The 128,514-nt window shown below is 45.6% G+C and overlaps 11 protein-coding genes across 15 annotated transcripts; 8 read left to right on the forward strand and 3 right to left on the reverse strand.

Annotated features, from left to right (window-relative positions):
- Nucleotides 1-9,557: 9,557 nt before the first annotated feature.
- On the reverse strand, nucleotides 9,558-13,816 carry LOC114592550 (E3 SUMO-protein ligase ZBED1-like). Its single transcript, XM_028720773.2, has 2 exons — nucleotides 13,631-13,816; nucleotides 9,558-11,717 (listed from the first exon to the last, which is right to left on the reverse strand). Exon 2 carries the CDS (start codon nucleotides 11,699-11,701, stop codon nucleotides 9,749-9,751), a length of 1,953 nt encoding a protein of 650 aa, XP_028576606.2. The 5' UTR covers nucleotides 11,702-11,717; nucleotides 13,631-13,816; the 3' UTR covers nucleotides 9,558-9,748.
- Nucleotides 13,817-17,002: 3,186 nt separating this feature from the next.
- Nucleotides 17,003-26,194, forward strand: LOC114592603 (uncharacterized). 3 transcript variants are annotated; one of them, XM_077923310.1, is made up of 3 exons: nucleotides 17,015-17,125; nucleotides 17,597-17,637; nucleotides 18,890-26,194. In XM_077923310.1, exon 3 carries the CDS (start codon nucleotides 18,997-18,999, stop codon nucleotides 20,500-20,502), a length of 1,506 nt encoding a protein of 501 aa, XP_077779436.1. In that variant the 5' UTR covers nucleotides 17,015-17,125; nucleotides 17,597-17,637; nucleotides 18,890-18,996; the 3' UTR covers nucleotides 20,503-26,194. The 3 variants fall into 3 exon arrangements, with proteins under 3 accessions (XP_028576730.2, XP_077779436.1, XP_028576732.2); XM_028720897.2 differs by lacking the exon at nucleotides 17,597-17,637 and having other exon boundaries at nucleotides 17,003-17,125; XM_028720899.2 differs by lacking the exons at nucleotides 17,015-17,125; nucleotides 17,597-17,637 and adding an exon at nucleotides 17,643-17,775.
- A 1,634-nt stretch (nucleotides 26,195-27,828) lies between these two features.
- LOC114592591 (zinc finger protein 213-like) lies at nucleotides 27,829-37,562 on the forward strand. The gene is made up of 6 exons (XM_028720866.2): nucleotides 27,829-27,940; nucleotides 28,835-29,414; nucleotides 30,811-30,937; nucleotides 31,361-31,452; nucleotides 31,661-31,787; nucleotides 33,591-37,562. Exons 2-6 carry the CDS (start codon nucleotides 29,043-29,045, stop codon nucleotides 34,316-34,318), a joined length of 1,446 nt encoding a protein of 481 aa, XP_028576699.2. The 5' UTR covers nucleotides 27,829-27,940; nucleotides 28,835-29,042; the 3' UTR covers nucleotides 34,319-37,562.
- Nucleotides 37,563-37,715: 153 nt separating this feature from the next.
- LOC114591200 (uncharacterized) lies at nucleotides 37,716-61,932 on the reverse strand. The gene is made up of 7 exons (XM_077923443.1): nucleotides 60,702-61,932; nucleotides 57,000-57,177; nucleotides 56,744-56,870; nucleotides 55,496-55,579; nucleotides 53,437-54,909; nucleotides 46,094-46,100; nucleotides 37,716-39,563 (listed from the first exon to the last, which is right to left on the reverse strand). Exons 2-7 carry the CDS (start codon nucleotides 57,072-57,074, stop codon nucleotides 38,000-38,002), a joined length of 3,330 nt encoding a protein of 1,109 aa, XP_077779569.1. The 5' UTR covers nucleotides 57,075-57,177; nucleotides 60,702-61,932; the 3' UTR covers nucleotides 37,716-37,999.
- A 2,604-nt stretch (nucleotides 61,933-64,536) lies between these two features.
- On the reverse strand, nucleotides 64,537-72,353 carry LOC114592605 (uncharacterized). 3 transcript variants are annotated; one of them, XM_077923326.1, is made up of 5 exons: nucleotides 72,281-72,353; nucleotides 68,791-68,967; nucleotides 68,535-68,661; nucleotides 66,924-67,004; nucleotides 64,537-66,114 (listed from the first exon to the last, which is right to left on the reverse strand). In XM_077923326.1, exons 2-5 carry the CDS (start codon nucleotides 68,863-68,865, stop codon nucleotides 64,994-64,996), a joined length of 1,404 nt encoding a protein of 467 aa, XP_077779452.1. In that variant the 5' UTR covers nucleotides 68,866-68,967; nucleotides 72,281-72,353; the 3' UTR covers nucleotides 64,537-64,993. The 3 variants fall into 3 exon arrangements, with proteins under 3 accessions (XP_077779452.1, XP_077779451.1, XP_077779453.1); XM_077923325.1 differs by having other exon boundaries at nucleotides 66,924-67,007; XM_077923327.1 differs by lacking the exon at nucleotides 66,924-67,004.
- A 6,122-nt stretch (nucleotides 72,354-78,475) lies between these two features.
- On the forward strand, nucleotides 78,476-80,802 carry LOC144326836 (vomeronasal type-2 receptor 26-like). The gene is made up of 3 exons (XM_077923686.1): nucleotides 78,476-78,622; nucleotides 79,258-80,127; nucleotides 80,725-80,802. Exons 1-3 carry the CDS (start codon nucleotides 78,476-78,478, stop codon nucleotides 80,800-80,802), a joined length of 1,095 nt encoding a protein of 364 aa, XP_077779812.1.
- A 6,687-nt stretch (nucleotides 80,803-87,489) lies between these two features.
- Nucleotides 87,490-88,452, forward strand: LOC144326837 (vomeronasal type-2 receptor 26-like). Its single transcript, XM_077923687.1, has one exon. The coding sequence runs from the start codon at nucleotides 87,490-87,492 to the stop codon at nucleotides 88,450-88,452; it is 963 nt and encodes a 320-aa protein (XP_077779813.1).
- A 6,670-nt stretch (nucleotides 88,453-95,122) lies between these two features.
- Nucleotides 95,123-97,879, forward strand: LOC144326838 (vomeronasal type-2 receptor 26-like). The gene is made up of 3 exons (XM_077923688.1): nucleotides 95,123-95,269; nucleotides 95,991-96,779; nucleotides 97,844-97,879. Exons 1-3 carry the CDS (start codon nucleotides 95,123-95,125, stop codon nucleotides 97,877-97,879), a joined length of 972 nt encoding a protein of 323 aa, XP_077779814.1.
- Nucleotides 97,880-101,370: 3,491 nt separating this feature from the next.
- LOC144326839 (vomeronasal type-2 receptor 26-like) lies at nucleotides 101,371-104,321 on the forward strand. The gene is made up of 2 exons (XM_077923689.1): nucleotides 101,371-101,497; nucleotides 103,314-104,321. Exons 1-2 carry the CDS (start codon nucleotides 101,371-101,373, stop codon nucleotides 104,210-104,212), a joined length of 1,026 nt encoding a protein of 341 aa, XP_077779815.1. The 3' UTR covers nucleotides 104,213-104,321.
- A 9,740-nt stretch (nucleotides 104,322-114,061) lies between these two features.
- On the forward strand, nucleotides 114,062-121,588 carry LOC144326840 (vomeronasal type-2 receptor 26-like). Its single transcript, XM_077923690.1, has 4 exons — nucleotides 114,062-114,088; nucleotides 117,857-118,645; nucleotides 120,266-120,373; nucleotides 121,412-121,588. The coding sequence occupies exons 1-4, from the start codon at nucleotides 114,062-114,064 to the stop codon at nucleotides 121,586-121,588; spliced, it is 1,101 nt and encodes a 366-aa protein (XP_077779816.1).
- A 933-nt stretch (nucleotides 121,589-122,521) lies between these two features.
- LOC114591198 (vomeronasal type-2 receptor 26-like) lies at nucleotides 122,522-127,481 on the forward strand. The gene is made up of 3 exons (XM_077923691.1): nucleotides 122,522-122,578; nucleotides 122,774-122,862; nucleotides 126,536-127,481. Exons 1-3 carry the CDS (start codon nucleotides 122,522-122,524, stop codon nucleotides 127,479-127,481), a joined length of 1,092 nt encoding a protein of 363 aa, XP_077779817.1.
- Nucleotides 127,482-128,514: the final 1,033 nt, after the last annotated feature.

Raw genomic sequence — 128,514 nt, forward strand, 5'->3', positions numbered from 1 at the left:
GTGGTTGGCTGTGGTGGTCTTTGTTTTCATGGGTGAGTGGGGTGGGTGGGTGTTTTGGATCAGGTTAGCCATATTGATTTGTATGCTGTTGGTGGGTTTTTGTCATTGTCTTGTTGGGCTGTGTGTGTGATAAAGGGGAGCTATACCAGGGTGATGGCGTCTTCTTCTATTTGTCCCTGTGTCAGTTTCAGTTTATTGGTTAATTTTTCTAGTAGGGCTGTTTCCCATACTATTTGGTACCATTGGTCCATGCTTACTCCTGACAGGTCTCTCCAGTGTCTGGTTATGATGTTTCTGGCTGCTGAAAGTAGGTGGGTTATGAGTTCTTTATGGTGTAAGTGGTCATTATTGTCTTGGAGTTTTTTGGATCCTGTTTGTAGTGTGATGAGAGGGCAGTGATGTCTTATTCTATTTTGCTAATTTTTGAGGAGGTTTGTTTTTTAAGGAATGCTTTCTCTTTTATGCAAGCTCCTCTGGTGACTGCTTTAATTGCATCCCATAAGAGGTGGGTTGTTATAGTGTCTTCATCATTTTCCTTGAAGTAAAAACTAGTTTTTGTGAGACTCTCTCTAATTTGTTTCTTTGTAGTTAGGATGGGACTGAAGGACCATGATGGGGTGGTTTGTGTTCCTTCTCCTATTTTAACAGTGACTTCTACTGGGGTGTGATCTGTGATTTTAATGTTACCTATGTTTGTTGATTCCATTGAGGGGATCAGACCCTGTGTGAGCAGAATGCTGTCCAGACTAGACACTGTACCATGGCGTCCGGATTGGAATGCATGGCTGGTGTCTCCCGGGTTTTGCTCACCCCAAATGTCATAGAGACCCCATTTGTAAAACATTTTTAGTAATTTGTAAGAGTCCCTAGTTGTTGGGGGTTTCCTTCAGAAGAAGGTTGCCCATGGGGTTATAAGGTGAATGTTTTTCAGGGATATGCCTTTCATATTTAGGTTGAGGTCACCTCCTAGGATTGCTTCCCCAGAGAAGGAGAGGAACTTGTTTAGTGTCTTCTGGAAGAATCCTAGTTGTTTTGAGTTTGGGGCATATATGGAGCCGATTGTCAGTTTAATTTTGCCATCTAGTGTCCCTTTAGCGAAAATGAATCTGCCTCTTTTCTCCTTTAGGACTGTTGTGGCGTTGAAGTTCAGGTCTCTACTATTATAGCTACTCTGCAGGCCTTCCCTGAGTCAGGTGCAACCCGTTGTTGACTGAAGCGAGGGTTCTTCAGGAGTTTGCTCCTTTGGGGTGGGTTGTGTATTTCTTGTAGGAAGGTGATGTGTGGTTTCATGGTTTTTATGTATGAGGTGATGCATTTTCTTTAGATGGGGTTTCCCAACCCCCTCACATTTAATGTAATTGCTTTTATGTTAGCCATCTTGCTTATCTATTATGTGGGGCGATTCCCTGCCAACCCGTCCGGGTTGTCCTGTGTCTCTCACTTTATGTTGTTTAACGAACCAATGGGGTTGCGCTGACCTAGAGTGTGGTGGGTGGGGGACTAGTGGGATTAGAGTTAGATTTGGGTTAAAGAGTAGGGGGTAGGTTGTAGAGAATTTCCTATATGTAGTCATATAGGTGTTTGGGGTATTTTGGGCCATCTGGCATTTAGCCAGTTGGTCCTAGGTCTCAGCTGGTGTGGAAGGCCATGTTCAGGGACAGGCCGTCCCCCTGTCATTTGCGATAGGGGGTGATCAGCGAGACGGTGTGAAGCGTCTTTGTGACACCAATGTCGGGTATAGGATTCATAAGCAATGTTGCCAATGTTATTAGCAACATTGTTGGTATGTTGGGGTGGGGATGTGGGTGTTGGTACGCTCTGGCACCACCATTGTGCTGGTTGGGTATCAGATTTTAGCCTGTTTGTGGGTTGTGTTGTTTAAGGTTGGAGGAGTTGTTTTTCCTTAGTATGGGGTAGGGGGATGCTGAAGGTGTAGGTTATGGGTTGTTGGGTGATGGGGAATGTGGTTTGAGGTCATCTGGACTGGTGTTGGGGTGGGGATTTCTGTGGAGGTGGGGGGCTGGGGGGATGTTGATGGTGTTAACTATGGTCGGGAGGAGAGGAGAAAGGAGGGGGGAGAATCACCAGTCCTTCAGTTTGTGTTTTTCCCCGGTTGCTTCATTCAGCTGGGGTTGTTGTAGGGTTGTCCATCTGTGATGAGTTGGTTTGGTTAATCTTGGTCTGGTTTCTTGTGTCCTATGATTCTGTGTGTGGTGTTTGACTGTATTGGTTTGCATTGTCATTCCGCTTCTGTTGTTTCTTTTTCTTCTTTACTGTTGTCCAATTGTTTGCTGTTGTTTCGTCATGGTTGTGGCTGTCACTTGGTGGGTTTGTCGGCTGCCATTCCGGTGGAAGGTTGAGTTGCAGTAGTTGCAGGGCTTCAGGTATGTTGGTGGCTGTTTGCTGTGTGGGGTGGGTTTCATTGAGAGTGGAGCTCTTACAATACATCAACAAACTCATACAGGGGAGAAACCATTTAGATGTAAGGATTGTGGGAGGTGCTTCAGTGAGAATGGATCTCCTAGAAGACATCAGCAAACTCACAGAGAAGCAACAATTTGTATGGAAGGGTAAACACCTACAGGGTCTCACAGGGAAGAAACCATTGAGATGTATGGAGTGTGCCATGTTTTCCCCCACAGAGTTCACTTTGTCTCTCATATCAACAAACTCATATACGGAACAATCAATTGTAAATGCATGGGATGTATTTGATGTTCTGGTGTTTGTATTGAACATTGTACATATATGTATTAAAGCAATGAAGGTAATGTCTCATAATAGTAAGCATAATGATAGATACAATGTGCTCCTTGTGAGTAATGTCCATTAAACTTTAATTAGTTTAATGTTAAGTAAACGTCCAGTGCGCTTCCAACGCCATAAATCTTATCTCAGCAGAGAATTTCGTGCAGCGGTCGAAGGAGGCTTCATTGTTCCTCTTGTGCCCCCTCTGACCGTTGGCTGTCAGAATCTGTCTCAGACTTTATATCTGGATGCGCCCCTAGGGATAAAGACCTCCGTTTAGATACCTCCCTTGGGCTTGGTGTTGCAGGCGATCTGCTTCGCTTTTGCTGTCTGCTAGGCCTACTGACTGGCGATGTTGGAACACTCCTAGATTCTGGCTTTTCTACCTTAGGAGAAGAACCTTGTGCTTGGTCAGAATCTGCATCTGAACCATGTGCACCATCCCCTTCTGGCTCACTACCCTCTGGACTTTCATCCTCAGCATAAATGCCTAAATCATCTCTCAAAATGTCAGGGTTAGCATGTAAGTGAGTCCATCCGGATTGCTCACAAAATTCAACGCTCCTACTGATGACCACTCTTGTAGTATCCCCATTTGGGTTCACAAACCTCCAGGATTTGGCGTGTGGTTCGTACCCACAAAAGATGAGTTTCCTAGCCCTTGGACTTCCCTTTTTCCTTAACGCTTTTGGGACAAGTACATAGGCTTGAGATCCAAACACCCGAAAGTAATTAACTTTGGGCTTCTTCCCGTATAAAGCAAAATATGGCGTAGTATCAATTACTGAATTATATACTCGGTTCAAAATATGAGTAGCCGTCTGCCAGGCTTCCGCCCAGTAACTTTGAGGGAGTTTAGAATCAAACAACATAGAGTTTGCCAACTCTTGCAGAACCCTGTTTTTACGTTCGGCCACGCCTCCTTCTTGGGGGGGAATAAGGTGTAGACAGACGATGCTTAATTCCCTTTTTCTTAAAGAAATTCTGCAACACTGACCCGGTAAATTCTGACCCTCTGTCTGTCTGAAAAGCAAGTACTCTAGTACCGAATTCAAGTTCTACTGCATGAACCCAATTTTTAACTGTTTCTGCAGTATCTGCTTTTGTTTTGAGAGGAAAAAACCATGTGACTTTTGTTTTGTCATCCGAGAGACACAGTGCATACCTCGAACCTCCCATGCTAGCAACAGGCATTGGGCCACATAGGTCCATATGCACAAGTTGGAATACTTTGTCAGATTTCCTATCTGAACTGGGATAGCTGCATCTATGAACCTTCGCCCTTTTGCATGCAGTACAATCCAAATACTTAGTACATTTGTTCATTTTGCACCCTTCTGATAATTCAGGTTGCCTTTTAACATACTGAAAATTAATATGTCCCAAACGGCGGTGCCATAAATGAACACAAGAATTATGGGTAGGCGAGTTCACACAACCAGCATGAACCTGTTCAACTTCGTCTGGACTTGTCTCAAAATAATATAACCCATTTCTGCATTCCACCTGCAAAAGAGATACGTTATTCTTTGAAATAGTGCAAACCCCATTTTCAAACACAGTTTTAAACCCATCTCTATCAAGTTCTGACACAGACAAAATACACCCCTTCATTCCCTTTAGCACATAGGCATCAATTTCTGTATGCAAACAATTCAAGAACACTTTGCCTACGGTCTCTAAGGAACGTTTAGTTGAATCTGCCATTGTCACAACTTTAGGGGTTTGCAAATGCCTGCAATTCTGTAAACGGACACTAGATGGCGGCACCAGGTGGTGAGATGCACCACTGTCGATCAACCAGTGTAGATTGCTGCCTTGACCACGCCCTTGCATCAACGCCATTGCTGAAGCCATGTGCTGTGTGCTGTGGGAGTAGCCACGACCTCCTCCTCTTCTTCGACGTCCCCTGGAACTCCTTGTCTGGTAACTAGGGGTAACGGCCTTGGTGCTGTCTTGACCAGGTTCACGTGTGCAGTTCCTGATTAAATGGGAAGAGGAACCACAGCGAAAACAGTGTCTAGCTGCAAAAGCATTTACTGTGTTCTCAAACTCAGCATCCCCACTCTTAGGCACAGCACAAATCCCCCTTGAAGACAAACCTCTTTCTCTTTGCCTTTTATCCTGTTCATCTGCAAGCCGAGAAGAAATGTATTCAAGGGTTAATTCAGCTGAAGGCATAGCTTCCAAAGTTAAAGCTAGAGTCTCATAGCTTTTATCAAGAGAAGACAACAATATGTATGACTGCTGCTCCATAGAGAAAGGAATGCCCAGCTGTCTTAGTTGATTAAAGGCAGACACCATTTTGGCAATATGTTCTTTCACACACGCTCCCGGTTGGAGACGTAAATCAAACAAACATCTTGTAGCATGGATCTTGGCCCCCGCAGTGTTTCTGGAATTTAGCCGCTGCAGAACCGTCCAGACCTCATGCGTGTTCTTTAACTCAGAAACATAAGGCATTTGCTCTGGTCCCACTGCCAAAACTAATAAACCTTGGGCTTTCCTGTCGCGTTTCTGTGAAGCTGCTGCTGTTGCTTTGTCTTCTGCAGACGCGTCTGCAGCTGCCTGTAAAGGCGGTGCTTCAGTACAACTCCACAACTCTTTTGCTTGCAACCAAACCCTTACTCTAGCCTTCCAATCTAGCCAATTTTCCCCATTGAGTCGCGTAAACGGGACAGCAAAATTTTCCTGGGATTCTGCAATCCTCCCTGGGGCTTAGGAACGATACTCACACACCTGTAGACCGTCTCCCAGCTGCTGAGGTGGCTCCTTGAGGAATAAGACGTCTTCCAGCGAGTACAAACTGCGCAGTGCCTGTTTAAAACTTTTTCTAGGCACGTTGCAGGACTCAAGCTGCTTTGAAGGCTTTCGTTGTCGGCAACCGCTTCTGTCTTCGCTCCAGTCCTTTCATAAATCACTCTGAACTGCACTCCTTATCTCCTTCTTGACGTACAAACAACCATAACCTGTCCATTAAACTTTAATTAGTTTAATGTTAAGTAAACATCCAGTGCGCTTCCAACGCCATAAATCTTATCTCAGCAGAGAATTTCGTGCAGCGGTCGAAGGAGGCAGGAGAGGCAGTACCTTTCAATGAAGAATCCTGGAGCAAGCACTTTGGAACTCAGGAAAAAACTTTATTTACAAAAGAAAAACCCTGGCGATAAAGCACACATGCTTTTATCTGCGAGTCAGGTCAAAGAGGGAGAAGGAGACACACTGGTGAACTGACTCTTTATACAAACAAACTCACATTCCTGGATGCTTAATGACTTCCAGCTGCTCAGTGATTAGAGCGACTTGTTACCTCTTAACCCTTTAGTACCAACAAGTAAACATGGGCTGAGAGTCTGTTGATATTTGGTCTTTGGCAGAGAGAGTTGAGAATGGAGAGTTATGAAAAGTAGAACGCAACAGTGGTGTTTAGGAAGCAGGATTGGCTCTGGAATCCTAGAACTGTAGAGTTGAAAGGGACTTCGGTCTTCTAGTGCAACTCCCTCTTATAAGAACAGCAGCATAAAGCCCATTTTTATACTTGCAACAAAGGAACAATGAAAATGCAGAAAGACTGAAACACATAATCCTATGTGCACAAAGTAATCCTTAAACTATCCTACGTTGTTTATGTTTTATAAATTCATTGTTTTACCTTACCTTCTCATTCATGGCTACATTAACTGCAAAGAGGATAAAATCCCTGGCGGCAACCAGAATAAAAGAGGTTCTATGGGGAACAACCAATATGGGGAGGGAAGGTGGCACAGGGAAATGTGGGCATTGCTAGTGGTTTCAGGAGAGTCATTTCCCTGCGGAGAGAGGAATCTCTGTGCCCCCGTAATTGGCCCATCTTTCAGAAATCTGTAGAAAGAGCAGGCAGTATAGGAGGCTGAAAGCAGAGCTCACCTGGAGCTGCTCCTCCCTCTGCCGGCATTGAGCATTTGCCCATGAAGCAGCCACAGCAAATGCTGCAAGCTGCCCAGAGTTGGACTTCACCCCCAAAGGCCCCCTCCTCCATCGCCTCCCGAGACAGACTGATGCCAACAGGGTCTCTCTGCCTGACGAGGATTTCACCTGGGACCTCCTGCATGCAAAGCATTGAATTTGAGACCTTAAAATAAATAAATCATTTTTTCAAATAATAGCTTTGTCCACTGCCATAATATTACAGAATGATCACTCCAATCCTCAGTCCCATGGAGCGAAGACTCTTTCTGCTTTCCCCTCCCCCCATCCTTCCCTCCCCCCCTCCCTTCTCGTGGTCAATTGCGTAACTTTACACCCCCTCTTTATCATTGCACCCAGAGCCAACCCATTTCCCACCCCCCTTTTGGCTCCCTGGTGTGGGGAGGAGACCACTGTGAATTATTAATATCTGCAGCAGAAGTTCTCTCTCTGACCAATAAATTTCCAGCCCCACAACTAGGTTTTAAAACTTTGTTTGCTCGGAATGGGTTCAAACATGGGTTCAAAGCAAAAAAAGACATTGCCTCAGTTATACACGTCCCAGAGAGGCTGGGGTAACTCAGCCTGATGCTCAGCATATAAATATTAAATAATAATAAAAATTGTTGTTGATAATGATGTTATTTTATAAATGTCCCAGTACAGTGGTACCTCGGGTTAAGAACTTTATCCGTTCTGGTGGTCCGTTCTTAACCTGAAACAGTTCTTAACCTGAGGTACCACTTTAGCTAATGGGGCCTCCTGCTGCCGCCACACAGCTGGAGCACGATTTCTGTTCTCATCCTGAAGCAAAGTTCTTAACCCGAGGTACTATTTCTGGCTTAGCGGAGTCTGTAACCTGAAGCATATGTAACCTGAAGCGTCTGTAACCCGAGGTACCACTGTATAAGGAATCTTCTGCCCAACACAAATGTCAAGCGTGTCATTCTCTACCTGCTTAGTTATCCCAGTCTAGAAGATATCTTTGCCCCAAACCAGCTTTTCCAGCTAAAAATTAAACAACCACCTCTAACCCACCCCGACCCCACCCAATCGTCTCTTTCTGGCTTGCTTGCATCTTGGGCAACACCCGGGGAGATCTGAGCCTGTTTGCAAAGCAACTTCAGGCTCTGAATGGGGTGGGCTGCTTCATTGACATAAAAAGGTAAAGGTAAAGGGACCCCTGACCATTCGGTCCAGTCGTGGCCGACTCTGAAGAAGAAGAAGAAGAGTTTGGATTTGATATCCCGCCTTTCACTCCCCTTCAGGAGTCTCAAAGCGGCTAGCATTCTCCTTTTCCCTTCCTCCCCCACAACAAACACTCTGTGAGGTGAGTGGGGCTGAGAGACTTCAGAGAAGTGTGACTGGCCCAAGGTCACCCAGCAGCTGCATGTGGAGGAGCGGAGACACGAACCCAGTTCCCCAGATTATGAGACTACTGCTCTTAACCACTACACCACACTGGCTCTCTCTGGGGTTGCAGCGCTCATTTCGCTTTACTGGCTGAGGAAGCCGGCGTACAGCTTCCGGGTCATGTGGCTGGCATGATTAAGCCGCTTCTGGCGAACCAGAGCAACGCACAGAAACGCTGTTTACCTTCCCGCCGGAGTGGTACCTATTTATCTACTTGCACTTTGACGTGCTTTTGAACTGCTAGGTTGGCAGGAGCAGGGACCAAGCAACGGGAGCTCACCCCGTTGTGGGGATTCGAACCGTTCACCTTCTGATCGGCCAGTCCTAGGCTCTGTGGTTTAACCCACAGCGCCACCCGTGTCCCATTGACATACGTACACATTAGCTCTATCCACCACCACCCCTCTGCAAGGGGGAAAAATGCAAGCCTTCATCAGGAGTCGCTCATCTATGTAACCTAGAATAAGTTTTAACAACCCTGCAATGGTAGTGTTGTGCAATGCGGAGGGATGAGGAAGCTGCTCAGGTGAGACAGGTGAGCTCAGCTCCTCAGCAGCCCCTCTGCCTGAGTGATAATTCCTGGCATCCTGATACCTGAGTGCCAGACGGGTAGCCATTCCAGAAATAACAAACCCAGATGAAGACAAAAGGGTGGGATTAACTTGGCTGGGAAACAGGGAAATGTAAATATCTCTTTTGTTATTCTTCTGGGCCGGCAGGCAGAGGCGGGGTGCAATGCTGCCCCTCCCCCCCCACCACTGAAAAAAGCGACTTGGCCACGTTTTGCTGCCTAGTTGGGCCCGCGCTGCCTTCCCGGTGCCCCCCCTCCCGCCGTTCAAAAGCAAGCAGGCCGCGGCTGCAGCCTTGCTGGAGCCCTGCTGCCCGCCTGGGTAGGAAGGGGCACCGGGCAGGCGGCGGTGGGGAGCGATGCCCTCCCCCCGCCGCCACCCAAATGCAAGCAGCCTGCGGCTGCGGCCCAGCTAGGGCCCACACCACTGCTGGCCATCACAAAAGGCTGGTAGGCCGACCTAGCGGCCTACTCAGGGGCCGTGCTGCCCACTCGGGCTGGCAGCGCCCTGGGCAAGCAGCTGCCGGTGGAGGAGCCAGCTCCCCCCCACACTGCAAGAAAAAAGCCAATTCAACATCACACTTTAAGATATTCAAATATAATTAACTATTGAGTCTTAATTGAATGTGTGTATATCCCACCAGTTATCTGATTGTTAGTTAATTTTCTTTTCTAAACTAGGCCAAAATAGAAAGAAGGGAAGGGATAAATTTTAACAGAATAAAAGTTTGTTAAACAATATTTTTATTGCCAAAAATGTGCATTTTTTTAAATAAACCAGGCCAAACCAGAAAGAATGATTAAAATTTTACAGAAACAAATATTAATCTATCTATCTATCTATCTATCTATCTATCTATCTATCTATCTATCTATCATCTATCTATCTATCTAGGAAAATTTTCGTTTCTTTTACAAACCAGGCCAAACTACAAAGAATGGATAACATTTCACAGAACAAAAATATATATTAAACAATATATATATATATTTGCAAGGAAAATGTGCATTTCTTTTATAAACCAGGCCAAATGAGAAAGGATGGATAAAATTTCACAGAACAAAAAAAAAATATTACATGAAATCTATGTTTTTTGCAAGGAAAATTTGCATTTCAGCATTCTCTGGCAATAGAGATGACCTTTGTCTTTGAAAAACATTGCCAGCCGTGCTGAACACGCTTTCCGATGGCACACTCGTCCCTGGGATAGCCAAAAACTTCTTTGCCAGCACCTTCAACATTGGGAAGGAAGCCTCATGTGCCTTCCACCACGTCAGAGGGCATCCATCAATGTCCACTCTTGGCATGGCTATATACTCCTTTAGCTCTTTTTCTGCTTTCGACTCACCATCTGCCACTGCCAGGTCCTCCTCTTCTTCCTCCAAGTCAAAAATTTTCGCCAGCCCCTTTTTCTTTTTGGGTGGAGCAGGGCAAGTATTTGGCTCCATAGAAGCAGAATGCAGACTCCCGTGCAAGTCTGTCATCTTCTTGATGGCCTCCTGCCTGACGGCCTCTGGCGCCTCTAAGAAACGCAGGCGAAACCTCGGGTCGCACAACGAGGCCAGGCCTAAAGTGGTTGCCGTGGGAGCGCTATCGTACTTTTCTGACAGTGCGCCTAAAATTGCACGTTTAATGTCCTTCAGCAGCACACTGTCTCCCTCATCAGCCTGGAGGCTTTTCTTAATTTGCCTATAAAGAGGCAGAACGGTTGACGCTGTGACATAATTGCTTCCACTTAGAGTCGTGGTGATATCCTCCAGCAGAGTAGTTGCACGGACAAAGTCCTGCACAGCTGAGACGTCGCCCCCTTCCAACATCAAAAGTCCTTTAGATGGATGCTCCGTGAGTACCTTGCAGAGTGGAACTTGGTTTTCGAGAAACCTTTGGCACAGCTGAAGCGTACTCCACCATCTTGTGGGGCAAGCGCTTGGCAAACTGACTTGGTCCATCTGAAGTAGCTCTTGAGCTCTGGTGAGGTCCCTCCTCATCTTCCAGCTGCAGCAAATGCTATTTTGCAGACCCTTCAGTTTCCCAATTGCCCTTTTCAACGGTGTCAGGCTTAAAGCTCGGTTAACCCCAATATTTATATTCTGGGCAAAGCAGGAAATGTGCTCGAAACCAAGCTGCCTGACCGCTTTCAGAATATTTGAGCCGTTGTCCGTTGTGCTGCAAAATATCTTCTTCACATCGATGTCCCACTCCGAGAAGGTGTCTGTGAGCATTTCACAAAGGTGATCTGCGGTGTGGTCCTCCAAAAAATGCTTACAGGCCAAGCAAGCACTTGTCAACTTCCACTCGTCGGAAATGAAATGTACCGTCACGGCCACAAAGGGAGTGCCTGCCACTGACGTCCAGCTGTCCGTAGTGATGGCCACTTCACTCTCACTTTGCCGCTGTATTTCTCTCTCCATTTTCTCCACCGTGTCACTGTACAGTTTTGGAACTCCCGTGGTTGTGAAGTATTTCCTACTAGGCAACCGATACCTCAGGTTTAGAGTGTTCACCATCTGGATAAATTTTGGGTGCTCTACAGTGTTGTAAGGCTGCATACACGTAGCCAGAAACTGCGCGATTGCCTGAGTGCAAGTCCTTGAGGTCTTAGAAGGGAGCAGCTGGGAATCCAATGCTGTTTTCTGCTGTCCTCTAGAACTTTCCCTAGCAGTTCTTGCCGGCTCAGCAGCCCTAGCTGTTGACGGCGTTACAGCTGGAGAATCGTCCGAATTAGCAGCACTACGTGAAGAAACGGAAATGCCTCTTGATGAGGAAGGTACTGCCACGGGTGTGGACAACTCCCTGAATTTCAGAGGGTCGTGAAACTTGAGGTGGCTGCTTAGATTGGAGGTGTTTCCGCCTTTTGCTGATACCGAATGCAAACATATTTTGCAAATGGCGCCATTGTCAGTCAAAACACGGCCGCTCTCATCAGCAGGCAATCCAAAATGCACCCAGACAGCGCTCTTGGTTTTTTGTTTTTCTACCAAATGGTGGTATTTGGGAACATCTACAGCACGGTGATGACGAGGCATACTGAAGACAAATAATCTGGGGAAACATTGAACAACAATAAAACTCTTAATTTTGATGTATTTAATTGTATGGAAATTTACTCAATGATAGCATAACAACAACAACAACAACAACAACAACAACAACAACAATCATTTTATTATTTATACCCTGCCCTTCTGGCTGGGTTTGCCCAGCCACTTTGGGCTGCTTCCAGCACATATAAAACATAATAAAATATAAAACATCAAAAGCTTCCATAAACAGGGCTGCCTACAGATGTCTTCTAAAAGTTATGTAGTTCTTTATTTTCTTGACATCTGATGGGAGGGTGTTCCACAGGGCGGGCGCCACTACCGAGAAGGTCCTCTGCCTGGTTCCCTGCAACTTCGCTTCTCGCAGTGAGGGAACCAGCAGAAGACCCTCGGAGGTGGACCTCAGTGTCTGGGCTGAATGGTGGGGGTGGAGACACTCCTTCAGGTATACTGGACTGAGGCCATTTAGGGCTTTAAAGGTTAGCACCAACACTTGTGAATGTGCTCAGAAGCATACTGGGAGCCAGTGAAGATCCTTTAGGACCGGTGCTGTATGGTCTCGGGGGCCACTCCCAGTTACCAGTCCAGCTGCCACATTCTGGATTAATTGTAGATTCTGAATCACCTTCAAAGGTAGCCCCACATAGAGTACACTGCAGTAGTCCAAGCAGGAGATAACCAGGGCATGCACCACTCTGGCAAGACAGTCTAAGGCAGGTAGGATCTCAGCCTGTGCACCAGATGGAGCGGCTAGACAGCTGCCCTGGACACAGAATGGACCTGCACCTCCATGGACTGCTGTGAGCCCAAAATGACTCCCAGGCTGCACACTTGGTCCTTCAGTGGCACAGATACCCCAGTCAGGACCAGGGAGTCCCCCCATACCTGCCCACCCCCCGTTTCCCCAAAACAATACTTCTGTCTTGTCAGGATTCAACCTCAATCTGTTAGCTACCATGCGTCCTCCAACCGCCTCTAGACACTCACGCAGGACCTTCACCGCCTTCACTGGTTCCGATTTAAAAGAGAGGTAGAGCATGCTTCAACTATACCATTACAGATTTCAGAGCAATAGATCAATGTTAATATATTAATTTGTTATTAATATTATATTAATTTCTTTACAACAAATGTAAAAGGTTAAAAGTAAAGGACCCCTGGACGGTCAAGTCCAGTCAAAGGCGACTATGGGTTTGTGGTGCTCATCTCGCTTTTCAGGCTGAGGAAGCAGGCATTTTTCCGCAGACAGCTTTCTGTTGTCATGTGGCCAGCAGGACTAAACCGCTTCTGGCGCAACAGGACACCATGACGGAAGCCAGAGCGCAAGGAAACACCGTTTACCTTCCCGCAGCCGCGGTACCTATTTATCTGCTCGCACTTGCGTGCTTTCGAACTGCTAGGTTGGCAGGAACCAATGCATGAGAAATCAAAATGGTTGTGGGGAGAACTGAGAAGAGTTCTAGGGCAGGGAGCGGCACTGGAGGAGAAAATGGGCAGCATAATGAGAGGGAGGGGAGAGACACAGATGGGGGGAGGGAAGAGCAGTGTCTCAAACGCAGAGCGGAGTCTCTCTCTCCTTTTAACTATGAAAAACATTCTAGCAGCAGTGACGGTGAGCGCCCACAGTGAACGCAGCACAGCGAAGGGGCTGGATTTGTCGGCTTAGTTAATAAAACCGGTGAGGCAGAGGGCTGCTTCCTTCGCAGAAGCAAAACCCGGGGAGGGGAGAGAGAGAGAGAGAGAGAGAGAGAGAGAGAGAGAGAGAGATACAGGGGGACAAACACACAGAGAGACGGGGCAGAGGAAGAGGTTAAAACGGGGGCTTTGTTTGTTCATGGTTTTAGGGGAGAAATGGGTTCCGGAAGCCACGACTCCTAAGGAGCCAGCCCTGACCAGCCTTCTTAAGCAACCTACCAGATTTGCTGCAGAGAGATTCCGATTTTTTCTTTTGCCAGCTTCTCTCTCTCTCTCTAAAGCTGTAGCAGCTGCTGGGGGCGAGGCAGCCTGGAGGCGGAGGAAACGCTGCGCTTGGTTGCTCCATCCTTTCAGCCGCTGCTTCGGATTCGCAGGGAGGAGCCTAGGCGGAGTTTGCGAGGGCTGCCCAGCAGGAAGCATGCAGCTTTTCCAATACCGGGCTTGATGCACGATAATTTGCCATGTCTTTATATAGAGAGAGATAGATATATAAGGTTATCACGATTTTTTTCTAAATATCGGTTTTAAACAATGTGTTGATATGTATTGCACAGGCCTAAACCCGACACACACAAAACCACCTCTGTCGTCGCCGTGCCCCTCCGCCCACCGCCCAAGCCTCCTGTATCACCTGGCAGCCTGGGTGGATTTCCTGGGTTGACGACTGATGCAACGTCCTTTCCCCCAGGGAAGCTTTTAATATTTAATGCTGTGTTGTTTTTAACATTCGATAGGAAGCCGCCCAGAGTGGCTGGGGAAACTCAGCCAGATGGGCAGGGTGTAAATAAATTATTATTATTATTATTATTATTATTATTATTTTTTTTTTTCTTTTTTCTCCAGAGTCTTATCAGCTGGTGCAAAGCAGTGTATTCCACGTATTGGGAGGTTGTGTAAACCGCTCAGGGGGCCTGTGAAGGAAAAAAGTCAGGACCCACCAGTGGGGGCACAGCGTCTCCTTCCTCCTCCTTTCCCAGCCCTGAAATGCCAGGGGTTTGAGACCAAGGTGGGGGGCTGTGGGCTTTGTGTAGGTGCCATCACTGCAGGGAGCGGGGGAGAGGTAAAGTCTGGCTGACAATGGTTTCGTGGACATCCATTGTGCTCCCTCTGTGTGTGGAGGGGATACAAGGAGGTTCCCTCAGACCACGGTTCAACCTTGAGGTTATCCAGTGCCTTTTCTTCTTGGGGGGGGGGACATACCCCTAAACATTTTGTGAATCTAAGTTTGGCCTCATTGAGGGGCAGTATTTCAATATGAGTAGGAAAATTAGGTAAAGGTAAATGGACCCCTGACCATTAGGTCCAGTCCTGACCGACTCTGGGGTTGCGGTGCTCATCTCGCTTTATTGGCCAAGGGAGCCAGCGTACAGCTTCCGAGTCATGTGGCCAGCATGACTAAGCCACTTGTGGCGAACCAGAGCAGTGCACGGAAACGCTGTTTACCTTCCCGCCAGAGCGGTACCTATTTATCTACTTGCACTTTGACGTGCTTTTGAACTGCTAGGTTGGCAGGAGCAGGGACCGAGCAACGGGAGCTCACCCCGTCGTGGGGATTCGAACCACTGACCTTCTAATCAGCAAGTCCTAGGCTCTGTGGTTTAACCCACAGCACTACCCACTTCCCCATGTAGGAAAATTAGAATACCCCTAAACATATTTTTTTTAGAAAAAAAGCACTGAGGTTATCTATATCCTCTGCTCTTTTAAAATGTGGGGTTTATTTTGATTATGGATTTTGTGGTTTCATATTTTGATTTGTATCTATAAACCACCCTGAGACCTGCAGGTACAGGGCGGTATATAAATTCAGTTATTGTTGTCATTATCATTAATAATAATAATAATAATAATAATAATAATAATAATAATAAAGAGATCCAGGAAAAGCTAAATGATTGCTTTGCACTGCAGGAAATAGGCCAGAGCCCAATGCATGAGCTAAGCTTTGCAGGGGGAAAGTAATAAACTACTTGGGCAAAGGAATTGAGGAGATTATCATCAAATTTGCAGAGGACACCAAACTAGGAGGGGTAGCTGAAGCCGCAGAAGACACAATTGGGATTCATGATGACCTTAACAGACTGGAGAACTGGACCACAACTAAACAATGTGAATTTCAACAGCGGCAAATCCTATATAAGATTTGGGGAGGGGACGAGGACGAGACCTGCCTTCCCTGTAGTACCATGTGAAAAGGATTTAGGCAAAGGAGTTGATTGTTAAAGCTAGGTAACTTCCCTGAGCTGTCAAGTCGAAAGGATACATTTATGCATAATATTTGTAACATTTAACAACTTTAAATATGTGCCCCCACCCCCGTAATTTCCGTAACAGGCGTCTTAGTGAAGGAGTTTGTAAATAAATGCAAGAGGAAGTTTTTCTCTTTGTAAACTGACTTTTGGTGAGAAATAAATTTCTGCAGTCCCCCCCCCCCCAAAATGGGAGAGGTAGCTACCCTTCCCCTGTCCCAATAGCCCTTACTGTCAGAACGTCCTTCCTGAGGTTTAGCGACATGATGCCCCTCAGGGGTGCCAACTTGAATAAAATATTGGGGTGGTGGGCAAGTAAGCCCCGCCCTGCACAATTGATCAGATGCCGCGGTGCCCGAACACCATTTGAATGACAATGTCTATCAACTTTATAGGGGCGGACACCCTAACATATTTTATTGGGGGGGTGAAGACCCCCTAGGCCCCTAGAAGTTGGCTCTTAGGACGTCCACCTGCGAGTTCCTGTTCCCCACACCCCCTCCCAGCGGCGTAGCGTGGGTTATCAGCACCCGGGGCAAGGCAAGTAATTTGCGCCCCCTAACCCGGGGCAAGGCAAGTAATTTGCGCCCCCTAACCCGGGGCAAGGCAAGTACAGTAATTTACTCTCCCAAGCAGCAGCAGCGAGGCTTCTCTTTCCCCCGCGCTCTCCTGGAGCTGCCTCTTTTCTTTCCTTTTTCCCCTTTCTCCAAGGCTTTTCGCTTTCTCTCCTTAACTGATTCCTCCTCCACACCGCGGCGTTTCCTGGCTGCTCCCCCCCTCCCCCCTCTCTCCTCCTCGCTCTGCTTGCCTTTCCCTGCCCTGCCTGAGGGCGCCCTGAGGAGACTCCGCTCTCCTTTTTGACCAGGCGAGGTGGAAAAAAGGGGGGAAAGTCTCTTCCCGCCCCCTCGCCAGACTCCCTGCTCGGCTCGGCTCACTACCCAGGCGGCCAGTGGAGAGAGTCTTGAGCCGCTTAATTCCCAGCAAGGAATTAGCAGGCTCGCTCCACCTCCTCCTCCTCCCGACTTTGCTGCTGCTGCTGCTGCGCGGCTTTTTTCCTCTACCGACGGCACGCTGTGCCTTGGAGAGGTTCCCGCTTCCTCGAGGGGGGCCGGCCAAACGCGCCCCCCAAAATGTTGCGCCCGGTGCGGCCGGCACCCCTGGCACCCCCCACGCTACGCCACTGCCCCCTCCCACGGCAGGGATCCCTCCTGGCTCTACGCGTGTGGCGAAGTGCGCCCGTGTTGCAGCTGGCCGGTCCCTTTTGGCTGAAGAAACTAAGAGAAGGAGTCCACGAAGGGGTTAAAGGAAGCGAGAGAGGACTGGATGCCTTGAAAGGCCTGGAAAGGGACACTCCCTTTGTCCGTCCCCGTCCCCCATCTGCCCTCCCTTCTCCGCTCGTCTAGGGTTGTCCCTCCAGATGGAGAGGTTGGTGCGCTCGGGAGAAATGCGGCACGGAGAGCGAGGGGTGAGCTGTGCCAAGGGGGGCTCTGGGCGCAGGAGAGACTCTGGGGAGGGGGTCTCCTTCAAGTTATCTGAGAGAGGGATCCTTGAACAGTGGGGTCCACTTCGCCCACCCCTCCCTCCCTTCCTGGAAGCCGAATCTCCTCCCCCTCTTTAAGCCCCAGACAAGCCAAGTCAGGCCATTGGTCAACCTGGAAATAGGGGAAAAAGGCAGGGATTTTCCTGTTGCAAAGGTAGGAAGGAATGAAAAATCCTCCTCCAAAGCGGCTCTTTGTTTCTGGAACTCCTTTCACAAAATAGCCAAAACCCTTTCCCATCTCCCATGTTTTCAGTTTTCAGAGTTATTTCCCGTGCATGGTCAATTGATGGCGATGATTCCATACACTATTCCAAAAATATGGATGGAGGTGCTATGTAAATGTTTCAGCATTTATAGATAATATACATATTGAAAGCATTTCATTATTTTTTGTAGGGAGCATTGCATGCTGAGATACAATCCATCAGCATCAAAAGGTAATAGAAGCCTGCACCTTCCCAGTCTGGGTTGCTTCAAGGTCAAAGGACTTATTATCTCAAGGTCAAAGGAGTCATTAGGCTCTCCACAGAGACATGTGCATATTCAGGCCAAGGATTGCCAGTATTATAGGCAAGGTGTGTGAACTTGCCAAATTTATAAATGCTGAGTGTGAGAGAAAGTGAGTGGGTGGGATTATAGTATATACTATAAGGTAAAGGGACCCCTGACCATTAGGTCCAGTCGTGGCCGACTCACTCCGTCGCAGGGATTCGAACCTCCGACCTTCTGATCGGCAAGTCCTAGGCTCTGTGGTTTAACCTACAGCGCCACCCGTATCCCTTTCCCAAGGTACCACTGCAGTTTATGAGGGTCCTGACTTTCTTTCTTCACAGTCCCCTGTGCTGTTTACACAGCCTCCCCAAACCTGCAACTCCCTACTTTGCACCAGATAATATACTCTGGGGAAAGGGATACTGCATCAGCCTTGGGAGCCCGGCACGACTTCCCGCCGGGCTCCCAAGGCTTGCGGACAGCAGCCTGCAGCCCGAAACCCAGGGAGGGAGCGCAGTGGAGCACGCCCCGGGCTTCAGGCAGCTCTCCACAAGCCTTGGGAGCCCAGCACGACTTCAAGCCGGGCTCCCTAGGCTTGCGGATAGCAGCCTGCATCCCAAAGCCTGGGGCACTCTGAGCAGCGCGCCCCAGGCTTTGGGCAGATATCCGCAAGCCTGGGGAGACCGTCGGGAGGGGAAATAACCTGGGGGGGAATTTTTCCCCCCTTTATTCCGGGAAATTTTTCCCCCTTTATTCCGAGTCATGTGGCCAGCATGACTAAGCAGGGATTCGAACCACCGACCTTCTAGTCAGCAAGTCCTAGGCTCTGTGGTTTAACCCATAGCACCACCTGCGTCCCTCTGGGTTGATGGTACTTTGAGTCTAACCACATCAGGAGGGCCAGAGGTGCCCCACCTTATCATAGAAGTTTTCTTTTGGTGCTCAGTGTTAATGGGAAGTTCAAGGTGGAAGTGGATACTAAGGGTCCTTGAGACAATTTCCCAGAGCGTATTATGGATATTTATTTAAAAAGACAATCCAACAGTGTAACTGTATTCTAAGATCATGTGGCTTTACTGATAATGATTGAGGATCAGGAAAGTTTGAAGAGATTTTACCATTATTTCATTTCATTTCCTAAGAAATCAGACCGATGTGTGTTATATTCCTTTATTCTCTTTCTTGAAACCCTAACAGGAATTTTGTTACACTTCCACCACCTCTGAAGCAAGGGGAAAAGACAGAATTCTGTGAGCACACTTAGTTCATATCCCTGAACTCACACAGAAGCGAAACCACGAGGGATGGAGTGCGGAAAGAGTTTCACTGATTGTGGAACACTCAGAAAACACCAGAAAACTAATACAGGAGGAAAACAGTTTGAATGTATGGTGTGTGAAAAAAACTTCACTCGGAATGAAAGCCTTGTCACACATCAACGAACTTACACAGGAGAGAAACCATTTCAATGTGTGGAGTGTGGAAAGCGCTTCAGTCGGAGTGGAAGCCTTAATTTACATCAATGGACTCACACAGGTGAGAAACCATATGAATGTATGCAGTGTGGAAAGAGTTTCAGTCGCAGTGAAGGCATTAATTTACATCAACAAACTCACACAGGTGAGAAAACTTTTAAATGTATGGAGTGTGGAAAGAGCTTCAGTAGGCATGGAAATCTTAATATACACCAGCAAACTCACACAGGGAAGAAACCCTTTAAATGCATGGAATGTGGAAAGAGTTTCCATCACAGGGGAAACCTTAATACACACCAAAAAACTCACACAGGGGGAAAACCCTTTAAATGTATGGAGTGTGGAAAGAGATTTAGTCACAGTGGAAATCTTAATACACATCAACGAACTCACACAGGGGAGAAACCATATAAATGTATAGAGTGTGGAAAGTTATTCAGTGAGAGTGGAAGACTTCATATACATCTACGAACTCACAGAGGGGAGAAACCATATACATGTATGGCATGTGGAATGAGCTTCAGTCGAAGAGAAAACCTTAATTTACATCAACGAACTCACACAAGGGAGAGACCATATAAATGTATGGAGTGTGGAAAGAGCTTCAGTCAGATTGGAAACCTTAATAAGCATCAACAAATTCACACCGGAGAGAGACCATTTAAATGTATGGAATGTGGGAAGAGCTTCACTGTAAGGGAAAACCTTAGAAAACATGAGCAAACTCACAAAGAAGAGAGACCATTTAAATGTATGGAGTGTGGAAAGAGCTTCAGTCTGAGCAGAATGCTAGTAATTCATAAACAAACTCACACAGAGGAGAAACCTTTTAAATGTGTGGAGTGTGGAAAGAGCTACAGTCAGGGTGGAAGCCTTAAGAAACATCAACAAACTCACACAGGGAATAAACCTTTTAAATGTTTGGAGTGTGGAAAGAACTTCAGTCAGAGTTCACACCTTACTTTGCATCGTCGGACTCACACGGGTGAGAAACCATATAAATGTATGGAGTGTGGAAAGAGCTTCAGTCAGAGTGGAAACTTTAATAAACATCTGCCAACCCATACTGGGGAGAAACCATTTAAATGTATGGACTGTGGAAAGCGCTTTTGTCGGAATGAAAGCCTTACTTTACATCTACGAACCCACTCGGGTGAGAAACCATATAATTGTATGCAGTGCGGAAAGAGCTTCAGTCAGAGCGGAAACCTTAATAAACATCTACAAACCCATACTGGGGAGAAACCATTTAAATGTATGGAGTGTGGAAAGAGCTTCATTAAGAGTAGAAGCCTTAAAAACCATCAACAAACCCACAGTGGAGAAACTGTTTAAACTGAAGGAGTGTGGAAAGTGCTTCAGCTCTAATGGAGCACTTACAATCAGTGGAAAAACCATGTATGGAGTGCATAAATTGTTTCTCTCAGAGTTCACTCCTTCAGATCAGCAAATTCATATGGGGGCAATCAGTTGCAGATGCTTCGGGCGTGTATGATGTTCTGGTTTTTGTAAAGTTGTATAGACATGTTTTTAAGGAGTGAACTCGCAGTAATAAGTATAATTTAAGATTCATGTACTGTTAGATAGGGAGGGGGAGAGCGAATCTGTAATGCTGGTGGTCGGGGTCAGCCGAATTTTGATCTAGAGAGCTAGAAATGTCAGATCACTTCCTGTTGAGATTCAGACTTTCGGCACATAGTCCATCCTTGAAGGCTATTTGATTTAATGGGCTTCCGAGGGGATTTTCCAGTTGATATGACTGGTGCTACCATCAAGTCAGTTTACAAGTCAGTTTTTATTTACAAACTCTTTTGCCGAAACATCTAGATCCTTTTCACGTGTACTACAGGTAATCAAGTGTCCCGCAACTTAAATTTGTGCAGCTGGTTATTCCTTCCTTGGTGTTGAACCTGATGTTTGTCCCTCCTGATAAACCTTTAGTTAATTTTGGCCCAGTTCTCCGTTAAGTTATTCTCTGTTATTGTCATCTTGAATCCCAATTCTCTCTTCTCCAGCAATAGCTAACGTTTCCAGTTTGGCATAATCTGTTTATAAGCTTTATATAATTCTTCAGAGACGCCCCCTGCAAAGCTTAGTTCGTGCATTGGGATCTTCCCTACAGGCGCAAAAAATCATTTAGCTTCTCCTAAATCTCTTTACAAGTAACTTCAAGTGTGTTTTTTATAAAATGTTTTCGTTAAAAGATTTTCTTGGGGATCAACAAAACATGCGGGGCTCTCCTTTTTCCAAGTCAGAGTGAGGCAAAAGAGAGGAGTGAAGTGAGAGGGTAGGAAGGGGGGGGGGAGAGAGACAGTAATTTTTCATTATTTTGCATAGTATTGTTACCGGAAAATCCGAGGGCTCCCTTGGACGAAATCAAGACACCAACCAGGGCAAATCAGAGCTTCAACTTTAGCCAATTCTAATCTTAGCCTCATCATTTGTAATTCAGTACAGTGGTACCTCAGGTTAAGAACTTAATTCGTTCTGGAGGTCCGTTCTTAACCTGAAACTGTTCTTAACCTGAAGCACCACTTTAGTTAATGGGGCCTCCTGCTGCTGCCGCAGCACTATTTCTGTTCTCATTCTGAAGCAAAGTTCTTAACCCGAGGTACTATTTCTGGGTTAGCGGAGTCTGTAACCTGAAGCATATGTAACCCGAGGTACCACTGTATTAGATACAGCAGCTGGGTCATCCCAATTCTCTTTTGCTTGGTGCTTGCTAGCCATTTTCTGACAGAATTTTTTTCTTTTTTTAATAAAATTGTTGGAGGGGGATTTCCAGCCGGTGGCAGAGGACAGAGTGACTCCAGGAGACATAGGTGTAAAAACCCAAACTAAAACGAAGACTTTATTACTAAGCAAATAAACACAAACTCTGGTGGATGTTATTCCTGCAGGCAGGCAACAAAACTCAGCTTTTTTCCTTTATAGCAACGGTCACCTGCAGCCAATTAATCCCAGAAACTTCTTAAAGGTATACACACATGTTTCTGTGCCGAATGTCCTCTAACACCCCCTCTCATTCAAACAGAAACAATAATATTTTAAACAGAACAGAACATATTTACATATCACACACAGCAACTCCCAACTTTGCTACCAGTCGTGCATGTTTTTCAAATTTCTAAACCGAGATAATTTTTTACTGGACCCAAATCTCTTACTTTAAATTCCTTTCTTAGTTGTTCTGCAAATTTTTCCACTTGCTTGTCACTTTTTGTAGAGTAAAGCAAATCATCAACGTAACACAAACACAATTCTTGTTTATCACCCTTTCCTTTAGTGTACAAGCAGTTATCAGCTAAGCTTCTTTTAAAGCCAAGATTTTTTAAAGCATTATCAAGACACTCGTTCCAATTTCTAGCTGACTGTTTGAGCCCATAAATTGCTTTGTTCAGCCTATATACAGAATTCTGTTCTCCTGCCTCAAAACCTGGCGCTTGATTCATAAAAATTTCTTCTTGCAGATTTGCGTTAAGATAAGCTGTTTCAATATCAAAATGGTTTACCTTAAACCCACGTTGTGCTGCAAGAGCTAGCAATAAACGTACACTTTCACTCCTTGCAGTAGGAGAAAAGGTTTCATCAAAGCTTTCACCTTTTCTTTGAGTAAAGCCTCGTGCTACCAGTCTGGCTTTGTACTTAACATCACCATCTGCCAAGTGTTTTATTTTATACACCCATCTACAGCCCACTGCCTTTTTTCCTTCAGGCAATGGCTCAATGGTAAAGACATTGTGTTCTGCTAAAGATTTCATTTCTGCTTTCATTGCATTTTTCCACCTTACTATTTCCTGGTGTGGTAACTTTAAAACTTCCTCATAATCACGAGGTTCCTTTTTCACATCACCAGTTTTAACTTCTTGTATAGTAAACCTTTCTGGAGGTACCCCCTTATTGCTTCTTTGTGACCTTCTAACTTGAACACTCTCCCCCTCTGAACTATCTTCCCCTTCTGATTTATCCTGCTCAGGAGAAATTGGTTCAGCTTTAGGAGATTGTGTACTGGGATCCTCATCCCCTGAATCCTCATCACTGTCACTTTCAGAACTTTCTTTAATTTGTGGCTTTTCTTCCTCAGATTTCACAAATTTATCTGTATCATCAGAATATAACACAACTTCTGAATTTCCATGTAAACGAACCCAACCATCTTGCTCACAAAACTCTGCATGTCTTGATATTACAACTCTGCCACGCCCTAGTGCAAAACGATACCCCTTTGACCAAGTTTGATAGCCAACAAACCTAAGTTTCTTTGCCTTGGGCTCTCCTTTCCTTCTTTGTCCTTTTGGGATGTGAACCCAAGCCCAGCAACCAAAAGTTTTAACATGGTCCAAAAAGGGTTTTTTTCCATAAAGCAAAAAAATGAGGGGTGTTGTTTATGGTAGAATGAAACAATCTGTTCTGTATGTAGTTAGCACACAGAATTCCTTCCCCCCAATACTTTCTGGATAGGCCAGAATCACATAGCATTGAATCTAGCATTGTTTGTAAAGATCTTATCTTGCGTTCTGCAACTGAATTTTCTTCAGGCGAAAAAGGACACGATTTACGGTGACTAATACCACGTTTTTTCAACCAAACTTGGAGGGCTTCAGACATGAACTCGCCTCCACGGTCACTTTGCAACTGGGTAACTTTGTAAGGAAACTGCCTTTCTATATAGTTGATCCAATTCTTAATCAGTTGACCAGTTTCACTTTTGTGTTTTAACAAATATACCCAAGTATACCGGCTATAATCATCCACAAGAACCAAAAAAAACTTTGCTCCTCCTTCAGACTCTGCAAATGGCCCACAAAGGTCTGAATGTACTAAAGCAAATGGCCTCTTGCTAATTCTAGTACTTTCAGGATAAGACCCTCGCTTACTTTTAGACTCCTTGCAGGTATTGCAGTCTAGAAAAACTGAACATTTTTTCATTTTAATTCCCTTGCTTAATTCTGGCATTTTTGCAATACTGCGGAAATTGGCATGTCCCAAACGACGATGCCACAGATGCTGGCACTCATCATGCAAGGCTCTATTACAGGCTTTAACACATGCCCCAGACTCACTTACTAGCTGGTCTTTCAAAACAAACAAACCATTTTGTAGCGACGCTGTAACCACTTTTCCAGCTTTCTCTATTCTACAGCCTGAACCAGAAAAGGTTACTTTAAATCCCTGCTTAACAAGACTTGTAACAGAAAGCAAATTATTTTCTAAACTTGGTACACATAAAACATTGGTAAACTTGGTACTTAAACAGTTGATATTCACACTACCCTTTCCAGCTGACTCATGCACTGTTCCATCAGCTAGTACTACATTTACAGATTTACAAGGCTGCTTTTCTACAAGGGTTTGTGCAGACTTAACAAAAATGTTTGTCGCTGCTGAGTCTAAAATCCAGTCTTGTCCAACGTCGTGACTGGTGCCTCGAACTGCTGCAGAAACATACTGGACTCGACTCTTCCTGTCTCCTCGCTTCCCAGCAAACGCAGGCCGCCCTTGTCTTGTATTTTCTCCCACAGACACAGTGCACTGTCGTACTAAATGCTTGGTTGACCCACAACGATAGCATCTTCTAACTGTGAACGCTGCTTCCTCTCTGTGGTCTACAACCTCTTTAGGTTGCCGCTCCTCATCAGTTGCATATCTTTTACTGGACTGCCTCCCATTTCTGGAGTTACGGTGAGGGGTTGTGGCCTTCCTCTCATGGCGTCTTTCCTCCTCATCAAGCAAACGGCCAGTTAAGAAATGCATTGTTAATTGGCTTTCTGGGATTGGTTCCAGAGTCATCACTAAATTGTCCCATGACTCAGGAAGTGAAGACAGCACAATATAAACCTTTCTCTGTTCAGAAAAATGTTCCCCAAGTTCATTTAACTGTGAAAATAAATCACGCATTCTTTGAAGATGTGTTGAAACACATTCACCCTCACTTAGTCTGGCTCGGTACAGGGCTCTCATTAGAGTAATTTTGCTGCCAGCAGTGTCTCTAATATGTATCGCTCTCAGTGCTTGCCAAATCTCACTTGCTGTTTCAAGGTCTCGCACATGAGATAACTGAGACTTCTCTAAACTCAAAATTAAATTGGCATAGGCTTTGTCCTCCAGCCTTTGGTCTGCTTCATCTACTTCTTCATCCTCCTCTTTTACAGGAGGGTCAACAATAACAGTCCAACATTGTTCTTTCTTTAAAAACGCCTGCATCTGTAAACTCCATGACATATAATTGGACTCTCCCAGTTTCTCTACTGGAAAATAGGAAGCTCCCCCTTGAGCTCCAGCTCCAAGTCCAGCCATGGCGCCACCCAGCTTTCAGCTTTCCACTCAGTTCTTACTCACACGTGGCTTGAAGAAATGTTCGGCTCCTGGTCCCAAACAGACACTCCCTGCCGATGCCTTCACACAGCCAGCTGCTTGAGAAACGCTGAGTTGCTTCCAGTCTCTGGGTTCTTTTCACGCTCTGTCTCTGCCCACTCAGGACTGGGAACTGGGCCCATAACCTGTTGGAGGGGGATTTCCAGCCGGTGGCAGAGGACAGAGTGACTCCAGGAGACATAGGTGTAAAAACCCAAACTAAAATGAAGACTTTATTACTAAGCAAATAAACACAAACTCTGGTGGATGTTATTCCTGCAGGCAGGCAACAAAACTCAGCTTTTTTCCTTTATAGCAACGGTCACCTGCAGCCAATTAGTCCCAGAAACTTCTTAAAGGTATACACACATGTTTCTGTGCCGAATGTCCTCTAACAAAAATATCCTCAATACTTTGTCAAACTAGATGTTCTGTATCTCTGGGTACATTTCTGTGTGGGTTTTAACTTCGTATCATGGCGCTTCCACCAATTAATATGTGATGGCGCTTCAACCCTTTCTCCTCTTTCACTCACAGAACAACAGTCCCACAAATTCCCACAAACTGCCCCAGATTATGTTGTGGGGGACTTGTGTGAGGGAAGACTTAGTAATTTGGAGTCTCAGGCAGGATTTGATCAAATAAACAATAAATATTTTATTTAACAGAGGTAGTTTATGAGGGTCCTGACTTTCTTTCTTCACAGTCCCCTGTGCGGTTTACACAACCTCCCCAAACCTGCAACACCCCACTTTGCACCAGATGATAGACTCTGGGGAAAGGGACATTGCATCAGCCATCGGAAATGAGACACCAAATTCAACCACATTGCAAGGAGAAAATCCACTCGGGCTGCCAAGTAATACAGGAGTCTTGGGGGGATGGGGACGGGGGACACTCTTGGTGGTTGTTGTGTGTGTCCCGTTGCACATTTAAATATTATTTCTCCCTCCTCAAGAAAATGAATCCTGACTACGGTAGTTTGTGAAGGCTGCTGGGAATTGTAGCTCTGTGGTGGGTAAACTACAGTTCTCAATATTCTTTTGTAATTAACGAAAATCTGCCCTTATTCCCTTATGGGGGACACAAGAGCCCTTATAGAGTCCTTTGCAGGTTCTCCATCGGTCGGAGAAAATAACAGAGGCCAACCAGAGAATATTGAGAAGCAAAGCAGCTCGTAAGCCTGGTCTTTATTGAACTGTTGCAACAGGGTGTCCCCTTCACACGCAGGAGAAGGAGGAGGACCCAGAACCAAGGTGTGCCTGCTCTTATATAGACATTTTAAATTGCCAGCCCTGGAGTCCCAGACACATCATACCTACATCACAGAAGGGGTGTAGCTCAAGACACCCCCCCAGATACATCATACCTACATCACAGAAAGGGCGGTCTACAACAGAAATCTGAGTGCATTCTTTACCTCCTGTCTGACAGGTTATATGTTAATGCTTACTTGATTGGATACCCTGGGGAGCCTGGCCAGTCTTCTGTAATGATGAATACTTAGTTCCTGAGCCTATTCATACACAGACATACCCTTAAGACAGGATTTGTGAAGGAAAAGACAATGAGGAGGCTTTTCCATTTTCCTTTGCAGAAAATTCATTTGGACAGTTTGGGAGTCAAAATGGTTTCAGGGCTGTTTTCCTGCGCTCCGCTTCAGACATGTGGTTTATATATTTATGTACGTGTTTGCTTGGTATATATATATTCATAAGTGTACCAAGCATTTTTTATTTCACTTTGAAGGAAAGAATGTGTTTTAAAGGACTTGGGATCAGTGCGTTTTGCTAGACGACCAACCCTGCGGAATTACTATGCAGAATTGTGGATATGGGATAGCCCAACCCCCCTATAAAGCAAATGTTATTTACTCAGCGAATGCCCCTTGCCCACAGGGGCAGATGGTCTTTGCTTTACTACCTTTCAGACTCTCCCAAGAGACGTGTCTTGGCCAGGGGAACCGCTCGCCACTTGAAAAGCCTCTGCTGAGCCCGCTGCTGCAGTTCCTATCCTGACCGCAGCCCCCCCGCCCCCGCTTTTGCATGCAGGGTACATACATCCGCGTACATGAAAGGAAGAGCAGCGCAGGCTTTGCATTTTATTTCCTTTTCTAGGCGGACAGAGGCGCTGCCGCAGACTAGCCTTGCAAACGAAGAGAGAAGCTTTCTGCAAACCTCGCGGGGGTGGGACGACTTTACATCCCTCCCCCTCCCTCCCCCCGCGTGCAGTTGCCTTAAGGGTTAAAGCCAGAGAGTGCAAGCTGCTAGAGAGAAAGAGAGAGAGAAGGGGATGCTGCATACTGACACCCCCCCACTCCGCCCAACCTCTTCCCTTGGGAAAGGGGGCGTGGCTTAGGCGGAACAGCTGGCGCGCCCCCTCTGCCATCGCGCGCCGCCCTTGCCCTGCAAGGAGTCGGGTGAGTGCAAAGCGCCCTGGGGTGCAGCAAGCTCCGGGGTGTGTGTGTGTTTGTGTGTGTGTGCAATTCAATGCAATACCCGTGGAATTGAGGGTGGGGTTGGAGAGAGAGCAGGCAGGGAAGCTGCGAGTCAGGTGGGGGGGGGGTGTTGCAGCTGATTCATAGAATCGTTGCATAGAAGAGACTGGGGTTTCTCCCTAAAGGTGCTCTCTCTCTCTCTCTCTCTCTCTCTCTCTCACACACACACACACACACACACATTCACTCACACACGTGTGTCTGCATGCACACACAGATCACGTGAAGAGCCCTGTAGTTTCATTAGGCCAACGGCCCATCTAGTCCAGCATCCAGTGTTAGAATCATAGAATCGTAGAGTTGGAAAAGGGACCCTGAGAGTCATCTAAGAGTCATCTAGTCCAACCCTCCTCTGCAAGGCAGGAATCTCAGCACTATGTCCTTACCGTGGCCCAGCCTGCAAAGAAGAATTGGAGCCCAAGAGCATCTCTCCCCTCAAGTGGCTTCCATAATAATTTAATAATAGTAATGATTGTATCATTTGACCTGTATTTTAAATTGGTTCCCCCCCCCTCCCCCGCCATTATGTTTTTATTGTAATTTTACTGGTGTTAGCCGCCCTGAGCCCTTTCAAGATTGGAGAGTGAGAGGAAAAGGAATCTCACAGTGGGCTTTTTTTTTGTGGGGGAGGGTGGAACAGACATGACTTTTCTGGTCAGGGGGCAGAAGGAGCTTGGGCTGATCCCTAGCTAGAGATCCTCCATCCCCTTGTCTTGGTCCAGATTTGGGTCTCTGCCTCCTAGGAGAAGGAAGTCCCTACTTCTCCGCTTCCCCCTGGTGTCCTGTTCCCTAATTCTCATCTGCTTTTTCTTGCAGACCCCGGCGTTTACCCAGTTTCCTCCTCTGCTTCTTTCAATGCATCTTCCAGTTTTGGGGAGACATATGCTAATTGCCCAGAGGGGGGACATTTGCAAGACCCTAATCTCCTCCTCACCCTGCCCCAAAGTCACACGCTCCTACCCTCCAGAAAGAAGGCGGTGGTGGAGGTTCTGTGTTGGAGGCCGAGCTGTTGTGGAGCTCAAGGATGGAGGAACAAGACTCATCTGTGACTGAGGAGGGAGAAGGTCCCCACATCATCCAGATTGGGAGCAGTGGGGCCATCTGGGGGGACTTGCCGCAGAAGTGCTTCAGGGAGTTGTGCTACCAGGAAGCTGAGGGTCCGAGAGAGATCTGTGGCCAGCTCCGCTCACTGTGCTATCAGTGGCTGAAGCCGGAAAGGAACACAAAAACTCAGATAATGGACCTTGTGGTCCTGGAGCAGTTCCTGGCTGTCCTCCCCCCGGAGATGGAGAGCTGGGTCAGGGAGTGCGGAGCGGAGACCAGTTCCCAGGCGGTGGCCCTGGCAGAAGGTTTCATCCTGAGCCAGGCAGAGGACAGAAAGCAGGAAGACATGCAGGTGAGGCTTGTGGCTGGAAGGGGAAATGATATATAATGAATTGAAAAGGATGTTCAAAATAACTTTTCTTTAAAAAACAAGAAGTTTTTATTTTGATAATTATAGGTACAGAACTACCTAAATTGTACAGAAATTTATTTATGCATGCAACTACAGCAGCAAGAATGTTACTTGCCCCAAAATGGAAAGAAGCAGAAGTCGCAGTAAAGGAAGAATGGATACAGAAATTTATGGGAATAACAGAAATGGCTAAACTTTGCCGGAAGAATAAGAAAGCAAGATGACAAACTTTTTAATGGTTTATTATTTACAGATAAAAACATTATTGTAAACAGATAAAAACTTTAGCAGGATAATTGCAATAACCTGCAGTTATTTAAGGGTATATGTTTACAGTAGATAATTAAATTTTCATATACAGTGGTACCTCGGGTTACATACGCTTCAGGTTACAGACTCCGCTAACCCAGAAATAGTACCTCGGGTTAAGAACTTTGCTTCAGTATGAGAACAGAAATCATGCTTCGGTGGTGTGGCGGCAGCGGGAGGCCCCATTAGCTAAAGTGGTGCTTCAGGTTAAGAACAGTCTCAGGTTAAGAACGGACCTCTGGAATGAATTAAGTACTTAACCCGAGGTACCACTGTAATAATAATAAATATGAATTGCAATTGATAATCAAGAACAAGTCTTTTCTTCTCACCCTGCCTGATTGTCATACTTAACTGTCTTCATATTTGAAAGACAGCGTGTCATTCCTTTTAATAATAATAAAATCCTCAGTGGCGCCGCAAGAAATCTGCTAGCACATTTGCAAAGCTAAGCAGGGTCCGGCATGGTTTCAAATTGGATGGGGAACCATTTGTTGAGATTCCTGCACTGCAGGGGAGACTACATGGCCCTCGAGGTCCCTTCCAACGCCACCATTCTGTGAGTACTGGCTGCCCATCTACTACCAAGGCAGGTTCAAGTTCCTGTGTTAATTTACAAAGCCCAAACTTAGGTCCGAGGGAACCTCAGAGATCGCCTTCTGAACCCTTATATCTCAGCTGCATCGCTGACATCATCTGCAGCAGCATTGCTGGTCGTCCCTCCAGTTGGCGAGGCTCATTTGAAAACAACAAAAACACGAGCCTTTAGTGTCGCCGGATGAGTGCCTGTGGAACTCTCTGCCACTCGAGATTCAGCAGGCTGCTTCCCACTTCAACTCTTAAAACGTTTGTCTGGAAATCCTCTATTCCGCCAGGCCTAGGAAGGCAAGCTAAGAATACGGACTTCTATGCTAGTTAGCTGATTTCAGCATTTTTGTTACGGTTTGATGTGCAATTCTTGTAACCCGCTCTGATCAACAGTGGCAACGGATGAATATTTTTCACAATTTTTCATTGCCCTTTTCAGCTGCAGGGCTTGCTAGCCAAAGGGGCCACAGATTTCCCAGGGGCCAAGGAACATCCGCCAGAGGCTGCGCAGAGGCTGCTCTTCAAGTGGATCAAGCAGGAGGGGGACGGAGGGCCCCCCTCCCTGGGTAAGAACCCCCATGGAGGACCCCCCCCCCTCGGTTGTTCCTGACTCGCATGAACTGGTACGAATGCTCCCCTTGATTTTCGTAGGAGTGAGGCGGTTCTGTTGAACGTTCAAAGCTGCCTCCTACCGAGTTCTCCCTGGTCAGAACTGTCTACTCTGACTGGCAGCATCTCTTGGTGCTTTTAGGGAACTTTGCCACAGCCCCCGGGATCAGACCTTGGGCCTCCCACATGCAAACAGATGCTCTCCCACTGAGCCTTCCCAAATAGAAAAAAACGGAAGCTGTCTTATCCCGACTTGGTCCATCTAGTTCAATAGTGTCTGCACGGTCTGGCAGCCTCTCTCCCAGGTTTCAGGCAGGGTCGCTTGCTGTGAGAACAGGACGCCATCCTTAGGCTCTAACGTTGTAACGTCTTCCTCGTAGAAAGCGCAACCGTTCTCAGAGATGGGGAGACGGCGCTGGGGGTTCCTCCTCTTTGCAGCCGTCTGGAAGTGGCTCCTGTGTTACCAGGACAGGTAGGTATGGGGCGGGATTTGGGGGGGAAGGGGGCGAGGACACCCTCTCACCCTAGTCTCCTCACACCCCTCTGGGCCTGGAGGAAATAGCATTGTCTTTCTTTGAAAGCACAGATCCTGCAGGAGAAAATTCAGCTGGCCTCCACCTTTGCTATCTGTTTGTAGGCATTATCTTCTGAATTTCTTTCTTTCTCTCTTTTTAAATAAGGGTCCGGCACCCTTTGAGAAGATGTCTGTTCATTTCATGGAGGAGAAGAGGACTCTTCCAGAACCAGGCCAGGCGTCTCTGCACAGGGGATCTGCGGAGGAGAACACTGGGGATCTGGTCTTTCTGGGTGAGGCTCCTTCTTTGCCTTGTTCACTGATCCAGTTCATTCACTGACCAACTTTCAAGCCCCCATTTATGTTCCGATATATTTGCTGTTCGTAGATGTCGCTAGCGGGGCGGGAATTACTTCTGCAGAAGCCGCGTTGATTCATCAGCAAGACTGGTCCTTCTGCAAGCACAATATAACACTATTTGCCCCAGATCCTCAAAATCTCACTCCGGCTCCAGCATTTTGTGAGATGTGCCCTGCTGTTTTCTGTCTTAGGAATGGACTTTGGACTTAGGAATTGAGGAAAAATAATTTCTATCAGGCACATTGAAGGACAAGTCTTGCAGATGAATCAGCATGGCTTCTGCAAAAGGAAGCCCTGCTTCAATAATGTCTTCGGCTTCTATGAATGACAAATGCATAGGAACATAAGAAGAGACCTGAAATCGGATCAGGCCAGTGGCCCATGTAGTCCAACATCGTGTTCTCACAGTGACCAACCAGGTGGCTCTGGGAAACCCTCAAACAGGATTTCAGGTTGGGAGTGTCTCCCTGCCCTTCCATGGATATGATCCTGGGACCTCCTACATGCTGAGCGGGTGCCTTGATCACTGAGCTATGAGCCTGGAAAAGAGGAGACCATAGCATAATAGAATTGTAGAGTTGGAGGTGGCCGCAAGGGTCATCTAGTCCAACCCCCTGCAAGGCAGGACTCTTTCACCCAGTGTGGGACTCGAACATGTGAGCCTGAGATTGAGGGGTTTCGTGCTCTACCAGTTGAGCTATCTGTATGATTCAGTATGTATGATTTGAATCTGTATGATTCAAGTATACTCAAGGCCTGTCACATGGAAGATGGAGAAAGCTTGATTTCTCCTGCTTCAGAGGGTAGGATTCAAGCTTCAAGTAACAACAAAGGAGATTCCAACTAAACATCAGGGATAACTTTCTGAAAGTAAGAGCTTATCAACACTGGAGAGGACCTCCTCAGGGGGTAGTGGACTCTCCTTCCTTGGAGGTTTTTAAGCAGAGGTTGGACGGCCATCTGTCATGGATGCCTTAGCTGATATTTCTGTATAGCAGGGGGCTAGACTAGATGACCCGTGGGGTCCCTTCCAAGTCGTCGTCTTCTTCTTCTTCTTCTTCTTCTTCTTCTTCTTCTTCTTCTTCTTCTTTCAATTTATACGCCGCCCTATACTCAGAGGTCTCAGGGTGGTTCACAAACAAGACCACAACATATAAAAATAAACAAAAAACAATAACCCAATAACCCGCCCTGCCCCCAAGCCACATTCTAAAAGGGGGTTGGATGTGAAACAGATCAACCAAAGGCCTGGTTAAAAAGGAACGTGTGCCTAAAGGTGTGTAATGTAGGCGCCAGGTGAACTTCCCTGAGGAGAGCATTCCACAGACAGGGAGCCACTGCAGAGAAGGCCCCGTTTTCATGTTGCGACCCTCCAGACCTCTTGAGGAGGAGGCACACGAAGAAGGGCCTCAGAAGATGATCTCAGGGTCCGGGGACGTTCATATGGGAAGAGGCGGTCCTTGAGGTACTGCGATCCTGAGCCGTTTTAAGGATTTATAGGTCAAAACCAGCACTTTGAATTGGGCCAGGAAACTAACCAGTAGGCAGTACATTCAGACCAGGGTCGGTGTAATATGCTCAAACCGTCTTGCTCATAGAGCTCCACAATTCTATGACCTTCTCCCTTTATTTGGAAGGGTTTGCCTCCCCATTAAATATTTTCTGCTCTGTTGATCTAAACAGTGTTGAGCACCAGCTCTCTTCCCTGATTGAATTTCTGGTTTTGGTTCCCTCAGGTAACGGGCAAGAGGGTCACCAAGAGGGCGAAGGGCAAAGAAGGGCAGCTGAGGAGACGCAGAAGTGGGAGACCAAAGCCTTTGTGTTCGAAGGGGGCGAGGCGGATGAGATTCCGATCGTGGAGGAACGTCCTGCAGCGAAGCGCCGGTACGTCCACGGCAGAGAGAAGCCCGTGAAATGCTCCGAGTGCGGGAAGAGCTTCAACCACCAGGTCCACCTCCTCAAACACCAGAGGACCCACATGGTGGAGGAAACCTACCGGTGTGCCGAGTGCGGGAAGCAGTTCAGCCACAGCTCCTACCTCAGCTCCCACCAGAAGATCCACACGGGGGAGAAACCCTACAAGTGCCTGCAGTGTGGGAAGACCTTCAGCCACGGCAGGAGCCTCAACTCACATCAGATAATCCACACGGGCCAGAAGCCCTACAAGTGCTCGGTGTGCTCCAAGAGCTTCAGCCACAGCAGGAGCCTCAAGGTGCACCTGAGGATCCACACTGGGGAAAAGCCCTTCGGCTGCTCCGAGTGCGGGAGGAGCTTCAGCCAGTGCTCCAACCTTATCAAACATCAGAGAATCCACACGGGAGAGAAGCCGTACAAGTGCTCCCAGTGCGGGGTGTGCTTCAATCAGAGCATCCAGCTGAAGAGGCACCAGATCGTCCACACGGGTCAGGATCCCGTCTATCAGAGCATCCAGCTTAAACGGCACCAGATCATCAACACGGGGTAGGATCCTGCGAGTCCTGAGCCCAACCCCTTGCTTCATTTAAGGAGAAAAGCACATGGCTCCCTATAATTGATGTCGTTGAACCTGCCAGAGAACTACAGATGAACTAATTAAATAAACAGAAGTTTAGATTTGGAAGGGACCCCAGAAATCATAATAAAAATAAAAATAAAAATAAATGTTATTTATACCCCGCCCTCCCCAGCCAGAGCTGGGCTCATTGAGGCTAACACCAATAAAATCACAGTAAAAACATAATTGGGGAAGGAAAGGGGGAAAAACCAATTTAAAATACAGGTTAAAATGCAATTTAAAATGCAGCCTCATTTTAAAAGTAGCTGATAGATCAAGACCATAAGGGGAGGGAAACATAAGGGTCAAACTGAGTCCAAACCAAAGGCCAGGCGGAACTGTCTTACAGGCCCTGCGGAAAGATTTCAAGTCTCGCAGGGCCCTAGTCTCTTGTGACAGAGCGTTCCACCACGTCGGGGCCAGTACTGAAAAGGCCCTGGCCCTAGTTGAGACCAATCTAACCACCTTGCGACCTGGGACCTCCAAAATGTTGTCATTTGTGGACCTTAAGGTCCTCCGCGGGGCATACCAGGAGAGGCGGTCCCGTCCAACCCCTTGCTAAGGAATTTGCTACAGATGGTCACCAAGCCATTGTCCAAGAGAGGAGAGTCCACCACCTTCCGAGGAGGCCCGTTCCAGTGTCCAAACAGCTTCTTTGACCAACCCTAGACAACACTTCTTAGAAACTGCAGCTGTTCCCACATTAACTAAATTGCTGAATTAAAGGAATAAATACCAGAGTTTCCATAAAAGGACCTACTGCTGCGGTGATGCTCAGAACGTGTGCGTCCCATGGTGGAGCTGAGCGTGGGCAACAAATTTCTATCGGAGCTGGCATCTTGGATTTAATAAAAGAACCATAGAATCATAAAGCTGGAAGGGACACCCAGGGCCATCTAGTCCACCCCCTGCAATGCAGGAATTTCGAGTAAAGAACCTGTGACAGGTGGGCCTTCCAACCTATGTTCAGAAACCTCCAGCGAAGGAGAGTCCGCCACCTCCATAATAATAATAATAATAATAATAACAGGTCGCCCATAATGAATAGACTTCCAGTGAGTTCGAATCCTGCTACACCTAGGAGAGGTGTCGATGCCTGGTGAAGGTGGGTTTTGCAGGACAGCGGGGGTCCATATTAGGACGCGATACTATATACAGTGCCTGGCTTGAAAGTCTGTATCGAGCATTTCTTTTTAGCTAAAACAAAAAAACAAAATGGCACCTCTGCGTTGTCAGTTTTGTGCAATAATGCTGAATTAAACCATGTGATACCGTCTGCTTCTGCAGCCAAATCTTTCTCAAAAATCGCTCCTCATCCCATCTTGGGCCTCTGACTGCATGCAGACACAGGAAGCGGAAGTGGGCTGAGTGATTCATCTAGTATGGTCTGCACTGGCTGGGGAGGCTTCGAGGTACAGTGGGAGAGGGGATGGGCCAATTAATGACTGCATCTAATTAATGATGCAGACGGTTGCAGGGGTAGGGGGCTGAATTATTAATTCTTTTCCAATTCATTTATCGTCAGGCATTCCAAAGCGACTCACAATGCAACAAATTTTGCCTGGGAGAGTTGCATGTGTAAAACCCATTGAAATATTTGCAAATGTAAAAGATAAAGAAGAGTTTGGATTTGATATCCCGCTTTATCACTACCCAAAGGAGTCTCAAAGGAGCTAACATTCTCCTTGCCTTCCTCCCCCACAACAAACACTCTGTGAGGTGAGTGGGGCTGAGAGACTTCAGAGCAGTGTGACTAGCCCAAGGTCACCCAGCAGCTGCATGTGGAGGAGCAGAGATGCGAACCCGGTTCCCCGGATTACGAGTCTACCGCTCTTAACCACTACACCCCACTGACCCCTGGACAGTTAAGTCCATACAAAGGCGACTATGGGGTTGCTTTCAGGCTGAGGGAGTCGGCGTTTGTCCACAGACAGCTGTCCGGGTCATGTGGCAGAAGCCAGAGCACACGGAAACGGCGTGTACCTTCTCGCCACAGCAGTACCTGTTTATCTACTTGCACTGGTGTGCTTTCGAACTGCTAGGTTGGCAGGAGCTGGGCCTTTGGGGGTGAAGTACAACTGTGGGCAGCTTGCAGCACCTGCTGTCGCTTCATCATGTCATGGGCAAATGCTCAATGCCAGCAGAGGGAGGAGCAGCTCCATATAAACTCTGCTTTCGGCCTCCTGTACTGCCAGCTCTTTCTACAGATTTCTGAAAGATGGGCCAATTACGTGGGCACAGAGATCCCTCTCTCCACAGGGAGATGACTCTCCTGAAACCACTGGCAATACCCACATTCCCCTGTGCCACCTTCCCTCCCCATGTTGGTTGTTCCCCTCAGCACCTCCATTATTCCAGTTGCCACCAGGGATTTGATCAACTTTGCTGTTAATGTAGCCTGAATGAGACGGTAAAACAATGAATTTATAACAGGGAGATGGACTAGATGACCCTTGGAGTCCCTTTCAACTCCACATTTCTAGGATTCCAGAGCCAATCCTGCTTCCTAAACACCACTGTTGTGCTCCATGCAACGCCGCAACGGCACTTTTCACCCTGGCGTTGTGGGGCCGGCCCTCACTTAAATAGAGCGCGACCACCTCATAGTATACCAGTTACACAAATTTCTACAAATTACCCCAGATTATCTAGTGGGGGACTTGTGTGAGGGAAAACTTAATGATTTGGAGTCTCAGTTAGCATTTGCTCAAACAAACAACAAAGGAAGTTTATGACACAAAGTGGGTAAAACAGGCTACTTCAGGTTATGATGTTATTTCAGGTAACCGTTCACCTAATAATATTTATACTAAATCTAACTGATGTTATGGACAGCTTCTTATAAACTTCAGTTGCTTATGTTCGGTTACTTCACTTCAGGTAGATGTCACAGGTTTTTAGACTGAATGGTAAATGCTCAGCTTATTTCCAGTTATTTCACTTCAGTTCTTTCTCAGTTGTTGCACAGCTGTTGCCGCTTAGTACTTTGGTTCTTTTCTTTTTTTTAAGCACAACTATCCAGCTTTATTGAATTAAAATACAAATATATATATGTACATACATACATAGAAGTAAGAAAAAGGGTGAGGGCGAACAAAGGAAAAGAAAAGAAAAAAAAGTTTTCATTGTTATACAACCAGATATTAAATTTTGAATAAAAAGACTTCCAATTCTTCTCATTGTATTAATGTTGTTATTTACACTTTAACGCACCATCGTCTATTATCTTGATTTGTCTTCATACACTACAGTAGGTAAACATTTACGCATTGCACAAGAATCAATTTAGTTCTGCTAGATTTTTATTTGAACTATAAGTTTTTATATAATGTTTGAATATACTCCATTCTTTATATACTTTCTGATTTGAAAGCCCTCTTACTCTCCCCGTCATCTTAGCCAACTGGAGGTATTCTATCATAAGCGCCTGCCATTCTGTTTTAGTGGGTGCTGTTTCATTTTTTCAATTCCTTGCCACTAATATTCTGGCTGCCATTGTTCCATACATGAACAGTGGCACATTCCATAAAACTAAATTGGTTCCCCCTCTGACAGTGTATAGGTGTTAATTGAGAACTGTTATAATTGAAACATTTTCCACACTTCTTTCATTTAAGCAATCACTTCTCTGTGAGATTTTTGATGTCTTGTAAGTTTTCCACCTTCACTGAAGCTCTTCCCACACTCCATACATTTATATGGTTTCTCCCCTGTGTGAGTTCGTTGATGTCTAGTAAGGCTTGCACTCTGACTGAAGCTCTTTCCACACTCCAAACATCTAAATGGTTTCTCCCCTGTGTGAGTTCGTTTATGTATTGTAAGTTTTCTACCTTCACTGAAACCCTTCCCACAATCCTTACATTTAAAGGGTTTCTCCCCTGTATGAGTTCGTTGATGTAGAGTAAGGTCTGAACACTGTCTGAAGCACTTTCCACAAAACATACACTTATATGGTTTCTCACCTGTGTGAGTTCTTTGATGTCTAGTAAGTGTTCCATTGTGACTGAAACTCTGTCCACACTCTATACATTTAAAGGGTTTCTCCCCTGTGTGACCTCGTAGATGTATGGTCAGTTTTGAAGCTTCACTGAAGCTCTTTCCACACTCCAGACATTTAAATGGTTTCTCTCCTGTGTGAGTTCGTTGATGTCTTCTAAGAGCTCCACTCTCAATGAAACCTTTCCCACAAATACATTTAAATGGTTTCTCCCCTGTGTGACTTTGTTGGTGTAGAGTGAGTTTCCCACTACAAATGAAGCTCTTTCCACACTCCAAACATTTATATGGTTTCTCCCCTGTGTGAGTTCGTTGATGTATTGTAAGTTTTCTACCTTCACTGAAACCCTTCCCACAATCCTTACAATTAAATGGTTTCTCCCCAGTGTGACTTTGATGGTGCACAATGAGTTGCCAACTACGCATGAAGCTCTTTCCACACTCCAAACATTTGTATGGTTTCTCCCCTGTGTGAGTTCTTCGATGTATAGTAAGGTATGAACACTGCCTGAAACACTTCCCACACTCCAAACATTTAAATGGTTTCTCCCCTGTGTGAGTTCGTTGATGTAAGGTAAGACTTCCATTTTCACTGAAGCTCTTTCCACACTCCATACATTTATATGGTTTCTCCCCTGTGTGAGTTCTCTGATGTATAGTAAGGTGCGAACAAAGTCTGAAGCTCTTTCCACACCCCATACATCTGTATGGTTTCTCCCCAGTGTGAATTCGTTGATGTACAGTAAGATTTCCCCTATCCCTGAACTTCTTTCCACAATCCATACATCTAAATGGTTTCTCCCCTGTGTGAATTCGTTGATGCTTTGTAAGAGTTCCATTTTCACTGAAGCTCCTTCCGCACTCCATGCATTTAAACGGTTTCTCCCCTGTGTGAATTCGTTGATGTTTCGTTAGAGCTCCACTCTCAATGAAACCCTTCCCACATTCCATACATTTAAATGGTTTTTCCCCTGTGTGAATTCGTTGATGTTTTTTTAGAGCTCCACTCTCAATGAAACCTTTCCCACACTCCAAACATTTAAATGGTTTCTCACCCGTGTGAGTTCGTTGATGTACAGTAAGACTTCCATTTTCTCTAAAGCTTCTTCCGCACTCTATACATTTATATGGTTTCCCCCCTGTGTGAATACATTGATGTATAGTAAGGTGTGAACACTGACTGAAGCTCTTCCCACAATCCATACATCCAAATGGTTTCTCCCCGGTGTTAATTTGTTGATGTCTAGTAAGGCTTGCACTCTGATTGAAGCTCTTTCCGCACTCCATGCATCTAGAGGATTTCTCCCCTATGTTAGTTTGTAGATGTGTGCTAACGTGTTCACTCACACTGAAGTACTTTACAGTATTCTGATTGCCTTCTCCATCACCTGGTTTAAAGTGGGGGATAAGAAAATATTGTTAGGTATTCAAGGAAGAGAATTTAAAAGAGAAAGGAAAGGTCTGAAAATAGCCTCAATAACCCTTAGTATCCAGTTCTACCTTCAACTCCCATGTAACACTGAGCACCAAGAGAACCTTCTGTGCTGAGGCGAGGCATCTATGGCCATCCAGACGTGGTTGGACTCTAAGTACCATCAACCCAAGCAAAGATGGCCAATGACCAGGGATGATGGGAGTTGTAGTGCAGCAACTTCTGGAGGGACACACTTTCCCCATCTTCCCCTTCCTGTGAAAATGCTACTCCTCTGTATTTAACTTTCTCCTTCCTCCCTTGATGTATAATAATAATAATAATAATAAAATAAAATAATAATAATAATAATTAAACCCCACCCATCTGGCTGGGTTTCACCAGCCACTCTGGGTGGCATCCAACCAAATAAAAAACTTCCCTAAAGAGGGCTGCCTTCAGATGACTTCTAAAAGTCAGATAGTTGTTTATTTCCTTGACATCTGATGGGAGGGTGTTCAACCGGGTGGGCGCCACTACTGAGAAGGCCCTCTGCCTGGTTCCCTGTAACCTCACATTTCGCAGTGAGGGAGCACTCGCAGGCACAAACTCAGGAAGAAGAAGAGTTTGGATTTGATATCCCGCTTTATCACTACCCGAAGGAGTCTCAAAGCAGCTAACATTCTCCTTTCCCTTCCTCCTCCACAACAAACACTCTGTGAGGTGAGTGGGGCTGAGAGACTTCAGAGAAGTGTGACTAGCCCAAGGTCACCCAGCAGCTGCATGTGGAGGAGCGGAGACGCGAACCCAGTTTACCAGATTACGAGTCTACCGCTCTTAACCACTACACCACACTGGACGAAAGGGGAAAACAAGCTAAAAGGAAAGTACGTTTGCAAACCCTCACTGTAATTAAATCCTGCCCGGAAACCTATGTCCCCACTGTGGAAGGATGTGTGGATCCAGAATTGGACTCCACAGTCACTTATGGACACACCGTTAAGACAGTGTTGATGGGAGACAATCTTAGTCAGCTATGAGGGGTCGCCAATTTGAAGACATGGCATGAATAAATGGCTCAAACAGGAGATTCACACCTTCAACGTCTAGGAATAAAAGAGGAATAAAAATCTGCCCTTACCCAGAGAGGCCACCATCTCATAATTCTCCTCCATGACTTCCTTGTGCAGAGCTCTTTGGCCTGGATCCAGCAGAGCCCACTCCTCCTCCGTGAAAAACACAGCCACCTCCTCAAAGGTCAAGAGGGCCTGGAAGAAGAAGAGGAAGAAAACAGAGCTTCTTTTTGATCACCATCATCCCTACTCAACACAGAGGGAGGCTGGGTGGTTCCATCTGTGCCTCTTCCCTCCTCCCTGCTCCCGTTGCTCTTCCCCTACCTGAGGAAGCTGCCTGGCTCCTCTTTTCACTCCATCTTTAAGAAGAGGCCGTTCAGAGGGGGTCTCGAAGGCCATTGCGTTGCCAGTGTAAAGGACGGAGGAGGAGGAGGCGTAAACTGGGCCACTTCTGGGACTCTCTCAGCTGTTGCCACGATGCACTTCAATGCAAGGAGCAGCTCTTTTAGGAGAACAATGAAGAACTAATTGAATTTATATACTGCCCTATACCCGAAGGTCTCAGGGTGGTTCACAGAAAGATGGATTTAATTAGGGCGGGATACATTTAGATAGCATACCTGTTACAAATTACAAATATTAATACTCATAAACTAATACTCACAAATTCTAATTACAAAGGCAGGGAACTGGAAGGATGTAATCCTTTCTACAGGAACTTTATAATACTATAAGCTGCCTCAGTCTTTAGGGGACATTCAGCTTTGGTTTGGAAAGTTCTAGGATTAAATCCAAAACTCTTAATGAAGCGTTGCAAAAAGCATTATGGTCAATAGACCTAACTTTTCCTTTCCTCCAAACAGCCATCCAGGAAACCAGTTTCTGACCCTTTGATACATTTAGAATGAAGAAAATAAGGGAAACTCTTAAATTATGGGCAGAATTTGCAGTCAGAAGAAAACCAACATCTGGGGGGCACCAGTGTGCAGAAGCGGAGCAGATGGAAATATTTAGAGCACTCTATACGCTAACATGGTTTAGGGGACAGAGATATGAAGTTCAGTGGCTTATGGCCCCCTAGTCCTTCCTCTTAGGAACCTGTGTGTCTGTGTGTGTGTCCCCTTTTATCTTCCCTACACCGTGAGGAAGGACAGGAGGAGAAATAATCAGGGGGTCCAAACTGGGCACAGGGCATCCCTCCTGAGCAGGGGGATGGGAGACTGAGTCTCCCTGGTGTAAGCCCAGCACCCGAACTGCAGGGTGGGGAACCTCAGACCCAAGGGCTAAATTGGCCCTTAAGTCACCTCTGTCTCTGTCTCTGTCCCTCAGGAATTTCTCCAGCGCCACACCCTCTTTCCAACGCTTCCCAGTTGCCTCTTGAGGGGCTTTTGTTTGGCTGGAAAATATCCCTGGAAGGCAGGCAGCTCCTGGACAAAGCTCAGAGTCACCTTCATAGCCCCACCAACTCTGTCCTCTGCCCTGCCTATCAAAGTGGCCCCTGGAAGGCTGCTCAGGAGCGAATATGGCCCTCAGACTGGATAATGGTCTCCACCCCTGTTCCAAACACGGAACAGGCTGTCATCCTGGCCCACCTTGCAGGGTTCTTGTGTGAGCACTGCCCAGGTGGTGGGCTTTAGAAGACCTACAGTATTATAAGACCCCCCTGGCAGCCTGGATGGGGACGAGGCCAGGCAGGAGTGAGGCTGGCAGCACCGGCAGAGAAAGTCCCTCAGCACCTCTGCGCTGGGCCAATCCTGCAAGGCAGGCCAGATCTCCCACCCCTGGGAGCTTTGATTCTCCTTCCCGACAAAGTCCCAAGAGGATGTCTGGAGAAGCCTCTTTTTGGAAAGAAAGAGCATCAAAAACTCATTCCCCCTCCTCTTTCCCCCACGTCCAGCTGGGGAGGGGGCATTTCTTTAATTCCTCCAATCCTTGCCTTGAAGATTTTTAAAGGGCTCCTAAGGCCTTGATTAGATTTAAATCCTGTGATCCATGGCCCATTTCAGGAAGCTGCAGAGGCCGGTTTCCCTTCACACTGTCCATCTCTCGCCCCCCATTCAAAATCTCCCCCAATCCAGAGGTGACTCTGTTCTCCAGCTGCTTCCACTTCCTCTCCCCTGCTTGCCCTCCCGATCTCCGCCCCACTGAGGCAGGGGCTTCAGCAGCAGATTTCGGAGGGGGGAGCAGATCAGGGTCCTGGAGGAGCTCAGCCCCCCCTGCCGCCCAGAGCGGCTCCCTGACGCAGGAGGCAGAGCCAGGGGGGAGCGATGGGGGGGGGGCAGGAGTGGGGCAGCAGTGAAAAGGGTGATGAAGGGTGTTAAGCAGAGAGGAGCATCACTAGGCGGAATGGGTCTGCCCCCCCCCTTTGAACGAAGGACTGACTTCTGAGTCAACATGCACAGGGTGGGGCTGCAAATCCCTTTGTTGCACTGGGGGGGGGGACCCTTTTGTGGTTCGTCTCAAGTGCCTTCGCCCCTCTCCTCCCCCCCCCCCCACCATGGGAGCCTGGCTTGATCTCTGCGCTTCAGAGAAGAGCTTGCAATGCAAACCCTGTTGGGGGAGGGGGACCCCACTTTGCCACAGGATGGCCTGCATCCAGCCCCCCCCCCCCCATTCCCAAAGCGAAAGAGCGGAGCCCCTCCCTGCTTTCTTTGCGCACCCCCCCCCCCCAATCCTCCCGCCTCCTTTCCCAGCTGCCCTGTTTGTAGATTCAGGGAGAGGGAAAGCAAATCCTTCTCCCACCCACCCCTCCCCAAATAACCCCCCAATATGCGGCACCTCTTTCTCCTCTTCTCCAAGTCCGCTTCTCTTCCCGGAATGAGGATGGAGACCCCTCCCCTCAAAATAGCCTCTCCCCCTCCAAAAAAATTTCCTGCCTCTCTAGGAAGCGGAGCTCATTGACCCAGAGGGAGGGGGAGGAGCAGGAGATCCGCCTCCCCCTCCCCCTCCCTGCAAACAGAAATTCCCTTCCCTGCTGGCAAGCTCTATATCAGGGGCAGGAAAACTTTTTCAGCAGGGGGCCAGTCCACTGTCCCTCAGACCTTGTGGGGCACCGGACTATTTTTTTTTTGGGGGGGGGGGGAATGAACGAATTCCTATGCCCCACAAATAACCCAGAGATGCATTTTAAATAAGACCACACATTCTACTCATGTAAAAACACGCTGATTCCCGGACCATCCATGGACCGGATTTAGAAGGCGATTGGGCCGAATCCGGCCCCTGGGCCTTAGTTTGCCTACCCATGCTCTATATTCCCATTCATTTAGGGAGAAATTCATGGATTCCCGGCAGCGAACAGGACCCTTGACCGCAGGACCAAAGCCAAACCCCCAAAGATGGGCAAGATGGGGCATTTCTCTCCAGGGAGGGTCACCCCCTAGCTGCCTGGGATATTGCTCATGGTCATTCAGTGAAAGCCCTAACACCAGGAATGCCTTTAGAGGGGTGGTTGCTGTGGTATGCGGAAGGACCAGAGGAGAGCCAACTTTGATGCTGGAGAACACAACAAAGGCAGAACAAAACAAAATGCACATCTCAATAACAGTGGTACCTCGGGTTACATACGCTTCAGGTTACAGATTCCACTAACCCAGAAATAGTACCTTGGGTTAAGAACTTTGCTTCAGGATGAGAACAGAAATTGCGCGGCGGCGGCAGCAGGAGGCCCCATTAGCTAAAGTGGTACCTCAGTTTAAGAACAGTTTCAGGTTAAGAACAGACCTCTAGAACGAATTAAGTTCTTAACCCGAGGTACCACTGTATTATGGGACCTTCCTGCCAAATGCAAAGCATAGACCCTCACTGAGAGAACATTTCTCCTGTTAACGGAGGAATCCGAGGGCTCCCTTGGACAAAAAACAAAAACCCCAACCAGGACCATTTGGAGCAAAACAGCAGCCTGTAGGCTTGGCCTTTATTGGAAACTGTCGCGACAGGACTCCCACCCACAACAAGATGAAGCAAGATGGCAGTCCAGAAGAAAAGAAGACCCCAACTTTTATTAGTTACTAATTCCCCAAACTACACCCCTAAAACTACATCACAACTACATCATTGATACACCACAAAAAGGAGGGGTTGAGGGAGGAGTTGTGGTGGTAACCTGAGTGTCCTGTCACCTGGCTGGTTCCCCCTTTCGCCCTCCCCATGAGTACTTTCCAGGTGACAAAGGGGAGTTTGCAGTTTCCTGCCCCCGGAAGGAAGAGCTGATCATTGTCCTTTGTTCCAGTCCGTGCTGAATCCACTCCTATATGCAAGTTCTTTGTGACCTTGATGGTCTTCTGTCTAGGACCATCAGGGTTGGCATAGCAACTGGGCAGGGCTCCTGTGTACATGCTGGTATGCTCAAGGGATTATGGCTGCCCTGTATCAAACCTTCCCCTTTTTGTAGTCCTTCCTTCCTGGAGTAAAATAAAAGTGGAACGGTGCAGATCCGATTTATGGTTGGTTTTCTATTAATTTATAACAAGTGTAGCGTATGTAGTGTGTGAGTGTATGTGTGTGTGTGTTGAGTTTGTACAAACTGAATGATGGTTGTGGGGTTTCCTGCAACACTCCCAAAGTTCCAGAATACCATAAGTAGTTTAGTAAAAGAATGCAAGATGTACTACTACTAGCAACAGACCCAAGGCATCTCCACACCCCTCTTAACTGGTTTGGGACACTTCTCTTTTTCTAGTGTCGCCGGAAAACACCCCCCCCTTGTCAGTAACACGTACTGCACAAGCATCGCATTCACACATACACGTATCTCCCCTTCCTGACCCTGGAGATGTCCCTTTAGAGGGCCATCTCCTAAAAGCCTTCCGTAAATAAGGAAGCGCTGCATTGACTGCTCTCTGCTCTAGCGCTCCGCGCCGCCCTATCCTTATTGAGAGTAGACCGGACGACCAAACTCTAGGTCAAACGGCAGCCGCCTCAACCAATCAGCATTGTCGAACAGTGCCCCTTTTGGCGGCCACGCTGGTACTGCAGGCTGCGAGCATCGGCTCCCTCACCTTTTGACAGTTCTCAATTCATTGTTTCCGAGTTCAATTGACCGTGACTGATCTAATCAAAATGTTGCAAGTTGCTTCCGAAAAGGGAAAGTACTTTGAACTTCAGTGACTGTATTCTTTACAAATTCACCAAAAATCAGCCGTACCATGGATTTTCACCGGACCACTTTTATTACACTGCATATTACAAGGACTATCAAAGGGGGGTGGACTGGCATTGATCGGCCATAATCCTCGAACCGCGCAGTCACGTACTCAGCGACCCTTCTCCGGATGGCAGGGCAACCTTTTTTTTGTTTTTTTTAATCTTTTTATTAAGTTTCCTTTGTCATTACACCAACAAAAAATTTTACAGAAAAGAATAAAAGAAAATACACAGAATACAATACATAAAACAAAACATAAAAAATAGCGAAAGCAAAAAAACACAAATAAAAACAAAAAAGAACAAACACCCGAAATTTTACCTACTACACTTAACAAACCACCTCTACTTCCTTCCGTATTGATTTCGGGTTTTGTTTTTATGCATTATAGTTTACTGCTGGTGTTGGTTTTTAGTTTGCACATCGGAAGTTTTATAATAAACCTGCTATAGTTGGTAAGTTTCTATGATTGCCTTCCATATAAACTGAAAATTTAGTCCATTCCTCTTTTAACTTTGCTTTTTTTTTATTTCTAATTCTTTGTGTCATCTTTGCCAATTCCATGAAGCCATATAGTTTTGATTGCCAATCCTTTACTGTTGGTAAATTTGTGCCTTTCCAATTTTGAGCGATTAACATTCTGGCCGCTGCTGTTGAATATTGAAATAAGGTTCTATCTTTGTCCCGTATTTCTTTTCCCCCCATCCCCAACAAGAATGCCTCGGGTTTTTTCAAAAATGTGTATCCTAGTATTTTTTTTAATTCATCATATATTTGGTTCCAGAACTTTTTTACTTCCTCACATGTCCACCACATGTGTATAAAATTGCCTTCTTTTATTTTACATCTCCAACATTTCTTATTACCCGTCTTGTACATCCTGTTTAATTTTTCCGGTGTTAAATACCATCTGTATACCATTTTCTCTAGGTTCTCTCTAATTGCAGCGCTTGCCGTAAATTTTATTCCCTCATTCCAAAGTTTAAACCATTTTTCATATTCAATATTGTGCCCCAAGTCTATCGCCCATTTAACCATGACTTCTTTAATTTCTTCATCCTTTGTGTCCCATTCTAATAAAATGTTATACATTTTGGATATTAATTTGGATTTACTTTCAATTATTTCGATTTGAAATTTGGATTTTTTTTCATTCATTCCTAATTTTTTATCTTCCGTCCATAATGCATTGATCTGATGATACTGTAGCCAGTCCTTCAACTTCTCCTTCAACTCCTCATAAGGTCTTAATTTCCAGTTATCCTGAGATCTTATTAGTAAGTCTTCATATGTCAGTTTTTGTTCTTCCAAATTTATCTTCTTGATTGATAAAATATCTGTAGGGGATAGCCACCAAGGTGTTTTCCACTCTAACAATTTTTTGTTTTTTCCCCAGACTTCATAAAGGGAGCCTCTGATGATGTGGCTCGCAAATCCTTTATGTACCTTCCCTTTATTTAGCCAAAGGTAGGCATGCCAGCCGTACCTATTGTCTACTCCTTCTAGGTCCAGTAGGTCAGTATTCTCCAAAGTTATCCAATCTTTAACCCAACATAAGCAGGTTGCTTCATAATAAAGTCTTAAGTTGGGAACAGCAAGTCCTCCTCTCTCCTTTCTATCTGTGAGCAGTTTGAATCTGATCCTAGGCCTTCTCCCTGGTGGAAGCCCAGCACCCAAACTGCAGGGTGGGGAACCTCAGACCCAGGGGCTGAATTGGCCCTCAAATCCTTTCTGTCTCTCTCTCTGGCCCTCAGGAATTTCCCCAGCACCACACCCTCTTTCCAGCGCTTCCCAGTTGCCTCTTGAGGGGTTTTTGTTTGGCTGGAAAAAATCCCTGGAAGGCAGGCAGCTCCTGGACAAAGCTCAGAGTCAGCCCCATAGCCCCACCAACTCCGTCCTCTGCCCTGCCTATCAAAGGAAAGCGGACCCTGGAAGGCTGCTCTGGAGCGAATATGGCCCTCAGGCTGGATAATGGTCTCCACCCCTGTTCCAAACACAAAACAGGCTGACATCCTGGCCCACCTTGCAGAGTTCTTGTGTGAGCATTGCCCAGGTGGTGGGCTTTAGATCACCTACAGTATTATAAGACCCTCCTGGCAGCCTGGATGGGGACAAGGCCAGGCAGGAGTGAGGCTGCCAGAACCGGCAGAGAAAGTTCCTCAGCACCTCTGCGCTGGGCCAATCCTGCAAGGCAGGCCAGGTCTCCCACCCCTGGGAGCTTTGATTCTCCTTCCCGACAAAGTCCCAAGAGGATGTCTGGAGAAGCCTCTTTTTGGAAAGAAACAGCATCAAAAACTCATCCCCCCCCCAAGTCCAGCTGGGGAGGGGGCGTTTCTTTAATTCCTCCAATCCTTGCCTTGAAGCTTTTTAAAGGGCTCCTAAGGCCTTGATTATGGGACGCGGGTGGTGCTGTGGGTAAAACCTCAGCGCCTAGGACTTGCCGATCGCATGGTCGGCGGTTCGAATCCCCACGGCAGGGTGCGCTCCTGTCGTTCGGTCCCAGCGCCTGCCAACCTAGCAGTTCAAAAGCACCCTCGGGTGCAAGTAGATAAATAGGGACCGCTTACCGGTGGGAAGGTAAAGAGCGTTTCCGTGTGCTGCGCTGGCTCGCCAGATGCAGCTTCTCACGCTCGCCATGTGACCCGGAAGTGTCTCCGGACAGCGCTGGCCCCCGGCTTCTTGAGTGAGATGGGCGCACAACCCTAGAGTCTGTCAAGACTGGCCCGTACGGGCAGGGGTACCTTTACCTTTAAGGCCTTGATTAGATTTAAATCCTGTGATCCATGGCCCATTTCAGGAAGCTGCAGAGGCCGATTTCCCTTGACACTGTCCATCTCTCACGCCCCCCCATTCAAAACTCCCTCAACCCAGAGGCGACTCTGTTCTCCAGCTGCTTCCACTTCCTCTCCCCTGCTTGCCCTCCCGATCTCCGCCCCACTGAGGTAGCGGCTTCGGAGGGGGGCAGGTCAGGGTCCTGGAGGAGCTCAGCCCCCCCTCCCGCCCAGAGCGGCTCCCTGACGCAGGAGGCAGATCCTGGGGGTTGCGATGGGGGGGGGGGCAGGAGTGGGGCAGCAGTGAGAAGGGAGATGGAGGGTGTTAAACAGAGAGGAGCATCACTAGTTGGAATGGGGCTGCCCCCAACTTTGAACGGAGAAGGACTGACTGCTGAGTCAACATGCACAGGGTGGGGCTGCAAATCCCTTTGTTGCACTGGGGGGGGGGGCACCCTTTTGTGGTTCGTCTCAAGTGCCTTCGCCCCTCTCCTCCCCCCCACCATGGGAGCCTGGCTTGATCTCTGCGCTTCAGAGAAGAGCTTGCAATGCAAACCCTGTTGGGGGAGGGGGATCCCACTTTGCAACAGGACGGTCTGCATCCAGCCTCCCCCCCCCCCATTCCCAAAGCGAAAGAGCGGAGCCCCTCCCTGCTTTCTTTGCGCACCCCCCCTGAAATCCTCCCGCCTCCTTTCCCAGCTGCCCTGTTTGTAGATTCAGGGAGAGGGAAAGCAAATCCTTCTCCCACTCCCCTCCCCAAATAACCCCCCCAAATATGCGGCACCTCTTTCTCCTCTTCTCCAAGTCCGCTTCTCTTCCTGGAATGAGAATGGAGACCCCTCCCCTCAAAATAGCCTCTCCCCCTCCAAAAAAATTTCCTGCCTCTCTAGGAAGCGGAGCTCATTGGCCCAGAGGGAGGGGGAGGGGCAAGAGATTCGCCTCCCCCCCCCCCCCTGCAAACATGAATTTCCTTCCCTGCTGGCAAGCTCTATATCAGGGGTAGGAAAACTTTTTCAGCAGGGTTCTGGTCCGCTGTCCCTCAGACCTTGTGGGGTACTGGACTTTATTTTTTTGGGGGGGGGAATGAACGAATTCCTATGCCCCACAAATAACCCAGAGATGCATTTTAAATAAGACCACACATTCTACTCATGTAAAAACATGCTGATTCCCGGACCGTCCATGGGCCGGATTTAGAAGGCGATTGGGCCGAATCCGGCCCCTGGGCCTTAGTTTGCCTACCCATGCTCTATATTCCCATTTATTTAGGGAGAAATTCATGGATTCCCGGCAGCGAACAGGACCCTTGACCGCAGGACCAAAGCCAAACCCCCAAAGATGGGCAAGATGGGGCGTTTCTCTCCAGGGAGGGTCACCCCCTGGCTGCCTGGGATATTGCTCATGGTCATTCAGTGAAAGCCCTAACACCAGGAATGCCTTTTGAGGGGTGGTTGCTATGCGGGTATATAATGCTGCAGCGAGGCTCCTCACGGGGTCTCTGCCATGGGAGCATATTCACCCAGTGCTTTTCAAGCTGCACTGGCTCCCGGTGGAGTACAGGGTCAGATTTAAGGTGCTGCTTTTGACCTTTAAAGCCCTTCACAGCCTAGGACCCTCGTACCTACGGGACCGCCTCTCCTGGTATGTCCCACGGAGAGCCTCAAGGTCCATAAATAGCAACACCCTAGTGGTCCTGGGCCCTAAGGAAGTTAGATTAGCCTCAACCAGAGCCAGGGCCTTTTCAACACTGGCTCCAGCCTGGTGGAACGCTCTGCCTCATGAGACCAGGGCCCTGCAGGATCTGATTTCTTTCCACAGGGCCTGTAAGACAGAGTTGTTCCGCCTGGCCTTTGGCTTGGAGCCAATTTGATTCCCTCCCTCCCTCTCTTTCTTTTTTCTTTCCTTCTCCTCCTGCAATGAGGCTACATTTTAATATTTTAATGTTCCATTATTTTAATGTTGTATTTTATTTTTGTTTTTAAGTTGTAATCATTCATCTTGTTTTTATTATTGCTTGTAAGCCGCTCTGAGCCCGGCCTTGGCTGGGGAGGGCGGGGTATAAATAAAATATTATTATTATTATTATTATTATTATTATTATTATTATTATTATTATGGTATGCGGAAGGACCAGATGAGAGCTAACTTTGACACTTGAGAACACAACAAAGGCAGAACAAAACAAAATGCACATCTCAATTACAGTGGTACTTTGGGTTACATACGCTTCAGGTTACAGATGCTTCAGGTTACAGGCTCCGCTAACCCAGAAATAGTACCTCGGGTTAAGAACTTTGCTTCAGGATGAGAACAGAAATTGCGTGGCGGCGGCAGCAGGAGGCCCCATTAGCTAAAGTGGTACTTCAGTTTAAGAACAGTTTCAGGTTAAGAACAGACCTCTAGAACGAATTAAGTTCTTAACCCGAGGTACCACTGTATTATGGGACCTTCCTACCAAGTGCAAAGCATAGACCCTCACTGAGAGAACATTTCTCCTGTTTGATGCTGATGGATTGTATCGCAGCTTGTAACAGACTCTACCAAAAACAAGAAATAATATAGAAGCTTTCAATACAGTGATACCTCAGGTTACATATGCTTCAGGTTACAGACTCCGCTAACCCAGAAATAGTACCTCGGGTTAAGAACTTTGCTTCAGGATGAGAACAGAAATTGCGAGGTGGCGGCAGCAGGAGGCCCCATTAGCTAAGAGTTTCAGGCTAAGAACAGAGCTCTAGAATGAATTAAGTTCTTAACCCGAGGTACCACTGTGTTATGGGACTTTCCTGCCAAGTGCAAAGCATAGACCCTCACTGAGAGAACATTTCTCCTGTTAACGGAGGAATCCGAGGGCTCCCTTGGACAAAAAACAAAGACCCCAACCAGGACAATTTGAAGCAAAACGGCAGCCCGTAGGCTTGGCCTTTATTGGAAACTGCCGCGACAGGACTCCCACCCACAACAAGATGAAGCAAGATGGAAGTCCAGAAGAAAAGAAGATCCCAACTTTTATTAGTTACTAATCCCCCAAACTACACCCCTAAAACTACATCGCAACTACATCATTGATACATCACAAAAAGGAGGGGTTGAGGGAGGAGTTGTGGTGGTAACCTGAGTGTCCTGTCACCTGGCTGGTTCCCCCATGAGTACCGGTACTTTCCAGGTGACAGAGGGAAGTTTGCAGTTTCCTGCCCCCAGAGGGAAGAGCTGATCATTGTCCTTTGTTCCAGTCCGTGCTGAATCCACTCCCATATGCAAGTTCTTTGTGATCTTGATGGTCTTCTGTCTAGGACCACCAGGGTTGGCATAGCAACTGGGCAGGGCTCCTGTGTACATGCTGGTATGCTCAAGGGATTATGGCTGCTCTGTATCAAACCTTCCCCGTTTTGTAGTCCTTCCTTCATGGAGTAAAATAAAAGTGGAACGGTGCAGATCCGATGTATGGTTGATTTTCTATGAATTTATAACAGAAGTGTAGCATATTTCGTGTGTGTGTCGAGTTTGTACAAACTGAATCATTGGGGGGTGGGTTTTCCTGCAACACTCCCAAAGTTCCAGAATACCATAAGTAGTTTAGTAAAAGAATGCAAGATGTACTATTACAATACTGCTCTCCCACATGTGCAGGGCCTTATCTGACTCAGGTCTTCCTTTCTCTCCCTTAACAAGGTGGGACTTCCTGTGAGTTACACACCCCTTTGACAACCCTTTTCCTGAGGTACTCCAAGCAACAGACCCAAGGCATCTCCACACCCCTCAACTGGTTTGGGACACTTCTCTTTTTCTAGAAGAATGTCTCCCCTCCTGACTGGAATGAGACCTAAGTAGACTGTCTCTTTCCAGCTTCTACTTCTCCTGACTCAGCCTCCCAGTTAATTCCTGGCCTATTACTCTCACAGGACACCACACACTGTCCTTCACCCTAAGCTCAGAGACTTCTTTCTCTAGCTTGTGATATATTCCTCAGAGTTGATGTTTCTACCCAAAACCAACTCTTTCTCCTCTCATTCCCTATCCCCAACCTATCTCCCAACCTGAAACCTGTCTCTCCAAAACCTCTCCTTTTCAACTCCCTCTCCTGGAACCCCGGCCAATCAGAAGCAGTCATTTGTTAACCATTTGCTGGCAGGGAAAAAGAAAACACTTGGTGAGCCCACCTGCTCAGCAAAACAAACTTTCCGTCACACTCCACTTTTCACAACTCTCCATCCCCAACTCTCTCTGCCAATGACCAAATATCAACGGACTCTCAGCACATGTTCACTCACATGGAGCACTTCAGAATCACATTCTGCACATCCCTAACTGTACATTATAGCTTTCATCATACTTACTATTATGAGACATTTTATTTGCTTTAATACATGTATGTACAACTTTCCATACAAACACCAGAACATCAAATATACTCCATGCATTTACAATTCATTGTTCCCTATATGAGTTTGTCGATATGAGGTACAAAGTGAACTCTGTGGGGAAAACATGGCATACTCCATAAAACTAAATGGGTTCTCTCCCGTGACCATCAGCAGGCATTATTTAAGAACTCCATTGTAATTGAAACTTGTTTCACACGCCTTTCATTTAAGCAATTGCTTCTCTGTGAGATTTTTGATGTTTTCTAAGAGATCCACTCTGACTGAAACCCTTCCCACACTCCATACATTTATATGGTTTCTCCCCTGTGTGAGTTCGTTGATGTCTACTAAGGTGTGAACTCTGAATGAAGCTCTTTCCACACTCCATACATCTAAATGGTTTCTCCCCTGTGTGAATTCGTTGATGTACTGTAAGTTTTATACAATCACTGAAACCCTTCCCACAATCCTTACAATTAAATGGTTTCTCCCCGGTGTGACTTTGATGGTGCACATTGAGTTCCCAACTACACATGAAGCACTTTCCACACTCCATACATTTATATGGTTTCTCCCCTGTGTGAGTTCGTTGATGTCTACTAAGGTGTGAACACTGAATGAAGCTCTTTCCACACTCCATACATCTAAATGGTTTCTCCCCTGTGTGAATTCGTTGATGTCTAGCAAGAGATCCATTCTCAGTGAAGCTCATTCCGCAATCCAGACATTTAAATGGTTTTTCCCCTTTGTGAATTCCTTGATGTCTAGTAAAGTTTCCATTTGTACTGAAGCTCTTTCCGCACTCCAGACATTTAAAAGGTTTCTCCCCTTTGTGAATACGTTGGTGTACAGTAAGGTGTGGACCATGACTGAAGCTCTTCCCACAATCCATACATCTAAATGGTTTCTCCCCAGTGTGAATTCGTTGATGTAAGGTAAGGTTTCTATTTTCACTGAAGCTCTTCCCACATTCCATACATTTATATGGTTTCTCCCCTGTGTGAATACGTTGATGTATATTAAGGTATGAACACTGACTGAAGCTCTTCCCACACTCCATACATTTAAATGGTTTCTCCCCAGTGTGAATTCGTTGATGTCTAGTAAATTTTCCACCTTCACTGAAGCTCTTCCCACACTCCATACATTTATATGGTTTCTCCCCTGTGTGAGTTCGTTGATGTCTAGTAAGGCTTGCACTCTGACTGAAGCTCTTTCCACACTCCAAACATCTAAATGGTTTCTCCCCTGTGTGAGTTCGTTGATGTATTGTAAGTTTTCTACCTTCACTGAAACCCTTCCCACAATCCTTGCATCTAAATGGTTTCTCCCCAGTGTGAATTCGTTGATGTACAGTAAGTATTTCCCTATCCCTAAAGCTCTTTCCACACTCCATACATTTAAAAGGTTTCTCCCGTGTGTGAGTTCGTAGATGTACAGTAAGGTGTGAACACTGCCTGAAGCTCTTTCCACACTTTATACATTTATATGGTTTTTCCCCTGTGTGAGTCCGTTGATGAATTCTAAGGCTGCTACTATAAGCAAAACTTTTTCCACACGCCATGCATTTAAATGGTTTATCCCCTGTGTGAATTCGTTGATGTCTAGTGAAGTTTCCATTTTTACTGAAGCTCTTTCCACTCTCCATGCATTTAAAGTGTTTCTCCCCTGTGTTAGTTTGTAGATGTGTGCTAAGGTGATCACTCATGCTGAAGTACTTTACAGATGGCCCCTCAAAATTCTGATTGTCTTCTCCATCACCTGGTTTAAAGTGGGGGATAAAGAAATATTGTTGGGTATTCAAGGAAGAGAACCAGAGAACTTAACACACAGCAAGACCAATCAGCACCTTCTCTTAACTTAACACCTCCAGCATCCTTCCCTCTTCTATGTACTAAAGTTTTCGGAAAGGAAAGGAAATCTGAAAATAATTTCAAGAAGCCTTAGTATCCAGTTCTACCTTCAACTCGCATGTAACACTGAGCACCAAGAGAACCTTCTGTGCTGAGATGAGGCTCCAGATTTAGTTGGACTCTAAGTACCCTCAACGCAAGCAAAGATGGCCAATGACCAGGGATGATGGGAGTTGTAGTACAGCAACCTCTGGAGGGACACATCTTCCCCCCTCCTGTGAAAATGCTATGCCTCTGTATTCAGTTTTCTCCTTCCTCCATGATCTGTAATATCTCACTGATACATTCCAACCAACTGTACACATCGCCTAAACCTGCACCAGGATGCTGGGAAAGATGGGCCCTCATTCTGATCCAAAAGGGCTCTTTTTATATTCCTACACACTGAAAGGAGACATAGAAATGACAGTCTCACACAAATTGGAAGTATGTACCTCTCAATTGGTCCAGGACAACATCCCTGTATTTTTCTGTTCCAAGCGAGGAGGTGAGCTCAGACCTGGGTATCAGAGTCTCTGCTATGTGGAATAAGAAAATCAGAAGAGCTCTTTATGTCATATGTGACTGTAAAAACATTCAAAAATATTAATCTTGTGAACAAAGATAGCAAAGTATCTGGTGGCCCATTAAAAGTTGATAAACGACACTGACTAGCACACCTCATGCCACCATTATTACCCTGTGAGCCTCTTTGTAGTTTTTACATAGGTTTTGGGGGGAAATTCATACCACAATATCAGCTTACGAAGAGTTACCTACTGACAAAAGTACAGAGTTGCTATAAACTACAATCTTCAACATCAACTTCATTGGGCTGGTCATGTTGTTCGGATGCCTGATTATTGCCTTCAAAAGAAACCACTCTATTCCCAATTTAAGAATGGAAAGAGAAATAACAGAGGACAACAAAATAGGTTTCAAGATGCTCTCAAGGGAAATTTTTAAAAATGCAGTATAATCTCATAAAATTGGGAAACATTGGCCTGCAAGCACTCCCATTGGAGAATAAAGGTAAAGGTAAATGGACCCCTGACCATTAGGTCCAGTCGTGGCTGACTCTGGAGCTGCGGCACTCATCTCACTTTATTGGCTGAGGGAGCCGGCGTACAGCTTCCGGGTCATGTGACCAGCATGACTATAAGCCGCTTCTGGCAAACCAGAGCAGCACACGGAACGCCGTTTACCTTCCCGCCGGAGCGGTACCTATTTATCTACTTGCACTTTGACGTCCTTTCAAACTGCTAGGTTGGCAGGAGCAGGGACCGAGCAACGGGAGCTCACCCCGTTGAGGAGATTCGAACCGCCGACCATCTGATCAGCAAGTCCTAGGCTCTGTGGTTTAACCCACAGCGCCACCCGCCCTTTACCAAAGGTGTAAAGAACTTTGAAGAAACACAAACTCAGGCCAAAAGGGAGAAACAAGCTAAGAGGAAAGCATGTATGGCAAAACTTCAATGTGATTAATTCCTGACCAGAAACCTATGTCCCCACTGCGGAACGATGTGCGGATCCAGAATTGGACTCACTTATGGACACACCATTAAGATCATGTTCATGGAAGACAATCTTACTCGGCTATGAGTGGTCACCAAAGAAGAAGACATGACATGAACAAATGGCTCAAACAGGAGATTCACACCTTCAACATCTAACAGCCAGGAGGAATAAAAATCTGCCCTTACCCAGAGAGGCCACCATCTCATAATTCTCCTCCATGACTTCCTTGTGCAGAGCTCTTTGGCCAGGATCCAGCAGAGCCCACTCCTCCTCTGTGAAAAACACAGCCACCTCCTCAAAGGTCAAGAGGGCCTGGAAGAAGAAGAAAACAACAACAGAGCTTCTCTTAGATCCTCATCATCCCCACTCAACACAGAGGGAGGCTGGGTGGTCCCATCTGTGCCTCTTCCCTCCTCCCGGCTCCCGTTGCTCTTTCCCTACCTGAGGAAGCTGCCTGGCTCCTCTTTTCACTCCACCTCTGAGAAGAGGCCGTTCAGAGGGGGTCTCGGAGGCCATTGCGCTGCCAGTGGAAAGGACGGAGGAGGAGGAGGTGTAAACTGGGCCACTTCTGGGACTCTCTCAGCTGTTGCCACAATGCACTTCAATGCAGGGAGCAGCTCTTTAAGGAGAACAATGCAGAAATTATTATTATTATTATTATTATTGATTTAATCTATATACCACCCTATTCCAGGAGTTCTATGGGCAGTTCACAGAAAAGCAGGTTTTTTTAGGGAGACATTTCTAATAATGATGATAATAATATTATTATTAATTATTATTATTATTATTATTATTATTATTATTATTATTATTATTATATTTATTATTTGTACCCCGCCCATCTGGGCGGCTTCCACAGAGACCAAAAATACACTAAAATGTCACACATTAAAAACTTCCCTGAACAGGGCTGCCTTAAGATGTCTTCTGAATGTCAGGTAGTTGTTTATCGCTTTGGCATCTGATGGCAGGGCATTTCATAGGGCAGGCGCCACTACCGAGAAGGCCCTCTGCCTGGTTGCCTGTGGCTTTGCTTCTCGCAGGGAGGGAACCGCCAGAAGGCCCTTGGTGCTGGACCTCAGCGTCCGCGCAGAACGATGGGGGTGGAGACGCTCCTTCAGGTATACAGGACCGAGGCCTTTTAAGGCTTTCAAGGTCAACACCAACACTTTGAATTGTGCTTGGAAACGTACTGGGAGCCAATGTAGGTCTTTCAAGACCGGTGTTATATAGTCTCGGCGGCCGCCCCCAGTCACCAGTCTAGCTGCCGCATTCTGGATTAGTTGTAGTTTCCAGGTCACCTTCAAAGGTATCCCCATGTAGAGCGCATTGCAGTAGTACAAGCAGGAGATTACTAGAGCATGCACCACTCTGGAGAGACAGTCCGCGAGCAGGTAGGGTCTCAGCCTGCGTACCAGGTGGAGATGGTAGACAGCTGCCCTGGATACAGAATTGACCTGCACCTCCATGGACAGCTGTGAGTCCAAAATGACTCCCAGGCTGTGCTCCTGGTCCTTCAGGGGCACAGTTACCCCATTCAGGACCAGGGAGTCCTCCACACCAGCCCACCCCGTCCCCCCAAAACAGTACTTCTGTCTTGTCAGGATTCAACCTCAATCCATTAGCCGCCATCCATCCTCCAACCGCCTCCAGGCACTCACATAGGACCTTCACTGGTTCTGATTTGAAAGAGAGGTAGAGCTGGGTATCATCTGCATATTGATGGACACCCAGTCCAAACCCCTTGATGATCTCTCCCAGCAGCTTCATATAGATGTTAAAAAGCATGGGGGAGAGGACGGAACCCTGAGGCACCTCACAAGTGAGGGCCCAGGGGTCTGAACACTCATTCCCCCCCCCCACCACTTTCTGAACACGGCCCAGGAGGAAGAAGCGGAACCACTGTATGACAGTGCCCCCAGCTCCCAGCCCCTCTAGACGGTCCAGAAGGATGTTATGGTCGATTGTATCAAAGGCCGCTGAGAGATCCAGCAGAACTAGGAAACAGCTCTCACCTTTGTCCCTAGCTCGCCGGAGATCATCAACTAGCGCGACCAAGGCAGTTTCAGTCCCATGATGAGGCCTGAATCCTGATTGGAAGGGATCCAAATGGTCCGCATCCTCCAGGCATGCCTGGAGTTGTTCAGCAACCACTCGCTCAATCACCTTACCCAAGAATGGAAGATTTGAGACTGGGCGATAGTTGGCCATACTGGCTGGGTCTAAAGATGTTTTTTTTAAGAAGCGGTTTAATGATCGCCTCTTTCAGCGGATCTGGGAACTTTCCCTCACAGAGGGAAGCATTCACCACCCTGCAAAGCCCATCACCCAGCCCTTCCCGGCTTGCTTTTATTAGCCAGGATGGGCAAGGATCAAGGAGACAGGTGGTTCGTTTCACGCGTCCAAGCAGCCTGTCCACATCCTCGAGGGTAACGGATTGAAATTGATTCCATGCAACTTGACCAGACAGGGCTCTAGCACTCTCCCGCCCCAGCCCTGCTCCCACGGTGGTGTCTAGCTCCTTCCGAATATGAGTGATTTTATCTGCAAAAAAACTTTGCAAAATCGTTGCAGGAGATCTTGGGGTCTTTACAAGGCCCCGGTGGTAAAGGTGGTTCCGTTAAATTGCGGACCACCTGAGTCTCCTGCTACTATTTTCTGCAGATGTAATAGAGGCGGTGAAGAAAGTCTTCTTCGCCGTCACTATCGCCACTTGGTAGGCTCGACATTGAGCTCTAACCTGTGTCCAGTCAGATTTGGAATGAGTTTTCTGGCACTGACGCTCTAGCCGTCTCAGCGATTGTTTCATTGCCCTCAGCGCCGAAGAAAACCACAGGGCTGTCTGGGCTCCATGCAATCGGAGAGGGCGCTTCGGAGCCAGACAGTTGATAGCCGTGGTTAACTCCGCATTCCAGCGGGCCACCAGGGAATCAGCTGAAAGGCCATCACCATGGGACAAAGCATGCCCTACCACTCTCTGGAAACCATTTGGACCCATTAAGTGGCGGGGACGGACCATCCAAATTGGTCCCACCTCCCTGCAGAGGGGAAGGGTCGCAGAGAAGTCCAGTTGCACCAGGAGGTGATCTGACCATGGCACTTCTTTTGTTTCACTTTTACTTAGTGTCAGATCACCACATCACTAGAGGTGAACACCAGGTCTAAGGCATGTCCATGACTATGAGTTGGGCCAAACTTATTCAGGGACAGCCCCATGGAGGCCATGCTTTCCACGAAGTCCCGAGCGGCCCCCGGTAAGGGCATGTCGGCATGGTTGTTAAAAATCCCCTAGGACAACCAAACTACTGTAGGTGTCTCCAGGAGAACATCCGCCACGACCTGAAGCAGCTCGGACAAGGAATCCTTGGTGCAGTGGGGAGGTCGGTACACCAAAAGGAATCCTGTACTGCCTCTATTGCCCAACTTCCAGAACATGCACTCAGAGAACTGGGTCCTCCTAGTAGGACGCCTGATGCAAGCTAATGACTTCCTAAAAATCACTGCAACCCCCCCTCCCCACCCACATGACCTGGGTTGCTGTGCATAAGAGAAACCTGGTGGGCAAGCAGCGGCAAGGAGAGGCCCATCTGCTTTATCCAACCAGGTCTTTGTCACACGTGCCAGGTCAAATCCTCCATCCACAATCAAGTCGTGGATGGCAGTGCTTTTATTCATCATTGCATTACACAGCAACACCTTCAGGTCATGTGGGTTTCCCCTGTTGATTCCAGTATCCATCCGGTCAAGGCCAGACCCGGAGGCAGGGATAGTCTTCAAACAACGACTAAACCTGCCTCCTCGGTAATGACATGGTCTGGTCTTAGCGTAACTCCTCCTCCTGCCCATGATCATAGAGATTGGATGTCCCAGTGCTCCCCCCCCCCCCCGTGGAACTTGTCCCAGCCATTGTGTTGGCTGGGGCCCCACTCCCAGGCAGCCCTGATCCCACCCCTTAAAAATAAAACACAAACTATACACAACCAATAAAACAACAAAAAACAAAAACAGAACAATTATACTAAAATTAATCCACAACCAAATATCCATAACACCAACCCACCCCCAACAAAGGAAAAAAAGGGGGGGGGAATTAAAATGCCACCGACTGCTTGAGGACATTTTAAAACACAGATAGCATACCTTTTACAAATTATAAATATTGTAGCCTTATTAGACTTCACCGACTGGTGGGGTCTGCGTTGCTCCCGGGAGGGAGGAAGGAAATCAAATGACACCAAGGTTGATTCAGAGAAAGAGTTTATTCTGCTCTCCGGATAGCAGAAGGCACTTGCGTGGTCAGTCCACAGCAAGTCCAAAGAAATGAGACATTTCATGCAGTAAATATATCCTCCAGGCACCCTCCCCAGGAATCCAGCCACGTCAGCTTATACATCACAGATGTTCCTGCTCCAGTACTCTTAACCATAAAAGTGTTTTCCTCTTCCTGTACTCTTGACCATAAAAGGGTGTTCCTATTCCTGTTCCTATTCTCTTATCTCGGAGCAAGAGGTCACCAACTCCTGGCGCCATTCCCGGACTAAGTCTGTGCGTCAGAGTGTGGCAAGGATGTAAAATAAGATAGACACTGGAACAGCCAAGGCTGCCACAGACTGATAAAGGAGAGCTCTTTGAGCACTTGTTTATACAGCTGGGTTTTTGGCTGAAGAGTTAGAGCATTTTAGAAATGCTCCCTTGGAGGAGAAAAAATGGGGATTTTGGGTCAGTTTCAAACTGACTGCACATAAACCCAGTCCTTCAATATCAATACTCATAAACTCATGCTCATAAATTCTAATTACAAAGGCAGGGAACTAGGAGGATGTAATTCTTTCTACAGGAACTTTATAATAGTAAGTTGCCTCAGTCTTTAGGGGACCTTCAGCTTCGGATTGTAAAGTTCTAGGATCAAATCCTAAACTCTTAATGAAGCTTTGCAGAAAGCATTACGGTCCCAAGAGGAAATCAGGAGAAGCCTCTCTTTGGAAAGAAAAAGCATGAAAAACTGTTCTCCCTTCTCCTTTCCCCAAGTCCAGCTGGGGAGGGGGCATTTCTTTAATTCCTCCAGTCTTTGCCTTGAACATATTTAAAGGGCTTCTCAGACCTTGATCAGTTTCAAATCCTGCCAACCATGGGCCCATTTCCCTTGCCAAGCAGGAGGAAAACTGACAGGTGCTTTTTCATGCTTCAGGAAATGAAAAATGCGCCTCTTCCCTCCAGTTTTGGGGCACAAAAGCAGCACAGCAACCCCTCCCCAACTGCACCCCCCAACATGGGAAACCCAACAAGGCTCTTTCCTTTGTGCCAAAGCAACCTCAGCCTGTCAGACTAGGATTTCTGAAAGGGGAGCTGGGGGGGGGCAGTGTTCCAGGCTGAGTGTGAAGAAATACATAAAAATGCGTTAGGAGGCTGGGTCTAAGATGGGGGGGGGGCGTCACCTGGTGACTTTCATTGCATAGGTGCCAGCTCCCTGGGTCCCTGAGCACCCACCCATTTCCCCATGAAGGGGTCGGGCACCCACAAATTTCGGTGCCTGGGCGATGCTCCCTGCATGGCACCCACACCCCCGGGGACCCACGGTCGTGGGGTGAAACTGGCACAACTGGTTCCCTGTTCCAATCAGGCTGGGTGGGGGGGGGGAGCCCTTCTCTAGTTCGTCTCGGGAAGCAAAATGTCTCCCCCCCCCCCCGGGAGTCTGGTTGATCTCTCCGCTTCCAAGAGGATCCTGCAATGCAAACCTTGTTTGGGGGAGAGGACGCCCCTCCCTTCTGCAACCGATTGCACGTTGCCTCTCCTGGTTCCCAGAGGGAAAGGGGGGAGCCCTTCCTTGCTTTCATCCCCCCCCCACCTTCTTCCCTCCCCCCTGCCCTGTTTGTAGATTCATGGGGAGGAAATGCAAATTCTTCTCCCTCCCTGCACCCCAAATCACACCCCCCCCTCGAAATGTTGCACCTTTCCCCTCCTCCTTCGCAGGCCTCCTTCTCTTCCGGGGATGTGCATTGGGACCCCACCCCTCCAACATTAACTCTACTCCCCCCCCCGCCCTGCTCCGTCACTTCCTGCCTCTCTAGGAAGCGAGTTTGTTCACCCAGGGTGACCCCCCTCCCTGCAAGCAGAGACCTAGGAATGTAGTGGGAAGGGACTCCCCCCCCCCCCCCATGCTTTGGATGCAGGAGGTCCCAGGTGCAATCCTGGCAGGCAAAGAGACCCTGTTGGCATCCGTCTGTCTCGGGAGGCGATGGAGGAGGGGGCCTTTGGGGGTGAAGTCCAACTGTGGGCAGCTTGCAGCACCTGCAAATGCAAATGTCATGGGCAAATGCTCAATGCCAGCAGAGAGAGGAGCAGATCCAGATGAACTCTGCTTTCAGCCTCCTATACTGCCTGCTCTTTCTACAGATTTCTGAAACATGGGCCAGTTATGGGGGGAAGATTCCTCTCTCCACAGGGAAATGACTCTCCTGAAACCACTGGCAATGACCACATTTCCCTGCGCCACCTTCCCTCCCCATGTTGGTTGTTCCCCTCAGCACCTCCTTTATTCCAGCTGCCACCAGGGATTTTATGCACTTTGCTGTTAATGTAGCCATGAATATGAAGGGAAGGTAAAACAATGAATTTATAAAATATAAACAACGTAGGATTTATAAAATATAAACAACGTAGGATATTTTAAGGATTACTTTCCAGTCTTTTGTGTTTTCGTTGTTCCTTTATTGCAACTATAAAAATGTGATTTATGCTGCTGTTATAATAATAATAATAATAATATTAATATTTATTAAAATTATTATTATTATTATTATTATTATTATTATTTATACCCCGCCCATCTGGCTGGGTCCCCCCAGCCACTCTGGGCGGCTTCCAACAAAACACTAAAATACAATAACCTATTAAACATTAAAAGCTTCCCTAAACAGGGCTGCCTTTAGATGTCTTCTAAAAGTTTGGTAGTTATTTTTCTCTTTGACAACTGGTGGCAGGGCGTTCCACAGGGCAGGCGCCACTACCGAGAAGGCCCTCTGCCTGGTTTCCTGTAACTTGGCTTCTCGCAGCGAGGGAACCACCAGAAGGCCCTCGGCACTGGACCTCAGTGTCCTGGCAGAAACTGGGAGTTGGACTAGAAGACCTTGGACTCCCTTTCAACTCCAGAGTTCTAGGATTCCAGAGCCAACCCTGCTTCCTAAACACCATTGTTGTGCTCTACTTTCCCCAACTCTTGATTCCCAATTCTCTCTGCCAAAGACCAAATATCAGTGGATTCTCAGCCCATGTTCACACTCAATGAGTCCTCGAGAGTCACATTCTGCACATCCCTAACAGTACATTGCATCTTTCATATACAATGGTACCTGAGGTTAAGTACTTAATTCGTTCTGGAGGCCCGTTCTTAACCTGAAACTGTTCTTAACCTGAAGCGCCACTTTAGCTAATGGGGCCTCCTGCTGCCGCCATGCCACCGGAGCCCGATTTCTGTTCTCATCCTGAAGCAAAGTTCTTAACCTGAAGTACTATTTCTGGGTTAGCAGAGTCTGTAACCTGAAGCATATGTAACCAGAGGCACCACTGTATGAGACATTACCTTCATTGCCTTAATACATGTATGTACAACTTTCCATACAGACATCAGAAAATCAAAATTACTCCATGCATTTACAATTGATATTTCCTTATATGAGTTTGCTGATATGAGGGACAAAGTGAACTCTGCGGGGAAAACATGACATCCTCCATAAAACTAAATGGGTTCTCCCCCGTAACACTATGTATGTGCTTATTAAGAACTTCATTATAACTGAAATACTTTCCACACTCCATTTAAACAGTTGCTTCTCTGTGAGATCTTTGATGTCTTCTAAGAGTTCCATTTCCATTGAAGCCCTTTCCACACTCTATACATTTAAATGGTTTCTCCCCTGTATTAGTTCGTTGATGTCTTTTAAGAGCTCCATTCCGATTAAAGCACTTCCCACAATTCATACATTTAAATGGTTTTTTTCCCTTTGTGAGTTCGTTGATGTGTAGTAAGGCTTGCACTCTGACTTAAGCTCTTTCCACATACCATACATCTAAATCAGGCATGTCCAAAGTCGGATTATTCCGGCCCCTGTGGCAGTTTATTTCCTGGGGTAAAATCCTAAAAAACCCTCAAAAACCTTGGGGGGAAATCCCGCCAAAAGCTCAACAACTTCAATCCTAAAAAAACAACTTTGGTCAGCCCCCACGCATATTCACTTCTTCAAATCTGGCCCTCATTGAAAAAAGTTTGGACACCCCCGATCTAAACGGTTTCTCCCCTGTGTGAATTTGTTGATGTATGGCAAGTCTCCAATTTTTACTGAAGCTCTTCCCACTCCATACATCTAAATGGTTTTCCCTGTGTGAATTCATTGATATTAGATAAGTCTTCCATTTTTACTGAAGCTCTTTCAGCACTACATACATTTAAAGGGCTTCTCCACTGTGTGAGATCGCTGGTGTCTTCTAAGAGTTCTACTATCACTTAAACCCTTCCCACAATCCATACATTTAAATGGCTTCTCTCCTGTATGAGTTCGTTGATGTGTTGCAAGAGCTCCACTCTGACTGAAACCCTTCCCACAAATACATTTAAATGGTTTACTCCCAGTGTGACTTTGTTGGTGCACAGTGAGTCTTCCACTACAAATGAAGCTCTTTCCACACTCCAAACATTTATATGGTTTCTCCCCTGTATGAGTTCGTTGATGTAGAGTAAGACTTCCACTGGCACTGAAGCACTTTCCACAAACCGTACATTTGTATGGTTTCTCACCTGTGTGAGTTCGTTGGTGTCTAGTAAGTGTTCCATTGTGACTGAAACTCTGTCCACACTCTAAACATTTAAAGGGTTTCTCCCCTGTGTGAGTTCGTAGATGTATGGTCAGTTTTGAAGCTTCACTGAAGTTCTTTCCACACTCAATACATTTAAATGGTTTCTCCCCTGTATGAGTTCGTTGATGTGTTGCAAGAGCTCCACTATGACTGAAACCCTTCCCACACATACATTTAAATGATTTCTCCCCGGTGTGACTTTGTTGGTGTAGAGTGAGTTTGCCACTACGAATGAAGCTCTTTCCACACTCCAAACATTTATATGGTTTCTCCCCTGTGTGAGTCCGCTGATGATTTCTAAGCCCTCCACTCTCAGTGAAACTCTTTCCACAATCCATACATTTAAAGGGCTTCTCCCCTGTGTGAATTCGTTGATGTATAGTAAGTTTTCCACTCTCACTGAAGCTCTTTCCGCACTCCATACATTTAAAAGGTTTCTCCCCTGTGTGAGTTCGTAGATGTATAGTAAGGTGTGAACATTGTCTGAAGCTCTTTCCACACTCCATACATCTAAATGGTTTGTTCCCTGTGTGAATTTGTTTATGTACAGTAAGGTTTCCATTTTTACTGAAGCTCTTTCCGCACTCCATGCATTTAAAGGGTTTCTCTCCTGTGTTAGTTTGTAGATGGATGCTAAGGTGTTCACTCACACTTAAGTACTTTGCAGATGGCCCTTCAATATTCTGATTGCCTCCTCCATCACCTGGTTTAAAGTGGGAGATAAGAAAATATTGCTAAGTATTTAAGGAAGAAGATCAAACCTATCCATTCTTAAGGAAATCAGCCCTGAGTGCTCACTGGAAGGACAGATCGTGAAGCTGAGGCTCCAATACTTTGGCCACCTCATGAGAAGAGAAGACTCCCTGGAAAAGACCCTGATGTTGGGAAAGATTGATGGCACAAGGAGAAGGGGACGACAGAGGACGAGATGGTTGGACAGTGTTCTTGAAGCTACAAACATGAGTTTGACCAAACTGCGGGAGGCAGTGGAAGACAAGTATGCCTCGGACACGACTAAACAACTAAACAACAACAACAATTTAAGGAAATGAACAAGAGAACTTAACACACAGCAAGACCAACCAGCACCTTCTCTTATTTTAACACTTCCAGCATCCCTCCCTCTTCTATGTACTAAAGTTTCAGGAAAGGAAAGGAAATCTGAAAATAGCCTGAAGAACCCTTAGTATCCAGTTCTACCTTCAACTCCCATGTAGCACCGAACACCAAGAAAACCCTTCTATATACAGGTGAGGCATCTATGGCCCATTCTTCATCTCCCCCCCCCCCCCAAGTGAAAATGCTTGTGTCTGTATTGGGTTTTCTCCTTCCTCCCTGATCTGTAATATCTGGCTGATACATTCCAACCCACTGTACACATCACCTAAACCTGCACCAGGATTCTGGAAAAGATGGGCCCTTGTTCTGATCCAAAAGGGCTCTTTTTATATTCCTACACACTGAAAGGAGACATACAAAGGTACAGCCTCACAGCAAAGTGGAAGTATGTACCTCTGAATTGGTCCAGGACAACATTCCTGTATTTTTCTGTTCCAAGCGAGGAAGTGAGCTCAGACTTGAGTATCAGAGTCTCTGCTATGTGGAATAAGTAAAGCAGAATCGTTGTTTATGTCATATGTGACTGTAAAAGTATCCAAAATAACCATCTTTTGAAGCAGAGACAGTAAAGTATCTGGTGGCCCATTAAAAGCTAATAAATGACGTCGACCAAAAAACCTCTTTGTAGATTTTACAGAGGTTTTTGTGGGGAATTCATACCACAATATCAGCTTATTTAGAGTTTCCTACAGACAAAACTAGGGATGCGGGTGGCGCTGTGGGTTAAGGCCTCAGCGCCTAGGACTTGCCGATCGAAAGTTCGGCGGTTCGAATCCCCGCGGCGGGGTGCGCTCCCATCGTTCGGTCCCAGCGCCTGCCAACCTAGCAGTTCGAAAGCACCTTCAGGTGCAAGTAGATAAATAGGGACCGCTTACCAGCGGGAAGGTAAACGGCGTTCCGTGCGCTGCTCTGGTTCGTCAGATGCAGCTTGTCACCCTGGCCACGTGACCCGGAAGTGTCTGCGGACAGCGCTGGCTCCCGGCCTATAGAGTGAGATGAGCGCACAACCCTAGAGTCTGGCAAGACTGGCCCGTATGGGCAGGGGTACCTTTACCTTTTTACAGACAAAACTACAGTGCTGTCAGGATTTACTATGCTCCTCTCATACCAAGAAGCAGCAAGCTGGCAGGTTTATTACTCTTAGATTTATTGAGTATTTACACAGTAGCTTCAGTCCGAGCCCTCCCAGCTCAGTCCCAATGAGACAGTTGGAACCACTGGATGACACTGTTGATGCCAGCAGGATATCCTCCACCGGTTGACCCACCTCCTGTTGGGCTGCTGTTGCGCCTCTACTCTACTCTTCCGCCTACTCCGAGGAGACTAGAGGACAGCCTGCCCCTCCTGCGCCGAATCTAACAGCGGCAGTTCCTCTGAAGCAGGCTCTGTCTGCCCTGTGCTGTCTAGGGAATTTATAGCCTGCATTCCAGGATGGGAGAGACTTCCATCACTCTTAGTGTGAGCAAGATTCAAGCCTCTACCCTCCTTAGCCTGCCCCGCATTCTTCCCTGGAGTGCACGCAGTCACTCTGGGAAGGGAGGTCCCTGACAAGTATTGCTATACACTACAATCTTCAACATCAACTTCATTGGACTGGTCATGTTGTTCAGATGCCTGATTATTGTCTTCCAAAGCAACTATTCTATTGCCAACTTAAGAATGGAAATTGATAAACTGGTGGATAACAAAAGAGGTTCCAAGAGGGTCTCAAGGCAAATCTAAAAAAAAAAGCAGTATAAGAACAGAAAATGGGGAAACACTGGCCAGCAAGTGCTCCAATTGGAAAATAACCTTTACCAAAGGCGTCATGGAAGGATGTGTGGATCCAGAATTGGACTCCACAGTCACTTACGGACACACTGTTAAGATCATGTTCATGGAAGACAATCTTATTCGGCTACAAGGGGTCACCAAAGAGGAAGACACGGCATGAATAAATGGCTCAAACAGCAGATTCACAACTTCAACGTCTAACAGCCAAGAGGGGGGAAAATGTGCCCTTACCTAGAGAGGCCACCATCTCATAATTCTCCTCCATGACTTCCTTGTGCAGAGCTCTTTGGCCTGGATCCAGCAGAGCCCACTCCTCCTCCGTGAAAAACACAGCCACCTCCTCAAAGGTCAAGAGGGCCTGGAAGAAGAGGAGGAAGAAGACAGAGCTTCTCTTAGATCCCCATCATCCCCACTCAACACAGAGGGAGGCTGGGTGGTCCCATCTGTGCCTCTTCCCTCCTCCCTGCTCCCGTTGCTCTTTCCCTACCTGAGGAAGCTGCCTGGCTCCTCTTTCCACTCCACCTCTGAGAAGAGGCCGTTCAGAGGGGGTCTCGGAGGCCATTGTGTTGGCAGTGGAAAAGACGGAGGAGGAGGAGGCGTAAACTGGGCCACTTCTGGGACTCCTCAGCTGTTGCCACGATGTCCATCAATGCAGGGAATAGCTCTGAAAAATGCAGAAATTATTATTATTATTGACTGAATTTATGTACCGCCCTAGACTAAGAGGTCTGAGAGTGGTTCATAGAAAGGCAGATTTAATTAGGATGGAAGACATTTACAAATAGCATACCTTTTACAAATTACAAATACCAACACTAATAAATGAATACAGTGGTGCCTCGCAAGACGAAATTAATCCGTTCCGCGAGTCTCTTCGTCTTGCGAAGCACGCCTATTAACGGCTTAGCGGCTTTAAGAAAAAGGAAACAAACTCGCAAGAACCCCTATGGGAAGCAAGCCCATAGGGAAATTCGTCTTGCGGAACAACTCAAAAAACGGAAAACCCTTTCGTCTAGCGAGTTTTTCGTCTTGCGAGGCATTCGTCTTGCGGGGCACCACTGTACTCATAAATTCTAATTACAAATGCAAACTAGAAACACATATTATGAAAAATATATGAAATAGTTAGTGAAAGAAATGCACCATGTACCCCAAATTTGGGATTGTTAACAATTTTCATTGATTAAAATGCTGATTGGAGATATCAGGAACTCATCCTCTATGTTTCAATAGCTGTTCAGAAACTCATTGCTCAAAACTGGAACACTTGAGATTTTCACAGCTGAAACAGAAAGTATTGAATCTTGGAGCAAGTATTTGTGTACAACTGTGTGTGTGTGTGTGTGTGTGTGTGTGTGTGTGTAATCTAAAGAAAAGGAAGCAGGGACCAGCTCTCCTGTGTGTCCCTTCCAGGGAGTGCAAGGCAGGGAAGTGGAAGAATGTAATCCTTTCTACAGACTCTTGATAATACAATAAAAATGCCTCAGTCTTTAGGGGACATTCAGCTTCGGATTCTAAAGTTCTAGTATCAAATCCCAAACTCTTAAAGAAGCTTCGCAGAAAGCATTATGGTCAGTACCTCTGCAGACCTCACTGTTCCTTTCCCCCAAACAGCCACCCAGGAAACCAGTTTCTGACGCTTTGATACATTTAGAATGAAGAAAATGAGGGAAACTCCTAAATTATGGGCAGAATTTGCAGTCAGAAGAAAAGCAGTGTCTGGAGGGCACCAGGGTGAAGAAGCTCCATCCAAAGGGAGCAGATGGAAATATTTAGAGCACTCTATGCGCTAACATGGATTGTAGTTTAGGGGACAGAAATAGGAAGTTCAGTGGCTTCTGGCTCCCTAGTCCTTCCTCTTAGGAACCCCTCGTGTGTGTGTGTGTGTGTGTGTGTGTGTGTGTGTGTGTGTCCCTTTTATCTTCCCTACACTGTGAGGAAGGACAGGAGGAGAAATAATCAGGGGGTCCAAACTGGGCACAGGGCATCCGTCCTGAGCATGGGGATGGGAGACAGGGTCTCCCTGGTGTAAGCCCAGCACCCGAACTGCAGGGTGGGGAACCTCAGACCCAAGGGCTAAATTGGCCCTCAAGTCACCTCTCTCTCTCTCTCTGGCCCTCAGGAATTTCTCCAGTGCCACACCCTCTTTCCAACGCTTCCCAGCTGCCTCTTGGGGGGCTTTTGATTGGCTGGAAAATATCCCTGGAAGGCAGGCAGCTCCTGGACAAAGCTCAGAGTCAGCCCCATAGCCCCACCAACTCTGTCCTCTGCCCCGCCTATCAATGGAAAGTGGCCCCTGGAAGGCTGCTCAGGAGCGAATGAGGCCCTCAGGCTGGATAATGGTCTCCACCCCTGTGCCAAACATGGAACAGGCTGTCATCCTGGCCCACCTTGCAGGTTTCTGGTGTGAGCATTGCCCAGGTGGTGGGCTTTAGAAGACCTATAGTGTTAGAAGACCCTCCTGGCAACCTGGATGGGGACGAGGCCAGGCAGGAGTGAGGCTGGCAGGACCGGCAGAGAAAGTCCCTCAGCACCTCCGCGCTGGGCCAATCCTGCAAGGCAGGCCAGATCTCCCACCCCTGGGAGCTTTGATTCTCCTTCCCGACAAAGTCCCAAGAGGATATCTGGAGAAGCCTCTTTTTGGAAAGAAGGAGCATCAAAAACTCATTCCCCCCCCCCCCCAGTCCAGCTGGGGAGGGGGCATTTCTTTAATTCCTCCAATCTTTGCCTTGAAGCTTTCTAAAGGGCTCCTAAGACCTTGATCTGGGACGCGGGTGGCGCTGTGGGTTAAACCACAGAGCCTAGGACTTGTCGATCAGAAGGTCGGCGGTTCAAATCCCCGCAACGGAGTGAGCTCCCGTTGCTCGGTCCCTGGTCCTGCCAACCTAGCAGTTCAAAAGCACGTCAAAGTGCAAGTAGATAAATAGGTACCGCTCCAGTGGGAAGGTAAACGGTGTTTCCGTGTGCTGCTCTGGTTCACCAGAAGCAGCTTAGTCACGCTGGCCACATGACCCGGAAGCTGTACACCGGCTCCCTCAGCCAGTAAAGCGAGATAAGCGCCGCAACCCCAGAGTCGGTCATGACTGGACCTAATGGTCAGGGGTCCCTTTACCTTTACCTTTAATACCTTGATTAGATTTAAATCCTGTCATCCATGGGCCCATTTCCCTTGCCAAGCAGGAGGAAAACTGATGAGGTGCTTTTTCAAGCATCAGGAAATGGAAAATGTGCCTCATTCCTATAGTTTTGGGGCACAACAGTAGCACATCAAACCCTCCCAACATGAGAAACCCAACAAAGCGACCTCAGCCGGCCAGACTAGGCTTTCTGAAAGGGGAGCTGGGGGGCCTCCCCCTTCCTTCTCACATCACTTTCTTACTAAGGAAGCTCCGGAGGCCGATTTCCCTAGACATTGTCCTCTTCTCACACACACCCCAACTCGAAATCTCCTCCCTCTCTCCCAACCCAGAGGTGACTCTGTTCTCCAGCTCTGGGGATAAAAAAGTCACACTCAACCCGCCCCCCCCCCCCCCATGTAAGGCGGTCTCCCATGCACCAAGGCAGACTCCCTCCCACCCTCCATATCTCCCACCCCCATACAGGGATGCCAACTTGAACAAAATATTGGGGGCAGTCCTCTCAAATATCTTGGGGGGGGGTTAAGACCCCCTCGGGCCCCTATGAGTTGGCTCCTATGCTTTCATGATCCCAACTGAGGCAGGGGGCGGCAGATTAGGATTCTGGGGTTCATCCTGCAATGCAAACCTTGTTTGGGGGAGAGGTGCCCCCCTCCTTGCAGTCAATTGTAGATTACCTCTCCCGGTTCCTAGAGGGAAAGGGGGAGCCCTTCCTTGCTTTCACGCCCCCCCCCCAGCCTCCCTTCCTCCCTGCTGCCCTGTTTGTAGATTCAGGTGGAATAAAAGCAAATTCGTCTCCCTCCCTGCACCCCAAATCACCCCCTTCCCGAAATGTTGCACCTTTCCCCTCCTCCTTTGCAGGCCTCCTTCTCTTCCCGGGATGTGCATGGAGACCCCACCCCTCCAACATTGCCTCTACCCCCCCACCCTCCTCCGTCACTTCCTGCCTCTCTAGGACCCAGGGGGGGAGGGGGGAGGGACAGGACATTGCCCCCTCCCCCTCCCTGCAAGCAGATTCCTATAAATGTAGTGGGAAGGAATTCCTCCCCCCCCCCCCATGGAGCCCAGTCTCCCGCATCCTTTTTCTGACCATGCCTGCCCCCCCCCCACGCTGTTAGAAAGGTAGCTGTATAAATGTTTTGCTTGTAAATAGAGCATGTTTTGTTTATATTTTTTATTTATAAATCCGCTGTGTTACCGGAAATTGGAAGGGGGTTGAGAGACCTCGCTCCCCCGCCCGCCCCCCCGCACACACTATGAGGCAAAGACAAATATAACAGTTCACTGATAAATGTATCTATGTACTGGCTCCCTCGGCCAATAAAGCAAGATGAGCACCGCAACCCCAGAGTCGGCCACGACTGGACCTAATGGTCAGGGGTACCTAAGGCAGTTGCAAGTGCCCACCCCTCTCCCTACTGCTGCTTATGGCTAAAAGCAGAGTGCCCCTTTCCTGTCCCTCCCCACCGCAGTTGCCTTCCAGGGCAGCCTTTGGTGCAAGCTGCCATGCGGTGGCAGGAGGGATATTATTTATACTCCTGTTTCCCCAGCCACTCTGGGCAGCTCCCAACAGAATATTAAAAACACAATAAAACATCAAACATTAAAAACGTCCCTAAGCAGGGGTGCCTTCTAAAAGTCAGGTAGTTGTTTATTTCCTTGACATCTGGTGGGAGGGCGTTCCACAGGGCGGGCACCACCACCGAGAAGGCCATCTGCCTGGTTCCCTGTAACTTGGCTTCTCGCAGTGAGGGAACCGCCAGAAGGCCCTTGGAGCTGGACCTCAGTGCCTGGCAGAGCAATGGGGGTGGAGTTGCTCCTTCAGGTCAACTGGGCCGAGGCCGTTTAGGGCTTGCAAGGTCTTGCTGCTGCTGCTGCGCTGCTGGCACACGATTTCCATTCTCATCCTGGGGCAAAGTTCTCAACTCGAGGTAACTCTTCCAGGTTAGCGGAGTTTGTAACCTGAGGCATTTGTAACCTGAGGTGTTTGTAACTAGAGGTACCACTATATGTGTGTGTGTGTGTGTGTGTGTGTGTGTGCGCGCGCGCGCGCGCGCTCACCAACACCACGCCTTTGGGTAGTGCATCAAAATTAAAATAATTGAAACTGAAATACTTTATTGTCACTTGTACAACTTGTATACAGTGAGATTACATGAGCAACCCCCACTCAGCTCTCTTAGTCTTAATTCCCCTCGTTTACTGACGCACACCCACCAAACCCGAAAGTCAGTTGCCCTGTTCTTATCTTTTCATTCAGCAGCCTAACAGCCCACGGATAGAAGCTGTTCTTTACCCTGTTGGTGCGACTAATCATGCTTCTAGATCTTCTGCCTGAGGGCAGGAGATCAAAAAAGTGCCAGCCAGAGTGCGCAGGAACTCAATATTTCTCTCTCTTTAGAAATCAGGGTTGGTTTCCAATATGTGCATGTTGTAGAAAGTGTTTTTTTAAATGCTAGCCGTGCCTATGAAGGATTGTTCCTGCGTTTCCTAAGGAGAAGACAGGACCATAGAATTGTAACATTGGAAGGGCACGGAAACGCCGTTTAGCTTCCCGCCAGAGCGGTACCTATTGATCTACTTGCACTTTGACATGCTTTCGAATTGCTAGATTGGAAGGAGCAGGGACTGAGCAACAGGAGCTCACCCCGTCGTGGAGATTCGAACCGCCGACCTTCTGATTGGCAAGTCCTAGGCTCTGTGGCTTAACCCACAGCACCACCCACGTCCCGTAGATGGTGGTTAGCAAGTGTTTTATCTGGAGATAGTGTCATTGGGCATTTGTAGGTAATCTGTATTTGTCTCTTAAGATGGAATATGTATAAAATTCATCCTCTTCATTTATCCACTGGTCGAACGTTAATATACCCAAATTCATCCACCTCTTCCATACGACCATTTATTTCCCAATTTTTAAAGACGGGTTTCCCCATAAAGTCATTTTGTCGTGGGAGAAAATGTCAAATATGTATTTTTTTGACATTTGGTGTCATATCGTTCAAACTGATGTTATTGTTTCAATAGCATCTTGAGAATTAATGTATATAGACCCAAGTGCTGCCCGTCTTTCTAAAGGTGCTACTTAAGAATATTCCAACGTAGCCCAATTTGGACAGTTGTTTTCAGTTATGGGTCTTCAGAATTGTGTACCTGACAGAAAATATGCTTGATGATACAATTCTAAGTCTGGGATCCCAAATCCTCCTTCTTTTATCAGTATTTGCAATTTTTGCATAGATATTCTTGGAACCGAAGAGCCCCAAAGGTATTTTCTGAACAAAGATTCAATTTTGAGAAAGTATTTGCTCAGTATGTGAATTGGAATTCCTCTTAAGATCTAAACTAGTCTAGGTATTATGTTGAATTTAAGAGCATTGACTTTCCCCCACAGAGTCAGGTTCAATGACTCCTACCTGTCGATGTCTATTGATACCTCGTGATATATTTTGTTGATGTTTAATGACACAAGTCTCATGGCATTAATATATATAGGTATTTAATGTTGTCTTTGCAAATTTGAAATTTGTATTGTTTAAACGGTTGAACCAAAAAGTTATTTCCTATTAACATCAACTCAATTTGGACCAGTTTATAGTGTATCCAGATATATTACCCAAAAATCTATATTTTGCATTAATTTTGGAACAGTACTGTGAGATTTCGTGATAAACAGAAGAATATCATCTGCAAACATTACCAATTTGTTTTCAAGTGAGTTATTAATTACACCAAAGATTTCCTTATGCTGTCTAATAGTACATGCCAGGGGCTCCAAACAGATATTAAAAAGCAAAGGCAAAAGTGGGCAGCATTGCCTAGTACCTCTGGATAATGTGAAAGGTGCAGAGATTATGCTGTTTGTCTTAACACTAGATGTAGGGAAGCAATATAATATGTTTATCCATTTTATAAAGTCTAATGGTGTTATGTACTGTGTTGAAGAGGATCCAAATTGCAGCAGTCGGATTGGTCGTAGAACAATAGGATTCAGAATGCAGCAGTCTGGTTGGTCCGCAGGAGCCACCCAGTGCAACTCCAGGTGGAAGTGAATCCGCAACCTGATTGGCCTACAGTAGAATCCCGGAATTAGCCAATCACGTGGGGGCCCTAGTATAAATAATGTATATAAAGCAGACATTTCAGGGGAACTTCCATTCCTCACTACTATGAGCTGAATAAAGAGCATGAAATCCACACTCGACTCCGAGTTTATTTCAAATGGGAAATCAATTTTTTGTAGTACTTTTTCTATATATAGTTTGTGGACCTTATCAAAAGCTTTTTCTGCATCTAGAGATATTATAGCTAAAGAGTCACTGTTCCTGTTTAAATATATCAAATCCACTACCAGCCTGATGTTATCTGCAGCTTGTCTCGTCTTTATAAAGTTTCTTTGTTAATCCTAACGAAATTTCAGATGCCCCCCCCCTGTTGGGGGCATTGGACATTTTTTTTCAGAAAACTGTTGTCAGAGCTGCCCTAGGTCCCAGCTCACAAAGGACCCACGCCAGTTCGTTGTTATATAAAACAGTCTTTATTGAAGCTCAGTTCCGCTTTCACAGCCACAGCGCGCAGCTCTACGTCTCAAACTCTAGACCGCCGAAGCTCCGTCTGAATCTCCTCCCCCCAGACACCAGTTTAAGACTCTAGCCTTGCTCCACCTCTTCCGTTGCTCTCTTCTCCTCTGGGCCCGCCTGTCCCCTGGGGTCTCGCCTCTCCTAGACTCTTCTGACACTGAGTCTCCTGAGTCCTCCCCCTCCCTCCGGCGGGCTTTAGGACCTGGTTCCCAATCTGGGTTTCCTGCTGTGCCGCGCGCCTGTACATTCGAACTTGGCGCGCGCGCCCAGCCAGCCACCTTCCTCCTGACCGTTACACTGCTCCTGTCACTGCTTCCCCCTTCGGGGAGGCTAGCTGCACCTGACTCTCCCTCCGTTCCCTCACTCTGCGATGGAGGCGTGGCCACTCCTGACTCATCTTCTCTCCCTGCTGGAGGAGAAGCTGGCCCTGATACATGTGACTCTTCCCCCTCACTACGCTCTGGTGGAGGAGCTGGTCCTGCTCTCCCGCTGCTGCTTTGGGAGTCCCCGCTGGTCCCTTGCTTCTGGTGTGTCCCCCCTGGGACCCCCCTTGCCCTGGCCATCGGTGCCCCCCTCTGGGAATCTTCTGATTCGCTGGAGAGACTCATGGAATCTCTCGGGCCACTTTCATACTCCCCTACGCTGCCCTCAGATTCTTCCCCTTCGCTCTCCATCTCCTCTCTCCCCTGTGCCTCTGCTCCTGAGCCCCTGACAACTGTCTTTGTAAGTTTCTGCATGTGAGATGAAACTCTGGCTGTGAAGCTGGATTGTTTGCACAGGTACAAAGATAAGACACTGATGCTGGTCCAACCACACTTGCTGCCAGTTAGCTTCCAGACCCAAGTCCTGGCTTTGACCTATGAAGCCTTAAAAGGCCGAGGCCCACAATATCTCAGGGCCACCTTTCAGTTTGATCCAACCTCAGGGCTCTTCTGATGTCAATCAGGTTTTGCCAAAGTCACATTTACCCTTGATGATCTATGGCAGCCTGTTGAGTAAACATGTTTTCTCCTGCTCTGCACCTGCTCCTACAAAGTTTCAGGGGAGATATTTCTTCCCTTAGCAATCATCAGAATCACAGTGATCTATTTTTATTCTTTCCTGAGTCCAACTAGCTCCCACCCCACTGCTTGAATATTGCCTTTGCAAGCAGTAAGACATTGCCATTAAGGGCAGCAGGAAGATTTTTATTCCACTGTGCCTGAAAGGTTGGGTGTATAAAATATATATTGTGCCACAAAATCCTGGGGGCCAAGACACAGAGCAGGTGAAGTCAGAAGGTACATCTGTGTGATGCTGCCTTCTAGATCAGTAATTTAGGCCGACTGGCTTTCCAGGAAGGGAACATCCTCAGCTTTGCCTGGAACAGGGAGCAGAGATTGCACCCTCTCACCTTCTTGGTGCAGAATAGATGCTCCACTTCTGAACCATCACCCTTCAGCTCTGAGACCAGAGCTGGACACCTCCCTGTTTTTGTCAATTCATTGCAATCTCTGATTTGCAAGAATTTAGGGCTTATTGTGAACAGCAGCTAGTGTTTGGTGGAACAGCTACAAGGAAAGCGTAGCAGGTAGATCCAGAATGATAACACTTCTTCTGTTCCTGCCTCTTGCAACCAACGGTATGCAGCAGAGGACAAAATGCCCACTGAATCCAATCAAGGAACAAGTTTTGGCTGCAAATTTTTACCGGCTAGCAGACTACCTCATTAGTGGAGTCATATATCCAATATTCTTTCATGAACAATCTCCTTTCACCTTTTCCAGCACCCCTGTCAGCAGACTTGAGACGTAAGAAATGATGCATTGATGTAGTTCTGCTTCCTGTCTACTCTCCATTTCCCCTAATGCACTTGTTTCCTGATAAACTTGAAAATGTTAATTACATTACATTTCATTAATTTGTTTAAAGAGTTCTTTGTGTCTGTTCAATTAGTGAAAAACCATGTTTCAAAGTGTTTTATAATGAATTTTAAATAATTAGTAGTAGTTTTGACATGTACTGCTCTCCAAAGCATGACTTGTTTTCTAAAGGGTAGGAAATGTTGTGGGATGTGTTTGAGTTGCAAGTTATTTGTAATAAATAAAATGTGAACACAATTCTTTTCCCCATGCACAACATATTCCATGCAACTTCAAATTATAAATGTCGACTTTGCTTCCCTCCACCCTCCTCCCTTGCAAAACTTCTGCAGACACAGGTACAGGTAGACCTCTGTCTCACTTTGTTCTATCTCCTGGCCCCTTTTCCAAGTCACTTTGATTAATACAAAAAAGAATGTGAGGATGACTGTGTGACACACTTTTTTTGCAGCTGGGTGGATAAGAAGAACTCACACGTTATTTCCTTCTCCCTTGCTCTTCGGGATATTAATCACAACCCCAGCCTCTTACCCAACATCACCCTGGGCAACAGCATCTATGATACCTGTTCTGAGGGAAGACTGACTTCTGACTCCATGACAGACCTGCTTGCTGGTGGGAAAATCAACATTCCAAACTACAGCTGTGGGAAGCAGAAAAGGCTGCTAGCTGTTCTTGAAAAGAGTGAATTTGACATCTCCACACACATTGCAAGCATATTGGGCATCTACAAGATCCCACAGGTAATCAATGGGTCCAAGTGAAACACACCTGGCAATATTAGCCACCTAGTTGTTGTTGTTGTTGTTCCTGCTGCTGCTGCCATCTGTCTGTCTTGAAAGACGATGGTGTGAGCCTCTGGGATGAAGTCAAACCACTGTGTAAGTAGTATCAAAGTGACCTTCACAGTGCACAAGCCTAGGCAGTGGGTACGGAGGTCCTGGGCTGCCCGGACGACAAGACCTCCCTCTCAGCCTCACTGCTGTGGTCCAAAGGAAAGCAGAGCAATGCATTTGGCACAAGCTTGGCTGCAGGAGTTGCTGCAAACAAAGCACCACTCAGCGGACTTAGGATTTGTGCACTGTTTACTCCTTAGCCTTTCCCAGATGTTGGAGGGTATCCAGGGTTATTGCAATTGAGGATAGCCAGGCCCCTTCCTGCTATCTTTCTAGGGCTTACTCGAAACTTTTCTTTTATTGCAGCAGGCATTTTCATTTAAGTTTGGTTATAGTGTTTTACCTTTTTGATTGTTTTTTAAAGAATCCTTTTTAACTGGCAAGAGAATTTTGCCATTAATTGGTATAAGGATTGCTTGATTTTTTTAAAAAATATTGTTTTACTTCCCAAAAAACGGTGAGGTTTGCACTAAATCTGTCAGCATCCTTCACATAGACTTCACATAGTATCGGGTCTTAATGCTGAAATACAAGCCATCAATCTCTTTCCCTTTCCTCACCAGCTCAGTTATGGCTTTGCTCTTTCTGATAAATTCCAGTCCCCCTTTGTCTACCGGATGGTCCCAAACCAAGAAACGCAGTACCAGGGGATGGTCCAACTCCTCCTGCATTTCAGGTGGACGTGGGTCGGCCTCTTTGCTCCAGACAATGACAATGGAGAAAGGTTCTTGAGTACCTTGACACCTCTGATGAACAAAGGGGAAATTTGTGTTGCCTTCACACAAAGAGTACAACGAGAAACTTGGCTATGGATACCCCATGAAGCACCTGCCCTGTGGAGACAAGTCAATGTATTTGTTTACTTTGCAGACTCTCAAAGTGGACTTTACATAATCATAGAGGTACAGTCCTTGCTTGAAAGGATACAGACTGAGGGGAAAGTCTGGATAACCACACTTCTTCAGAACAAAATGTTGTTATGTGATATTGATTGCTTCCAGTATGCTCATGGCTCTTTGTCCTTTGTAGTGAAGACCAAAAAAAGGATGAGAAAGGACTATTATGGGCCAATGTCCTTGGCTAGTCAATGGTATTCAGAAGAAGCATTTGATTGTTCATATTCCAAGCATGCCTTGTCTGTGAGGGGTATGACCAAATGCAGAGAGAAGGATAATGTGAAGATGCTGCCCCAGGAAGAGATTGAAAGAATCCAGTCCCAAGACAGCTATGTGAATTACCTGAGTATCCAAACTGTGGCTCAAGCTTTAAATGTTGCATATTCATCCTGGTCAAAGAGGATGTTGATTGTGGGTGGAGGCAGCTTGGATCTTCAAAAGCTACAGCCATGGCAGGTAAGTCCTTTTCCTCTTGCAAACTGGAATTTGTTGACCCTGCTCTGGAATCACCATGATAACATCATCAGAATCGGTCTTGAATTGAGTCAGAACATTGGTTGGTATTGTCTACATTGACTGATTGGCCATTGACATTGTTTTCACCTGCTTACAGAAATCCATCAGAATTTCTACTACCCAGGTTCCCAGGGGAAGGGAATTCTACACGAGTTACAGGTGGAGCACAACAGAAATGGCCCATTAGTGTATGGGAAGTCAAGATCACAGATTCAGTGCAACGTTCCTGCAGACAGAAGTATCATCCAATCATTTGCAGGCAGCAACTCATAGAGATAGAAGTGGAGCTTGCTGGACCAATGCTCTGATTCAACAGTTATCTACTTCTTAGCAGCCTCCTACACTGCATAGTTTGGGAATCCACAAAAGGTCTAAACTTGTAGAATCTAGATCTAATATGAATATTAGGAATTATTTTTTACAAAATGTAACAAAAACACTAGGATTAGACACTACCATATTACACTGTCATTAGACAGCAATAGTCTTGAATGCTTTTGTCTTCCAATTATAACCACACTTCTGCGTTATATGAAGGGCTCTGAAGACAGTTCAGAAACTTCAGAAGATGCAGACTTCGACCATCATGTTCTTCACTGGGACAACACTGTCTGAATATATTACACCTCGTCCAACCACACTGGCTGCCAATAAGTTTCCAGACCCAATTAAAAGTCCAACTTTGACCTATAAAGCCTTAAATGACTGAGGACCAGGTCTAGCCCACAGATTCAGGCTATATTCCTGCAGACAAAAGTATCATCCAATGATTTGGAGGCAGCAACTTATAGACTGAAAGGCAGCACCACATAGAGAAAGATGTGGAGCTCGTTGGACCAATGCTCTGATTCAACAGTTACCTACTTCTTAGCAGCCTCTTACACTGCACAGTTTGGGAATCCGCAAAAGGTCTAAACATGTAGAATCTAGATCTAATATATGGTTACCAGATGTCCCTGTTTCCCCGGGACACTCCCCAGATTTATAAATATGTCCCCGGACAAAATCCGTCCCAGGAATGTCCCTGGATTTCATTTAATGTTCCTAGATTTATATTTTAAGTGTTGTAGATTTATTAGTAGGAAATGAATGTTGCATGATTGGTTCAATGGCACAAGACACATCATATGGGGACTTCTGGCCAGGCAAAATGGCGGGCACCATGGCAGCGAGCGGCTCCTGAAGCCAGCCAGTGCCAACTGCCCTACCATGCTGGCTCCAGGCTGCTGATACTGCAGCTGCCGCTGCCACTGCTGAGGGGGAACAGGATGCCTGGTGTGTCAACTGGGGGAACTGCTGACCCCCCCCCCACGACCCAAATCGAGATGGGAGTGAGAGCACCCGTCCACGCGGTCGACTGCCCAGTGGTGCTCCAGGGCCAGGAAAACCCCGGAGCCGACGTAGGGAGAAGGAGGAGAGGAGAAGGAGAAGGAAGAGAGAGAAAGAGGAAGGAGAAAGAAGAGGGGAGCCCCGACTTTGTCGCACCGCTGCCGCCGCTGAGGAGAAGAGATAGGAGAGCACTGGGAGGGCAAGGACACGTGGCTGAGCCCAGGCCTGATCTGAGCCTACTCCACGGTGGCTAGTGCTCCAAGAGTGCAGGCTGGGGCACAGAGGAAGGCTGCGTGACAGAGGAGACCACAGAAGAGAGGATATTACTTCTTAATTATTATTTTTAAATAACCTTTTTAATAACTTTTTTCTCTTTTCAAAAAAAACCTGTCCCCGGATTCTTTGAAAAAAAATCTGGTAACCTTAATCTAATATGAATATTAGGAATTACTTTTTACAAAATGTAACAAAAACACTTAGGATTAGATACTACCATATTAAACTGTCATTAGCAATACTCTTGAAAGCTTTTGTCTTCCAGTTAAAATCACACTTCTGCATTATACATAGGGCTGCCTCTGAAGACAATTTAGAATCTTCAGAAGATTCAGACTTCGACCATCATGTTGTTCACTGGGACAACACTGTTGGAGCATATTACACCGATCCTGGTCCAACCACATTGGCTGCCAATAATTTTCCAGACCCAAGTCAAATTCGAACTTTGGCAGACAGCAGTCTTAAACACTCTTCAGAAACTGGGCCTTGCTTCTCAAACCCTCATAACTATGGGCCTGGGCCAAGCTAGATCTGTGGTTCGGCAAAGAATCATGGACACAGACAGACAATAGGACTTTACAAGGGTCCCCATTTATAAAATCATAGAAAACAGGAGATACGTAGCCGCTCCAGCAACATATCTCTATTTCCTCGCATCCAGAAATGCAAGAAGGGCTTTCACTCTTGCTAGAAGCTTGGCCTTGCCCTCACCGGTTCTGGAAGGCTCCTATAGAAGAGTCCCATATGCACAGAGACTTTGCACCTGCCCATTAGGGGAAATAGGAAGCCCTGAACATATATTTTTAGATGTCCTTTTTATGCTGAGATTGACACCATTGATCCTTTGCTGAAGAGGCTCGCTGATCTTTCAGACAAGTCTAAACCTAATTTTCTCCTCTTAGGCAAAGATCATAAGACGACCTGGCTGGTAGCCAGATTCTGCGCCCAGATTTGTAGGCACAGATCATCCTCTAGAACAGCCTTTCTCAACCTGTGGGTCCCCAGATGTTGTTGAACTACAACTCCCATAACCCCTAGCTAGCAAGGCCAGAGCTCAGGGATGATAGGAGTTGTAGTCCAACAACATCTGCTGACCCACAGGTTGAGAACCGCTGCTCTAGAATAAAATAACTTACTAGCGAAAAGCTGGAGTCACCCTTTGGGGCTCCTCAGGGTCAATTTTTATGGTAGCCCAAATCTCAGTTGTACAGGTGTATGTATATATCTCAATTTTAACTTATGAACTATTGCTGCAATCTGCTCTAATTGTATATTTTATCTTTATGAACGCCGTTTTTATTGTGTTATGCGAGCTGGTCTTTGACGGTAATAATAATAATAATAATAATAATAATAATAATAATAATAATAATAATAATAATTTTTATTTATATCCCGCCCTCCCCAGCCGAAGCCGGGCTCAGGGCGGCTAACAACAATAAAACAGTACCAAAGTACAGCATAAACAACATTCTAAAATCATTCATTATAAAAATTAATTAATTAATTCAAGCCACTGGCAACCATTGGGCCAGAGCTCCGCCAGAGCTCCACGAAGATTGCTGAGGGAGGGAGTCAGGCTGTGCCCTGGCCAAAGGCCTGGTGGAACATCTCTGTCTTGCAGGCCCTGCGGAAAGATGTCAAGTCCCGCAGGGCCCTGGTCTCTTGTGACAGAGTGTTCCACCAGATCGGAGCCACAGCCGAAAAAGCCCTGGCTCTAGTTGAGGCCAGCCTAACTTCTCTGTGGCCTGGGACCTTCAAGATGTTTTTATTTGAAGACCGTAATAAATTATATATCTATCAAAGTCCAACTTTGACCTATAAAGCCTTAAATGGCTGAGGACCAAAATACCTTAAGGACCATCTCTCAGACCCTGATTTCATAATCTGAGACCCTGCTGCAGTGGTTCCCATTTTATCCCTCCAAATCAACCTTTCCTAATATATGTAATAAATGTTGATTTTCGTCACCCCCAAAATTTTTGAAGTTGATTGAGGGTGTCTTATAATCTAGAACAGTCAGATGGTTCCAAATGAGAGATACAGTGGTTCTTATTTAGAGAAGATTAGGATGCAGAGGGAACATGAAACCATGTTACATAATTCAGCCCTGCTCACTCATTGCTGGATTTCCCCCTGTCATTCTAGTTTCATCGTTTCTTGAAAGAAGTCCAGTTCTACTCTAATACTTCAGCTGATGGACAGTACCTGGATAAGAATGGGGCACTGGCCATTGACTTCGATATTGTGAATTGGGTGCTGTTTCCTAATAACTCTCATGATAGAGTGAAAATTGGGAGAATAGAGAGACTAGAGTCCTCAAATCTGAAGTTCACCATTAACCCAGAAGCAATTGTGTGGCCCAAGCTATTTAAGAAGGTAGGAAAAATTGGATCTGTCATTTTATTAACTATGACATCTGCTATGCTCTAATAACATTTTGAATAGTACATATGAGGCTTTGATTGCAAACTTGTGGGCACTTCTCTGGAGCTAAGTCCCACTGAGTTTAATGGACCCTGCTCTTGAGGAAACCTGTATAAAATTTCAATGTAAATAGGAGACTTTCCAAACACATTTCCCCAACTTGGTGCCCTCCAAATATTGTGGACTACAACACCCATGCACTCCAGCCAGCATTGTGCAAAGATATTAGAGGAGCAACAGCTTGAGTAAGGCTGGAGTATAGCAAGGTATTCCACATTTGTTTGTGCATAGAGACATGCCACACAAGCAAACTGGACACCAAATTAGGTGGTCTTTGGAAGCAACACCAATGACTCCGTTGGCAGATGTGATGGCAACAGATGGACGGCTTGTTTTATTGCTGATCTTCGTATGATGGTTTATGCCATGCTCCCGTTTGTTGTTAACTGTTATCCTAGTATTGCAATTTGTAATACTATTGTGCCTTAGAAAATTGAGATTTCAATATAAGGCAGTGGGGGTGGGAAAGAAGAAGCACCGAAAAGGTGTCTCTGCCATGCAGCTCTGCAAAAAAACACAGAAAATGTAACTGCCCAAAATATTGTCTGGGGTCACCTGAGGTTATCGGAAGCAAATATCTCCTCTCCGAGATCCTTCCAAAATTCTATTAGCTGTGTCCAAAGACATAAATATACCTATCACTTTCTCCTTCATGATCAATTTTCTCTTCATGCCTAGACGGTGCCTCGATCAAGATGCACAGAAAGCTGTCTCCCTGGATATTCCAGAAAAGTTCAGGAAGGGAAGCCGCCCTGCTGCTATGATTGTTCTCTCTGCTCAGAAGGGACCATCTCCACTCAGGAAGGTAGGAGAGGAACTCAGAGAAAATGGCCTTTGATGGGAGGATGGGGCAAATATTTGAGTCGGTCCAACCAAGATGTTAGTAATGGCCAGCTCTGTCACCTGTCAGGTGGGCACCATTGGCATTCTAAGAGAACAATGGAGGCATTCATTATGAGTTCTGGCACTGTCAGGCATGGACAGTCCTCCGCTCCCTTTGGTAATTTTACAGACAAGAATTAATGAGCAGTTTATATTTTATACAGTGGTGCCCCGCAAGACAAATGCCTCGCAAGACGGAAAACCCGCTAGACGAAAGGGTTTTCCGTTTTGGAGGTGCTTCGCAAAACGAATTTCCTATGGGCTTGCTTCGCAAGACGAAAATGTCTTGCGAGTTCCTGCAGGGTTCCCCCCCCTTTTCCCAAGCCGCTAAGCCGCTTATCAGCTGATCCGCTAAGCCGCTTATCAGCTGATCCGCTAAGCCGCTTAACAGCTGATCCGCTAAGCCGCTAAGCCGCTTAACAGCTGATCACTAAGCCGCTTATCAGCTGATCCGCTAAGCCGCTAAGCTGCTTATCAGCTGATCCGCTAAGCCCGCTAAGCCGCTAATAGCGCTAAGCCGCTAAGCCGCTAATGGGCTTGCTTCGCAAGACGAAAAAACCGCAAGACGAAGAGACTCGCGGAACGGATTCTTTTCGTCTTGCGAGGCACCACTGTACTCTTTTTATTCAGTCATCTGGTTGCAAGCAAAGATCCACATCCCTCCACAAGGAGAGCAGTTGGCTACTCTAAATCCTCCCCCTTCTAAACATCCCCCCCACGACATCCTGGCACCAACGGGAAGTTCCTCCTCCTCTCATCATCCTTTGGTCTCTAACACAGATGGACCTCCTAGTTTGTCGGGGGGGAGGGTCCCCCACACACTATTATGACGACCTTGCTGGCTGTTCCCTCCCTTCTGTTCTCTTTCCATTATCTCTGGTCCTAAGAGATCTGCATTGGCTCCCAGTACGTTTCCGAGCACAATTCAAAGTGTTGGTGCTGACCTTGAAAGCCCTAAAAGGCCTTGATCCAGTATACCTGAAGGAGCGTCTCCACCTCCATTGTTCTGCCCGGACACTGAGGTCCAGCGCTGAGGGCTTTCTGGAATTTCCCTTATTGTGAGAAGTGAGGTTACAGGAAACCAGACAGAGGGCCTTCTTGGTAGTGGCGCCCTCCCTGTGGAACGCCCTCCCATCAGATGTGAAGGAAATAAGCAGCTATCTTATTTTTAAAAGACACCTGAAGGCAGCCCTGTTTAGGGAAGTTTTTAATATTTAATGATGTATTGTTTTTAACACTCGATTGGGAGCCACCCAGAGTGCCTAGGGAAACTCAGCCAGATGGGTGGGGTATAAATAAATTATTATTATTATTATTATTATTATTATTATTATTATTATTATTATTATTATTATTTTGTAGCTAGGTAACTCTTGTCTAATCTGCTCGGTGTCTGTGTCTCTCCCTCTTCAGAGAGGAGCTGAATGAAATGCCCTCTTCAAGGAGGGTTCACCTTTTGCCAGCCTGTAATGGTCAGGGGTCCCTTTACCTTTTTAATGTCCCCACAGCACCAGGAAACTTAATATGCCCATCTGCTGAGACTTGTAGAATTTTTCAGGATTTAATTATGGTAGCTCCTCTACAGAATTTTGTCTTATGGTTTCGACTTCTACTACATCACCTGTACAGTTTTACTGATGGATAGGTGGAACGTCTTCCAAATCTATCCATTAATAAAAAGCAACTCATAAGAAAAATCGAGGATATAAGAAAGGCCTTGTTGCATAGAAAGAACAGCCCTTCCACCCCCACGTGATCTCCAGCAACTAGTATTCAAAGGAAGTCAAAGGTCACTTCCAATGTTGCTGGGAGTACATGTCAGGTAATCTTCTCCTGGGGAATATCTTGATGAGTGAGAGGAATGTCGGCAAGAGAGCCAAGGTGTATTGGGTTCACCAAACCTGTCACTTCCGGAGGGTTGTTGTTCTGCCATGGAGTCAGTAAGCACTAGGGCCAGAGAGACCACCTGACAATTTCTGAGAGATCTCCAGCAGTTCAGGAATGGAGGCAGTGCCGTACAATGATACTCCTCCGAGTTCCTTGGAGGAATCATAGAATTTTAATGCAATACGTGATTTTACAAATTATTATTCTAGCTTCGATATATTATAAAGTTGGGGCTTAACACATCTGCTTCTCAATATTCAAACATGACAAGAAGCTGCCTTGATACTGAGTCAGCCTATTGCTCCATTTAACCCACAGTTGTCTAATCGAGGAGTCCATAATTATTTCTGGCCTTGGCACTAGATATTAATTTTTCGAGGTGAATAATAGGAAAAATGGGTGCTGCTGCCAAAATGTCTATCACCAAATGCAATAGTGATGTCAGCAAATTTCAGGTGTGCAACTGAAATTAGGATACTGAACTGTGTTTTCCTCTATGCAGATGCTGATGAATGCACCAAATGTCCGGAAGATCAGCATCCAAATGAGGATAGACAACAATGTGTCCCCAAATTATTGACCTTCCTGACCTATGAAGAATGTTTGGGGATCCTCCTGGCTTCCCTTGCCCTCCTCTTATCCTTAACCACAGGCTTTGTCTTAGGAATCTTCCTTAAATACAAAGAAACTCCAATAGTCAAAGCCAACAACAGGGACCTCTCCTACATCCTCCTCATCTCTCTACTGCTCTCCTTTTTGTCCTCCTTCCTCTTTATCGGGAATCCAAGGAAAGTGACCTGCCTTCTCCGTCAAACAGCCTTCTGCATCATCTTCTCAGTTGCTGTCTCTTCCGTCTTGGCAAAAACCATCACTGTAGTTCTGGCCTTCCTGGCCACTAAGCCAGGGAACAAGGTGAGGAAATGGCTGGGGAAGAGTTTGGCCCACTCCATTGTCATTTCCTGCTCCAGTGTCCAAGTTCTCATCTGCACCATCTGGCTGGGGATCTCTCCTCCATTCCCAGACTTTGACCTCAGCTCCCAGCTTGGAGAGATCATTGTCCAATGCAATGAAGGCTCTGTTGCCATGCTTTACAGTTCCCTTGGCTACATGGGCTTCCTGGCTGCCATCTGCTTCGTGGTGGCTTTCCTAGCCAGGAAGCTGCCTGGGGCCTTCAACGAAGCCAAGCTGATCACCTTCAGCATGCTGGTCTTCTGCAGTGTTTGGGTGTCCTTTGTGCCCACCTACCTGAGCACCAAGGGGAAATTCATGGTAGCTGTGCAGATCTTCTCTATCTTGGTCTCCAGTGCTGGGCTCCTGGGCTGCATCTTCATTCCCAAATGCTACATTATTATATTGAGGCCTGATTTGAATACAAAGGAGCACCTGACAAGAAAAAACTAAACATGGCATTTCATAGAATCATAGAATCATAGAGTTGGAATAGACCACAAGGGCCATCGAGTCCAACCACCTGCCAAGCAGGAAACGTTTGATCCTTGTTGTTGTTGTTGTTTAGTCGTTTAGTCGTGTCCGACTCTTCGTGACCCCCTGGACCAGAGCACGCCAGGCACCTCTGTCCTCCACTACCTCCTGCAGTTTGGTCAAACTCATGCTGGTAACCTCGAAAACACTATCCAACCATCTCGTCCTCTGTCGCCCCCTTCTCCTTGTGCCCTCCATCTTTCCCAGCATCAGTGTCTTTTCCAGGGAGTCTTCTCTTCTCATGAGGTGGCCAAAGTACTGGAGCCTCAGCTTCAGGATCTGTCCTTCCAGTGAGCACTCAGGGCTGATTTCCTTAAGAATGGATGCGTTTGATCTTCTTGCAGTCCATGGGACTCTCAAGAGTCTTCTCCAGCACCATAATTCAAAAGCATCAACTCTTCGGCGATCAGCCTTCTTTATGGTCCAGCTCTCACTTCCATACATCACTACTGGGAAAACCATGGCTTTAACTATATGGACCTTTGTTGGCAAGGTGACGTCTCTACTTCTCAAGATGCTGTAGTTCTAGGGATATCATAAAATTGTACAGTTGGAAGTCCCAGCCAGAATCTCAACTGGAGTAAAACTGCTCATGACCCATAGCAGGATTCCATAAGTTGCTTAAGACGTTGCAAACTGAATTGTTAAAGTACCAAATGAAATTAGCTAAATTAGGGGGGAAATGATATTAAACTAGCTACATAAGAGATATTGGTAAAAGATCCTATGGGAATCTAATAATAACAATAAGAATAATTTATTATTTATTTCTCAAGCCACTCTGGGTGGACTGCAGCACATATCAAAACATAAAACACCAAAAATTAAAAACTTCCTGATACAGGGTTGCCTTCAGATGTCTTCTAAAAGTTATGTTGTTCTTTATCTTCTTGACATCTTGGAGGGGGGGTGCCACTACTGAGAAGGCTCTCTCGGTAGACTAGTAATCTGGTGAACCGGGTTCGCTTCCCCACTCCTCCGCAAGCAGCTGCTGGGTGACCTTGGGCTAGTAACACTTCTCTGAAGTCTCTCAGCCCCACTCACCTCACAGAGTGTTTGTTGTGGGGGAGGAAGGGAAAGGAGAATGTTAGCCGCTTTGAGACTCCTTTGGGTAGTGATAAAGCGGGATATCAAATCCAAACTCTTCTCTTCTTCTCTGCCCTGGTTCCCTGTAACTTCACTTGTTGCAGTGAGGAAACCAGCAAAAGGCCCTCAAAGAGGGACCTCAGTGTCCAGGCAGAATAATTGGGTGTAGACGTTCCTTCAGGTATACATGGCAGAGGCCAGTTAGGGCTTTAAAGGTCAGCACCAACACTTTGAATTGTGCTCATAAACATACTGAGAGCCTCTGAAGATCCTTTAGGACCGATGCTATACAGTCTTGGTGGCTACTCCCAGTCAACTAGTCTAGCTGCCACATTGTGGATTAGTTGTAGTTTCCGAGTCACCTTCAAGGGTAGCCCCATGTAAAGCACATTGTAGTAGTCCAAGCGGAAAATAACCAGGGCTTGAACCCCTCTGGGGAGACTGTGGGCAGTTAGGGTCTCAGCCAGTATCTTAAAAAGTTCATACACATTTACATCTAGTTTATGAGAAGAGAGATGATATTGGTAGATGATTCTTGCTGAGGATGAAAAATGCAAGACTAGGAGAAAACTTAGAATATGGAAGGACATGACTGAAGTTTTGGTTTTGGACTGGACATGGACATTGATTTTACATAGATAAGAGACGAATGGTCTCAGGAAAATTAAAGTTGTCAGACTTGTAGATAAAGAGAACTTGGCTAAAGTTTTGTGCCATCTACAGGGTATCGTAATGCATGTGATAATGGCCTCATGTAGGCATTTTCTGTGACTACAATATAGACCCAAATTCTGGTGCTAAGAATAAATTTCTCATGTGGGCCTGTGCTCAGAGGAATCCTGGGCCTTAGTTCTGAATTACGCATTGGGAGAGTGCTGCAGAAATCAGCTCCAGTGTGCTTTCAGGCAACCTTGGGTATCTCTTTGGCTGCTCTGAGAACAGGATACTGGACTACATTAGCCTCATCCATCCTAACACAGGTGCAAGGCACATGTGATGTTCTTATGATGCCCCTCCCCATAGTCATCAATTTGCACCAGGCTCTGGTTGAGCTAGAAGCTTGGGCTTCCACTTAAAAGCAAAGTAGACCCTGAAAGTCAAATAGTACTAGCAGGGGCAGAGTTGAGAATGTCAACTTAACTGACAGCTCCCAGTTTTGCTTGCTTGACCCACTCGCTTTATCCAGCAGCACAGATGATAATGGATGGGGTCCAAAAGGGACGCCCAATGCCCAGAATGAAGAAATGGCACCTAGTGGTCAGCAGCAGAGCAAGCAGCTTAATGCAGAGCCAAACAGCAATAAGAGAAGAGAAGAGAAAATGGCTCTCTCCTCCCTTTAAAGGACTAGGGTGGTAAAGGTATGGATATTTACAATAGGTGGTCATGTATCCAAGGAACGTGAAATAGATCCAAGACCAAGTTACTTGGTCAGATACACAAAAATAAGACACAACATGTTCACACCTGATGAAAACCTATTACCTCAGCACAAAGGAGGAAGAATGGTGGGCAGATTAGGATGGTCCAATATTAGAGATGTCAGATCATCTTACTGCGTCAGCAATGTGTGATATCACAAGTGCACATGACGTCACCAGTCACCCATAAGGTTGGGTGGAAATCGGCGTGCCTGACTTTGAACTCCCCTTTGGGATTTTTATGTTGTGAGCTGCCCTGGGATCTTTGGATGAAAGATGGAATACAAACGTAATGTCAGGAACATGGCTCACCCGAGTGCAGGGGAAGAGTGAGACTCAGAAATTAAGCTAAGTGAGAGAGGGAACGACTCTGGAGATGAGAGCTGGTTGACAGAGCCGAGAAGGGGCAGTTTGACACCCCCACTTCCCTAAGAAGACACTGTTAGCTCTCAACAAACAGGAGAGTTAGGAGGCAGCCAGAGCGTTGCTAGGCAATCAGCAGATAAGCAGTGAACTGAGAGTGTGTTGGGTGGAAGTAGAGAGGTGGAAAGCCAGCCTCTCAGTCCCTGTTCTAGGAGACTGGATAAGGTCAGAGGACAACGGAAGGGCAAGAGGGGAAGGGCAGAAATTTGGCGTCCTTCCTGCTGTGAAAGAGGCGGAGACTCAGACTGACCAACTATCTGTTGGGATATGAATACTACGCAGCTGAGAACAAGCAGTTCGATGTTTACATCACATTATGGCCCTGACCGTGGGACAGGAAGTTCCAGGGATTTCTCAGGCATTTGTTCTTTGTGTAACATGAGACCTTCCTGTTGCTTGTGTGAAGGAAGTCTCAGTGAGTTGCTTGGAGAAGACTGAGCGAGCAGACATATTTTTGTACAGTTGTACAGTCAGAAATAAACTAGAGATGTAATAGACTTTCTGACTATCTTCTTTCTCCTGCTGCTATGCAAGAGCAAAGGGGGTGTGCACCTTTCACACAGGGAGGTGCCGCCTATCAAGATCTTCCTGGACTGCTGGGATGCCAACCAGGGTAGGTCACCGGCAAACAAGCCCCAGTAGCCTGGGAGAGGGGCCAGCCTCTCCCAAGGGGGCTAGTTTTTCAACACTATCGTCATTGTGAGCAGGCTAGAAGCCGTTCTCTGGATGTGTTTTTTGTAAATAAACATAACATAAAACTGCCAAAGTGTCATTACTTCTTACCAGGGCTTGCTTGCCTGCCTGAGAACATTACACATAATAAATAGCAACAACAACTTGGATGTGTAAGCTGGGTGGGCCTCATCAAACTCTTCTGGAGTTTAGGTTCAAAGGCCGGAATGTTGCTGCATGTTCCTTTACAATAATATCTCTAGCACTTGAAATATATTTGTTGGGCTGGAGAGACAGATAGGGGATGTTGATGGTGTATGAACCATGCCCAGGGGCACCACTGACTGAGCTGGCAGAGGTGGTCTCTGGCATGGTTTTGGAGGACCATAGCCATGCAGAACTTGCCATTGGGCCCGGTTGGTACAAATCCTGGACTTACTCAAATGGGCACACGCTTGAATTCAACATTGGGTTCTGCAATGCACTCTCTCTGGGTTTTTTATTGAAAGATTTAGTACATTTGTTGGTTTTTTGAAATTCATTGTGTAGACCTATTTCATAGAATCATCGATTCTTACAGATGGAAGGGACCCAAGGGTCATCTAGTCCAACCTCCAGCAATGTAGGAATGTCAGCTAAAGCATCCAGGACAGATGACCCTCCGACCTCTGCTTAAAAACCTGCAGGGAAGGAGAGCCCACAACCTCCTGAGGGAGACTGTTCCATGGTCTAACAGCTCTTACTGTTAGAAGGTTTTTCCGTACGTCTAGTGGGAATCTCCTTTCCTACAACTTGAAGCCTTTGGTTTGAGTCCTACCTTCCAGGAGAAAACAAGCTTGCTCCATCCTCCATATGACAGCCCTACAGATATTTGACGATAGCTATCCTATCTCCTCCCAGTCTCCTCTTTCCCAGGCTAGACATACCTAGGTCCTTCAACCATTCCTCATAAGCAGGCACGCCCCCAACTTGGCCCTCCAGATGTTTTGGGACTACAATTCCCATCATCCCTGGGCACTGGTCCTGTTAGCTAGGGATGATGGGAGTTGTAGTCCAAGAACATCTGGAGGGCTGAGTTGGGGGGGGGCTGCTCATAAGGCTTGGCTTCTAGACCCTTGATCATCCTAGCTGACCTCCTCCTGCCATTGAGTAAATTGATATGTTCTGCTCCTCTGTTGGAGGTTGGAAAATAGCATGTAGGGAAAGTTCTGCTCTCATCTCCAGCTTGTGGGCTTCCCTTTGGGTCACCTGGTTGGCCATTGTGAGAACAGGATGCTGGACTTTGGGGGCCTTTGGCCTGATTCAACCTCAGGGCTCTTCTGATGTCAATCATGTTCTGCCCAACTCACCTTTACCCTTGATGATCCGTGGCACCCCATTGAGTAAACATGTTTTCTCCTGCTCTGCACCTGCTCCTATCAAGTTTCAGGGGAGATCTTTCTTCCCTTTACAATCATCAGAATCACAGTGAGCTATTTTTATTCTTTCCTGAGTCCAAGTAGCCCCCACCCCACCACTTGAATATTGCCTTTGGGACCAATAAGGTGAATATCACAATTAAGGACAGTAGGAAGATTTTTATTCCACTGTGCCTGAAAGGTTGGGTGTATAAAATATATATTGTGCCACAAAATCCTGGGGGCCAGATATAGAGCAGGTTAAGTGAAAAGGTACATCTGTGTGATGCTGCATTCTAGATCAGAAATTTTGACTGACTGGCTTTCCAGGAAGGGGACATCCTCAGCCCTGCCTGGAACAGGGAGCAGAGATTGCACCCTCTCACCTTCTTGGTGCAGAATAGATTTCTCCACCTCTGAACCATCACCCTATAGCTCTGAGACCAGAGTTGGACACCTCCCTGTATTTGTCAATTCTCTGCAATCTCTGATTTGCTAGAATTTGCGGCTTATTAAGACGAGCAGCTAGTGTTGGGTGGAACAGCTACAAGGAAAGCATAGCAGGTAGATCCAGAATGATAACAGTAAAAAGGAAAGCTTAGCAGGTAGACCCAGAATGATAACACTGCTTGTGTTCCTGTCTCTTGCAACCAATGGGATGCAGCAGAGGGAAAAATGCCCACTTAATCCGATCAAGGAGCAAATGTTGGCAGTAAATTTTTACCGGCTAGCAGACTACCTCATTAGTGGATTCGCATCTCCAAGATTCTTTAACGATCAACCTCCTTTCACCTTTTTCAGCACCCCTGTCAGCAAACTTGAGTCGTAAGTAGTAGTAGTAGTAGTAGTAGTAGTAATAATAATAATAATAATAATAATAATAATAATAATAATAATAATTTATTATTTATACCCCGCCCATCTGGCTGGGCCTCCCCAGCCACTCTGGGCGGCTTCCATAAAAACCACAACCACAAAAACCATGTTGTTCTGCGTCCTACCTGCTCTCCATTTCCCGTGCTACACTTGTTTTCTGATAAACTTGAAAATGTTCATTTCATTTCATTAATTTAAAGCTATGTTTCAAAGCTTTTCATAATGAATTTTAAATAATTAGTAGTAGTTTTGACATGTATTGCTCTCCAAAGCATGACTTGTTTTCTAAAGGGTAGGAAATGTTGTGGGATGTGTTTGAGTTGCAAGTTATTTGTAATAAATAAAATGTGAACACAATTCTTTTCCCCATGCACAACATATTCTATGCAACTTCAAATTTTAAATGTTGACTTTGCTTCCCTCCACCCTCCTCCCTTGCAAAACTTCTGCAGACACACGTACAGGTAGACCTCTGTCTCACTTTGTTCTACCTCCTGGCCCCTTTTCCAAGTCACTTTGATTAATACAAAAAAGAATGTGAGGATGACTGTGTGACACACTTTTTTTTGCAGCTGGGTGGATAAGAAGAACTCACACGTTATTTCCTTCTCCCTTGCTGTTCGGGATATTAATCATAACCCCAGCATCTTACCCAACATTACACTGGGCTACAGCATCTATGATACCTGTTCTGAGGGACGACTGACTTCTGACTCCATGACAGACCTGCTTGCTGGTGGGAAAATCAATATTCCAAACTACAGCTGTGGGAAGCAGAAAAGGCTGCTAGCTGTTCTTGAAAAGAGTAGATTTGATGTCTCCACACACATTGCAAGCATATTGGGCATCTACAAGATCCCACAGGTAATCAATGGGTCCAAGTGAAACACACCTGGCAATATTAGCCACCTGGTTGTTGTTGTTGGCATCTGTCTGTCTTGAAAGACGATGGCGTGAGCCTCTGGGACGAAGTCAAACCACTGTGTTAGCACTATCAAAGTGATGTCCACAGTGCACAAGCCTAGGCAGTCGGTACGGAGGTCCAGGGCTGCCCAGATGACAAGACCTCCCTCTCAGGCTCACTGCTGTGGTCCAAAGGAAAGCAGAGCAATGCATTTGGCACAAGCTTGGCTGCAGGAGTTGCTGGAAGGAGGCAAACAAAGCACCACTCAGCTGACTTAGGATTTGTGCAGGGTTTACTCCTTAGCCTTTTATTCTCCCAGATGTTGGAGGGTATCCAGGGTTATGGAACTCCCTTGCAGTTGAGGACAGACAGGCCCCTTTCCTACTGTCTTTCTAGGGTCTATGCAAACTTTACCTTTTTTCTTTTCTTTCCCCCCTTCCCTTCCCTTCCCTTTCTTTACAACAGGCATTTTAATTGAAGTTTTATTATACAGTTTTACCATCTTGATTTTTTTACTGAATCTTTTTTAAGTGCATAGAGAATTTTGCCATTACTCAGTATAATAATTGCTTGTTATACTCACAAAACGGTGAGGTTTGCATTAAATCTGTCAGCATATTTCATATAGAAGTATCCCACCTTAATCCTTAAGCTATCAATCTCTTTCCCTTTCTTCACCAGCTCAGTTATGGCTTTGCTCTTTCTGATAAATTCCAGTCCCCCTTTGTCTACCGGATGGTCCCAAACCAAGAAACGCAGTACCAAGGGATGGTCCAACTCCTCCTGCATTTCAGGTGGACATGGGTCGGCCTCTTTGCTCCAGACAATGACAGTGGAGAAAGGTTCCTGAGTACCTTGACACCTCTAATGAACAAAAGGGAAATTTGTGTTGCCTTCACACAAAGAGTACTACGAGAAACATGGCTATGGATACCCCAAGAACCACCTGCCCTGTGGAGACAAGTCAATGTATTTGTTTACTTTGCAGACTCTCAAAGTGGACTTTACATAATCATAGAGGTACAGTCCTTACTGGAAAGGATACAAACTGGGGGGAAAGTCTGGATAACCACAGTTCCTTCAAACAAAATGTTGTTATGTGATATTGACTGCTTCCAGTATGCTCATGGCTCTTTGTCTTTTGTAATGAAGACCAAAAAAAGGATGAAGAAGGACTACTATGGGCCAATGTCCTTGGCTAGTCAACAGTATTCAGAAGAAGCATTTCATTGTTCATATTCCAAGCATGCCTTGTCTGTGAGGGGTATGATCAAATGCAGAGAGAAGGATAATGTGAAGATGCTCCCCCAGGAAGAGATTGAAAGAATCCAGTCCCAAGACAGCTATGTGAACTACTTGAGTATCCAAGCTGTGGCTCAGGCCTTAAATGCTGCATATTCATCCTGGTCAAAGAGGATGTTGATTGTGGGTGGAGGCAGTTTGGATCTTCAAAAGCTACAGCCATGGCAGGTAAGTCCTTTTCCTTTTACAAACTAGAATTCATTGTCCCTGCTCCGGAATCACCATGATAGGATCATCTGAATCTGTCTTGCACTGTGTCAGAACACTGGTTAGTACTGTCTACATTGACTGACTGGCCGTTGACATTGTTTTCACCTGCTGGCAGAAGTCCATCAGAGTTTGTCCCATCCAGGTTCCCAGTTGAAAGGAATTCTACACTAGTTACAGGTGGAGCACAACAGAAACGACCCATTGGTGTATGGGAAGTCAAGATCACAGATACAGTGCTATATTCCTGCTGACAGAAGTATCATCCAATAATTTGCAGGCAGAGACGGCAAAACATAGAAAGAGATGTGGAACTCATTGGACCAATGCGCTGATTCAACTTAGCAGCCTCTAACATGAATACAGTGGTACCTCGGGTTAAGTACTTTATTCGTTCCGGAGGTCCTTTCTTAACCTGAAGCGGTTCTTAACCTGAAGCACCACTTTAGCTAATGGGGCCTCCCGCTGCTGCTGCACCGCCGAAGCATGATTTCTGTTCTCATCCTGAAGCAAGGTTCTTAACCCGAGGTACTATTTCTGGGTTAGCGGAGTCTGTAACCTGAAGCGTATGTAACCTGAAGCATATGTAACCTGAGGTACCACCGTATTGGGGATGACTTTTTACAAAATGTAATAAACACTCTAGGACTAGACACTGCCATATTAGACTATCATTAGACAGCAATACACTTGTAAGCTTTTTGAGGTCCCAGGGGAGTCATGTTGCTCACTGGGACAACACTGTTTGAGCATATTACACTGATCCTGGTCCAACTACAACCACACTTTCTGCCAGTTAGTTTCCAGACCCAATTCAAAGTCCTTGTTTTGACCTATAAAGCCTTAAACAGTTGAGGACCACAATACCTCAAGGACCACCTCTCTCCATATAAACCTACCCAGACCCTGAGGTCATCATCTGAGACCCTTCTTTGCATGCCTCCTCCTCAAGAGCTCCAGAGGGTGGCAACACAAGAGCGGGCTTTCTCTGCAGTGGCTCCCCATTCGTGGAATGTTTTCCTCAGGGAAGTGTGGCTGGCACCTTCACTGTTCAGCTTTAGGTGCCATGCAAAACTATTCCTCTTTATCCTGGCGTTTATCTGATTAACATCCTATACCCGCTTTCCATGTGCTTTTTGTGAGGGGTTGGGGAGGGTTGTTATTCGTTTGTGGGGTGGGTGTGTTCTTTTTATCTTGTAGTTTGTATCTTTATATTGTGTTCTTATGTTGTGAACCACTTCTGTCCCAACTGGACAGATGAAGGATCTCTGTTTTTAACTCCTCTCGTGAACAAGCTTCATCTCCCAATCCAGCCTTGGATAGTGTCCCTTTTTTTGCAGGATTCTGATTGTTGGATTACCGAGATGACAGCTAACTTCCTGCTCAGTGTGATGAAGAGGAAAGCGGCACTAACTTCTTCTTTAACACCACAGCTGCAGTCGATACGCCGCACAATCGAACGAAGTTCCAAGTAGCCTTATTGTACAAGGACAATGGAGCTAGGATAAATCTGAGGAGCTGAAGGACCATTTAACGATCCTCCTCCAGCCTCAGCAGTTTTTTTTGTCTTTTTGTTTTTGTACTATCTGTCACTCGATGTTTTAAATCCCCTGTCGCTTTTGTTATTCCCTTTTCTTTCTTTTTCTTTAAGTATTCGCCCAGGACGATATCTACCTTTACCTCCCCACCCCCATTTTATGTTGTTATTTCTATGTATATCATGCTATGGCCACACGGCTAATGCAATAAAATCTATTGAAAGTTGTGAACCACCATTATATCTGTACCATGAGGGTCACCTAGTCCAACCCCCTGCGATGCAAGGATCTTTTGCACAACATAGGGCTTAAACTCATGACCATCAGATTAAGAGTCTCAAGGTCTACCGACTGATCTATCCCTCCAAATCAACATTTTCTGATGCTGATTTTGGCCATCCCAAAAATTATGAAGCAGATTGAGGGTGTCTAATAATCTAGTACGGTCAGATGATTCCAAATGAGAGATACAGTGGTTCTTATTCAGAGAAGATTAGGATGCAGGGAGAACATGAAACCATGTTACCTAATTCAGCCCTGCTCACTCATTGCTGGATTTCCCCCTGTCATTCTAGCTTCATCATTTATTGAAAGAAGTCCATTCATGGAATGTTCTCCTTATGGAAGTTCGGCTGGCACCTTCACTATACAGCTTTTGGTGCCATGCAAAACTGTTCCTCTTCAACACGGCCCTTATCTGATTAACATCCTATACTCCTTTTAAATGTGTTTGTGTAAGGGGTTGGGGGAATGTTGTTATTTGTTTGTGGGGTGGGTGTGGGTGTTTTATCATGTATTTGTGATATTATAGTCTTATATTCCCTATATATCCGTATATGATGGTCTACCGACTGATCTGTCCCTTCAAATCAAGCTTTCTAATTCAGCCCTGTGTACTCATTGCTGGATTTCCCCCTGTCATTCTAGTTTCATCATTTCTTGAAAGAAGTCCAGTTCTACTCTAATACTTCAGCCGATGGGCAGTACTTGGATGAGAATGGGGCACTGGCCATTGACTTTGATATAGTGAATTGGGTGCTGTTTCCTAATAACTCTCATGATAGAGTGAAAATTGGGCGAATAGAGGGACAAAAGTCCTCAAATCTGAAGTTCACCATTAACCCAGAAGCAATTGTGTGGCCCAAGCAATTTAAGAAGGTAGGAAAAATTGGAACTGTCATTTTATTAACTATGACTCTAATAACTCTTTTTATGCTCTAATAACATTTTGAATAGTACATATGAGGCTTTGACTGCAATCTTTTTTTAAAAAATTGGTTTTCACATATTGCATTACAATACAGATGTTCCAAAGCCAACACCATTTCCTCCCCATCCCTCCATACATTTACATTTTTATTTCCTCAATCCATCATATTACTCTTTTCTCCTTCCTCCCACTTCCCTCCGCCCCCACTCGATTTCCTCCACATTATAGGGAAAGGAGAATTTTGAGACTCCTTCGGGTAGTGATAAAGCGGCATATCAAATCCAAACTCTTCTATACCATTTACAAAAACCTTGTATTCTACAATCTTCTCAAATCATCTATATATTATTATTATCTTTCCTTACTAATTTTTCTTCCATCCAGTACTTCACATTTTAATCTAGGCATATTAGCGTATCTTTTTTTGAGCAATATTTTGCCATATATTCATCAAAACATTTCCACTCCTTTTTAAATTTTTGATTCAACTGATTTCTTATTATAGCAGTTAATTTTGTCAAAATTAAATATTCATTTAGTTTACAAATCCATTCCTGCTTTGTGGGCATAGTTTGTGACTTCCACCTAGCAGTAATCACTATTCTAGCAGCTGTTCTTGCAATGGTAGAGGTAAAAACAAAAACACACATAAACAAGAGGAATTAATGAAAGAAACCACCAAAAAAATTACAATGCGAAAACAAAGATATAAGGAAAGGACAATACATAATGAATGCAGAAATGATAGAGATGAAAAAAGTTCAAGAAGATACAATGGATAAAATAGCTATTTTAGAAATGTATCAAAGGGAGCTAATTCTGAGGTTTAGATGTGTCCCAGAAACACAAGGTGAGGACATCATGAATAAATTGACAAAGGAAATAGCGAAATGGCTTCGAGTGAGAGAAGAAGACCTGATATTGGATACTGACAAAATTTTCAGGATGAAACCAGATGCTAAAAGACCATTTAAGGGGCCAGGGGATTGCCTAGTTTTCCTCAATTTGAGGTTGCTGAAAGATAAGATCTTACAAAAAAGAATGACAATAGATGGACATAATATATTAATATACAAAGAAATTCCTAAATGAATTCTTAAAAAATGAAATAATTACAAGATATTGACAGATGTGCTGAAATCTAAAGGAATTATGTTCAATTGACTTCAATCTTGTTGGTGCTTCTCTGGAGCTAGGTCCATTGAGTTCAATGAAACCTGCTCTTGAGTAAACATGTATAAAATTTCAAAGTAAATAGGAAACATTCCAAACACATTTCCCCAACTTGGTGCCCTCCAAATATTGTGCACTACAACACCCATGCACCCCAACTAGCATTGTGGAAAGATATCTGAGGGGCACCAGGTTGGGTATAGCTGGAGTATAGTAAGGTATTCCACATCTGTTTGGGCATAGAGACATGCCACACAAGCAAACTGGGCATCAAATTCTGCACTAGGTGCAGACTTTGAAAGCAACACCAATGTTTCCATTGGCAGATGTCATGGCAACAAATGGAGGACTTGTTTTATTGCTGATGTTCATATGATGGTTTATGCCATGCTCCTGTTTCTTGTTAACTGTTATCTGCAATACAGCAATACTATTGTAGCATAGAAATGTGAGATGAGCAGAAACACACACACACACACGCACCCAAATTATCTTCCATGCAACTCTGCAAAAAATAAAGAGAAACGTAACTGTCCCAAAATAGGGCCTGGTATCAACTTCGGTCTTTATCCAAAGGCACAAATTCACCTATCACTTTCTCCTTAGTGCTCAGTTTTCTGTTCATGCCTAGATGGTGCCTCGTTCAAGATGCACAGAAAGTTGTCTCCCTGGATATTCCAGAAAAGTTCAGGAAGGGAAGCCACCCTGCTGCTATGATTGCGCTCCCTGCTCAGAAGGAACCATCTCCACTCAGGAAGGTAGGAGAGGATCTCAGGGGAAATGGCCTTTGATGGGAGGATGGGGCAAATATTTGAGCCAGTCCAAATAAAATGTTAATAACCATAATTAACAAGCAGTTTATATTTTATAGTCTCTCTGCATTCTTTGTTCTCTAATATGGACAGACCTCCTAGTTTGTGGCGAGAGAGGGTGCCCCCCCACTCTCTTATGACGTCCTTGCTGGCTATTCCCTCCCTTCTGTTTCTCTTTCCATTATCTCGTAGCTAGGTAACTCTTGTGTAATCTGATCAGTGTCTGTGTCTCTCCCACTTCAGAGAGGAGCTGATCTGCCTGAGAATGCATTCCCCAATCCTCTGATTCAGACCATTCCCTGACAGGCACCTCTTTTTCTAGAAAATAGAACCGGAAATGTCACCCCATGAATGAAATGTGCTCTTCAGGAGGGTCACCTATTGCCAGCCAGTAATGTCCCCACAGCACCAGGGATTTTTTCGGTCCATGTAAAATTTAATTTGCCCATCTTCAGAGACGTGTAGAATTTTTCAGGATTTAATTATGGCAGTTCCCCTATGGAATTTTATGTTATGGTTTTTATAATGTTGTTTTCCCATGCATCATATTGGTTTCCAGTACATCACCCATTTAGTTTTACTGATGGATAGGTGGAACATCTTCAAAATTTATCCATTAATAAAAAGTAACTCATAAGAAAAATCGAGGATATAAGAAAAGTATTGCTGCATAGAAAGAACAGCCCTCCCACCCCATGTGATCTCCAGCAACTAGTATTCAAAGGCATTCAAAGGTCACTTTCAATGTTGTAGGGAGTATATGGCAGTGAATCTGGTCCTCGGGAATATCTTGATGAGGGGAAAGTGGGCAGGATAAATAGGATGTAATGGTTACAGATAGGTAGCCGTGTTGGTCTGCCATAGTCAAAACAAAAAAAATTCCTTCCAGTAGCACCTTAAAGACCAACTAAGTTAGTTCTTGGTATGAGCTTTCGTGTGCATGCACACTTGAAGAAGCGTATCTGAAGAAGTGTGCATGCACACGAAAGCTCATACCAAGAACTAACTTAGTTGGTCTTTAAGGTGCTACTGGAAGGAATTTTTTTTGTTTTGAGGATGTAATGGGTTCACCAAACCTGTGGCCTCAGGACGGTTGTTGTCCTGCCATGGAGTCAGTCGGCACTAGGGCCAGAGAGACCAGCTGACAATTTCTGAGAGGTCCCCAGAAGTTCAGGAATGGAGGCAGTGCCGCACAATTATACTCCTCTGAGTTCCTTGGAGGAATAAAGCAATATGTGATTTAGAAACAACAGCAACAACATGATTTATTATTTCTACCCCGCCCATCTGGCTGGGCCTCCCCAGCCACTCTGGGCGGCTTCCAAGAGAAGGTTAAATATACATTAAAACATCTGTTATTAAAAACTTCCCTAAACAGAGAATAATTGTAGCTTCAATATATTCTAAAATAAGTTGAGTCTTAACCCATATGCTTCACAATAATCAAACATCACAAGAAACTGCCATTATACTGAGTCAACCTATTGATTCATTTAACCCAAGGTTGCATAATCCAGCGGTCCAGAATTTTTTCTGGCCTTTGCACTAGATTTCCCAGGTGAAAAATAGCAGCTGGGTGCTGCCGCCAACCTGTCACTCACCAAATGCAATAGTGATGCCAGCTTTAAAGCCTTGATTGCCAGCACTTCAAAGTACAGTGTGGGCCTTTTTGAAAATCCTGTGCAAGCAGCTCGACAGCATGCAGACTACTGTAGGTTTGTGACGGATGTTAGGATACTGAACTGTGTTTTCCTCTCTGCAGATGCAGATAAATGCACCAAATGTCCAGAAGATCAGCATCCAAATGAGGATAGACATCAATGTGTCCCCAAAATATTTACCTTCCTGTCCTATGAAGAATGTTTGGGGAGCCTCCTGGCTTCCCTTGCCCTCCTCTTATCCTTAACCACAGGTTTTGTGTTAGGAATCTTCACTAAATATAAAGAAACTCCCATAGTCAAAGCCAACAACAGGGACCTCTCCTACATCCTCCTCATGTCTCTACTGCTCTCCTTTTTGTCCTCCTTCCTCTTCATTGGAAAGCCAAGGAACGTGACCTGCCTTCTCAGACAAACAGCCTTCTGCATCATCTTCTCAGTTGCTGTCTCTTCTGTCTTGGCAAAAACCATCACTGTAGTGCTGGCCTTCCTGGCCACTAAGCCAGGGAACAAGGTGAGGAAATGGCTGGGGAAGAGTTTGGCCCACTCCATTGTCATTTCCTGCTCCAGTGTCCAACTTGTCATCTGCACCATCTGGCTGGGGATCTCTCCTCCATTCCCAGACTTTGACCTGAGCTCTCAACTTGGAGAGATCATTGTCCAATGCAATGAAGGCTCTGTTGCCATGTTTTATGGTTCTCTTGGCTACATGGGCTTCCTGGCTGCCATCTGCTTCACAGTGGCTTTCTTAGCAAGGAATCTGCCTGGGGCATTCAATGAGGCCAAGCTGATCACCTTCAGCATGCTGGTCTTCTGCAGTGTTTGGGTGTCCTTTGTGCCCACCTACCTGAGCACAAAGGGAAAATTCATGGTAGCCGTTCAGATCTTCTCCATTTTGGCCTCCACTGCTGGGCTCCTGGGTTGCATCTTCATTCCCAAATGCTACATTATTATATTGAGGCCTGATCTGAACACAAAGGAGCACCTGACAACAAAAAACTAAGCATGGCATTTGATCCTTAGCTCTACAGATATCATAAAATTGTACAGCTGAAAGCCCCAGCCAGAATCTCAACTGGAGTTAAACTGTTCATGACCCATAGCAGGATTCCATAAGCTGCTTAAGAAGTTGCAAACGGAATTGCTAAAGTACAAAAAGAACTTAGCTGAATTAGGAAGGTACTGACTACGTAAGGGATATAGGTAAAAGGTCTTTGTTGTTGTTTAGTCGTTTAGTCGTGTCCGACTCTTCGTGACCCCATGGACCAGAGCACGCCAGGCACCTCTGTCCTCCACTACCTCCCGCAGTTTGGTCAAACTCATGCTGGTAACCTCGAAAACACTATCCAACCATCTCGTCCTCTGTTGCCCCCTTCTCCTTGTGCCCTCCATCTTTCCCAGCATCAGTGTCTTCTCCAGGGAGTCTTCTCTTCTCATGAGGTGGCCAAAGTACTGGAGCCTCAGCTTCACGATCTGTCCTTCCAGTGAGCACTCAGGGCTGATTTCCTTAAGAATGGATGCGTTTGATCTTCTTGCAGTCCATGGGACTCTCAAGAGTCTTCTCCAGCACCATAATTCAAAAGCATCAATTCTTCGGCGATCAGCCTTCTTTATGGTCCAGCTCTCACTTCCATACATCACTACTGGGAAAACCATGGCTTTAACTATACGGACCTTTGTTGGCAAGGTGACGTCTCTACTTCTCAAGATGCTGTCTAGGCCTGTCATTGCCCTTCTCCCAAGAAGCAGGTGTCTTTTAATTTCGTGGCTGCTGTCACCATCTGCAGTGATCATGGAGCCCAAGAAAGTAAAATCTCTCACTGCCTCCATTTCTTCCCCTTCTATTTGCCAGGAGGTGATGGGACCAGTGGCCATGATCTTCATTTTTTTGATGTTGAGCTTCAGACCATATTTTGCGCTCTCCTCTTTCACCCTCATTAAAAGGTTCTTCCTCCTCACTTTCTGCCATCAAGGTTGTGTCATCTGCATAACTGAGGTTGTTGATATTTCTTCCGGCAATCTTAATTCCAGTTTGGGATTCATCCAGCCCAGCCCTTCGCATGATGTATTCTGCATATAAGTTAAATAGGCAGGGAGACAATATACAGCCTTGTCGTACTCCTTTCCCAATTTTGAACCAATCAGTTGTTCCATATCCAGTTCTAACTGTAGCTTCTTGTCCCACATAGAGATTTCTCAGGAGACAGATGAGGTGATCAGGCACTCCCATTTCTTTAAGAACTTGCCATAGTTTGCTGTGGTCGACACACTCAAAGGCTTTTGCATAGTCAATGAAGCAGAAGTAGATGTCTTTCTGGAACTCTCTAGCTTTCTCCATAATCCAGCGCATGTTTGCAATTTGGTCTCTGGTTCCTCTGCCTCTTCTAAATCCAGCTTGCACTTCTGGGAGTTCTCGATCCGCATACTGCTTGAGCCTTCCTTGTAGAATTTTAAGCATAACCTTGCTAGCGTGTGAAATGAGTCCAATTGTGTGGTAGTTGGAGCATTCTTTGGCACTGCCCTTCTTTGGGATTGGGATGTAGACTGATCTTCTCCAATCCTCTGGCCACTGCTGAGTTTTCCAAATTTGCTGGCATATTGAGTGTAGCACCTTAACAGCATCATCTTTTAAAATTTTAAATAGTTCAGCTGGAATACCATCACTTCCACTGGCCTTGTTATTTGCAGTGCTTTCTAAGGCCCATTTGACTTCACTTTCCAGGATGTCTGGCTCAAGGTCAGCAACCACACTACCTGGGGTGTATGAGACATCCATATCTTTCTGGTATAATTCCTCTGTGTATTCTTGCCACCTCTTCTTGATGTCTTCTGCTTCTGTTAGGTCCTTACCACTTTTGTCCTTTATTATGGTAATCTTTGTACGAAATGTTCCTTTCATATCGCCAATTTTCTTGAACAGATCTCTGGTTCTTCCCATTCTGTTGTTTTCCTCTATTTGTTTGCATTGCTCGTTTAAGAAGGCCTTCTTGTCTCTCGTTGCTATTCTTTGGAAATCTGCATTCAATTTCCTGTATCTTTCACTATCTCCCTTGCATTTTGCTTGCCTTCTCTCCCCCGCTATTTGTAAGGCCTCATTGGACAGCCACTTTGCTTTCTTGCATTTCCTTTTCATTGGGATGGTTTTCGTTGCTGCCTCCTGTACAATGTTACGAGCCTCCATCCATAGTTCTTCAGGCACTCTGACCACCAAATCTAAATCCTTAAACCTGTTCCTCACTTCCACTGTGTATTCATAAGGGATTTGACTTAGATTGTATCTTACCGGCCCAGTGGTTTTTCCTACTTTCTTCAGTTTAAGCTTGAATTTTGCTATAAGAAGCTGATGATCTGAGCCACAGTCAGCTCCAGGTCTTGTTTTTGCTGACTTGTATAGAGCGTCTCCATCTTTGGCTGCAGAGAATATAATCAATCTGATTTTGATGCTGCTCATCTGGTGATGTTGATGTGTAGAGTCGTCTCTTGTGTTGTTGGAAAAGCGTGTTTGTGATGACCAGCTTGTTCTCTTGACAGAACTCTATTAGCCTTTGCCCTGCTTCGTTTTGAACTCCAAGGCCAAACTTGCCAGTTGTTCCTTTTATCTCTTGATTCCCTACTTTAGCATTCCAATCCCCTATAATGAGAAGAACACCCTTCTTTGGTGTCATTTCTATAAGGTGTTGTAAGTCTTCATAGAATTGGTCAATTTCAGTTTCTTCAGCACCAGTGGTTGGTGCATAAACTTGGATTACTGTGATGTTAAAAGGTCTGCCTTGGATTCGTATCGAGATCATTCTATCATTTTTCAGATTGCATCCCAGTATAGCTTTCGCCACTCTTTTGTTGACTATGAGGGCCACTCCCATTTCTTTTACGGGTCAGCACCAGTAGTTGGTGCATAAACTTGGATTACAGAGCTGTTCCACCAGGCCTTTGGTCAGGGCACAGCCTGACCCCCTCCTCTGGCAATCGGCAATCTGCACAGAATTTTGCTTGATGGTTGCCATTAATTTGATTTTAATTTGATTTAATTAATTTTATAATGAATGTTTTTAGAATGTCGGACTATTTTGATTGTTGTTAGCCGCCCTGAGCCCAGCTTCGGCTGGGGAGGGCAGGATATAAATAAAATTTATTATTTATTATTATGTTAAAAGGTCTGCCTTGGATTCGTATCGAGATCATTCTATCATTTTTGAGATTGCATCCTAGTACAGCTTTCGCCACTCTTTTGTTGACTATGAGGGCCACTCCATTTCTTTTACGGGTTTCTTGCCCACAGTAGTAGATGTGATGGTCATCCAAACTGAATTTGCCCATTCCCCTCCATTTTAGTTCACTGATGCCCAGGATGTCAATATTTATTCTTGCCATCTCATTTTTGACCACCTCCAACTTACCCAGGTTCATGGTTCTTACATTCCAGGTTCCTATGCAATATTTTTCTTTACAGCATTGGACTTTCCTTTCGCTTCCAGGCATATCCGCAACTGAGCGTCCTTTCGGCTTTGGCCCAGCCGCTTCATCAGCTCTGGATCAAATTGTACTTGCCCTCCGCTCTTCCCCAGTAGCATGTTGGACGCCTTCCGACCTGAGGGGCTCATCTTCCAGCGTCATAACTTTTATATGCCTGTTGTCTTTGTCCATGCAGTTTTCTTGGCAGGGATACTGGAGTGGCTTGCCGGTTCCTCCTCCAGGTGGATCACGTTTGGTCAAAACTCTCCACTATGACCTGTTCATCTTGTGTGCCCTGCTCGGCGTAGTTCATAGCTTCTCTGAGTTCTTCAAGCCCCTTCGCCACGGCAAGGCAGTGATCCATGAAGGGGGTAAAAGGTCTTATGGGAATAATAATAATAACAACAACAACAATAACAATATATTTATTTATTTATTTCTCCACCCATTCTGGGTGGCTTACAGCACATTTTGAAATATAAGAAAAATTAAACATTAAAAACTTCCCGATACAGGTCTGCCTGATACAGGGCTGTCTTCTAAAAGTGATGTAGGTCTTTATATCCTTGTCATGTGAAGGGGGGAGGTTCCACAGGGAGGGCGCCACAACCCAGAAGGTTTTCTGCCTGGTTCCCTGTTACTTCTCACAGTGAGGGAACCACCAGAAGGCCCTCAGTATTCAGGCATTGCAATGGGGGTGGAGATGCTACTTCAGATATACAGCGCCCAGGCTGTTTAGGGCTTTAAAGGTTAGCACCAAAACTTTGAATTGTGCTCAGAAATGTACTGGGAGCAAGTGAAAATACTTTAGCACCTATGTTATATTGTCTCGGCGGCCACTCCCAATCACCACATTGTGGATTAGTTGTAATTTTTGAGTCAACTTCAAGGGTTTCCCACGTAAGTCACATTGTAGTAGTCCAAGCAGGAGATAACCAGGGTATCCATAGCAGGATTTCATAAGCTGCTTAAGACGTTGCAAACTGAATTGTTAAAGTACAAAATGAAATTAGCTAAATTAGGGGGGGAAATGATATTAAACTAGCTACATAAGAGATATTGGTAAAAGATCCTATGGGAATCTAATAATAAGAATAAGAATATTTTATTATTTATTTCTCCAGCCACTCTGGGTGGATTACAGCACATATCAAAACATAATAAAACACCAAACATTAAAAACTTCCCAATACAGGGTTGCCTTCAGATGTATTCTAAAAGTTATGTTGTTCTTTATCTTCTTGACATCTTGGGGTGAGGGGTGCCACTACCAAGAAGGCTCTCTCTGTAGATTCATAATCTGGGGAACCGGGTTCACATCTCCGCTCCTCCACATGCAGCTGCTGGGTGACCTTGGGCTAGTAACACTTCTCTGAAGTCTATCAGCCCCACTCACCTCACAGAGTGTTTGTTGTGAGGGAGGAAGGGAAAGGAGAATGTTAGCCGCTTTGAGACTCCTTTGGGTAGTGATAAAGCGGGATATCAAATCCAAACTCTTCTCTTCTTCTCTGCCCTGGTTCCCTGTAACTTCACTTGTTGCAGTGAGGGAACCAGCAAAAGGCCCTCAAAGGGGGACCTCAGTGTCCAGGCAGAATGATTGGGTGTAGACGTTCCTTCAGGTACACATGGCAGAGGCCAGTTAGGGCTTTAAAGGTCAGCACCAACACTTTGAATTGTGCTCATAAACATACTGAGAGCCTCTGAAGATCCTTTAGGACCGATGCTATATGGTCTCGGCGGCCACTCCCAGTCAACTAGTCTTGCTGCCGCATTGTGGATTAGTTGTAGTTTCCGAGTCACCTTCAAGGGTAGCCGCATGCAAAGCACATTGTAGTAGTCCAAGCAGAAAATAACCAGGGCTTGAACCCCTATGGGGAGACTGTGGGCAGTTAGGGTCTCAGCCAGTATCTTGACTGAAATTTTGGTTTTGGACTGGAGCATGGACATTGATTTTAGATCGTCAGAAAAGAGATGAGTAGTCTCAGGAAAATTAAAGTTGTCAGACTTGTAGATAAAGAGAACTTTGTAAAGTTTTGTGCCATCTACAGAGTATCGTAATGCATGTGATAATGGCCTCATGTAGGCATTTTCTATTTTCTATGCTAACAATTTCAAAGTATAGAACCAAGTGTTTTTAGGTCAGGTGATCGTCTGCTCTTCAGAAATAGCTGCACCTGGGCAGAATCCGTCTCTCTGGAAATACCTTTGCTGCTTTGCATGTGTCAATTTATATTGATCTCTCGTGCTGTTTCCTTCAGATTTCTTCCCTGTATTACAGACTCTGAACCTCGAAGTAAAATCTCCTTTTATGACATGATTTCTGGTGTCTTCCTTTATGGCCTTAATAACTGACAAGCCCCTCACCCATCTAGAATCTGCGCAATTGCTGACCTGCAGTCTGCAGCCTGCAGTCAGACATCTCAGTTTGATTAATCCTAAACCATCAGAGGGGTGACCCTAAATGAAAATCCTGCACAACAACAAAAAAGGCCTTTTCCACCCTAAGGCTGCTTCAGTAAAGAGAAATTGATGGGGATTAGGAGTGTAACATTGTGTTACAACCATATAAACCCAAATTCTGGTGCTAAAAATAAATTCCTGATGTGAGCATGTGCTCAGAGGTATCCTGGGCCTTAGTTCTGAATTACGCATTGGGAGAGTGCTGCAGAAATCAGCTCCAGTGTGCTTACAGGCATCCTTGGGGTATCTGTTTGGCTGCTGTGAGAACAGGATGCTGGATTACATTAGCCTCATTCATCCCAACACAGGTGCAGGGCTCATCTGATGCCCCTCCCCATAGTCATTATTTTGCGCTAGGCTCTGGTTGAGCTAGAAGCTTGGGCTTCTAGTTAAAAGCAAATTAGTCCCTGAGATTCTAATTGCGCTAGTAAGGGCAGAGCTGAGAATTTCATCTTAACTGGCAGCTCCCATTTTGGGTTGCTTGGCCCACCCGCTTTATCCAGCAGCACAGATGATAATGGATGGGGTCCAAAAGGGATGCCCAATGCCCAGAATGAAGAAATGGCACCTAGTGGTCAGCAGCAGAACAAGCAGTTTAATGCAGAGCCAAACAGCAATGGCTCTCTCCTCCCTTTAAAGGACCAGGGTGTTTACCATATGAATGTTTACAATAGGTGGTCAATTTTCCAAGGAATGTGAAATGGATCCAAGTCCTGGTTACTGGTCAGATACACAAAAACAAGAGATGGCATGTTCACACCTGATGAAAATCCATTACCTCAGGACAAAGGAGGAAGAATGTGGGCAGATTAGGATGGTCCAACAGTGAAGATGTCAGACCCTCCTGCTTGAGGAGATGATGTGTGATATCACAAGCACACGTGACGTCGCCAGTGTGCAGTAGGCTCCCATAATGTCGGGTGGTACTCGGCATACCTGATTTTGAACTCCCCTTTGGGATTTGTATGTTGCGAGCTGCCCTGGGATCTTTGGATGAAAGACAGTATACAAACCACAACAACGTGTATGTGTAAGCTGGGTAGACCTCATCGAATTCATTGGGATACTGGATAAAAGCTTCAATGGGGCTTCAAAGGGCTGGATGTTGCTGCAATTGTCCATGGAAGCATTATTTCCTTTACAAAAAATTCTCTAGTTCTTGGAATGTATTTGTTGGGCTGGAGAGAAATATAGGGGATGCTGATGGTGTATTAACTACGCTATTGCCCAGTGGCACCACAGACTGAGATGGCAGAGGTGGTCTCTGGCACGGTTTTGGAGGACCATAGTTATGCAGAATTTGCCATTGGGGCCACTTGGGACTTAATGGCTTCCATGACAATCATTGGACTTACTCAAATGGGTGCACACCTGAATTCAAGATTGGGTTGCTGCAATGCACTTTCTCTGGGTCTTTTATTGAGAGATTCAGTGCTTTTGTTTGTTTTTGAAATTCATTGTGTAGGCCTATTTCATAGAATCATAGAATCTTTGAGTTGGAAGTGATCCAAGGGTTATTTAGTTCAACCCCCTGCATTGCAGGAATGTCAGCTAAAGCATCCAGGGCAGATGACCCTCCGACCTCTGCTTAAAACCTCCAGGGAAGGAGAGCCCACAGCCTCCTGAGGGAGACCTTTCCACTGTCAAACAGCTCTTACTGTCAGAAAGTTTTTCCTTATGTCTAGTTGGAATCTTGTTTCCTGCAACTTGTTTCCTGCAACTGTTCCATGGTCTAACAGCTCTTACTGTTAGAAGGTTTTTCTGTGTGTCTAGTGGGAATCTCCTTTCCTACAACTTGAAGCCATTGGTTCAAGTCCTACCTTCCAGGAGAAAACAAGCTTGCTCAAAATTAACGAATTGTATAAATATGAAAAGCATAATTTTTTTGAGAAAAAAAACAAGCTTGCTTCGTCCTCCATGTGACAGCCCTTCAGATATTTGAAGATGGCTATCCTATCTCCTCACAGTCTCCTCTCTCCCAGGCCAGACATACACAGCTCCTTCAACCGTTCCTCATAAGGCTTGGTTTCTAGACCCTGGATAGTTGACCTGCTCTTGCAATTGAGTCAATTGATACGTTATCACTCCTATGGAGGTAGGAAAATAGCATGTAGGGAAAGTTCTGCTCTCATCTCCAGCTTGTGGGCTTCCCTTTGGGTCACCTGGTTGGCCATTGTGAGAACAGGATGCTGGACTTTGTGGGCCTTTGGCCTGATCCAACCTTAGGGCTTTTCTGATGTCAATCATGTTCTGCCAAATTCACCTTGATGATCAGTGGCACCCTATTGAGTAAACATGTTTTCTTCTGCTCTGCACCTGCTCCCATCAAGTTTCAGGGGAGATCTTTCTTCCCTTAACAATAATCAGAATCACAGTGATCAATTTTTATTCTTTCCTGAGTCCAAGTAGCCCTCACCCCACCTGTTGAATATTGCCTTTGGGTTCAATAAGGTAAATATCGTAATTAAGGGCAGCAGGAAGATTTTTATCCCACTGTGCCTAAAAGGCTGGATGTATAAGATACATATTGTGCCAAAAAAATCCTGGGGGCCAAGACACAGAGCAGGTGAAGTGGGAAGGTACATCTGTGTGATGCTGCCTTCTAGATCAGAAATTTTGACTGACGTCCTCAGCCTTGCCTGGAACAGGGAGTAGAGATTGCACCCTCTCACCTTCTTGGTGCTAAATACATGCTCCACCTCTGAACCATCACCCTTCAGCTCTGAGACCGGAGCTGGACACCTCCCTGCATTTGTCAATTCACCGCAATCTCTGATTTGCAATAATTTGGGGCTCACTGCAAACAGCAGCTAGTGTTTGGTGGAACAGCTACAAGGAAAGCATAGTAGGTAGACCCAGAATGATAATACTACTTGTGTTCCTGCCTCTTGCAACCAATGGGTTGCAGCTGAGGGCAAAATGCCCACTGAACACGATCAAGGAGCGAACGTTGGCTTCAAATTTTTACCAGCTAGCAGACCACCTCATTAGTGGAGTCACATCTCAAAGATTCTTTAATGAGCAACATCCATTCACCTTCTCCAGCACTCCTGTCAGCAGACTTAATTCGTAAGTAATGATGCATTTCTGTATTTCTGCTTCCTATCTACTCTCCCTTTCCCATAATACACTTGTTTTCTGATACCTTTGAAAAAATTCCTTTTGTTTCATTCCTTAATTTATTTAAAGTGTTCTATATGTCTGTTCAGTTGGGGGAAAGCCATTTTTCAAAGCATTTTATAATGTATTTTATGTAATTAGTAGTAGTAGTTTTGCCATGTACTGCTCTCCAAAGCATAACTTGTTTTCTAAAAGGTTGGAAGTCTTGCGGGATGTTTTTGAGTTGCAGGTTTTTTTGTAGTAAATAAAATGGGAACACAATTCTTTTCCCATGCACAACAAAATCTATGCAACTGCAAATTGTAAATGTCAACTGTCATTTGCAATGCAGCCTGGGGGTCAATGTGGCTCAAGGGACTTTTGGTAGGTCACCAGAAATGAGGCTGATTTGTGTTCTGATCTTCCCTCCATACTCCCCCCTTGCAAAAATACTGTAGACACAGGTACAGCAGACCTCTGTCTCACTTTGCTCTAGCTCTTGGTCTATTTTCCTAGTTGCTTTGATTAATACAAAAAAGAATGTGAGGCTGACTGTGTGACACACTTTTTTCACAGCTGGGTGGATAAGAAGAACTCACACGTTATTTCCTTCTCCCTTGCTGTTCGGGATATTAATCATAACCCCAGTCTCTTGCGCAACATCACCCTGGGCTACAGCATCTATGATACCTTTTGTGAGGGAAGACTGACTTCTGACTCCATGACAGACCTGCTTGCTGGTGGGAAAATCAATATTCCAAACTACCACTGTGGGAAACAGAAAAGGCTGCTAGCTGTTCTTGAAAAGAGTGAATTTGATATCTCCACACACATTGCAAACATGTTGGGTATCTACAAGATCCCACAGGTAATCAATGGGTCCAAGTGAAACACTCCTGGCAATATTAGCCACTTGTTGTTGTTGTTGGCATCTGTGTGTCTTGAACGACAATGGAATGAGCCTCTGGGATGAAGTCAAACCACTGTTTTAGCAACATCAAAGTCACCTCCACAGTCCACAAGCCTGGGCAGTGGGTACGAAGGTCCTGGCCTACCCAGATGACAAGACCTCCCTCTCAGCTTCACTGCTGTGGTCCAAAGGAAAGCAGAGCAATACAGTTGGCACAAGCTTGGCTGCAGGAGTTGCTGGAAGGAGGCAAACAAAGCACCACTCAGCTGACTTAGGATTTGTGCAGGGTTTACTCCTTAGACTTTTCTTCTTCCACATGTTGGAGGATATGAAGGGTGATGGAACTCCCTTGCAGTTGAGGACAGACAGGACCCTTTCCAATGTCTTTCTAGGGCCTACATTTTGTCCCTTTTTCTTTTTTAATTGCCAAGCAAGCAGTTTTCCTGGTTTATTTGCGAATTCAAAATTTTTCTGCCTTAACATTTTAATCTTCCATTCAATTTCGTGGTTCACCAACATCGAGAATTGTGTCTGTCACATTTTTATATTCTGTTTTATTGGTTTTTTTCCAGGTTTTTTATTCAATTCTTTTTCATTTCTAATCAGTTCTTCCAAAATATCTTTCTTTTTACCTTCTCTAACTTTTTGGGGGTATGCACTTTGCTGAAATAAAAAATCCTCTCATCACTACTTTACTTGTATCCCAGACCGTATTAAGTTCTATCTCTTGATTCAGATTTCATTCAAAATAGTCTTTCAGAATATTTTCTCCTTTTTGCAAAGTTAATTGGTTATCTATAAGACCTTCATTTAACCTGCACCTAAATGTGGAGTTTTCTTCTCCTTTCAATTCCAGTAACACTGGATTATGGTCTGAGAGTGTCCTTGGTTGTACAGTGGTACCTCGGGTTACATACACTTCAGGTTACATACACTTCAGGTTACAGGCTCTGCTAACCCAGAAATAGTACCTTGGATTAAGAACTTTGTTTCAGGATGAGAACAGAAATCGTGCTCCAGCGGCGCAGCGGCAGCAGGAGGCCCCATTAGCTAAAGTGGTGCTTCAGGTTAAGAACAGTTTCAGGTTAAGAACGGACCTCCGGAATGAATTAAGTACTTAACCCAAGGTACCACTATATTTCTATTCTTTTTGTTCTGTGTTAGTTCATTTCATGTCCATATTGAATCACTTCTTCCAGCAGATTCATTTGGTTCTGAAAAATGAATATATTCTCTTTGAAATAGATGTCTAAATCTTCAGACATCAATCAATTTTAGGTTCTCCACCATACTGAAAAAAAATTACAGGTAGCGTTCCTTCTTTTGAGTCCGTTTTTCTTATTGTCCTGTCCATTTCTAAAGAGACTGCTCCATTTAAATCACCTATTAATATAATCTTTTGATCCATAAACTCAAACAATTTTTCTTCCAATTCTTAAAAAAAATCTTTTTTGTCATTTGGCGCATAAAATATATAAATAAAATAGAAAAGATGAATCTGAAATTTTTAACTTGGAATGTTAATGGACTAAACAATAAATTAAAAGGGAATAAAATTGAACATGTATTACAAAAAGAGAATTTGGACATAATATGCTTGCAAGAAACACATGTAGCAAGAAAACATAGAAGAGTCTTGATAAATAAATGATTGGGGATGGACTTTATAACATCAGATAAAACAAAAAAAAAAGAGGTGTGGTAATTTATGCTAAAAATAGATATAACCTGAAACAGTTATTTAAAGATGAGAATGGAAGGATGATAGCAACAGAGATAACTTTACAAGGCAAATTTTTTGTGTGATAATTGGACTATATAATTAAAAAGGTCTAATTAAGGGTCTTGTTTATCTTCTTAATTTTCGTCCTCTTTTTCTGCCGGATCTGTTTCTCCTTCTGTACCTACTGCTTCAGGCTTTCCTCCTCAAAGTTCTTTTTTGTATTTTCTCCAGAACTTCTCCACATCTTGTACATTTTTACATCTTTGCTTTTCCCATTTATATGTAAACAAGACACCTTCGGGGAACTCCCATCTATATGGAATTGTGTTGTTTTTCAATACTTTAGTCAAAGATATATAATTACTCCTTTTCTTCAGCAATCTCATCAGGAATTCTTTAAGAATTATAGTGTTCTTTTCATCAATTGTAAGTCTTTTTTGGTAGTTCAGCTGTAATACTCTATCTTTAACCATTCATGAATTGAAAATCACCAGGCAATTGTTGAATGGTCACTGTAAAATGTGAAGGTTCATTATTGTTTCACAAGTTGTGTATGTCTTTAAGGGCCAGGGCAAATAACAAGACCCAGTCTTACAGCTGTGAAACATAGCAGGTGCTGCTAGGGTGTGTTAATTAAGCTGTGTCAGCATTTGAGCATAGTATATAAGGAGCAGCAACTAGCTCCCTCATTACCCTGGGGGATGGGTTGGTGGTTGGGTCTGGTTTGTTGTTATCTTTAGTGTAAAAGGAGTTTTTGTTTTTGTTATTAAAACCTTGTTAAAGTTATTTTTGAGTTCCTTGTCATGCGTGGTCTCCCCAGCAAGTTCTCTGCAGAGCTACTAACCTGCAAATAGCCAACAGCAATCCCCTCGTAGTTTGTTTGTTTTTGCAAAACTTTATTTTACCCTAAAGGCTTTGTCAATCAATTGACCCAATCCTTCTCCTTCTACCCCCAACCAGCTAGCCAATCCTGCTATAATTTTCTCTTATGTTTTCCTCTGCCTCCTCAGGGATCCTCCTGAGGTGTAGAGTTAGTTCCTCCTGCTGCATTTCCAGAATTGCAATTGAGTCCCATGTTGCTCCCTGTGTCACTAATTCCATCGTTTCCTCTCTTATTTTTTCTGTTCTCTTTTCTGTTCTTTCTTCTGATTGAGTCTTTTTTGTTGTTTCCTCTAAACCCTGTGCTTTTTTACTCAACTCTTGCATGGATTTTTCCCAGTCTGATGTTTTTGTTGTAAATTATTTAATCTATCCCATTAAGCCCTCCACAGTTTTGATGTTTTGTTCTATTTTCCCAGACATTTTCTCCAATATATCTATTCTCTCTTAAGTCTTTTTTCCCAATCCATTAAGATATCTGCAATAACTACCTTAGGTTCTGTCTCTAGGGTGGATACACTACTTGTCTGTGTGGTAGTTGTAGCTCCAGCCTCCAACTGTGGCTTCTTTGATGCCCTATTTCCAAAATTGTAAAATTTATTCATATGTCCTACTTTCATTTCTCCCAAAACTACTATATTTCCCACCCTCAAATATTACTTCCACTCTCCCTTAAAAGGTATGGTGAGAGAAAGAACAAAAAAACGAAGAAAAAAATTTCCCCTCCTGTAATTGCCTCTTTTTGCCACTAGGTATCCTTTCTTTTCCTCTCTCCTCCTCACCCCTTCCTACCTTCCACTTCCAACTCCTCTTTGTTTTCCCTTTGGATTCCATTTCAACTTGTTTAGTCTGCTTGATGTTTCCTGCTGATAAGGTGAGCTCTCAAAGCAAAGTCATCTTTTTAAAATAAATCTCTGCTTCTCTACCACTCCTTGCGCCATTGCATTTTATAATCCACAAAAGGCAGTGGGGGGGGGGGATTGATGAAAAAAGGGGAAAGACCAGTTCCAGGAATGAGAATAACCATCCATGTCCCCCCTCCCTAGCAAGATAATCGGTAAAAGAATTACTTAATTTTTAAAAAATTGTTTTATTTCCAAAATCTCTTTCCATTTCCTCAATAGCTCAGTTATGGGTTCGTTCTTTTGGATAAATTCCAGTCCCCTTTTGTCTACCAAATGCTGCCAAACCAAGAAACGCAGTACCAGGGGATGGTCCAACTCCTCCTGCATTTCAGGTGGACGTGGGTGGGCCTCTTTGCTCCAGACAATGAAAGTGGTGAAAGGTTCGTGAGTACCTTAACACATCTGCTGAACAAAAGGGAAATTTGTGTTGCCTTCACACAAAGAGTACTACGAAAAACTTGGCTATGGATACCCCATGAAGCACCTGCCATGTGGAGACAAGTCAATGTATTTGTTTACTTTGCAGACTCTCAAAGTGGACTTTACACAATCATAGAGGTACAGTCCTTACTTGAAAGGATACAGACTGAGGGGAAAGTCTGGATAACCACAGTTCTTCAGAACAAAATGTTGTTACGTGATATTGATTGCCTCCAGTATGCCCATGGCTCTTTGTCCTTTGTAATGAAAACCAAAAAAAGGATGAAGAAGGACTACTATGGGCCAATGTCCTTGACTAGTCAACGGTATTCGGGAGAAGCATTTGACTGTTCCTATTCAAAGCATCCCCTGTCTGTGAGGGGTATGACCAAATGCAGAGAGAAGGATAATGTGAAGATGCTGCCCCAGGAAGAGATTGAAAGAATCCTGTCTCAAGACAGCTATGTGAACTACTTGAGTATCCAAGCTGTGGCTCAGGCCTTAAATGCCGCATATTCATCCAGGTCAAAGAGGATGTTGATTGTGGGTGGAGGCAGCTTGGATCTTCAAAAGCAACAGCCATGGCAGGTATGTCGTTTTCCTTTTACAAACTGGAATTCATTGTCCTTGCTCTGGAATCATCATGATAGGATCATCTGAATCTGTCTTGCACTGTGTCAGAACACAGGTTGGTATTGTCTACATTGACTGACTGGCCGTTGACATTGTTTTCACCTGCAGGCAGAAATCCATCAGAGTTTCTCCCATCCAGGTTCCCAGGGGAAAGGAATTCTACATGAGTTACAAATGGAGCACAACAGAATTGGCCCATCACTGTACGGCAGGTCAAGTCCACAGATTCAGTGCTATATTCCTGCTGAGAGAAGTATTATCCAATAATTTGCAGGCAAAGACAGCAAAACACAGAGAGATGTGGAGCTCATTGGACCAATGCTCTGATTCAACAGTTACCTACTTCTTAGCAGCCTCCTACACTGCAAAGTTTGGGAATCCACAAAGAATCTAGATCTAACATGAATATTGAGGAGGACTTTTTACAAAATGTAATAGACACACTAGGACTAGACACTGCCATATTAGACTATCATTAGACAGCAATACACTTGTAAGCTTTTTGAAGTCCCAGGGGAGTCATGTTGCTCACTGGGACAACAGAGGGCTTAAACTCAAGACCCTCAAATTAAGAGTCTCACGGAGTACCTACCCAGACCCTGATAGCATAGTTTGAGACCCATTTTTGTGTGCTGCCTCCTCAAGAGCTCCAGAGGGTGGTAAGACAAGAGCGGGCCTTCTCTGCAGTGACTTCCAATTTGTGGAATGTTCTCTTCAGGGAAGTTCGGTTGGCACTTTCACTATACAGCTTACAGTGTAATGATTCGGATTTTGGCCATCCCAAAAATGATGAAGCAGATTGAGGGTGTCTAATAATCTAGTACAGTCAGATTATTCCAGGTGAGAGATACTTTAGTTCTTATTCAGAGAAGATTAGGATGCAGAGGGTCTTGAGTTTAAGCCATGTTGCATAATTCAGCCCTGCTTACTCACTGCTGGATTTTCCTCTGTCATTCTAGCTTCATCGTTTCTTGAAAGAAGTCCATTCATGGAATGTTCTCCTTATGGAAGCTTGGCTGGCACCTTCACCATACAGCTTTTGGTGCCGTGCAAAACTATTCCTCTTCAACATGGCACTTATCTGATTAACATCCTATACCCCTTTTAAATGTGTTTGTGTAAGGGGTTGGGGGAATGTTGTTATTTGTGTGTGGGGTGTGTGTGTGTTTTATCGTGTATTTGTGATATTATATTCTTATATTCCCTATATATTCGTATATTATTTGATTCCCAGTGTGCCACTCAATATCCTTCTTTACACTGTTTCATCCTGCTGCAGAAAGATGGCTTCATCCTTCATCGAACTTAGTGTTTTTCCTTTAATAAAGCCATGTTCATCATGTTTTACATATTTTCCCAAACACCTTAGAATCATAGAATTGTAGAGTTGGGAGGGCCATGAGGGTCACCTAGTCCAACCCCCTGCAATAAAGGAATATTTTGCCCAACATAGGGCTCAAATTCATGACCCTCAGACTAAGAGTCTTATGGTCTACTGACTGATCTACCCCTTCATATCAACCATTCTAATTCAGCCCTGCATACTCATTTCTGGATTTTCCTCTGTCATTCTAGTTTCATCGTTTCTTGAAAGAAGTCCAGTTCTACTCTAATACTTCAGCTGATGGACAGTACCTGGATGAGAATGGGGCACTGGCCATTGACTTCGATATCGTGAACTGGGTGCTGTTTCCTAATAACTCTCATGATAGAGTTAAAATTGGGAGAATAGAGGGACAAAAGTCCTCAAATCTGAAGTTCACCATTAACCCGGAAGCAATTGTATGGCCCAAGCTATTTAAGAAGGTAGGGGGAAATGGATCTGTCATTTTATTAACTATGACGTCTGCTATACTCTAATAACATTTAGAATAGTACATACAAGGCTTTGACTGCAATCTTGTTGGCGCTTCTCTGAAGCTAGGTCGATTGAGTACAATGAAACCTTCTCTTGAGTAAACATGTATAAAATTTCAAGGTAAATAGGAGACATTTCAAACACATTTCCCCAACTTGGTGCCCTCCAAATATTGTGGACTACAACGCCCATGCACCCCAGCCAGCATTGTGGTAAGATATCTGAGGGGCACCAGATTGGGTATGGCTGGAGTGTAGTAAGGTATTCCACATCTGTTTGGGCATAGAGACATGATACACAAGCAAACTGGGCACCAATTTCTGCAATAGGTGCAGATTTTGAAAGCAACACCAATGTCACTATTGGCAGATGTCATGGCAACTGTGATGGCCTGGGAATCTGATTCAGACCAGCTGCCGCCTCATTGGTCTTTCGACTGTGGCATAGACCTCCAGCCCGGGGTGCCCCTGCCTGTGAGTCGTCTGTACTCTCTTACGGAGCTGGAGCGCAAAGCTTTGCAGGACTTCCTGCGCAAGAACCTGAAGCGTGGGTTCATTCGGCCTTCCACCTCACCCACTGCTGCTCTAGTGCTCTTTGTTAAGAAGAAGTGTGAGGAGCTTCGTCTTTGCCACGATTACCGGGCCCTGAACAAGATTACTACCACTTGCCCCTTATCTCGGAGTTGCTGGAGCGGTTGCAAGGGGCGCAGGTGTTCACCAAGCTAGACCTCCGGGGGGGCCTACAATTTGATTTGGATCCGAGCGAGGGATGAGTGGAAGACCGCATTCGGGACCCGGTATGGGCAGTTCAAATACCTGGTAATGCCTTTCGTATTGTGCAATGCGCCCGCCGTGTTCCAACAGTACATCAACCACGTGTTCCAGGACTTGCTAGACAAGTTCGTGGTGGTGTACCTAGATGACATTCTGATTTTCTCCCATGACCCGGCTCACCACAAGGGGCATGTCCGGACCGTGCTGCAGTGCTTGCAGGAGCACCACCTGTATGCTAAGCTCAGCAATTGCGAGTTCCATCGGTAGACTTCCTAGGTCACCGACTCTCTCCAGATGGGGTGCAGATGGATCCTGGGAAGGTGGTTGCGGTTCGGGAGTGGGCAGCACCCCAGAACTGCAAGGACCTACAGCGGTTCCTGGGGTTCGCCAACTATTACCGGACCTTCATTGCAGGCTATGCTCATCGCACCACCCCGTTGACCTGACTGCTGCACCCCAAGGTGCCATTTTCCTGTGACAAGGAGGCAGAGGAGGCGTTTCAGAGGTTGAAAGCCTGTTTCCAGAGGGCGCCGATTCTGCAGCATCCCGACCCCTCGCCCCATCGTGGTGGAGACCGATGCCTCCAGCACGGCACTCGGCGCCGTCTTGTCCCAGCAGCACGGACCAGATGCGCCACTGTTACCTTGCACCTACTATTCCCGCCAGCTCCTTCCAGCGGAGCATAACTATACTGTGTGGGAACGGGAACTACTGGCCATCAAGGTGGCCTTTGAGGTCTGGTGCCATCATCTTGAGGGGGCACGACACCCAGTGGAAGTGAGAACTGACCACCAGAACCTGGAGTACCTCCAAACCACCCGCAAGTTGAATCAAAGTCAGATCCGGTGGGCGCTGTTCCTCTCTCGGTTCCAGTTCTGGATCCTCTACATCCCTAGCTCCCAAAAGCAGAAGGCGGATGCCCTGTCCCGGAAACCTGAAGATGTCGCAGACACGGTACAGCAAGCAGTACCAACCACGATTCTACCACCGGCCGAGTTCCTGGCCGCTCGGGAGGCTGAGCCACTGTGGGCTCGGGTGCGGGAACAGCAACGGGTCGACGCTTGGGCTCGAGAACGACTCCGGGAACTGGCCGAAGGGTCATGCCCTCAGTATCCGGGACTGGTCGTGCACCAGGGCCTACTGCTACACCACGGTCGCCTGTACATCCCACCAGGACCACTGCGGGCTGAGGTTCTCCGGATGACTCATTACGCCCTAGCAGCGGGGCACTTCGGGCAGTATCGGACCACCCATCTGGTAAGCCGGGAGTTTTGGTGGCCCCGCCAGAAGGCTAACGTAGGCCAGGGGAGGCGAGTCGCCTGTGGGCCGGGACCGCCCCAGGCCTCAGAGGAGATAAAGGCCAGTCAGCCCAGTCCCAGGTTGCAGGAGCAACATCGTTGGAAACCTGTTCCTGCCAGCACCCTGACCTGCTCTTCTGGAGTTCCTGACCAGGCCAGGCTCCTTGCCTTGGACCCCGCTTTGCCCTTGACAGACAGCCTCCAGACTCTTGACCCAGGACCAGACTCAGACCATGCCGCACAGTAACCCCCCCCCCCGGGACCAGCACAGCAACAGATGACTTGTTTTATTGCTGATGTTCGTATGATGGTTTATGCCATGCTCCTGTTTGTTGTTAACTGTAATCTTAGTATTGCAGTTTGCAATACTATTGTAGCATAGAAATGTGAGATATCAATGTTAAGGGGGGTGGGGATGGGGGAAGCAGAAACATCCAAAAAAAATATCTTCCATGCAACTCGGCAAAATATAAAGAGAAATGTAACTGTCCCAAAATAGGGCCTGGGGTCAACTTAGGACTGTGTCCAAAGGCAAAAATTCACCTATCACTTTCTCCTTAGTGCTCAATTTTCTCTTCATGCCTAGATGGTGCCTCGTTCAAGATGCACAGAAAGCTGTCTCCCTGGATATTCCAGAAAAGTTCAGGAAGGGAAGCCGCCCTGCTGCTATGATTGCGCTCCCTGCTCAGAAGGGACAATCTCCACTGTGGAAGGTAGGAGAGGATCTCAGAGGAAAGGGCCTTTGATGAGAAGATGGGGCAAATATTTGAGCCATTCCAAATAAGATGTTAATAACCATAATTAATGAGCAGTTTATATTTTATAGTCTCGCTGCATTATTTGTTCTCTAATACAAATGGACCTTCTAGTTTGTGGGGAGGGAGGGCCCCCTACACTATTCTATTCTATTCTATTCTATTCTATTCTATTCTATTCTATTCTATTCTATTCTATTCTATTCTATTCTATATTCTATTGCTGGCTGTTCCCTCCCTTCTGTTTCTCTTTCCATTATCTCGTAGCTAGGTAACTCTGGCTTAATGTGCTCGGTGTCTGTGTCTCTCCCTCTTCAGAGAGGAGCCGATCTGCCTGAGAACGCATTCCCCAATCCTCTGATTCAGACCGTTCCCTGACAGGCACCTCTTTTTGTAGAAAATAGCACTGAAAATGTCACCCCATCGTTCACCTATTGCCAGCCTGTAATGGTCAGGGGTCCCTTTACCTTTTTAATGTCCCCACAGCACCAGGAAACTTAATTTGCCCATCTGCTGAGACTTGTAGAATTTTTCAGGTTTTAATTATGGTAGCTCCTCTACAGAATTTTGTCTTATGGTTTCGACTTCTACTACATCAGCTGTACAGTTTTACTGATGGATAGGTGAAACATCTTCCAAATCTATCCATAAGAAAAACCGAGGATATAAGGAAGGCCTTGCTGCATAGAAAAAACAGCCCTCCCCCCCCCATGTGATCTCCAGCAACTAGTATTCAAAGGACACCTCCAATGTTGCAGGGAGTACATGTCAGTGAATCAGGTACTGGGAACTTTCATGTTGAGTGAGGGGAAAGTGAGCAAGAGCACCAGGGTGTACTGGGTTGACCAAACCTGTGGCCTCTGGAGGGTTGTTGTCCTGCCATGGAGTCAGTCAGCACTAGGGCCAGAGAGACCACCTGACAATTTCTGAGAGGTCCCAGCAGTTCAGGAATGGAGGCAGTGCCACACAATAATACTCCTCCGAGTTCCTTGGAGGAATCATATAATTCTAAAGCAATACATGATTTTAGAAACAACAACAATATAATTTATTATTTCTACCCCGCTTACAAGAGAAGGTTAAATATACATTAAAACCAGTCGTTAAAAGCTTCCCTAAAGAGGGAATAATTGTAGCTTCAATATATTATAAAATAAGTTGGGTCTTAACACATCTGCTTCTCAATATTTTTTTAAAAATGCTTTTTATTGAATTTTTCCACAAACAAAATAAAACAATCTTTACAGTCATTCTTAGTGTCATCTTATTTACATTGCGTAGAATCACGCCTCGACTTCCTTCCTTCCCAGTTACGGTTTTCTTAATATAAATCTTCTCTTACAGTTTCTTCTTCATTTCTATACACGTCACAAGAATTATATTAACCTTGCTGTAGTTTTTAAACTTCTACAATTAATTCCTATATATGTTGCAAATTTACCCCATTCTTCTACAAACTTTGCCCCTTTTTGGTGTTGGATTTTATACGTCATTTTCGCTAATTCTGTATATTCAAAAAATTTAGCCTGCCATTCCATAACCGTTGGGATCTCTGGTGGCTTCCATTTTTGGGCTACAAAGATCCTAGCTGCTACCATGGCGTATTGAAATAATTTATGATCCTCATTTTTTACTTCCTCTCCTATTATCCCTAGTAGGGAAAGCCTCTGTTTTTTTTGGGAATGTGTACCTAAAAAGTTTCTTAGAATCATAGAATCATAGAGTTGGAATAGACCACAAAGGCCATCGAGTCCAACCCCCTGCCAAGCAGGAAACACCATCAGAGCACTCCTGACATATGGTTGTCAAGCCTCTGCTTCTTGAGTTCATTATATATTAAGTCCCAGAATTTTTTCATCTTTTCACATTCCCACCACATGTGGTAGAGATCCCCATCCTTAAGTTTACATTTCCAACAGGCTTTGTTACCCAGTTTGTACATTTTCGCCAATTTGACCGGGGTAATATACCACCGGTACATCATTTTTTCTAAGTTTTCCATTAAAGTGGAACACGCAGTAAATTTCATCCCTTCGTTCCATAGTTTTACCCATTTATCATGTTCTATGTTGTAACCAAAATCAAAATTTCTTTATTTCCTTCGGAAATAGGTGTTCTCCTACTTTTATTTTATTTATCACATTCTGTTTTTGTCTTTTTCTTAATTGCCATGCAAGAAGTTTCCCTGTTTTATTAGCCGATTCAAAGAATTTCTGTCTCATTAATTTGATTTACCATTCAACTTCTTGGTTTACCAATATCGAAAACTGAGTTTGTAACATTTTAATTACTTGCTTGATCTGTTCATCTTTGGGTTTTATCGTTAATTTCTTCTTTTTTCTTTTCTCTCAACTTTCTCCTATAATTATTTTGCTGAATCAGGAAACCTCTCATGACGGCTTTACTCACATCCCAAACAATGTCCAGACTTGTTTCTTTATTTAAATTCCATTTAAAATATTCTTTCAAAGTCTCCTTAGCTTTTTCAATCACTCTAAATTCTCAAAAAGGTTTTCATTCATCCTCCATCTGAATGAATTTTGTTCATTACTTTTAACCTCTAAAATTATACGGTTATGATCTGATAATGTTCGAGGCAATATTTCACATTTCAATGTTCTTGGAGTTAGATCCCTTGAAACCCATATTAGAACTATCCTTCCCCAACTTTTGTGTGGCTCAGAAAAAAAAGTAAATTGCTTTGTGGTCGGATGTTTGAGGCTCCAAACATCTATTAAATCAAAATTTTCAACAAGATCGAAGAATGTCCTTGGTAATTTACCTTGTTTAACTTTTTTCTTTTTTGTTAGTCTGTCCATTTCTAGCATCACCGCACCATTGCAATCTTCTATTAATATTATGCTTCTCAATATTCAAACATAACAAGAAGCTGCCATTATACTGAGTCAACCTATTGATCCATTTAACCCAAGGTTGTATAATCCAGCGATCCAGAATTTTTTCTGGCCTTTGCACTAGATCTCAATTTCCCAGGTGAAAATAGCAGCTGGGTGCTGCTGCCAACCTGTCGATCACCAAATGCAATAGTGATGTTAGCTGATTTCATGCTTTAAAGCCTTGATTGCCAGCACTTCAAAGAACAGTGTGGGTCTTTTTGAAAATCCTGTATGAGCAGCTCAACAGCATGCACACCATTGCAGTTTTGTGAATGATGTTAGGAGACTGAACTGTGTTTTCCTCTCTGCAGATGCTGATGACTGCACCAAATGTCCAGAGGATCAGCATCCAAATGAGGATAGACATCAATGTGTCCCCAAAATATTTACCTTCCTGTCCTATGAAGAATGTTTGGGGAGCCTCCTGGCTTCCCTTGCCCTCCTCTTATCCTTAACCACAGGTTTTGTGTTAGGAATCTTCACTAAATACAAAGAAACTCCCATAGTCAAAGCCAACAACAGGGACCTCTCCTACATCCTCCTCATCTCTCTACTGCTCTCCTTTTTGTCCTCCTTCCTCTTCATTGGAAAGCCAAGGAACGTGACCTGTCTTCTCCGTCAAACAGCCTTCTGCATCATCTTCTCAGTTGCTGTCTCTTCTGTCTTGGCAAAAACCATCACTGTAGTCCTGGCTTTCCTGGCCACTAAGCCAGGGAACAGGGTGAGGAGATGGCTGGGGAAGAGTTTGGCCCACTCCATTGTCATTTCCTGCTCCAGTATCCAAGTTCTCATCTGCACCATCTGGCTGGGGATCTCGCCTCCATTTCCAGACTTTGACTTCAGCTCCCAACTTGGAGAGATCATTGTCCAATGCAATGAAGGCTCTGTTGCCATGCTTTACAGTTCCCTCAGCTACATGGGCTTCCTGGCTGCCATCTGCTTCACAGTGGCTTTCTTAGCACGGAATCTACCAGGGGCCTTCAATGAAGCCAAGCTGATCACCTTCAGCATGCTGGTCTTCTGCAGTGTTTGGGTGTCCTTTGTGCCCACCTACCTGAGCACCAAGGGGAAATTCATGGTAGCCGTTCAGATCTTCTCTATCTTGGCCTCCAGTGCTGGGCTCCTGGGCTGCATCTTCATTCCCAAGTGCTACATTATTATATTGAGGCCTGATCTGAACACGAAGGAGCACCTGACAACAAAAAACTAAGCATGGCATTTGATCCTTAGTTCTAGGGATATCATAAAATTGTACAGGTAGAAGTCCCAGCCACAATCTCAACTGGAGTTAAATTGATCACGACCCATAGCAGGATTTCATAAGCTGCTTAAGAAGTTGCAAACGGAATTACTAAAGTACAAAATGAAATTAGCTAAATTATAAAGAAATGACATTAAACTAGCCACATAAGAGATATCAGTAAAAGGTCTTTTGGGAATATAAGAATAAGAATAATTTATTATTTATTTCTCCAGCCACTATGGGCAGATTACAGCACATAACGAAACATTCTAAAACACCAACCATTAAAAAATTCCTGATACAGGCTTGACTTCAGGTGTCTTCTATAATTTATGTCATTCTTTATTTCCTTGACATCTGAGGGGACATGTTCAAAAGGGCGGGTGCCGCTACCGAGAAGGCCCTCTACATTGTTCCCTGTAATTTGCTTCTCATAGTGAGGGAATTGGCAAAAGGCCCTCGAAGGGGGACCTCAGTGTCCAGGCGGAACGACTGGGGTGGAGGCATTCCTTCCAGTATACAGGGCCGAGGCAGTTTAGGGCTCTAAAGGTCAGTACCAACACTGAATTGTGCTCAGAAACATGCTGGGAGCCAGTGGAGAACCTTTAGGACCAGCATTATACAAAAGGTTTATGAGAAGAGAGATTTTTTGGCAGATGATTCTTGATGAGGATCGAAAATGCAAGGCTAGGAGAAAACGTAGAACATGGAGGGATATGACTGAAGTTTTGGTTTTGGACTGGACATGGACATTGATTTTAGATAGTCAGAAAGGAGATGAGTAGTCTCAGGAAAATTAAAATTGCCAGACTTGGATATAAAGAGAACCTGGCTAAAGTTTTTTGCCATCTACAGAGTATCGTAATGCATGTGATAATGGCCTCATGTAGGCATTTTCTCGTTTCTATGCCAGCAATTTCAAAGTATAGAACCAAGTGTTTTTAGGTCAGGCGATCGTCTGCTCTTCAGAAATAGCTGCACCTGGGCAGAATCCGTCTCT

Source organism: Podarcis muralis, chromosome 2 (assembly GCF_964188315.1).
Source record: "Podarcis muralis chromosome 2, rPodMur119.hap1.1, whole genome shotgun sequence".
Lineage (NCBI taxonomy): Eukaryota > Metazoa > Chordata > Lepidosauria > Squamata > Lacertidae > Podarcis > Podarcis muralis.

Bases quoted from the DNA above. Each gene is read 5' to 3' on its own strand.
- LOC114592550 (XM_028720773.2), bottom strand. From the start codon at position 11,701: ATGCCTCGTCATCACCGTGCTGTAGATGTTCCCAAATACCACCATTTG.
- LOC114592603 (XM_028720897.2), top strand. From the start codon at position 18,997: ATGGAGTGCGGAAAGAGTTTCACTGATTGTGGAACACTCAGAAAACAC.
- LOC114592591 (XM_028720866.2), top strand. From the start codon at position 29,043: ATGGAGGAACAAGACTCATCTGTGACTGAGGAGGGAGAAGGTCCCCAC. The intron at 30,938-31,360 runs GTAAGAACCCCC...TCTTCCTCGTAG, and splicing joins CGGAGGGCCCCCCTCCCTGG to AAAGCGCAACCGTTCTCAGA. The intron at 31,788-33,590 runs GTGAGGCTCCTT...TGGTTCCCTCAG, and splicing joins TGGGGATCTGGTCTTTCTGG to GTAACGGGCAAGAGGGTCAC.
- LOC114591200 (XM_077923443.1), bottom strand. From the start codon at position 57,074: ATGGCCTCCGAGACCCCCTCTGAACGGCCTCTTCTCAGAGGTGGAGTG. The intron at 55,580-56,743 runs GTAAGGGCAGAT...TATTCCACATAG, and splicing joins TGAGATGGTGGCCTCTCTGG to CAGAGACTCTGATACCCAGG. The intron at 54,910-55,495 runs GTACATACTTCC...ACTTTAAACCAG, and splicing joins TGTCCTGGACCAATTGAGAG to GTGATGGAGAAGACAATCAG.
- LOC114592605 (XM_077923325.1), bottom strand. From the start codon at position 68,865: ATGGCCTCCGAGACCCCCTCTGAACGGCCTCTTCTCAGAGGTGGAGTG. The intron at 67,008-68,534 runs GTAAGGGCACAT...TATTCCACATAG, and splicing joins TGAGATGGTGGCCTCTCTAG to CAGAGACTCTGATACTCAAG. The intron at 66,115-66,923 runs GTACATACTTCC...ACTTTAAACCAG, and splicing joins TGTCCTGGACCAATTCAGAG to GTGATGGAGGAGGCAATCAG.
- LOC144326836 (XM_077923686.1), top strand. From the start codon at position 78,476: ATGACAGACCTGCTTGCTGGTGGGAAAATCAACATTCCAAACTACAGC. The intron at 78,623-79,257 runs GTAATCAATGGG...TAAATCTGTCAG, and splicing joins GCATCTACAAGATCCCACAG to CATCCTTCACATAGACTTCA. The intron at 80,128-80,724 runs GTAAGTCCTTTT...CGTTATATGAAG, and splicing joins AAAAGCTACAGCCATGGCAG to GGCTCTGAAGACAGTTCAGA.
- LOC144326837 (XM_077923687.1), top strand. From the start codon at position 87,490: ATGTCAGCAAATTTCAGGTGTGCAACTGAAATTAGGATACTGAACTGT.
- LOC144326838 (XM_077923688.1), top strand. From the start codon at position 95,123: ATGACAGACCTGCTTGCTGGTGGGAAAATCAATATTCCAAACTACAGC. The intron at 95,270-95,990 runs GTAATCAATGGG...TTTCTTCACCAG, and splicing joins GCATCTACAAGATCCCACAG to CTCAGTTATGGCTTTGCTCT. The intron at 96,780-97,843 runs GTAAGTCCTTTT...TGTTTTCCTCAG, and splicing joins AAAAGCTACAGCCATGGCAG to GGAAGTGTGGCTGGCACCTT.
- LOC144326839 (XM_077923689.1), top strand. From the start codon at position 101,371: ATGGTGCCTCGTTCAAGATGCACAGAAAGTTGTCTCCCTGGATATTCC. The intron at 101,498-103,313 runs GTAGGAGAGGAT...TCCTCTCTGCAG, and splicing joins AACCATCTCCACTCAGGAAG to ATGCAGATAAATGCACCAAA.
- LOC144326840 (XM_077923690.1), top strand. From the start codon at position 114,062: ATGTTGGGTATCTACAAGATCCCACAG. The intron at 114,089-117,856 runs GTAATCAATGGG...TTTCCTCAATAG, and splicing joins GTATCTACAAGATCCCACAG to CTCAGTTATGGGTTCGTTCT. The intron at 118,646-120,265 runs GTATGTCGTTTT...CTGTCATTCTAG, and splicing joins AAAAGCAACAGCCATGGCAG to TTTCATCGTTTCTTGAAAGA.
- LOC114591198 (XM_077923691.1), top strand. From the start codon at position 122,522: ATGACTCATTACGCCCTAGCAGCGGGGCACTTCGGGCAGTATCGGACC. The intron at 122,579-122,773 runs GTAAGCCGGGAG...GTTCCTGACCAG, and splicing joins AGTATCGGACCACCCATCTG to GCCAGGCTCCTTGCCTTGGA. The intron at 122,863-126,535 runs GTAACCCCCCCC...ACACCATTGCAG, and splicing joins GACTCAGACCATGCCGCACA to TTTTGTGAATGATGTTAGGA.